General features: G+C 42.1%; 2 protein-coding genes across 5 annotated transcripts; both read left to right on the forward strand.

Moving 5' to 3' along the window:
• Positions 1–28,173: 28,173 nt before the first annotated feature.
• Positions 28,174–59,114, forward strand: LOC306697630 (multivesicular body subunit 12B-like). Of its 3 annotated transcripts, none has more exons than XM_079161638.1 (10): positions 28,174–28,207; positions 29,976–30,080; positions 34,127–34,222; positions 36,009–36,099; positions 37,061–37,190; positions 37,334–37,444; positions 43,502–43,563; positions 54,314–54,369; positions 54,820–54,879; positions 58,754–59,114. In XM_079161638.1, exons 2-10 carry the CDS (start codon positions 29,988–29,990, stop codon positions 58,793–58,795), a joined length of 741 nt encoding a protein of 246 aa, XP_079017764.1. In that variant the 5' UTR covers positions 28,174–28,207; positions 29,976–29,987; the 3' UTR covers positions 58,796–59,114. The 3 variants fall into 3 exon arrangements, with proteins under 3 accessions (XP_079017764.1, XP_079017766.1, XP_079017765.1); XM_079161639.1 differs by having other exon boundaries at positions 28,191–28,277; XM_079161640.1 differs by lacking the exon at positions 54,820–54,879.
• A 12,655-nt stretch (positions 59,115–71,769) lies between these two features.
• On the forward strand, positions 71,770–116,918 carry lmx1bb (LIM homeobox transcription factor 1, beta b). Of its 2 annotated transcripts, none has more exons than XM_079162071.1 (9): positions 71,770–71,986; positions 72,333–72,455; positions 72,940–73,126; positions 109,788–110,020; positions 112,009–112,184; positions 112,693–112,770; positions 113,146–113,212; positions 114,469–114,630; positions 115,755–116,918. In XM_079162071.1, the coding sequence occupies exons 2-9, from the start codon at positions 72,386–72,388 to the stop codon at positions 115,910–115,912; spliced, it is 1,131 nt and encodes a 376-aa protein (XP_079018197.1). In that variant the 5' UTR covers positions 71,770–71,986; positions 72,333–72,385; the 3' UTR covers positions 115,913–116,918. The 2 variants fall into 2 exon arrangements, with proteins under 2 accessions (XP_079018197.1, XP_079018198.1); XM_079162072.1 differs by having other exon boundaries at positions 71,951–71,986; positions 72,181–72,455.
• Positions 116,919–142,683: the final 25,765 nt, after the last annotated feature.

Raw genomic sequence — 142,683 nt, forward strand, 5'->3', positions numbered from 1 at the left:
CGATTTGGCAAAATGTAAAGTTGAAGTTGGTGAATCTTCTGCTTTTATTGTCTGTTCATTTTTCAGTTTTATTGTCATGGGCTGAAACATTTTTCATTATTTTAATCAGGGAGACAACTTAATCTTATTGGTTGTAACAAATCCGCTGTACTTTGTCAGCCTCAGCTCTTCTCTCTATGCGTCCTCTGAACTAAGGCTCAGCTTTTATAATGAGACTTTTTATTTTCCGTCTATTCAAGGATTCCTTTGTCAATGTAAATTGTGAGCTGGCAAATCAGACAAATGTTGAATATGAGCCACCAGCCACTAGCCACGTCCAGCAGCAGCTTTTTCATGTGCTTATATGATAAAGGAGACTGAGTGACAGTCAAAGAACAAATATATTATACAAATACACAAAAACACAGTTCAAAATAATGATATCTCAACAATTGAGAGACTTTCTGCTTCCCAATATTTTATAACTGAAACTCCATTCTAGCTAAGAACCAAAGCGAAGCGTCTTTTTAAGCGTGTTTTCAAATGATGCGGTCTGCAGGTGAAATTCTCTCTGCAGAAAGACCAGATTGTGGCCCTGGGTTAAACAGTTTGCTTCATACCACAAATAACATGTTCCTTTGATCCAAATCAACTATGACAGCTGCTACAAGGGATTTTTAATTGAATGATTATTGTATTAAATTGTTGCTTTTAATGGAGCGTGCACCTCTGCAATTATTTCCGCTTTAAGAACCTGGACCCTGGGCAGGTCTTTACAGCCACGGGCGTTTGGTTCGCTTCCAAATGAGTGGTCACTGTTGGTGTGAAGTCTCTCTTTTTATTTGGAACAGAAGACCAGGCTGATAAGTAAATACATTTATGCATATATATATTTATATACATATACACACATACTTTACACAAACAGTTTGTCCACAGGAGCTTGGCTGTGACTTGGGCCTGGCAGCAACAACACTGAACAGATTCACAGCCCAGAAGGTCCTTTCAAGTATTACGCCTCGTCTTGTCTCATCCAGTACAAAAAAAGAATTCAAATAACTACTAATAGAACAGATCTGAGAAAACTTCCTTAATCCTGTGATATTTTCCCGGATTGGATCAATATTTGCCAGAACTGTCTTCTTATCTACGCAGCCTGATGAATTATTGAATGTATGAAGGAAGTGATAGTGGTAGCCATAATCTTTTCTAAATCCAAGCACGATCCCAGGTTATGGGATCATTTATGAAAGATTCTGCTGTTTGTGTGGGATGATATTTTCTCTGACATCAGAAAGATGGAGAGTTCACATAATCAAACATCAGAAAGAAAGCCTCCTACAGATTTTGCAAAGACTGAATGAAGCTACAGTGCTGAATCCCTCTTCATTCTGACTGCTACCGTTACTTTGAAAAACTATATGGACACATGTCCAGAAACGTAATATATGCTACACTGTTTCCGATTAAAATGTATCTTGTGAAAGTACCAAAACTATATACAGTAAAGTAATGGAGATGAGCCAGATATGGCCGTTATCTGGCACATATTTGGGCCAAAGCTTCACCGTGTGTGTTTCACTGTTCCTTCACAAGTCGAGGGAAAGTCTCATTTGGCATGCTGGGAGCGATGCTTGGGGGACAGCTTTCTTTTTAAATTATGTATAATATGTATATTATATGCAGTATTAAAAGTCATAAAAGGGATAGGGATGTCACATTTTAAGGGATAGAATGCTTTAATTAGAGCGTAAGCTACAATCTGATACCATCTTCTGTGGAAGTGGTTAGATTCTTGGGAATTTACAGCTGCCAATAACCAAATGATCTTACTAGCTGACAAAAAAAAAGTGTTCAGGACTGAAGGCACTTGAGTCTCTCACACACACACACACACACAATAAAAAACACCCTAACAGCCATGGTGAACAATAAATTGGAGAGGGGTGAATGGCAAGATTTGTGTCCAGTGCTTGGCTGGAGAGGAGGCTGTCATAAGAACAATTCCACACATATCAAAATGAGCCTTTCTTTATCACAATAATTAGGGGGATTTACAGTGGTTATGTGTACAGTCATTCTGCTTCATTAAAGACACAGTCAGGAGAGATGTATTTATCGTGAGAAGCCTCTGCACCTTGCTGGTGACAGTGAGACGAAACACGCATTGCTGTGACTCACTTCAACATGCCCATAATGTAGTTTTTATCCGAGCTTCACTCGTAAATATCAAAGCTTTTTTCCCTTTGTGTTGCAGTTACATTTAATGATATTTTTGATTACATATTGCAACATATTATTAGATTTAATTGTTTTGAATTGACATTGAAATATCGACACATTCTCGCCCCCCCAACTCGTTAAATACCAGCGCTTGTTCAGTGGCCATAAAACTTCAAACCGTGACGTCCAGGTGCCCCTCAAGCGTCAGTGTTGGACGTTTCAGGGGCGGCATGTCGTTTTCCACTCGTTTCATGCATTCTGTCTTTTCAAAATAAACTTCTTCACAGGAAGTTGGGTTCAATATAACAAAAACACTTCAGTATTTCACGAGTTGGGAGTGAGATTGTGTTGGAAATATATAGCAAAGCTAAATAAAATAGCACTTCCTGGCACATTGGAGTCACTGATCCTAACCAGTGAATAGGCCGTCACCGGATCCCCAATAACGCCACAACTTCGGTTTTTGATTGCATTCAACGATCGAGATTGAACATGTTTATTATTGAGCTGGTAGGTGTATTTTGTTACATTTAGACAGGCTAGCTTTTAGTTAAATTCTGGGGTTACGTACTGTATATAGTACCTAAAGCATATACTGTATATGCAGCAAGGCCCATCATAACAACAGAACCCAAACATACAAACATTTTGCAAAAGGTCCCACTATGGGCCGCATCAGTCAATCCAAATTCTCACTTTGTGGGAGCAGCGTGTTTTTGTTTGCTTTGGTCAGGGCAGAGAAGTGAAACCAAGCAAATAAAAAAGCAATATCTGCAATATTTCATTGTTAGCATTAAACTGGATAAATAGTTAGACAGACCGTTTCTGTTATTTAAAACAATATTAGAGCATCTCGAGCAATACGAGAGGAAATATGATCTGTTTACTTTGGTGTTTTACGACAATACGTCCAAATATTACTGGTGCAAATGAACCTTCAGCAGCATCGGAAACATTTAATAGCTGAGAGTTAGTCATTATTTAACATCACTCCCTGTTTTAAGACCAGTCATGAGTTTTAAGAGTGATTTCCTAATCATGTCTATATGCTTTAAAATGTTTATATATATTTGGTTTGTGCTTTGAAGTTTCTTAAGTTTTATTATGTTACCTCTGTGCTGTGACAGACTAGGCTACCAGGTGTTGTAAACTAACTCCCCTTAAATCTGCAAATACAGTATGTTTCCCCCACTGAAGTCTTATTCATTTGTCTTTTATTATGAAATGCAGTGTAATCCTTTCTCAGTGTTGAGGTTAGAGCTGGATGGTTTTCCACCTTTGTCTCATGCCCCAGGTACAATGAAGCCCCGTGCTGATTTCCTTTATAACCAGACGCATGTGTTCACTGGGGCGAGCTAGATTTGTGTGCTATGCCACTGACTTTGGCTGTACAGACTTGGACCAGACTCCGACTGTTTATTTGGCCAACTTCCCTGGTTAAAGAAATTCACTGAATAGTTTTTCATAAACACACAATGGCTGTCTCATGGAACTTAATGCATTTCGCAGGTATTGCCAGGACACAGCCTGTACAATCTGAATTGGCAAACTGTTTTTTTTTTTTTTACACTGCCAAAGAGGTCATATTGCACTTTTTCTCAACAATACATCAAAGTGTTCACACTAGACAATCACCGATTGTTCCCAGGCTCAAACAAAGAAGAAACACAGCACTATGAAGGGGAATGAATGGGCTTCACATTCCACTGATTCTCTACGAAGAGTAATACTACCGATACTTTCATGACTGACTTCATGCATGCTGCAAAGCAAAAAGTATTCACGGCCTATATGTGCAGCACACTTCTTAAATACAATGTCACTACTCCTGTACAAAACATATCTACATATTTCAGAACACATTTAATGCGATTGATATGAATGTATCCGAATTAAGACCTTAAACCTCCGCAAGAATACACAAAGATGGGACACACGTGGGAATCTGAAGGTGCTGGGCAGAGGTTCGGGGGTTTCTCCAGCTGTTTCACCATTCATGCTTTAGAATCAACACGGGATCATGTGACCACAAAAGCCAGCGCACGATTACGACCTTTATTTAACTTGAAGGCATTGGGGGAAAATGTAGAGATGAATCCCTTTGAATAAAATGTTTTCATATGTTCTGAGGTACGCCGTTCGGTCATAATGTTTAAATTTACTGGCCAAGTGGCCATGTTGGGTAGAGTGGCGGTTGGTGGAGCAGGGGTAGCATTAAGCACGGACAATATTATTTCCCCCCTATATCTTAGGGTCAGACAGCACCCATTTCTCATTTCACTGTCTTTGATTTAATAATGCGCCCATACTCTGGAAAATGAGGAGCACGACTGATCGCTTTTTTACTTTTCTCTGAAGTTAGCTTGTCATCGCTCTCTCCCCTCTTTAACGGCCCTACCCAAACTTAAGTCCACCCTCTTCCCCCAGCCACTCTAAAATCCATCACCACACATCTCTGTCAGTGCCGGAGAGACTCGGGAGTCGGGTGCACTGAGTTGTCCACGCTCGCCCAAGCACCAGTGGACCTCCGATGGGGGAAATGCTTGGCTGCAGAGAAACCTGCACGAAATTAAATTCTTCACTTGGCTGAGTAGGGTGACTCGTCCTGGTCTGCCGGCCTGTTCCTTCATTATTCCTGGGCTGATAACTGACTGAACGGGATGTCTTGTCTGTTTAATGCCAGCTCAGCTGCTTCATGGGAGGAACGGGCTTGTCACTCTCCGCTATAACACACTGTATTACCATCTCCACTTCATTTACTTGGCTCAGATTTCCTGCGCCCGTCAAGCCACCCCCCCCCCAAAGACACTTGCAATTCACCACTGCTCAACCTTCTGCATCTTTTCGGAAACTATTCAAAATAACCTGTCTAAAATTTTCATTAAAATGTCATTTAGATGTCACACCGGCGATTCAGATTGCAAACAATGCAGGTGACCTTAATTGTAGTTTTTCATACCCCTCCTAGAGTTCTGTGGATGGCAATCGGTTAGAATTTTCTTCAATGTGCACCTTTTTATCGGCAGATGTAAAAACAAAAAAAAAAAATAATAACACTATCTTCTTGCCTTAAGTACAAAAACAAAACAATGACAAATACCCACTGACCACAAAAGAAATGCTAGCACAGAGGTTGCCGGTGCTGGAGCAGACAGTAGGCTTTGCTCCCCTGCATTTATGAGCATTGAGTTAAAGGTTTCTGCATGAGGGCACCGCATGATTGAACGTTGTGATATGGAAACACAGGCAGGCAGCCACTGTCAAAGACACGGCTTGCACTTGACCCCGCAAGCACTCAGCCCCTGGCGCCCCCCAACCCACTTTAGCGGCTCGAGAAATGGCTTTCTCTTCTCAGCTTGCTGGCTTTTGTGGCGTTTGCCGAATTAGAATGAATATATCCGTTCGTAATGCGCTGGCGTATAGTATGCTTATCATAATTCACAGCCTTAATGCAGGCTTTTAAGTGCACGGTGGTGGTGTTGAGCCTTCGGTGCTCATTAAGGCTAATCAATGGCAAATGCTATTGTCTTATTGGCACACGGTCGCTTAACATCGAGCATCAAACATAATCGAAGGCTGGCTTTAGAGCAAAACCTTCTCAGAGAGAAAAGTAATAAGTGTTTGAAAAAAGAGAGAGAGAGAGAGAGAGAGAGAGAGAGAGAGAGAGAGAGAGAGAGAGAGAGGGGGAACAATATTTGGAAGTCATTAAACATCCAACGCCCACTCCTTCTTTGTAACCACAAAGCCAATAGCATTGTTGGACAAAATGCTTTCCAATGTGACAATTGATTGCTGTTTGAGGTAGTTGTTGGTTGATTTCATAATTGGTATAATTTTTCACGAGTACATGAGTGTCATGCCATGATGGGCTTTAGAATCCTGGTAATGCAGTGGCCCGTAGTTCAACCTTAAGATCAATAATGTATTAAAACCAAGAGCTTATTGAAATAATAGAAGGCTTTTTCTTCGCCCGGGAAGAAAGGCAAGGGAAAGAAAAATGCACCAAAGAGAAGCACTTGAGTCTACGCCAGGCCTTCACTGTGAAGTGCATTGTTTTCATGCCAGTGCTTTTACTCCCAAGAAATAAAAGGACAGCGAAAGTCTCCGTGATGTGAAAACTCTGGACTCCGTGTTATTGACATACAGTACAATGTGCGAGCAGCATAAAGCAGCACTTGGTAACTCAGAGTCCAAATGATCTGTGAACACAAACTGTTCATTTCTTTTCTTATTCGCAAAGCAGCGAGCGAGTTGATGAAGTAAATGATCCCAGACCGGTTTCGCCCACACACAGGTCATTATTCGCAGAAGCCTGATCATTGTATAACATTTGGCAATTTGTGGCTCCCTGCTGCTGTATCTTCCTGTTGGATCTCCCCTGTTTTGACAGTGTTTGAGAGAGGAACACTCTGTGAGGTGTCAGGTGAAGACTATATGTGACAGATTTGGAGGGGGGAAATCAAGAGAAGACAAACAGGCAGCTAAATGCCTGGGAAATGTCTCAGCACTCAGACAAAAGGCGATAAGTGCTGTTGACGTGGACATGACAAGCTAGCAACAGTAAACCTCAGGACACGCAGTCCCACCGGAGGCCCAGGAGTGGACACAATTCCCGATGACTGCTGAAAGAGCTTAACAGCTCTTATGAAGTGAATTAACAAGAAGCTGGAAGGCCCCCCCTGCCCCCCCCCCCCCCCCCCTCTCACCACACACACCCAACTTCAACCACCCCCTGCCTTTCTACTGTAAGCTCTTTGATGTTTCCTTGTTTCTCCCCGACAGTCAGCTTTGGTTTTGATCAAGGTTTGATTTCTGGTGACATATTTGATACATATTATGAAAGCAATACATGCCCTGATAGAGAGGCAGGAGTGTCTCTCAACTGTAACTGTTGCAGAGCGGGATGCCGAACAGGGCAATGACAGAAGTACATCTCCTTTTCCACATTGGCGGCAAAAAAAAAGAAGAAGATCCGTCCCTCAGAAGTCATACAAGTAAAATGAATGTGTAAAGTTTCCTCACACTGGTGTTGATTTCTTTTCAAAGTGCTTATGGCTGTACACTGTCATGAGAGTCTGACAGAAAAAAGGGAATATTGTGCTTTTATTTCAGGAACATCAGAGGACCTGGCTTTTCTATTGCAAACACTGAGTACAATGCCATCACTTTCACACACAAGATATAAAGATAAGCCTTTATTAAGTTGCCCACATCAATGTCATATCAATAAAGAGAGAAATATGTCATCAAAGTAAATATATTTTATTTAATATGCCTACAGTATATTTCAGTGGTTGATATTGAGCCACTACGTTTACTCAAGTACTGAAGTATACTTTTGAGGTACTTGTAGCATACTGTACATCAGTATTTCCATTTTATGCTTTTTTATGTTCTAGTTTTTATTATTCTACTTTGCTACATTTACTTTTTTGTTACTCATATTTATTTGACAGTCATCACAAATTACTTTACCAACTACAACATTCAATTCCAGATGAGTTAATGCTTCAGTGATGATGATCTAAATGGTCTAAATGTACAATTTAATAAAACTATGGCACAAGAATTTCTGCTGTATAATAAGTACATGTTCTGACACTACGTAAGTACATTTTACATGTAGAATAGAGCTTTTTAACACTGGTATTGCAGCAGAAACAAACTGCTAACACAGCACTGACATACTATCACCTTTTAAGTCGTTTTATAATTTAAAAAAAATAATTTCTCCTGAAGGAAATACTTGGCTCTTTAGCTGTTGAATGCTCTACCATGTCTACTAGCTAGTAGATGATTACTGTGTCTCCTGTTTTCTGCAAGCGTAACTCAGATTTTAGAGCTTTTCTGCGGCCCAAAACGTTGAAATGAAAGCAGCGAGAGTGAACAAAAACAATAAGTTGAGGTCCAGAAAACCCAAACAATGAGCACCAATACGCTGCAATGCTCAATGTGGCCAAGGGGAACCGACTCATGTGATAATCCTGCGAGTGACTTCTGTCACATTCAAGTGTTCATTTGAGCCATTGCTAATACAAAATAATGATTATAGCATTGTTAAGTAACGAATGAGAATACCTCCTCCACCACTACTAGTTTCTGAGATAACACAAGCACTATATGGCTAACGGTAGATACAGCTTGCCCAATCTGGGAGCATCCCAGTGTCTTTTCAATAACACCCACATCATACAACATTGGCCTCAGACGCCACCGCTCCATCCAGTTGTATTCATACCTAAAATAAAAAAAGCGGATGCACACGCCGGTTTGAAATGTCTGCCCAGAAATGTTTGGCGAATCAAAATTGGGATAAAAACATTTGAATTACAGAACACAACTGTGATGTCTGCCCTCCTGGACTGCCAGATCATGAATATATATTGCATTATGAAGATGTGATGACATTTAGAGCAATCACATTTAACCCTCTCCTCTTGTGCCTCTGTTTCTCCTCTCTCCGCTAATGCATTTTGCAGCAAGGGATGCATCTTAAAAGATTCAGGGAGAAATGTCAGCCAAGGCAGACACTGCTTGAGAGCTGGGGTCATTTCAGACTGGTTTCTGAATTCTGGAGAGCACACATACACACACAAAGGTGCTCTGTCTTTCACTCCCCCAATCCCCCAATCCCCCCTTTTTTTTCCTTTTCCATTCTGCCTCAGCCCCTTTCCACACTGAATATTTCTGTTGGTTTACCCTTGTCCATGTGACTGTGTTGCAGGTAGCAAAGACGCACCACCGCACGCGAGAGAGAGAGAGAGAGAGAGGGGGGGGGAGAGAGAGAGAGAGAGGGAGAGAGAGAGGGAGAGAGAGGGAGAGAGAGAGAGGGAGGCTTGACCAGTTGGGCGCTGTCTCCCACCTCATTACCAGATGCAAATGAAACGGGTACACATGTTTAATATTTAGTGGCAGCAGAAATGTCAGTCTGGCACAAGATGGAATTAAACAGCACTGTCAGCGTAAGTGAACTCAAGGCTTTCTCAGCTATTTCACTTCATATTGAGTTACTGTCACAATTTATTTCACAGCGGCGGGACGACTAGTGTGAAAATGTTCTGTGATGCCTTTAAGGATGGAAGGGGAATCAAGGAAGAAGTGTGAAGGGTATTGTTCAGATGAGGCTTTGTATTTATTTCTGAGCTCTGTGACAAAGCTTTATTGTCTTAACAAAGCCCCACTATTCATTAGGACTCTTTTTTAGATTATGGTTCTGTTTCATTGGCTAGTGTACTGATGAAACACAAAAGTGAGAGCTGGCAAACTCACAATATTATTAATATGCACATTGAACTACTGAGCCACAGACCTCCCAAGAGAAGGCTTTGGTTTAACTAATCCTGATGATCCTTACCCATTTCAAATGTGTCATCCAGGCCACACCAAGAAGCCATGAAGGATTTAAAGCAATGTGGCTTTGCCTGCTGCTAGCAGGGACGTAATATTTATAATAGCTCAAAGAAACATCACACGCTCACAATATGTGGAATATGTTTGCAAAAAAAAAAAGAAATTGCACTCTTTGCACTCTTGTCAGCACACACCGATGCATATTATCAGATTCCGGGCTAAAGCAAGTTAATGTTCATTCTAATCAGCATGGCAGATAACACCGGGACCCACGGGGACCTAATTAAAGATACTGTACATGAGAGGTTTATCTTCGCAGCTGTGGTGAAAGTCCCCGCGTTGGTTGTTCGTGGCAAAGAGGCAGGAAGTAGAATTAAGTTCGGTTGTTATTTCATGTAAGAGCAATGTTTTTGACTGATGCGTCTTAAAGTGATTCTTCTTGCGTCGTGTCATATTTAAAGGGCTTAGTGAGAGGTGGGATGAGGGTGGGCGTGGTCAGATCAGAGAGAAAAGGGGACCTTGGAAAAAGTTGTGTTTTTAATTAATTGAAAGCATTATCATACAATATTGTATGAGTGAATGGCAAATGAAAAAAGTTTTCCCGTGGACAGGCAGTCAATGAACTCCCACTGCCTTCTACAAAAAAGAGAAGTGTTTCATTATTCCAAGGTGAGGGCTTTAAAACAGCATTTTAAATGTTACCCCGCTGTTCAAGATCATGAAAACCTTTAATTTCATGCAAATGAACCGCAAGGAGCATGGAGCTTAATGTAAACGAATGCTTCTTTTGTACTGCTGTAGGAGTGAGCTGGAGAGAGAGAGAGGCCTGGATGAAAATTCCGAAGGATTCTTTAATTGCTATCTGAAATTATGTAAATCCCTCTGCTAGGCTGAGTGCAATTATCCAGCGCCTCTCGCTGCCAGCTTTACTAATGTCTAACAAAATATCGGTGGCTGACATTTAGACGTGGTAATGCAAATGAGAATTAATTTTTCTTCCAAGACAAAGGGCAGTGGAAAGATCACACCATTTTATACAATAAAGGCTGGAAAAAGTAGGGTTTGCAAGATGAAAAAAAAAAAACGTTGATCAAGAAATGAGCCAAGCATTGAAGCCCATTTAATATCAGTGCAGCATGGTACCGAATAAGATTATTTTCCCCATTCTGCACTATTAATCTATTTCTATTGCCACAGAGAGGCATGCTGCAAGCAGTAGACATTCATTTAGGGTTGGAATTAATTGCAGAGTGCGCCTCATTTCTTAGTAATGATATGGGGAACCCTCCCTGCTCCCCATTGTTAGAACACGTTCCTGCCTTGGCTGTGATGTTGGACTGTTTGGGTCACATTTTTCCATTTATCTCCCCAGGTACAGAGATGGATGTGGGCCAGGCACTGCAGCCTGGTGAGACTCCCCCGTGTGCAGCTCAGAACACCTGTCCCGCTGTGCGTCGGCACCCCCAATCTTTACCGGGCCAAGGAGGAGCACCGTCTCTCTCCATAACACTTTCCCCAACCCGTTATCTCCCGGGACACCCAAAGGAGCAAGATGAGGAGGAACCAAAGGGGCCGATGTTAACGGGGAGATCTGCCGCCCCCAAAACTGCATTTCTTAAAACCAGAAATCAAATTACAACCTGCTGACGTGGAGAAAAAACTGGCTATTAATATTTCAGTATGGATACTGTGTGCAAAAACCCCCCCCAGCTGTGAGAGAATTCTCAGATTCAGGGAAAAAAACAGTATGATACACCAACAAGTGCCCGTCTACAGCGCTTCTACCACACCAGCATGTTCTAACAAAGCCACTAATGTGCGAGCAAAAACAAAAGCAGACAGATGACGCACACTTGGAGTCAGTGGTAACCAGGTTACGTCTTGTGAGGCTGCTGTGGGATGAACAGCCTTTACTATTGTAATCTCTAATGTCGCTGTTCAAAGAAAACCACGTACCAGGCAGAATCTACTAATGTGATGGTATGGAATTTTACGTACAATAACATAAAATAGATTAGCTGAACAATGATGTGTCACAGAGCTAACATAGACGGCTGTTTTCTTAGCTCATGAAGAGTTGACATTTCAGTTACATAGCAGCCACTACCAGCTAACTTTGGGCGATGAACCACATGTTAACAGCGAAAACATCTGCAATTCTGCTGTTGTGTTTGTTAGAAAAAACAATCATCAAACACTTGACTTCCATAATTCACTTCATTCCCCAAATTCACATCAGCTAACAGACAATCAGTATTTTTTTGTTTCCTATGATGTCAATGGCATTGCATAATGTGTCAAACTTTTGATGTACACATGTTTAGATTTCCTAAATTATATTCAAATGGGTTGTAATCAGTCTGTTTCACATAGAGGAGAAATCATCACAGGTCGCTTTGTAAATTCACCGCACAGGACCTTTATTTAGTTTCAGAGATGGCCTGTCGAATCGGAAGCGTTATCGTGCATGCTTATGCTATCTCGCGTTCTCCACCTACTGCTAATGCGCTGCATTTGTAGGTATTTACTATTGTATATAACCCCCGCAGCACCTCACATCACCCTCCTTCTTCTCCTCGTCTCCAGCTCTCTAACCTCCATCTTCCCCTGCCCCTCCACCACCTGTACATCCATCAGAGAGCTGTCATGGTAGAGGGGCTTCAATGCTCCTTCCTGATGCGGCCATCAAGGGCCCTCCATCTAACACAAGCCGACACATCATAATAACAGTAAGAGGCCTTTCCTGTCCAGTGTCATGCTTGGAGAGATTAGTTCCCCTCCACAAAACCCAGGTAATTTGCTTTTGCTGAAACACATTTGTAGATCGTATTCTTTCAGGTTAACTAGTTCATGAGAGGAGATGAGACACTTGCTGCACAGTGTTTGCTTCTTTCTGCCATTATTCCCCTCAGCTGTTTTAAGTACAAACCAAGCAGCTTTTCTTGCATCTACATGGTGCGTGTCCGTGCTCAGGTGAATGCCTATATGTATCGCTTTAGCAGCTTGAAATTCAAGAATTCTATTATACATTTTTACTCTACATACAGCACATGCATATTATATTAGGGTGCATCAGCATTGATCAGTCAGTACATGTGCACTCACTTTTCCAAACATCCCCAGGATGAAAAATGTAATTATGATACCCAGATATTGTTAATGGGTTTACATGATGAACTTAGCAATACCTGATACCTGTTTTACTTTTTCAATAAGTCAATAAAGCATATTTGTTATTATTTTCATACAGCATAGGTGAGTTACAGATGGGTAAGGGTTTGAATATGTCACTCACTTAATGTGACATTAATCCATCTATAACGCTGATGTAAAGATGGTCAACTATCAAATTTGGCCTGGGGCTTTAAAAAAATATGTATTTATACTAATACTAATAATACATAATTTTCTAAAAAAAGCAGAGAGGAAAAACTAAAAGTCTTTGCGCAGAAGTTAATTTAGTTCTTTATTAATCACAGAGGGCTGCTCTAAATCCCCTCTGTGTATGAATGGGCTGTGCTCTATGTCTTCTCACATTTGCTGCATGATCATATTTCATAAACACTGCATTTGAATTTTTATGTACAGAGTATGCAATATTCATGATAAACTGAATATGTAAATAGGTAACCTTTATTTATGAGTCCCTGCCAGACTCGTACTCTTAAGTATTACTTTGGATGATAAGATGGATGGACATAAATTGTTAGTTAGGGGAATACTTGTGTGGCCATGGGAATGATTGATAATTAACAGCTTAATCTATAGAGGTTGGAGGTCATAATTCTCCTGCTTTCTTCTGACTTTTTATTTAAGGCTGAAAGAATAAATGATCGTATTTGTAATTTTAAACAATGGCCAAAAAAAATCTACTTCCCCTGAAACAGAGACAGAAGGATGTGCTTTTATGCTGCTGGCTGACTTCCATTAGGATGCATAGTACTGCTGTTCAGAGCTGAGAATATCTACACATTTATTTGAATGAATCACCCATGAAAGGGCCCAAAACTAGTCAAGTCTGTATCTTTTAGTCACACATTTAATCCTAATGCTACATTCCATTCCATTTCCAGCCTGTAAGTGCCTTGGAATTACCCATCCCATCCTGAAGGAGTCCTTTTTCTTATTGTTTAGAGAGTGGTTAGCATGCCGGGGATGCTCCAAATACGATTTTACATCCACTTATGGAAATCCATTGTTCCTTGAACATTTCCACATACAGACCAATATATGCTTTTCTAAGAGGTCTAAGACCTCAATTACATCAAAGGCAGTTTGTCCTGCTGCTGGGCTGCCGGCTAAAGGGCTTAAACAACTGTGTCAATGCTACCCCCTTGTGACCGCACTGCAGCAGAAGCATTTCCTAACAGCCATCTCTCATTGTGAGAAATACTGGAGAAATGGTTCACTTCAAAAACAAAAATAAACATTTTAAACATTGTGAAATATCCACAAAAAAAAAGGAATTATACAAAGGAAACATTTTCAACATTGCAATGTTGCACTAATGGCCATTGTTCTGCATGTGTTTCTGTGTAACACACCTTTATCACAATGGAGTCTGTGTGGTACGACTTGTTTTGAAGGGCAATTGTCTTACGTCCTCGCTGTAGTTTGAACTATGAAGCAGTGAATAATAAAGATTAAAAGAAAGTCTGAGGGATTCTATTTGCACAATGGAATTGAAATGTGTCATCACAGCACCGATTGCATTTGTAGCTCCCAGATCCCTTTCATTAAAACCAAAAGACGTCTAAGAAAGTTGCTATGCTGACGTGCAGACAGATGTGCATGTCAGAGGCATGAGAGAGAATATTTTGGAGGGCACTCCTCCTGCTGTCCTAGCCCAGGCAAGAGAAAAGCATGCAGTCTTTTATTGTATGGACTTGAAAAGAAATAATTAGACACACAGATATATAATTCTGCAAAGCTGTATGGCTCACTTGTCACATGTGGCAGGAAGAAAAAAGGGGGCTGAATTCTCTGAAGTGCAGTTTGCCATAGGCCGCCACTTTTATTTCCCCAAGTTTGCTCTACCTTCAAAGACACAGGGAAGTTGGAGTGCTCCGGTTTTTATTCTTTGTTATTGCAGTAGAGTCTTGGGAAGCAGGAAAAGGGAAATATTAGACAAATATTGATATTTTATTTGAAAATTAGGTACATTAAAAAATTGTTGAATTGAAACCTGAGGCTATTGTTTAGCAGCTAGCTACAAAGTGCATATATGTATGTACAATAATAGCTTAAATCTGTTCCTTATAATATATATATAGGTGCACCAGCATTGTTTAAAAATATAACTACCGTGTTAAGCATAATCACGGCAATTTTCTATTACAAAATAAGATCCGAGTTGAGCATTTCTGAGAAGCAACCGAGATGACATTTTCCATCAACTTCACCAAAAAGTGGGAGGAAGTAGATCATCAATCACAAGAATGGATATGCCAATACCAATAAGCATCGACACTAGCCTGCTGAGACATTAGTGATCTAAAAGCAGGACCGGAGAAAAAAAACATTGGCATGTGTTCTTCCCCTTTAACTCCCAATTAAGGAATTATTATACTTTATATGTTTTTTTACAATTTCACTTTAAAATTGAGTAAAACAGCATGCAAAAAAACAGTAACATTTAAATGAAAGCCTCTACGACTGCCCTGTTAAAACAGTCAAAGAGATGCATGTTGGGTCACACCACCTACAGTCTCTGCCCATAACTCACGGTGCTCCATTGAGGCCATATTAGGGGGGCTGCACTACGTCGACATCTCACACAGCCCCCCAGTTTAGGCCGTGTCAGTCACAGGACATGTGATTGCAGGAGTCCCCGCCTGCCCTCTCATTGACACCTCCCATTGACTTTCCTTCGCGCAGATCAGTGAGCCTAAACCATTTCATTCAGGGTGACCCCCCCCCCCCCCCCCCCACACACACACACACACACACACATACACACACATATGCTGGACAGGTTGATTTGTGCCTTGCTGGCAGGCTTCAACACAGCTATGACTTTTATCCACTTAAGTATGTATATTTTACCTGACTGCATGGTTCCATCTCTCATTAATAGTCTGTGCACACTGGGAAGCATGGCTCCTAGCACCACGAATGAACAGTGTGCTATCAAAACAATGTTCACTTCAAAAGAAGAGAAATAGTGTTTGAATTATTTTCTTCTCTGACCTTAGGTCACATATATGTAAACATGTGACCTAATATCACGCTACAGCGCTGTTATTTATGTCATATAATCATTTCAACTCCCTCAGGGTGCAGTCGGCACACGAACATGACCAAAATACATATTTAGATTTATTTGTCTGCAACTGTCCAATAAAACATATCCTTTGCATTTCCATCTCTGGGCTTTAGTCCCAGTGGGAGTTGCTGGCTGAGAAATGTTGTGCTTTCAAGCTTCAGGGAACAGCGATGTGAGCAATGTTCAGGGTGGAGAAAAAAAAGTGGTACGCTGCCTAAGTGTTGTACTATAAAGAGAGAAGAAGTAGGTTTTCACATTCCCAAAGCCTCCAAGGGTTTTAACTCTGCAGTGGAATGTGGGTGCAATCATCATACTCATCTCAGGAGAGACTAGAGCAGGCTCTCCACCACTCACTCAATCTTTTTGTCTCATTTTCCTTTTATTTCTCTGTCTGCCGCATCGTTTTCTGGCTTCTATTAGTTCGTCCGTCCTCTAATGCGCTCCCTCACTGAAACGACACATGTGAGCGGCATGTTTTTTTCTGTCAAGGGGGAAGCATTACGAAATACCCAAATGAGCCTTAGTTGCGTCTTTCCTGTTGGAGGGAATAAAATGTACAACTTTGTTATGAAACAAGTCGATAGTAAAAGAGGAATGAAACATTTTATGATGTGCTTGTGAAGAAAAGACAGAACGTCTTGATGAAAGCTGTGCCCTTCAGTGCATTGTGGATTTCATCCTCATGCCATCCACACATGTTTTAGGGTGTTTGTGGCAGGAGAGGCATCCCCTCTGTAACCAGAGTCATAAATGAATCACTATAAAAAGGGTTACTCAAGGGCTACATGGCTTTTACGTAATTGTGCGGTGGTGAAATGGGGTAGGGGCCTTTCCATAAAATTTCAATAAATTGTGCATTTTCTCAATGACTTGTTGCCCCGGTGAACAGCACAGTGAGAATACCCGACTGGAGGAAATGGAGTGCAAAAGCTGGCAGAGGCCATGTCATTTTAACATGTGAACTGTTAAAAAGGTAGCAATGTGCTTTTATAGTACGTGCATATTTAGGCTTATTTAAAATGGCATTAGGGGTCGTCTACATACAGGACATCTGTGTAAAGATTGACCGCTAAGTGCGCCTCACATTCACAGAGCGTTCCAGAGCGAAATTAAAATCACCACCAGACGGCCATTCTCCCCGGAGCCTTTCTTATTTAACACGCCTTTAAGTAAAACACCAAGTTAAATGTGTTATAATATCATACATGTGTCGATTAAGTTCTTTCATTTAGCGCAGAAAACTCAAGCAAATTCAATTTCAATATATTCCCAGCACACTGGTGCTGACACAGGTGAGCGAACAATAATAATACCCCTTAAAGCCCCTTTACTTGAAGTATTTGTCCATGATATTTAATAAATCTGACTAAATAAGCAACAATCAAAGTTAACTTTATTATTATAGTTAATAGTTTTAAGAGTCAAAAAGTCAGTTAATCTCCGGACGGAAGTGACATCACCTCTTTCTAACTGAGCCCCGCCCACTTCAAACCACAGAGAAGAAGCTCGGACAAAAGCAGAAATCTCTCATGTTAAATAACGAAAACTATTCCAACTTCGGCTGGCCATTTTAACTTTATTTAGGGCCCCAACTAATGCATGACGAGGCTGATTGAGAAAATACGTGTTCGGGGCCTTTAAAGTTGCAAAGTATCTGGAATCAAGTCATTTTTCAAACTAACTGATATTAAAACGTCTCGTCCTGCCTCTCTGAAATGGTTGGCAGCTGCTCTCTGGGTATCTGGAATATTGGTTTCTCCCACTTTCTGTAATTAGCAATGATCAAGAGGGATTATAAGCGGCGGTTAACAACATTGGACTCCTCAATGACCCTGATAGATGGTCAATTATAGTGATCAGGTCGTGGCGTTTATTGGATTTAAAGTGGCAGTGATGGCCCCTTTTGGCCTAGTGTGGGTAATTATCACATTTATGCATGATTTAAGGAGACAGTGTAGAACGAGAAAGACTTGACTTAAATTTAATCATTTTCTTATCTATGTATTTATGCAAGAGTCACCAATGGACGGCCATGAGTGGAATAATGCGATGAGCCTTGGGATCAGTGTGATATCCACGTACTGTACAGCCGGACACGTCATTCCTGAGGCTGGAGCAAAATGTACTGTTTCAGACAACTTGTGCCAGAACTCAGCTCTTTGTTCATTTCATGGACTTGACCACGTGTGTGTTTGTAATTCACACCAGTGTATCAAAGACTTGTTTTTAAAATACACTTCAACTTGTCTTCAATTCTTTTTTTTAATCTTTCTTTTTATTGTGACCTCTACGAGGAGCTGCATTTTTAAAGAATGCTGAGACTAAAACATCTCATGGTCAACAGCCTCTAGTTTTGCAAGCAGGGGGATTATGCCGATAGAGAGCAAATGCTATACACCAATCACAGTTGTCAATATATCCTTCTCTTCCTCCCCATCATCCATTATTCTCTTCCTGTTCCACAGAAACAGGCATCTCGCCACTCTTGCTTAGGCAGCCACAGACAGCTTTCTGAATCCAGACACCTGAATATGATCAACTGAAAAGCTGCTGCTCAGCTCCTCTGGTAACCGAGGAAATACATCAGTGCCTTGTTTATTTACTTTTCCCACATGGCAGAAAAGGTCAGAGTCAGAGGATTATACTGCACGGACCAAATGGAACTCAATAAAAGCCCAGCAATGAAAACAATATCATCCATATTTTAAACAGCTGGCACCAAACAGAGGGAGCCCTACACTAGGGTGCCAATTATTCTACTTCTCAGGGTTTCTACAGCAAACCACAGCAGCTCAGGTGTGCTTCGCAAATAAAACCATTATTTCATAAAGTTTTTGAAAGATCTATGATGTATGTTTCCTGTCATTTACAGTACATTGAGGCATATTTCGATCATGAGCCACTAATCGTTAACGCTGAGGGGGGGGGGGGGGGGGGGGGAATGCAGATTCATTGGTGTTTAAATGCAGATGATTTTCAGCAAGTGTGGTTGTTTTCAGAGTCTGGGTTTGTTTTCCCTCCATGGACTTATTAAAGTCAGCGCAGCACAGTCTGTGCTCTATAATCCTGATGTATTATTAATCATGTCTTCCTGTGAAACTCAAAAAAACTTCCCCTTTTGATTTTTTTTCTTTCTTTTTTTGAAATGCAAAAGTGCAGCGAATTTGAAACGGAGCCAGGTCCAAGGTGACAGGATGCTTTATTTTCTTCCTGTTGCAGAATCCAAAAGAAAAGTAAATACAATGGCGGCATTGTTTTGCTGTTGGAAATGTTTTCTGGCAGAGTGTATGCCTTGTCCATGTAACATGTGCACGGAGCATGGTGTTCTAGCATAGACTATTGTAAGTGCACAAGCGCTGTCATGCTATAGAGATAGCTGTTGACAGCTGGAAAATATGGTGCAGAAACAAGAGATTTCATAGCCGATCCCCTCTGTTTCTGTCAAGACTTTCTAGTATTGTATTAAATTGTCATGTAAACAAAAGTTTGCTTCTAATAAGGCTTTTACCCCTCATCGATTCAGAGGACTAATGACTTGTTTCGTTCATATCTTGTCACACTCTTCTCAGGAATTTTTCTAAATGCCAACTGTTAAAAGCTCTAAAGCAATTGTATTTAATTTAAACACTCAAATAGATTTTTTTTTAAAGACAGTCTGACATTTGAGAAGGGAAAATGTGCTTTCAATACTACTTCACACATAGACGTCAAATACGCAGAATATCTTTCTTCTATCTGTGTCATAACTAGTCTTCCTTTGTCATCGTTTGGTTAACATTTCAAGAGAAAGTGTTAATGTTCCTCCATGTTTGAGCTTAACTTTGTGATTTCGAATGTACAGGAGATACAACAGCATGCAAAATGTCCCAGTATACAACTCTGCAACAATGCAGGAGTCATGCTCAAATATACCACCCTGTCATCATGGCAGGTGCTCGTGGCATTTTTTCTCCCTTTTTTTTTTTTTTCGCCTCGCTTGGGTAAAATGATAATCCAGGCCTAGTCCACTGACAGACTGCAACATGATTCACTTGGACAGTGACTGACTGCACATCCAATTTGTTTCAACTCCAGAGCAGCAGCTTATTATCTGAAATGCATGAGATGTCTGTGCATGAGAGGCGTGATCAGCTGGGGCATGCGCCGGGGCTGCTGGGAAAGTAATCAATAAGGGATTGTCTCTTGTAGTTTAGGCCGACACATTATGACTGAGCTGAAAATTAAACAGGCAGATATTAATAATAATGGAAATCAGAGGCTCATGGGTGAGATCGGGGGGGGAGGGATGGAACTCAAAATATGTATCACGATCGGGAGTGGGTGTATGCGTGCGTGATGGGGGGGAGGAGTTTACTTGGTATTTTTAGTTGTTGTTTTTTCTTCTCTGGAAATGTGAAATATGAGACATGGGTGTAACAGTGATGACAAAGTGTGCATGTCTTTGAATACCAGCAATGGCACATATTACAGTTCTCCTCTTCGTCTTATTAGAAACATTCACTGAACGCAATCATCACAGGAGGTTTGCATATGCACTAGTTTTATGGCATTTCAGGTCACAACATTAAACTTTTTGGCAGATGTTTTTAAGCCCCTTGTGGGTTTGGTGTATATAATTGATCAATAAAAGGGAATCTAAGATGAATGCTCATAATAAGCAACAGCTGAAATCACACAATGGAAATCAGATGAACTCAGTCTGACTGTAGTGGATGCATAAGTTATTATTTAATATGGACTAAATTCCAACCGTCCGCTCCGTGTGCACATGTATATGCACATAGGGCTTTCATTTTTAACAAAACAAGAAGGCATCTTTCTTCATGACATAAGAGGAGTCACGGGCAGCAAGACTAACGCGGAGAGACAGACAGACGGCTAAAGAGAGATTCCCCTGCCTTGTCAATTAGCAGTGGCAATCCGTTCCTATTGTTTGAGCAACAAACGCGCCTCTCCGGGTGTGGGGGGGGGGGGGGTTGAAGTGGGGGGGGGTTAACAAACTGCATTACAGGCCATTACGGATGCAGTGTCATTGATTATTTATACCCTTATAAAATGCCTGGCTCCCTGGTGGACCGGGCTTGCTTGGCTTGCTCTGATAAAATGTTCCCTCTAAATCACCACACCGGGGCAAACAACACATTCAAATACATAAGAGATTTGAGTGACAAAGTCCTGCGTGTATAATAGATGTGAAAATCGCTGTATCAAGAACAAGAAATAAACTTTGGTGATAGCTAAAGCCTATCACAACATCTTATTAAACGAATAACTCTCTGCCTTCCCCTGCTTTCTTTGACGTCTGATACTGTATGTGTGATATGATTCATTCTGGATGGAGGAGGCTCCTTCTTGGAAGAAAAATTGTACGGTAGATCACATCCCTCCATTTGTTCCACGGTGGATATTTTGCATTAGTTAGCAGGGGAGCAGATGGCGGCTACTAGTCGAGCTCACCGCTCAGCACTTTTTTTTAAAACTTTGGTGTTGTAGGTGTCTGCTCTGGAGCAGGACCTTCTCCAACCAGTCACCTCGCCATGGGAATACTCCCTCTAAGATATTAATGGTCGCCCTTGCCGAGTCCACCACCTCAGCATAAAGCCCACCGGGACGAAGAATAGCAAATGCCACACCTTGCTCCTTAATGACACTCCACTGACATTGTTCAAAACTCCTTGAATAACATATATCAACCGCTTAGTCAACTAAAATGCCTGTGTAGTAATTTGACACGCTGCCCTCTAAGTATTTGTTATTAGTAAGATCTATTGCTGCTGGGGAAATGCATCCTTTATCATATAGGTTAAAGGTCCAAATGCCAGATGTCCCACAACACAGCAAGTAGAAAAACATGCAGGAAATACACGGTGTGTTGAGATAGTGACAAACGCATGCCAACTGAATTGCAAAGAGGTAAAGTAAGTCCATATTGGACACACTTCCCAGAGCACGGAAAGTATGAAAGAGAGGACAACATCTTGTATCATCTATCTTCCTTAAATGCTGAAGCCGTGACAAAGTGGATGGAGAAATTATGATAAATGATAAGACGTATTTAGTCAATATCTGTAATTCTCTTTCTTCACTGTGCTGTGTTCCCCCCCCCCTCACATTGTTTAGTTGAAAAGACACCCGTTCATTTAAATAACACTTTGAAGGCCAGATTGTGATCAAATTGAAATGGGCATTGTACATGTTTATATCAATATCTCCACCCAGGAGATAGATTGTCAAGGTGGCTTTTTCTGAATGTATATCTTATTTACACGGGGAGAGAAGTGTACCCTGGTGCAGCATACTGTAGGTGTTGTTTTAACCCGGCTTTCCAGAAAACAGACACTTTTTAGATTAAAGGCTTTATGTTGTAAATATTGAACCACATCGTGACCACACAGTTTGAGAATGAGAAAATCTCCTAATTTACTTAAATTAGAAGAAAAACCGCATTGCACACATTGGCCAATTGAACACAGGAAAAGAAATATCAGCATACTGATAAAAACATAGGATACATTTCAGTATTGATTTTGGATTAAAGTCATTATATAATGGATTATGAGAAGAGGGTCATGGATCAGATTCTACATCTGCCTCTGTGTCTGTGATGTGTAACTCATGACGATGTTAGAAACATTTTAAAGAAACGTAAAGACGTTGTTTTTACTGCATTTTCCCAACTGAATGTTGTGATTTGTTATTTCTGGCAACAAGGGCTCCAAACGGCACATTTGTATTCTGTGGAGCACTTCCCAAAACTTGGAAGAGAATACAACTTTCTGAGTTAAATCATGTAAGCAAATGCTGAGAAATACATTGTGTTCTTTGAAAATAAGACAAAGGGAGAAGCAAACAATTAACCACATCTATACGCGACATCTCCCAGGGATCATTGCAGTGGGAAGAATCCCATTATCAAAGTTAAAATACTCCACTGATAGCAGCCTGAAGATAAAGATTATGCTTTTTCACAAGTCTGTTAATTCACTCATAAGATTAAATCTATTCATTTTAACATTCTAGGTCAGTTTTTCAACCTTTATTATCAGAATAATTTATTTGAGAGCAAACAACTGCTTTTCATGAGCACCTTCACGACAATTATGAAACACTAAAAAACACTAAAATGCAAGTTAAACCCTCTTGTTCACAGATATATCAATGGGAATAATGTTAAACTGTATCGTGAAGGTGAGCCGTAGCCAGTGAAGGTAGTAAAGGACAGGGTTAATAAGGTGATGTTTCCATACGCTCAGGAGGATCCGAGCAGCACCGTTCTCAGCAGAGTGAAGTTGCTGAGGGCTCTTTGCAGGGATCTCAAAAATGAGTGCATTGCAGTAGCAAATTAGTTGTTTTTTTCTTCCTCATAATTCTGCAGTGTAAACAACAATAGACTTTCTCACCGCACATATTTTGACATGTCATAACAGGAATAGCACAGGTGTATTTATTAACACATACAATGGCTCCATACAATTTAGTTATGCCAGTTCCAGTACTGTGCTATTGTGCATGCCGGCCCACTCATTAGTGTCATTAGTTGCACCTGCGCTTCTCCTGCTTTAACGAGTCAAGATGTTTTACATGGAAAATGTCTATTAGTGCCTCCAACTTGAATTTGAATTGGAGTTACTGTTTAGATCGTAGGTGACCACTGGTGTTTTGACACAGGATAGTGGCCCCATCTAGCCAGTGGGTCAGAGGAAGCGCTCTAAGCTGAGTGAGATGTGTGTCGGCGTGAGCCGCCGTGGGAAGCGGGAACATGACAGGAAGATGAGTGAAAAGTACCATGCAACACAACGCAACATCCCCTCCGAGGAGAAAGACATGATGGTGGCTCATCAGGTGTAATGTCTTTTTTACCCATGCACTCACACACCCAACCCAACTATTCAGAATCCATAAAGAATTTCAATTTCCAGCACAAGATACCTGAGAAGAAACATCTAATTACACGACTGAGCGATGATTGAAGGGTGCAGTAATGGAGTGAATGGTGACGCTGTGAAACACCTCGTTACAAACTGTTTCCTGGATGCCATCAGTCACACTGCGCCGGGGAAACCGTACAGCAACAGGTAGTTGACGGTGCAGTCAATGGACTCCGACCTCTCTGTGTGCGCTAACCCACAAAGTCAGAGTGTCCAAAGGGAAAAGGACGAGGACGGGTACGGGAGCAAAAAGACAAGGGGATCATACCGCCCAAAAAATGTTTGCAGAGTCGATATTGAACACCGTAGTTGAGGTTACTATTTATCTCATGCCGGCCAAGTTGGCACGCACATCTGGCGCTGGGTACTTAGTGCAATTATTTATGATTTCCTCCAAGATTTAAAAGCTCTTCGCCCGGCCTTGTAATGCAGTAACTGATTGCACTGCTAATGTAATTAAGGGGAGATTATGATGTCCACGTGGCACACCAGATGGTGGCATTCACAGCGATGGGGGAAGGCACAACTGGCACACCACTGCACAAGGGCAGTGAGGCGCAGTCAGTCGGAGCAGTCCAGACTCCCCACCAGACGGAGGAAAGTATATGTGTGTATGCATGCGTATGTGTGTGGTGTGCATGCGCAGATGCATGTGAGTGTAAGGGTGTGTGTGTGTGTATGATGATAAGTTGAGTAATAAAGTGTAAGCTGGTAAAGGATGAGTGTATGTAAAACACTACCAAAGGAATTACTTCCGCTAGACTGACCGTCTCTAGGTGAACAATATTGGCTTACGCTCTCAAAAATCCACCATAGAGGTCAGATAAAGGCAGTTTTATACTACCTATATAATCTATGTTTTCTATACAAATGTCAAGGATTACAAACTGAATCTGACAGTTCCTATATTTCCAATGTGTGCAATTCGGTGCTTAAGCCAAGAAAACAGATGGCATAAATGGAAAATTAAATCTAATTTGGCAAAGCCATCATGTTTCAGGAGATTTTTTTTTCAGCCAAGGCAACAATGAGAATGGACCAAACTGACCTTTAATTAGAAAAAAAAAAGCATGCTATCATAGAGCCTTGCAGGGCCATATCCTATGGGGGCACTAAGGGAAGGCTTCTTAAAGCTCGTTATTATAAGCTATTCAGGAGACACAGGGATTTTCTTTTTTTTTTATGTGTCGACAGAAAGGGAAGGAGGAGGAGGGTGAGGGTCATATATGAAATGAGACCTGCAGATTTCTACACAGCCCATAATGGGTTCGTACGGGTGACGGGGACGTTGGGGCGAGGTAGATTTCCCAAGTTGAGATAGGGATATTATTACTCTCGGGGTGGCAACACAGAAATCTCCATCTTCAGTCCCCAGACTAGTGTCAGCAAATTACAAAACACAGTGAATGACCTTTACACACACAAAGAAAGCCTTTGCTGTTTTTTTTTTTTTCTTTCATCATTTGGGTGCAAAGTTGTTCACTAGAGGTATAATTTCGGTCCAGGGGCTCTTCTGTCATCCACTGATTACCGCTCGCAACTTCAACATTGTTAGGACCCACCAAAATATGTGAATGATATTTTGTACATGATAGGATGATCCAGTGTTTATGGGGTCGACTTTAACCGAGATGGGCCATAAAGCATGTTTGAAACAAAGCGTGAACAAAGAAATCACAGTTTTAATGAACCTTTTCAAAATGCCAGCTGTAATGCCATGCATCCTACACTGGCTGCTCCCCCACAGAAATCTGCCACAGCCATCATTCATCTTACCCCACAATCCTCAGCATGCGATGTGCCGCACATTAAAACACTGTAATAGCTGATGGCTTTCACAGTTAGCATGTGTTGCTGATATCTCCAGACTCTCGTCAAGTGTTTCATCACCTCTTCCATAATTAGACCATTACTTTAGCAGGTGTACCTCTTCTCAGCCGGAGCATGTGTTGGTTTTTTTTCCCCTTCTTTTCTCACTGACACCTGAAATGTTATCTTATCAACTTCAGCACTGCCTCAATTTCTACATAAAACGAGCATTCCTGTTTCAGTAGGTTGTCAACACCTTGATCTGGAAGCATGTGTTTGTGGGATTGTGTGTGTGTGTGTGTGAGGTGGGTGGTTGTGATCATGGGGGGGTGTTACATCTCACAAATGAAGTCTATTGTAGAAAGAAATTCTCTTCCACCATGTAAATGTCTCTGCTATAATAATAATTATATATAGCCTAACAATTCTCATCTCTCATCTGTCGATGACCATCTCCATTACTTTCTTGTTGGCATACAGGAGCATACATGGTAGTATCAATACATGTCGTGCATATAGTATCATTATATATTATAGCCGCATGTCTCATTCACACTTACAAAAAACACACATCTCTCGGGATCTCAAGGCTCCACCGTCATGTTAGATAACATTTAGTTGAGCCAATATCTTACCATATTAGGTCATATTTAGTTGAGCCAAAAGGCGCATGCTTACATGCACACACGTGCACACACACACACACACACACTCACCAGGATGGTATAGTATCGATGGGCAACATAGCAGGCTAAATAAACTCTTAGCCCCAATGGGCTACCACTTATTGCAGAAATAAGAGAGCCCTGTGTTCCAAACATATTCTCACTTAGCTTTATTAACTAAAATACTGAAAGGTTTAATGGGTACACTATGAGATACACTTTTACAATGACGATTACAACACTATGCTCTTTTAAGGCATCATGGGATTATTCACTGTCTTGCTGAGAATTAGATGAGAGGAATCTTTCCTTTAGAGGAGAGGACTGATACCACTCTCATGTCTGTACAGTAAACGTGAAGCTGCCGCCAGTAGGCGGTTAGCTTAGCTTAGCATAAAGACTGTAAGCAGAGGGAAACCGCTAGCCTGGCTCTGTCCAGGATAACAAAATTCATCTACAAGCAGGCTGGTAGAATGGTTTTGTTGTATTTGGACAGAGCCAGGCTAGCTGTTGCCCCCTGTTCCCTGTGTTTGTGCTAAGCTAAGCTAAGCGACGATAGCTTTTAGTGGTGTTGATCTTTTCTTATCAAGAAAGTATTTGCTAATATGTCTATTCAATTAAACTTACTAAGGAATGGAAGAAAGTGCAGGAAGGTTTTACAAAAAAAAAAATCATAATAATGTTTATGAATTGCATCTAGTGAACCGTATTGGTGAGGGATCTATAAGCAGAATATAAAATATAAATGATAAAAAGGTTGTAAAAGAAGGCTGTGACATGTTTGCCTGTTGAGAATTCCGAATTAGATCGAATTGCCTCTTTAATTAACATTAGCAGTAAGTGGGGAGGTGGTGAAGGTTGCTGGTCATATGAGTTGGCAATTTCCCTCTGAACGTCTCCTCTGTAATTAATAGAAGCGTTAGAAAAATGCAAAAATGGAAAACTGATCACACCATGTGCAGCCATGTAAGCCCCTAAATACATTTCACAGTGTGTGGCCCAAATGAAGACACCATACTGGCATATGGCACCATGTCACCAAACAGAGCAACAAGTCTTTGATTTGAATAAATTAGGATAATAGTTGCACATTGAAATAATTTATTTGATTTGTATGATGGGGGTAGAAATAATAAACTTGGCGATGTGAACGCATCTGTCGCCCCTCGGTGTTTTGGACAGTCTACAAAGAGGCTTTCAAATGTTGTACTCTGGCAGATGTACATCCTAATGTTACAGCTAAGCTAATACATTGCTCTTTATCTTACTTTTATCGGATTACAGTAATGACATGTGATGATTAGAGAGACAACCAACTATGCAGATACATCCACGTAATGATAGTCATTTAGTAAAGCACAACCTTAATTTAGTTACCAGAGGCAAATTGGATCTCAAAAGTTATTGCAAAGAAATACAGCCACGAGTCAATGTGGCATTGTTGGCCCAGGTCTTTATTCTCTGTGTACAGACAATTCAGTCTTACAATGTAAATTGGCACATTTATCATTCACATAGCTTTCTGATGGTGTTTTCATATGATGTTCTCTGTTGAGCTGAATATCAAGAATCCAGCTGCTTCTGTGCTGAGCAGTTTGTTGTCATTTTTAACAACAACTCATTTTGAGCTATAAGCATAAATAATAACTTCTTTTTTTTTTTTTAAAGCAACGACTTTGAGTAAGTTTCACTGCAGGCTGACCACTCAGTTAAAGATACATTAAAATGACTCTCCAAAACGTTTAACTAACATACAAAAAACTAGGGTGAAGTAAGATGTGCCCACTGAAATAAGTAAACAGAAGTAAAAATGGCTATGATTCTCTAAATGAGTTAAATCACAGAAAGAAAAGAGATTTGACCCAGCAACGGGTTTATGCTAATTATTTGTTATCAGTGGTATCCGGAAGTGGTTCGCGCCGCTTAAAGTCCGAAGTTGAAAAGGTGACAGCAGCAGTCAGGAAGAGACGGGCCAACGTTTCTACCAGGTAAACAGAAACCGAACGACAAACTAGTTTGGATTTTAGTATCCTTCCCAAACGGCTCAGACACTTTCAGGTTGGCTTACAGCAGTTACTATTCATATATGTGCTCAAACTGACGTTTTTGTAAAAGTAAAATACACGGGTTTAGCTGCCCGTTAGTCCTCACGTGGACCTCGGTGAAATGTAACGTTTTCCGAGTCATACAAAATCCCGAGTAACGTTAGTTACAGCAACGAGTTAGGAACAAACGAGGAACTTACTCCGTATTAATGAATGACATTAGCTGAAGATAACTGTGACATTTTAACGTAATTCAACATCTGTATATCTGCATACAACAGTGATTTATGTTTAGCCATGAATCAGATTTTAAACAGCACATTATTAAATACATCTTCTTATCCGAGTAATAGCGACTGAGACGGCATCATTAATTAGTTCATGATTGACAAAATAAAAAAAAAAGAATTTAATTATAGTAATGACAGCAAACGTAGAATGTGATTCATATCAATATGTGTATTAAATAGCCATAGTGAGTGCTAGCTACTTAGTAAACGTGTACATATTGTGAGAATGTGAAGATCAAATGCTGACAAGTTAACTCCCACACGTTCACCAACTTATTCCATCTTTTCAACACGGTGGAGGCTACAACATTATGCAAAAATATTGTCATCTACATATTTTGCAATAGTTAATTAACTTTATAATTAGCGAGACTAAACAAACCTCACAGTTGCCATCAGAGCAAAGGCCAAACATTACATTATGTTCTCTATAGTCTGCGTTCATGCTTGTTTACTATATTCATCACAGACCCACTGTTGAATACAGACACATGTAGGAACACACAGTTTTACAGGCAGGAAATAAGTTTGGATGGATTTGTTTGGCTTTAGATGAGTCTCTAAGCGTTGATGTCGTGCTGCAAAACAAAGCTCATTTTTGAACAAATGAATGTTACAAAGACATCCTTCATTCTATTAGCTAATTTGCTATCCTGTTTCATTTGAATAAGTACGGCTATCCAACATTTGTTAAAGAGACAGCTGTTTTTTGGAGTAAATCCCCTAATTGGATCAGCTTAATTGCAATAGATTTCGTAAACATCAAGATTGAATGCAGCAACTTTGTCAGTTAGTACAAGAATGCTTTAAAGTTAATCTAATAAAATTGCGTAAGGGAACCATTGCAAAGCCACTTACCCCGTAAAAAGGCTTGCATACCCATTAGGGGAAAATTCCCTTGGACAGGAATAGATAGCAATTGATTGGGACTTCCTTGAAAATATGTGATCACTCCCCCCTAATTTGTGATTTGGTGAAGTCATTGGGTGGTGTCCAAATGCTGTTTTTGTCGTTGGTCTCACTTGTCATTTGGTCCTGGATTAGAGAGGCACTTTTTCTTCTAGATCCTAATAAGCCTCATCAAGAAGTCAATAATGTGCTCATTTCAGCCAAGAAAAACCTTGTCCGTTCTCCATTTAATGACCCTGAAGGGTGAAGTCCTTATTTTGGTTTCACTAGCTGCATTTTGCATATTTATTCAAAGCTCTAACATTTAAATTGCTTCCTTTTTTTTTTTTTTTTTAACCCGGCACCATCTGTGTCAAAGTACAGGTTTGTAACACAATTCTCTCAATATTTACATGCATTGATTTCCATGATGTATCTAAAGTTCTTTCTAGAGGAAAACAACGGTGTATCCTTGCCGTACGTTTTCTCTGGTGAAATGCCAAACGTGTGATGAGGCTCTTCTGTTTTTCTAGCGCAGCTCTGACATGTCTGAAGTGAGCAACCAGCTGCCAGCAGACCCCATCTCTGCAGTCGGAGTAATCGCCTCGCTCAGCAAGGCCCCTGATGGCTACTATGTTGTGAGTATTCATCTCGACTTACAACACATAGTTTCATTTAATACGCATGTAAAGCTGTTTGCAGCTCCTCTACTGTAAAAGCCACAGTTAATATATTTATTAATCATATTTATTATTACTATTATAAATGTTTTGCCAGCCTTATCACAGGTCAAAAGTCTGATCTGAAATAAAATCTTCTTTTGGTTTTGCTCACTGCTGTTGGTTAAACATGTAACTGTTGTAATTGCTTGTGTAGCATAACTTACAGCGGGGATATTGGCAGCCTTCCAATCTCTGTTAGATGACTTATTCATCAAGTTTACTTTGATGAATAGCAAGATTCCCTTCCTGACATTGTTGCTGGTTGCCACTAGTCTAACAGACACACCAGAGGCAAAGATTTAATGATGGTTGGTTGATGCCCACAGAGAGTCTTTTAAATTGAGCCCATGTTTTCCCTAAACCCAAGTACCACAACAACTTTAACAATGATAGGAATGTTTAAGGGTGTGGTGTAGGATTGGTTGGTTTATATGAGCCTTTCTTGTGTTTTTAAAAAAGAGAAGATAGCGAGTAAGTTAAACAAAGCACAACAACAAGCTGGAGGGCACATCTTTCTTCCTCTCTCTCGCTTCCTATTCAGACTTCTTGCTTTCTCCCTACACCCCCCCAAACCCTCCCTCTTCCCCTCTGTTTCTGTCTCTTCCTGCTCCACCCTACACACCCAGCTCTGGCAGATGATGGTGGGTTGGCATCAGAACGAAGCCACTGGCAGGGAAACTGCGTTCACACCACACGGTAGTGACAAACACAGAGAAACCCCGTCAGACTTCCTCCGCTGCTGCTCCAGTGCGCCAATACATTTCAGCTGATGTGCAAATACTGTGCATATTCTGGAGGGCTTAGAGCCAGTCACCGACGCTGCTTCAGCTCTGGGAGAGAAACTCAGTAACTTGTAAATACTTTTTTTAGTTAAGCCCCAGGCAGTACCGCAGCGGTTCAACATTTGGAGATAGTTTGGACTTAAGAGAACGTATTGTAGACGGAGATGTTTCAAGTCGTCTTTGTGTCTCCTTGTTTCACGACAGACTTTGGGTTAAATATGTTAAACATGATCTGGGTTATGAATTCAAGCTGCCACAAAAACAAAAGACGACCGGTGCAAAGTTATCACAAGTGTACGTTTGATAATCACCGAAGCTCTTTGAGTGCTCGTAAGACTAGAAAAGCGCAATACAAGTAATACAAGTACAGTCCGTTTACCATTTAATATAAAACACATCCTTCAAGGTAATAAAATACGTAAAACAGTAAAGTGCAAATTAGCCTCCATAGTGAAATTCAAGGCCTTTTCGACTCTGAAGCACTATCTCAAATGCATTTGTCCCATCTTCCAGAACACATGTGGTCTTTTATCTGCGGACACAAATCTCATCACTTGGCATCAGCGTGCTAATGCAGCACTGAGAACGGGAAGTCTCAGGATATTACGCTGTATTGATTTATTATTTTTTTACCCATTCACACCAGACTTACCCGACTTACCAGACTTTCTATACAGCAGATCAAAGGGCTGATTAACTCTTTTGCTCTCCGAGATGCTGCGCTCACATCTCTGAACTTGGAGCAGGTTGTTCCAACACAAGCGAGCACAGGCCCACATCAAACGCTGCTCCACTGGGATCGGGAGCTTTTGCTGAAGCACCAGCAGCCACCCAACATCAAACGCCGCGAGTAGACTCACGCACACTTGCGCTGTGTGCACGGCTTGCAAAGTGGAGAATTGTGTGTTTCAGATACACCTGAGCATTTGACATGTTTTCGCTCTTAAACTCATTTCTGTAAAGTTTGTTTGGAGAAGCCCAGTACCACGATTAGCGAGGTTGCCCATTCTAACCCAATGGCCGTTTTTGAGTGAGCATCTGTACTTCAAATACGTAGTTTGAAACATAAGGAAAACAAAATGATTTGCCAAGAGTTAGAAGAGTAGGTGGATATCCCCTCTCATGCCTGTGTGCAGTCCAAAGCTACTTCCAGAAGGTTCTGAGCCGAGCTGAGGAGCTAGCCTAGCCAAGCCCCCGGATCCAACATTAGCTCCATACTCAATGCACAGACTTGAGCGTTTTATCAGTCAAAGTCAAATTACCTTTCAAAGCAACTGCAGCTGTACTTCTTTTAATATAGAAACAGTTCATCTATTTCCAGTTGAGAGAAAAGATCCAAAACATTTGTCTCTTTTCGTTTTTTTCTGTTCTTCTTTGAAAGGACTGCTTTGGTTCCCTGTACCTCTCGTGTGTCTTTCCCACCTGGTTCCACTCCCCAGAGGTTTTTGATTGTATGCCTTTTATATCTTTTTATTCACAGCTGTGCTTCATCGTGGTGTCTGTCTCCAGAGATCCTTCATAGGACTTATTCAGCAACCCTGAAAGACTTTTCATAGGTGGGCTTTTAGATCACTGTAAGCTTTAGATTTGAAGAAGTGGCAGTTGAATCTGTCATTGCATTTTAAATCAAATGATACAACCGTATTTCAATATCAGAGGCACGGTGTGTCTTATCAGACGTATGGCATTCTTCTCATTGAAGTCTTGTGTGTCATGACGGAGCCATGCGGCGCCGGGCTGGAAACTATCAGAGAGGAGCAATCGCAACTTTAAACGCGCCTTTTTTCCCCCCGCCGTGGCTCGGCAAGTGGCGTTTTCACATGCAAGCTGCGTCGCGTCCTCGCTGCCGGCAGCTGTGGCAGGATGATGCCTGAGGTGCCTCCCGAGGAGGATCGTGCCCTCGTTACTCCTCAACTTGACTTTGGGTTTCACAAAGCGAGCCCTTTGTTTACGCTGACAGCATGCGCTGGCTACTGACCTGGAAAAAGCGGCCAAGACGGCTTGTCTTGTAAGGAAAGAGGGGAGGCTGGTGATGTATCGGCTCCTTCTGGGACCTTTTCATGGTGCTGCTGCTGGAGACGATCCCTCTCTCCTCTCATCTTCCACTCTTTCTCTCATCCCGCTATCTATCTCTGTTCCCCCCCCCTCACTCTAGTCTCCGCTCCCATCCCAGCTATAGTCACTGGTGGTTTTTCATGAACCCCCCCCCACCACCCCACCGATGCCATGTTTTTCCCCCACCCAGTCACCGAGGTCATTCATCATTATTGTCAAGGGGGTAATGTGTGTGGGTGGGTGCAGAGATCTATGACTTCTTCATTTGAATGAACCTCATTAGATTGACTCTTCTTTGTAAAGGATCTCTTTAGAAAATAACTCTGGCAGTTCTTTAGGTGATTCTCACATGATGGCCGATGGAACATGACGCTTCAGCCGAGCATATTTACTGGAACGGTGGAGGCGCTCTTGCTTTGCTACATCATTCTGCCCCGCATACCTGCATTTACATCGCAATGTGGTGCTGGACCTTGAGCTTGACTTGTGGTGCCTTTGCTGTCAATATGGTGCAATGATCTATTTTTTACTTTTTCTGACTCCACTGATCATTTCCAGCTTTGAATGAGCCTGTTGTGCAGGGACGAGCTGCTTATGTCTTCTCTAGGCACACACTTGAAATAGCTTTAAACCCTCGTTATTTATTCTTAGAAGTCTCGTCTCATTAAATCATAGACATCGGGAGTGGAGCTAGAACTATTTCAGGTGCATGTGAAGTTTACCTGTGTGTTGCTCAAGGGGTACCACAGCAGTTTAAAAGAAAAAAGAGATGCATTCCACATTTACCACAAGTATAATCCCAGCTCTTTCCCCAAAGCACATTGAAGTTCCGTTTCCTTATTAGAGCAGATCCTTGGCAAGGCATCTTTAATCAGCCTGGTCCCAAGGGATGATATTTTTAGCCACCTTCTTTTTGGAGGCTAAGACTCCTTTACCCACGCAGAGCACTAATGAGATGGCGCGCAAGTGTAGGCAAGCGTTAATTAAGGCTAGTATGCAAGGGAAGAGGCAAAAAGCAACACGCTCATGGCATACATACATTAACTTTATCCCACCTCCTGCGCGTGTTTTTTTTTTTCCTCTCTCCTTTGTTTTTTTTCTTTCCTTTCTCTTTTTTTCACGTAGGTTGCACAAACAACAGATGGCTCTGACGCCGACCTGTGGAAGGACGGCTTATTCAAATCCAAGGTCACGCGCTACCTCTGTTTCACCAGAAAGACTGTAAGTGTGAATATAAACTTCTCCCTTTCGCTATGCATTCTGCACCAACGCCTCGTCTGCACCACCCTTTTTTGTTTGCCAGCAGTTATTAGCGCTGTTGGTTGTTGCCAGAATGTCCTACTGCCCTTTGATCAGTGGAAAGACCCATTTATAAAGCGTTGGCAGTGTAGTTTTGAACTTTTACATATAATGGATTTGCCTGCATATTCCAGATGAATAACACATCTGTGAGATATATTTCATGTTGTACGTCCTCCTGAGGATATTATTTATTATTTATTCATGAAATAACGATGAGCTGTATATCAACTATTCCAATTTATTCAATCAACAGCGTCCCTGTAGAGAATAGGGTTTGCAATCAGTGATTCTTGAAAGCTGATGCACATCTAATTGTTGAAAAATAGTCCTTTTTATGTCAGAAATTACTCCACAAAAAGCACTTTCAGTGTGGTTGTGCTATAAATAGATCTCCCTAATTGGGCAGCATTGACTCTTCAGTGGCTGAAATGATCTTTTTAATGTTCCTCATAATGCTGTTTGGGATCATCTGCAGCCTGCAGCCTGCAGCTGATGTGTTGATGCGTGGCTGTCAGCGGCTCCGTGGCCATAAATACACCTACCTGTCTAGCTTCAGCTTGCACAGCTTACTATTGGCTGCCTTCTCATTTGTCTCCATGGCTTGCTGGTAGATAATGCAGACCGGGAAAACAAAACCTGCAATTTGTGTTATCGTTTTGTATCAGCTCAATCTTAGGACTTTTTTTTCAGGGTGTCCTCTAAAAGCCAGGCAACTTGGCAGCGGCTGCCTCGTGCCTGAGCTCAATCTGCTCCTCAGTTTAGCATATAGCAAACAAATAGCCCTCCCCTAGCTCCTGTATTTTATCTTAAAATGTGTGTCCACACTGTTTTAAGGACTTTGACACAAATAAAACATGACAGAGCCATCAACAAAGGCTATTTTGTCTGCCACTCAAAGGAGCTCCCACTGTAATTGTCTATGACAAAAACAGATTCTGTAAAATTAGCCCCTGAATTATGTGGGGGGAAGTAAATAGTTTGTGATTTATCATACTCTAGGTTGGAGGTAGAAAGCCTCTTTTTGTCAGGGCGTGATGGAAGAAATCTCTCCCGAAAAAGGGGAAAAACACAAAAAAACAAGGTTCCATGCATAGTAATAACATTCATCCATATTCCTCCTTAAGTCAGTCTAAAAACTATGAATAAAAAATGTCTCTAATGGTAATGACTGTCGGGCAGCAGTAGCGGTGAAATCCAGCCTTTTTCGGACGCATCAAGTCACGCCTGGCTCGCCCCACTCTCTACTGCCGCTGTGTATTATTGCAATTTATTATGGCAAAAAATGAAAATGTAATGGGAGGCAGGGAAGAGTCATGCTTGAAAATGTCAACTACACAGTCCCTGATTGTTTTTAACCAGTCCCCATTCTGTTGATTAGACTGCCTGCTCTGTCTGCCATCGTCCCACAGCTTCTCGCCAAAAGGTTGAGAATGATTACAAGTTCACAGATGCAAAAAAAAAAAAAGCTATTAGAGAGTAATTACTTCAGCTATTTTGTCAACCCTTCTCTTTAGAGACTTCCCGAGCTTTTAGTAAATCATTGACTCTATTATCTCTACATTTTCTTTACTGAGCCCTGCAAAAAAAAAAAAAAAAAAAAAAGGCTAAAACCTTTTTCTTTTTCTTGCTCTCTGTCCTTTTTTTAAAAAAAAAGTTTCATTTGCATACGTGGCTTTAAATGTCCTGCCTGCACTCTATCTGTTAGGGCGCCGACGTTGTTGTGGACGTGAAGCTGATTGACATTAAGGACGCTTTGCCGGAGGGCTTCACACCTGTGGAGGAAACATTGGACACAAGTAAGTAAACAGTCGGGAGCGACCACTCATCCCTCCCACCCTCTTGTTGTTGTTGTTTTGACTCTCCGACCAGCTTATGCAGAGGTCCTCGGGGGCAGCTTTGCTTGAGATAGTGAATGTTTTATGTGTGCAGGTTAGCTTAATTTATGGCAGACTGTGGGAATAAAATAAACATTTTGCCCAGGAGGTACAAGAGAAGAGAATCATGAGTCATTGTTTATCTCAGCTGGAGCTGTGCTTTTCTTTATGAGGAGCTTATTTATTTATGTATTTATTTGGGGAGAGGACGAGTGGATGGGGGTTATCTAATATTAATGAAATGCATTCCCCAATGCTTTAGTGCTTTTTGAGTGCTATGTATTTCCCCCCTCACTATCCATGCCTCGGAAATGTAATAATATTTTGGTGTGGGGAGTGAGGACAGCTTGTTTATTATTTTTATTATCATTGCATTTACACTGCACTTTCCAGTGTTGCAGGGGAAATAAATGAGCGAGGCACAGATGCAATATAAGAAGCATGGCAATGATTTTTTTCTTTTGCCAGAATGAAGAAAATAGATTACGTTTTGTTTAGCTGTGGTGTAATTTAATGTTTTATTACTTTATGTGAATCCATGTTTAATGTATACATGGGACATAATGTATGAGTTTCTGAATATCCAGTTTAAATCTCTGTTGTGCACTAAAGCTGATGGAGGATTCTCTTGCTTCTGTCATTTTGCCCACTAAAATGATAAAAATGATTATAATAATGCATGTGGATATTGTGGCTTTCCAATGTCCAGTTATTTCCTTTTGAGCACAGCAGAAGCTATTAGCTCATCTCTGATTCTGAGACTGCTAATGACTAAATAGCAAAGCATAAGATAGATATGTAAAATGTCTATAGATGCTTTTTTTTTAAGCTTGAAACTCCCCCAACTCCTGTCTGACTCCCTCATGTGTACCTGACTCATCAGAGGAAACGGCCATGAGGAAGAGGAGGCTCTGCGTGAAAAGCAGCCCTTGTGCGGCCGCTGTGACGGCTGTATACGACATCCAGATGATTGCCAAGTCCAAGTACCATCTCGTTAACTACACATGTATAGGGTGAGCTGCTTGGCACTGGAAATACATAAATTCATGATATTTTGTATCTTCCATCAATTGCCACATTTGATACATTTACTCATTTGCATGAAGGATTAGTAGCTGTTTAGAACCTTGTATGTCTCCTCTTCATCTTTACACAGCGAGATAAACAGTATGGGGTTATGGTGCCGAACGGGAGATGTTTCTCAGCATCAGCCCTCCCAGGAAACGTCCAGTACAGCTCACGAGGACGCTCCAGCCAACACCGCAAGGTAACATCACGCCACTTTATTCGGCAGTGCCTCTCCAAGTTTACCTTTCCTCCTTGCTTGCTTTTTTTTATTTCACGCTCGGTGTCCTCCTGAGCTGTTGTTGCGCAATGAAGACCCAAACAATTGATCACTCTCGGGCAATCTGCAGTAAAGGTTGTGGCCGGACAAAACAAGGTAGCGAGGGTGAACCGGAGAGACAGGCTAACTAGACAGGATCCCCCCCCCCCCGAACAAGAACATGAGTTCAATGAGGGCTAAACTCCTGCTATTTGTGGGTCGGTCCCGCGAGGCGGAGGCAGGTCGCTCCTCTTGACTGCGGTGACAGGAGCGTTGTACTGTGCAGACAAAAGAGGAGGAGACGTAGCCCGGAGAGCGAGCGACAGCTGCAGAGGAAGGGAGGAGAGCTTCGACATCTCCGCCATGCTGGAGAGCGTGCGTGTACCCTTCCTCTGCTCACGCTTCCTCCGCCTCAGGCCTCAGGCCTCCGAGCCAACGGAGCAACCCTTTGTACTGTGTCCAGATCAAACAGCTCAATTATTTATCGCAAAGAAGGACTGGGGGATTTCCACGGCAAATTGTAAATAAACAAGCGAGACTCCTCCGGTGTGGAGAAAGGGGAAGCTTGGCACGGGGGGGGGGGGGGGGGGGGGGGCGCTGATCAGCTTGAAGTGCTTTGCTCTGCCATCCTGTGCTGGGCTGAGTAAAAGCCACTTAAGAGCCACAACACGTCAGAGCGGTAGGATGCCAGCAGGCGTGTCCAAAACAGAGCTTCTGTTCACATGGGCCACTCAGCGGGACGAGAACAATCAAAATGGACGGCCATGAATTAAAAAAAAAAAAACCCAAGTTCAAACTGGGTGGAGTTTTGTGAATTGTTCGTATTTATGGGAAATCAATGGTCAATAATCTTTGACGTGTTGAAGCTCTGGTGGGGCTCTCGGGCCCTCGTGTACGCCTTAGTGACTCTTACCGGTAACCCTCCGCTCTTCTGAAGCCCACTTTGAAGTCGGTGAGGCTCAAAGGTTGGAATAAATTGCACCTCGAAGCGACTCGCACCCCCCTCCTGATGCCTGCTGAGATCACAGGCTGCTGTTTTTGTATTAACATTCAAACTCATTTCACAGTCAAGAGAGTCGTCTTTTGAGAGTATTTCCATCCATAATGCGCTGACGCATAAGGACGGCACTATGGGCCATTTAGACGGCGGCGGTTCTGTGACTATTTATTTGGCATCCTCTCCGTGTAGTTACATGCACTTTAGACAACCATACATACAGCCATGAATATGTCTGTAGTTACTTTAAAGTCACAGATTAGATAGTTTGACACAGTGATTTATAAACGGCTCTTCAACCCTCACTGATGGTTTAAGTAGGTACAGTGCAACTGTCTGTGGAGTATCACCCCACTATACTTTATTCATATTCAGTACGAGTATGAAATTCTCTCTTCCATGCCTCCTTCAGGCTATCTATAACAACTTTATGGCCTTTGGAGAATAGCACCTCTTAAATTTAAGTGCTCTTTACAGTCAGTGGAAAAGATGTTTTAAATACAGTCAATAATGTGTACATTTTTAATGACCCTTATAATTTTGAAAGCTGCAGTGATCCCTCTCAAATGTTAAGTTGCCTCAGGCAGCGGGAGCTTGTTAGAGTTGTGTACAATCGTACACTGCAAATCAGAGCACAGCAGTCCACAGTAACTGCAGGGTGTTGCATCATTATGGGATGCACGGAGTGATTGCATCAAGGGTAAGGCGCTGTATTTGAATTGTTTTTGTATCTTTTTGTCAGCTGAAAACGGGGAGTCTGCAGCTCTTCAACAGTTTTTAAAAACTATTTGTTTTCTAGAAATGACTTTTAAAGGAGCCTTGGATAGAGAAACTAAGAGTTAATTTACAAAAGTTTGAAATATTTTCACCCTCTGTATCCGGGCTGTTGAGAGACATCTGTAAACTGAGAGTGGGATCGCTGCAACAGTACATTGTGCATTTACAAGGCTGTTCAATTCTTAAGTGTGAGTTAGAGTCACTACTGCTAGCTACAGTACCACCAAAGCTCAATGTCTTTGAACTTTAATGAGTTATGGTTGCAACGTAGAAGACTTTTTCTTGTAAATTACTTAATTACTTGTTAAGTGTATGAAGTGTTAAAAATAGTGAAAACCCTGTTCCCACAGCCTGAAGTTACATCATCAACATGTTTAAGAGTCCAAAACTCAGAAGATATTTCATTTCCGATCATATTTGGCAAATATAAGGTTTGGGATCCTTACAGATTTGAGAAGCTAAAACCAGCAGATGTTTGGCTTATTTGTATGAAAAATGTATTAATTAATTAAAATGTACTTTATTTTGTTTCAGTCAACTAATTGATTAGCAGCTCTAAAAAGAAATGATCCTTTTGAATTGGTTCATTTATCCATCCATTGTCTGCAGTTGGTTTCGGTCACACTCATTAGTTCTATCATGAAATAGTTATCATCATATACTCCCGAGAAGTACTGGAAATACATGTGATACAATAATAAAGAATTCAAGACAGTATCTTCCCATCATACGTTAACGCTTTGGCCGCTATCATTGTGAAACAGGTATTGAACTGAATTCTATGTGCTGTTAAAAAAAGTCTCAGGAAGTCTTTAGCTTGGCGGACCCTTCAGAAACCCCGTGAGATGGAATCTCTGGAATTAATAAAGGAATGACTCAAGCAAGTTTTATCAGTTCAAGGATAAACACTGAACTTATTTGTTATTGGCTCAGGCTGTCGCACCATATTGAGCCACTAAAGCTGTTGGGGTACGGGCCCGTTAAGCGGTCTGCCGTTGCAAATGCATCTGAACCTTGTGTGTGTTTAACGTCTCTTTTATCGAGTTCGTCTAAAGCGTCTCAACCGGGCGAACCGTGTTCCGTTTTGATTCATCGCTGCAGCTTGATGTCAACCACTTTGGCTTGTTCTCTGTCAAGACCGACGGTATCGGCCGCTCCCTGACTTCATAATGTGGAAAACCTGAGCCATCCGGTCAGCCTTTTAATGTGTCCAGTAAAGTATCCCCCTCCTTCGTTCTCCTGGCCAACGCTGCCATTTGTTCTCCTGATAAAACTGTCATTGCTGAGGCTGATATCTGACCTCTACACCGACTGCTAGCATAAATTAGCCTTGTCCTAATATTGCAATTTCTTTCACTTCACTCAGAATCAAGGTTTTTGACATTTCTCTTAGAATAGTAGGCCATTGTACACACAGACGCTTTTTAAATCAAACCGTACGGCGATAAACATGTCAAGGCCGAGTATCTTTTTTTTCTCTCTTTCATTGCATACTGTAGTCGGCTTTTTCCTTCAACGCGTGAAGTAGAGAGTCATCAGTGTCAGATTTGGCGTGCATATCAATATGTTTTGGATAGCACTGTCTTCTACCTGTGACACTCCACACATCGCTGCAGCTCTGCAGGAGTGTTGTATCAGCTTTCATTGCTCGCTGGTTAACAAAGACTTCCCAGCAGCACACGACTCTGGAGGAGAAAGACACACCGTGACTGTCAGTGTGTCGCGCTGAAGAACAATCATTCCCGGGCTCAATCTTCACTCATTACTTTCTTGTGTTCCGAAAAAGTTGCCGAAAAAAGTAGCGGGGGATCAAGCGGAGGGAACGCAGAGCGCGGTGTCAGGAATGATCGAGTGATCAGCGGAGATCTGATGAGCTCAGACTGTTCGGTGATTTGCCACCAAAAAATTCAGAGAGATCCTCTTTTCAACACCTGACACCGAGCTTAAAGGAGGATAATGATGGGTGAGAAAGCAGCTCCCACAAAGCAGCACTGTCGGCACATAGGGGAAGGTGTGGAGATGTTGTCACGGGGAAAGGCTGGATGTGTGTCAAAACAAGAGCTTCCAGCTCTCTGTATCGCAGCTCTGGCTCTTCAGCGATATTACTCTCATGCTCGTCTTACCTCTCCACTGACTACCACTCGTCTGTCCCCACTGTCTCTCCCACTTGCTCTTCCCCTTCTCCCTCTTTCACACAGGACAGCTCTTTTCCTTATTCCACGTGGAACAACTTAAAGGACACCAAACAAAAGAATCTGTTGAACTGTAATTCAAGTTGTCACGTAATCCTTAGTGTCGTCGTTTGCTTTGCCGCACTAATGTGATTTTATCTCCGGCAGATTTCACGGGAACACGAGACTCTTGATCTGCGTTTTAATTGCGTAAATCTTTCAGGCCGTGTTCCCAGTTTTACTATAATTTGATGAGGAACTACACTGTAATTGAATATTCAAATTAGGAATATGTGTCAATATGGCTCTCCTTGCCTGGAATGAGGATTAATTGTTGTCAAAACTCCAGTGGCCGACATAATACGAGCCCCAACACTGCTGTTGATTAGCAAATGCATTTGCCATGTTTTTGTTTTAAGAATTAGTTGTCTAATTGATTTGCCATATGTTACCCTCTCCAATGTACCTAAAATTGTATTTAGAAATCACCAATTTGGATTGAGACAGTTTTGTGTTTCAAACAGATGGGAAAAGCAACCCTGGAGGTTGTCCTGTAGGAAAGCATTTCACGAGCAGCACATTTCCCCGCTTTCACGCCGAGCCTCCGGCGTTTTAAGTACCACTTTACTTTTTCAGATACATAGATAAATAGCCAGACTTAAAACTTTCTCTGTTGTCTTTGTTTATTCTGAGTACTAATTCAACAACAATAACGCAGACGCCCTAAAAGGGCGTTTAAACCATCACCCCCCCCCCCCCCCCCCCCCACCCCCACCCTCCCACGTCCATGGGATGTCTCTGTGCTTTTGAAAGATGTGTACCTTTCTTCCTCAGCAGTGGGATCAACCTTTTGAAAGGTAAAAGAAGTCTGCATCGAATATGGCAATCGTTCCCGCAAGATTGATGCCAACCTTTTAAAAATTCACCATTGGCCCGGATTTAACATGGCCAAATGCTGATGTAAATGAGGAGAAGAAAAGTCGACCCTTTCATTGCAAATAAATCTGAGTTGCAGGCTTCAGCTCATAAATACCACAGCCTGTCAGAAGTCTTGTTTTATTGCTCTTGATGGAAATTATTGCATTTATTTATCTCATCCGGAGAGATAAGGCTCTGAAAGCCACAACTCACGCACAGCTCTCACATTATATGCAGATCTGCCGTTAGTCTTAAATTTCAAGGTTTTTGATTTTACACCCCCACATAAGAATTATTATGTTTTCCATAAACAGACCAAATACAGAACATGATACACAGAACACCTGCTCGCTCTGTCGTCTTTTCACAAGTTATCTTTATTCTTCTGATCTACCTTGTTCTTTGTCTTTAACAACAAACTCTTACGCCGGCGTCTCCTCCAATCGAAGCGATTCCCTTTTTTTAATGGCCAACTACATTGCATTATCATTATAAGATCATTTGTTTTATAATGCAATCCCGGAGCTCATTTTACCTTCAGAGCATGTCATGTTATGCAGCTCTCTCCAAGCTGTGAATTATTTTTTTTCTCCCCCCCCTGCTTGCTGTGGATTTATCGATCCGTAGGGGTGAGTCACAGGGTGTAATTCATGATAGCTTGATTGATGAGGATTTCAATCTTATATGGTTTGTTAACTTCAACTGCCCACAAAGTGCATTCTGTGCTGTTTTCTGTAATACAAGGCCATGAAACGGTAAAAAAAACAAGACTTCCCTTGAATAATGGAATCTTTCAGTTCCTCCAGAATTTACAAGATGCTGCCCCAATCCCCCCGGTAAAGGTCTGTTCAAGCCCCCGGGCAGCTGAGGCACGGTGTAACTTTTACCATATTTCACCCCTTAGATCCATCCTGGTGTTTCAGTGCTCGGTTATGTTTTTAGATAGAAACGCCTTTGTGTAAGGAGGGAGTTTTCATGCTAAATAAATGATCTTGCGTTATACTTTAATGTCCGAGCAACGTGTCCTGGAACATAATTGTCCCCGTCAAATACAAAGTTTACATGCATTTACTATGTTTTTACTGTGGCGATCCATAAACTATTGTTGATGGAACATTGTTGCTTTCTGTCTCCCAGCAAGAGGACCACGAGCAGGCCGGACTATGAGCACCAGAGCAGTGGGAACTACGCCATGACGGGTAAATGATCTCCCATTTTACATGGATGCAATTCAGTGTCATTCATGACTTCACTGTAGACAATTAAAGGGATTTAATAGTTTGCCCAAGATGCATTAGGTTGTAAAACTGCTTACTTTTATAATTTCTCCCTGGAAGAAAAAGCTCCAAATATTTGGAGAAGAGGTTCAATACTTACTTATGCTCTCTATGTACACTGAACGTCGTCTCCACGTGTACATAAAGGCGTCACCTCCGCTACTTGATCTACAAACGCTCTAGATCTCCTCAGTGATGGATACCGCAGAGAGCTTCGCTTATCTGAGCGAACGTGACTTCCCAGAGGAGCTCGGCATTACACTCAAGAGAACATTTAAAAGCTGCCAAAGACGATCCGTCACATGCCATACTTACATACGTGTATACCGTGCATTGCACCGGACGGATTCCCTTCTCTTTGTCAAGGAGAGAAACTCGGCAATAGCACAATGCTCCGGGACTAAAACAGAAGAGAGGCTAATTCGTTAGGAAGCGGAGCTTAGCTATGACAGCCTCAGAGCCATGGAGTCAGAGCCGGCTGAGGCGCTCGAGCCTTAAAGAGCGTGTGATCCACACGAGGTGAGCGAGGCAGGCAGGTTTTTATCCAGCTGGAGAGAGACACCATGTGGTGAGGATTCCTCCTGCTGCTCATGCCGAGGCACAGCCAGGCTATGGCCATGGTACACCCTGCCTTTTCAATGCAAGCCTATTAAACAATTGCTGAAGTGCACATGATAGAACTGCGTAAGGCAATGTTTAAATAAAAAAAACTAATTTGATTTTAAAGTCTCTAAATTCTCAGCTTTTTTTTTTTAAATTTTATTTTTTCATGCCGACATAAAAAAGAATCATGTAATTGACAAGAAATTAATACATAATTTTGTTGCTCTGACTGTCATATTATAAGTTTGCGAAGACAAGTGTGGCCCTGAAGGAGCAGACATTACCACACAGCTGAGTGGTTTGTGGCATTGGGAGTGCGACTCCTCCGCTGGGACAGGGTTTGAGTGACAGTGAAGAACATGCACATACTGTACAGTACGTTGCCAGCAGTCATCCTTTAGCTCCAGAAAACTGTCCTTTGCAGCTGTGCAGCCTCTACCTTCACGTGTCCCTGCGTGATGTTTAAAAGAAGAGAGGATAATGGAGTTAGCCCGAGCTTTATTTCTTGAGACTGTGTACTCGTCAGGCTTTACAGCATCCCACTGCGAATGTGAGAGCACGCAACTCTCCTTCATTAACAACGTGATAGCCCGCGGACCAAGTGTGAGGTCGTTGCCGACAGCCTATTTGTGTTAATTGTTAGCGGTGGTAGCTCTGGCGTGTGCGCGTGTGTGTGTGTGTGTGTGTGTGGCCGCGTGGGTGTCTGCTTGTGCACGCGTGTGTGTGTGGGCTGACAGCTGGCCAGGTTCGAGTTGGTCTAAAACCATGTGCGCTCTGTCAGGGTTGTACAGGCGCCTTCTTTAGGATTGATGAATTGCCTGCTTTCTTGATTAAACCCTCCGTCACTTCCCAACAAAACAAAAACCCGAGCAGAGAGAAAAAAAAGAAAAAAAGAGTGAGTTGAGGGGAGGAGAGGTAACATGTCTGGGAAATCTGTCATCCGCAGTCACATCATGTACAGATGTGATGTGCAGGAGCTTTGACATTTATTACCAGAATATTAAAAACTAATTCACATTTATCTTGCAGCCCTTTTTTTTTTTTTTTTTTTTTTCCTCCACTTGACAGTTCAAGCTCATTTGAAAAGTTATCAAGTTTTCATAGCAGCGCCAACCTTTTGCTTTTCTTCACCACGTTGCTTTGATCCACGCCAAGTCCCTTTGCCAATTAGGTCTGTTCCTCATGCATTGACAGGAACGCAGGAAGTTTAAAGGTAATTAAACGTGCATTCATGAAATGTGTCTAAAAAGCATATGTTTGATAAAAAATGAATGTGATGGTGTTGAAGCCCTAAAATAGACCTATACGACGTGTTGCATTGCACTCTCTCATCATTACCTACAGAACGACGTATAGTATTCAGCAGACATCCAGCTGATAAGAAGGTAAACGTAATAAAAAGTAATACATTTACATATCTATCGCATTAATCAAAAATAAATCCTGACATTGGCCCTGATCTAACGTAATATGGAGAGCAATTATTTCCCTATCCATTAGAGGAACTTCAATTAACACACACGAGACAGTTCATCCTTCAGAGGAGGAGGAGGAGGAGAAAATAGGAGGCTCAAAATTAACTTGGGTTTGCAAAATATCTTGGCAGAATGACAGTGATTTTTGATTTTCAGGAAACAATATTGGAATTCTTATTAAACTATGTGCATCTGCTTTTAATTTGCTGCAAATAATTGGAAAATGCAATGGAGCTTTCCAATTAAAGCTCCACTTTATGCTGTTTAATAATACCCTCATAATATTATAGCTTATGAAATGACAGGTGAGTTGGTGTATGAATAAAACATAAAGCCCTGTAATAAGAGGCAGAAAAAAAAAACCGGGACAGTTGTTGGGGGGCTTTTAAATGCTCGACATAATTTGCATATATTAATCTCCTCTTTTCAGCCTTATCAAGTATTCCACTGTATTTGAAGTTAAAATAGTCGTGACAGGCAGGGGTGCGCTTCGTTTTTTCCAAGGATTTATTACTTGTATAATTCTGGATCTTTAATAAGCCAATATGACTGATCCTCTGAGTTCTGTGGAATTTGGTTAATTGTTCCAGATGGTGCTCACTGATTATGCAAAATTACTTTATTTCTCCTCTTTTTTTCCCCCAGCTACACCATTTCCTGATTGACTAACATGGAGAAAAAAGATTATTTTTGGCGCCGCACTTTCATTAAGAGGGTTCTCATCAGGTTTCAAACAAAAGTTCCATCTTATCTCCCTGTGTAGTTGTAGGCGAGGCTGTGCAGAGGGAGGCGATCAGCCGGCTCTTATCTCAAACCGGGATAGATCTCAACTGCTTCTGCACCGCTGGGGTTATATTTTAGAATAACACAATTCTTTAGGCTGAGGGATTAAAAAACACGACCTCTGGATAGTGACACAAAAGTTATTATAGTGTACGGCGTTCTCTTCTTTCTCTTTTCTGCTCTCTTTCTCTCCCACAGATTGATGAAATTACTAAGCAGCGAGGTTGGTCCCCTCCACTTGCAGCTCGGGCTCCTTCCACAACTCACTAACATTCTGTTTTGCATCAGCTAAACCGAGCTGAATGAATCATTTATGGAAGTGTTATGGGGGAGTATCGGCAGATTTACTGCCGAGCTTTTACTTTAGATGGAATGGGATTTCTATGAAACCGATCTTGATGTCTGAAGTAATGCCAAAGCTTACATCAAGACATGAAAGGAACGCTCTTAAAACCCTCGTTTTGCTTCTTAATTCCCCTGGTCAGCAAAAGGCGAAATAGGGAGGGAGGGGAGAGGGGGGGGGGGGGGGTTCAGCAGGAAAATAGTATTTACACCTAATGTAGACTCACGCACACCTCCTCAAACTGTTTACTACTCTCAGCAACTCATGATATGAAGGACTGCCGTATTTCTTCTTAAAATGTGATGGCTTATAAATTACAGCGTTTATAATTATGATTAAATTGAATATTAGGTTTGAGCTGTTCATGCATTTTCCTTCTTCAAATAGGAGCATAGTTTCAACATTTGGACAAAAATCTGCATGTTAAGAACAAAAATGAATGCTCAGAAGATCTTTAAGAAGAAGGGAAGAGATTTTACGAGAGTTACTGTCGGTGTCATTGAGTGCAAGTTAGTCAGAACTGAAAAGAACTAAAAACTAAAAAGATGAACATAATTGTTTTCTGATCTCAATACAAGCTTTGTTTCCTTGTGAATCTTGGATCATGGAATAATTTAAATTGGACACGTTTTCAGAAAATTGTGATTTTGGAGTTTGTGCGTATATTTTTAAGAATACAAAATTTAAAAAGTTCTCTTAATTCTTAAGAATTTTTTTATCTGAAAACGTTTGAAAAAGCACTGTAGTCTAATTTGTTAGGAAATAACATTCAAACCAGAGCCAAACACAATAGAGAAATCAAAGTTTGTTTGTTTTTTGAATGTGGATTCTGTTTGTCTCCGACGTCAAAAAGCTGTTTTGGATTTTAACAGGTGAAACACTCTTTTAAGAAAATCCTGTTGGCTGAATCCAAAATGTGATCGGACTATCCAGGTTATTTTGGAGACGTGATCGATCCCAGAGTGAGGGTGCCATTAAGTATTTGGGGATCAATCCTGAAGGGATCGTAATGGAATTTTTGACTGGAGCCTTGAAGCCCTCAGGATTTCTGGACCTTTATTGCAGTCAAATACGAGACTTTAAATGGCCTGTGCATTTGCAGGCCAGACTGGACTCTGGAGTCTCATCCCTCATTGCTTTCTATCCATCCCTGAGATAGTAGCAGTGCTCCATTAGTTTCAGTGTCCAGACGTGGACAGTCTCAATGGATGGGCCTGTCACGGCTCCCTCGTTTGCCCCATGTACAGCAGGGTTTGTTATCACACATCTAATTAGAACTTGATAAAAAATATTTCACAAAAATCCAGTCATTAAATATAGTTTAAGGAGATTTATGGTCAAATATGCCTTAAAGATCTTTTAATGGCTCTGCTGACTTGTTAAGTTTGTAATTAATGATCTTCTAATACATACTGTGGTGTGATTTAGAAAGCACAATGAGATTCTGGGAATGAAGTCGTTTTGGAAAAGGGCATCTGGGGCTCCCAGAAGCTCTATTAAATAGTTCTGCTCAGACTGGTTTGCTTAAAGCCATGCTGTGAAAAAGTTCACACACATCAGCATCTTCACATATAGACATATAGACCATTTTTATGTGAGGGTGCGAGGAATCGTGCATGATTATAATACAGTTCCTTTGTCATTTCATAATAGTCAATTAGTGTGTACAGAAAAGTCTACGGCTCTAGTGGTACTTTCACTTTTTTTTATTTAAAGGATGGAAAACGTCTTTCATCAAAGTCCACTAATCTACACACCGTAAAACCAATAAGCAAATGCATATGTATCAAACTGTAAATGCATTCTACTAATAACAGTCGCCTGTTTCGTCCGGAGAGTAATGGTGTCCTTATTAGCATAATTAATGACAAATGGCAGCGCAGCATTGGTGGATTGGTTGTAGGGGATGATAAATTGGTGGATGCCCAGGTTAGTGGCTGCCAAGGAGGCCTCTTTGGCTGTCATCCCTCCTGCTTCCACTCTGGCACAGTTCATTACTCACCGTGTGAGATGCCACTTTACATTGCCTGGTACTGTGAGCATGGAGAACTTAATAATGCCACCACAACCACACAGGGCCTGCTGCTTTTACCCACAGTCCAGAGGGCAAGCAGCTCAGCGAGGGCTAGGGGTTGTGGGGGAGCAAGGCGACGCGGGAACCGTCTCCTGCAGCTGCACCGATCAAAACGGATCACAAGTCAGTCGCTACTTGAGGGGAACCGGGGCCATATGACCCAGTCTCCAGTGCTGGTGAGTGTTTCTTGTTAGGATTTCTGGGGCTCGCCACATCCCTCGCATCATTACGGGTTAGTTTGCCCACAGAACCGCTAATTAAGAGGGGATTTGTGTAATTGTGCCTTCTGCTGTGTCCCATCCGGCACTTGCAATTTACTGTCAGCCCTCTGCCAGCTTTTACACTTGTCCAGAGAGGCGTACCCCATTTATACACACATTCTGCTGCACATTTACCAGCAGCACACAGCTGGGGATCAATGCCAGTGCCATGGCAATGTCTTAAAAGACACTGTGCTGCTGATTAAAGTCTGATTGTCCATTTAATTTCATGAGAGCTTTCAATACCAAGCCAGGAAGAAGGGTTCTCCCAGTGCTTCTCCAGCACAGACTCCTTTTAGAAACTGTTATTACAAGTTTTGTAATTATACCAGACCACTGAAGACTTTAAGTACTTCAATTATTTCTTACATATATATATATATATATATGCATGACATATACAGTGCCCATATTGGAGAAGTTATCACACAGGCACACACCTCCTCATAGCGTTGTAGTGCATAATGTTATGCAGCGGTGTTTGTGGCCAGCTCACCATAGGTGTTGCTGGCTCTGCCCACTTTCTGGAAGACTGATGGACCGGCGCCCGACTGGGGCTGCCTCCTGGCTCCCTACCCACAACCAGATTTCAAGGACTGCTTGTCACAGATGGAAAAGTAAGTGGGTCATTCTGCATAAGCTTGCCATTTTGCATCCCTCTGGTAATGAAAAAAAAAAATAAAAATAGCTGAGTTTTAATGTTGGGGACATTTGACTGTAGATGGCATTTGCGTCTATTGTTTTTTTGTATTTAAGTGTTTTTATTCTTATTTCAGTATCTGTCATGTAAATTGAACTGATCGACACTAGTTAAAATGTTAAAGGCCATCTTCTACAGTTATTGTTTTTAGCTATATGTTTGATGGTGCATTTATGGCATTTCATAAAGCTTTCAGAATAAGTTAAAATGTTGTAAACATCACCGTTTCTTTTGACAAGTATTCATAAGAGTGGATAAGCAGAAAGCTTGTGTAAAATGATCCGCTCCCTTGGTGCTTCTCTTCTGTTTTCCCTCCACACTTTCTCTCCATAAACCTGAATGTGCAGCAGCCCCATCCATCCACTGGATGTCTTGCATACTACTCTTAGCATTGGAAACATTTAGATTTGTTTACATTTGGATGAGATTAAATAAATATTTTAGTATAAACTAACTGACTTGCTGTCAGGAGGATTGCAACAGAAACGTGCACAGAGCACAGAGTGGGGTAACGAGCCGCACACAGCCGGCAGAAACCAATACAAACCCTCAACATCATTTCAGTACGTGATCTTTTTTAGTATCAATGTTGTACATGTTTTACAATGTTAATTGACTCCTCAGTAAACATTTCAATAATTTAAAAGTTACACTTCCACTTTTGCAAGTGAGCTTTTCTAACACATTGAAATTTCTCTTCACTCGTCTGTCTAGAGGGCTTGAAAAAGATAAAAGAAAAAGAATGGGTTTCATAGAGCCGTAGTCATTAAAAGAATCTGAAAATAGCAACTCGCTATCATCTGTTCTCATAGCACGGGTCAGGAGCTCTGACACCTCCAAAATTCCTCCTGTCAGGGTAGGGGGCCATTTGTATTCTCTCTCATTAGGCAATTTGACTAATGACCTGCCGTGGCTGCAGGGCTACTGAGGGACCCGGAGCCTCGCGCCCTCTCTCTTGCAGCAGCCTGAACACACACCCTCTATTGGAATGGCACAGATGGCATGCCCGGGCGACAAAATAAACTACAATATGTCTCCGAGATGCTGTCAGGCCTGGGCACTATTTCTCATGTCAGAGAGGGGCTAAGGGCTGTGAGTGGGCATAGGGGGTCCTCCTCCAGCTCTCTGTTCATCTACTCACCATTATCTGCAGAGGTGACAGAGAGCGGGGTCTGCAACTAGAATAGCATTTCCATGGTCTGCATAAGGAATCCGCCTCAAATTGAGAGTCACCCCGACAGGAAAGGTATTGCCATGTCTAGCCCGGCTAGACAAAGAGAAAAGGCAACATCCACTTGTTTGGAATATGAAATACAGCTGGATCCAAATAAAGCTCTAACGTGTTTTTGAGGAACTTTACTTATTATCTCTTATCGTTCTATGGTTCCAAACCATAGAAATCGGCTCAACCGCGAGTAAAAAAGGTTGTAGTGGATGCTCATTTGCGCTTGCAGATTATTGCCCTGTGACTGTGACTTTCTCACTTAATTCAGGTGCGAGACAAGATTCACCCCAAGTAATCGTACTAGACAGAGATCAATGCAATTCTGCTGAATTAGTGAAGTGTAAAATAAAAGTTCATCAACAGTCCTAAAGTGTTACTCTTGAGTTGCGGTTCAGGTAATAAGCGGTATGCTCGATCACCCGCGCATATTTTTCCATCAGTCAGTGTCGGGAGCGCAAACTCGCTGTGGTTTATGTGCGTGTATGGACGCCCGTGCGCACGGCCACGTCTGTTAGAATCCTGGAAATGCAATGTATGGCGCTGCTGAAGTCCTGGGTGACAGTGCATCCAACAATGGAAGAGTGAGGGATTAGTGCTCAGCCCAGCGTACGAGGGAGCCCTTCCCGCCCTGAAACAGCCATTCATCTGTGCCCAGGGGCTGCAGATGACAATGCAGCCATTGCTCATCGCACCTGACGGAGTCATTAATAAGGCAATGATCCACACGGGGCCTGTGCTGACTCCGTTCTTTACACTACAATCACTCAAGCCACAGGGTCCTCCTTACTTAACGCCACCTCTGCGCTCACCGCCACCACCATCATCATCATCATCATGATAGTCATTGTACCAAAATTCCTGCCAGATGTTTTCATATTGACTGCACTCACATACTCCAAAAGCCAAATAACTACCCAATTCCCCACACTGCAATACAATCATGAGTTAATGGACTGTAGCCCGGCCATTTGAGCAGCTAGAACATGCTTCATAGTGGGATTCCTGGTCAGAAGATTGGATTTACATTATTTTTGCCCTTTGCACCTTCGGGTTTCTCCACGGTATCCATTTCTTACCACCAAGTCATATCCCACGCGTCTCCATTTGTCTGGATGTAAGATAGCCTCTCTAGTATAGATGGTGGTGGAATACAAAGTGAGACCTGGTTTTAAATGTGATCCTTGAGCAATAAAGAAACTCTGTGGCCTTCAGCTCTGCATTCATCCGTCCGCGCCACGCAGATCCATCAGCAGCTACAATCTCGGCTTCCCATTGCTGGCTATTGATTCAAATGTATTCTCCCTGCCTGCCTGCCTCTGCCTAGCAATGGTGCTCCCAGCAACACAGCAGTGCGTGTTCACTTGTTTTTATGAGCTTAAACAAGTCATTGGACCTACCCAATCACCCTGGTGTGTTTGCTGCTTCAGATGGCCACATATCTAAAGGCGCTACAGGGAGGTGGGTGTAAAGGCTGCGGCGTTGAAGGAAGGAGGATAATCCTTTCACTCGTGGAGAGGCTATAGGGATGGTCGGTTGGTCCACCACTTTGACCCAGATTTAAATATCTCAGCAGCTATTGGATTATCATATCAACATACATCAATGGTTCCCACACACAATCCTAATGATTTTGGTGATTCCCTGACTTTACTTCAAGATATTTGCAGTTTTGAGTGAAATATTTCAGCAACTAATGGATGGATTCCAATTAAATGTGGTACAGACACTAATGTCCCCTTCAAGATGAATGGTAATAACTTTGGGGGTCCCTTAAATGTTCATCTAGCGCCATCATCAGGTAAAAATTTCAATTTTGGTTAATGACTAAATACCGACAAAATGTGCTAGTTATTGGGAGCTAACATGTCAAAGTAACATGTTGAACTTAGTAAACATCTAACCTGCTTATCGTTAGCATGTTAGCGTTGCTATTGACTGTATCACTTAGCTTAAAGAAAGCACTGCTGTGCCCAAGTACAGCCTCACAGAGCGGCTAGCGGGGTCTGCAGACTCCACTGAGGGAGGTGATTGAAAGGCAAGAAACTAAATAATCGTCCCCGTGGTTCACGGGTGTGAAGGTCATGCTTTGATTACAAAGATCACATTCTACTTCACTCGTGCGGAAAGTGCCAAACCGTGGATCTGTGTAATAACCACGAAAGGAAAGCAAGTCACATAAGTGTCAACGTGAGGTATATTTTAGGATTTCATACTTTATAATATTGCCGTGAACAGGAAAGGCCAAAAGGAGTGTCGGTTCCAAAACGATGACTCATGAACAGCTTCGGCTCACATTTATGAGTTCCGTTTCCTGTGCCAAAGGCCTGATGGACTGTGGGTAAAAGGACACCAGTTGGAAGCTTGGCCTCTTGATATTTTGGGGGCTCCTGTCAAAGCCAACGGCAGTAAGTTTTGTGTCTCCAGATTTGGGAGTTTTATAATGAAGCCGAGCAGCTGCAGTTTTCCCTTCAGTCTGGAAACGAGAGGCTTTGTGTCCCTTGTCACCCTGTGTTAATTTGGGCCCTAATGTATTTTATAAACAAAGAGCTGCTCTCTAGCCTGACAGTCGTGACACCTTGATTCCAGTGCAGGATGCATGCAGTACGGGGTTACACCATTAATAATCAACTGGCAGCCATCACACCATTTTAACCACGATCATTATGATAAAGGGCATACACTTAATTACAGGCCTGCTTAATTATAGCTCTGTTGAAGCTCGTTTGTTTGGTCAAATGCTAATTATACCACCTCGCTCTTGGCAAGTCCTCATTTCAATCCACTTTTTGCCGGCTGAACAGTGTGTCTTATTTTCATGCAAATTTGATATCTGGTGAATGTTTTGTTTCTCTTCTTTCCGCTTTTCTGTGCCTTGTGTGAGCGTGTCTTTGTTTCCGAGGTGAACATCTCTCAGACAAGACGGAATCGGGGAATAATCAAGAGTAATTAAACTGGAAGAGAGGGCTGAGAGAGGGCTGGGCTGGAGGAGAGGAGTGGAGGTGCTCAAATACAGCGCAGAATAAAAAAGCCTTTCATCTTCCCTCCGTAGAGGGAGGGAGGGGAGGTGTCGGGGAGGCTGGGGATGTTGATAGCTTTGCTGTTTTATAAACCCACGCTTAGTCTTGTGGAAATGCTCAGGATCAGGGATAGGGAGTAATATATTTATATTTGTCAACCTTAAACTTTCTTTTTTCTTTCTTTTTTTGCAGCTCTGGACGATGTGCCCTTTGCGATCCCTGAGAGGTTTTATGAAAACCCCAAAGAGGTAAACCTTCTTTGACAAACTTAAGTGACCAAAATGCTTGATTACAAAAAACGTGAGAGTGGTCATGACAGTTACTGTACAGCTACTTGTCCTGCAACCTGTTGTGTAGTATGGGCCACATTATTGTCATGCCATTAGCCTTTCCTCCTCTCCTTTCTTTCCTCTCCTTTCCTTTGCTCTCCTTTTCTTTCCTTTCCTGTCCTCCAGACTGAGTGATGAATGCGTGCAGTCAGGCAGAGCTGGCTCAATGCAGTCCATTTGGCGGGCTGGCAGCGGTTGTCACTATAGCCTCGCTTGTATTGACACTGAGAGGGAGAGGATTAAAGATTTTAAGCATGCTTACTTAGCCATGAGCCTAACCGCCATGTTTCTTGTGTGTTTTTTTTTCTTTTTCTTCCTCTTCTTCTTCCTCTCCCTCCTCCTCCTCCTCCTCCCTGCTTTTGATTTCAGATGCAGCAAGTCAATTTAATGGGCATTACGATCAAATCCCTGGCAGAGATCGAGGAGGAAGTGAGTAGAGGCTGCAACGCTCGGCTGCCACTGACGCCGCTGGCCCAGAATGCAAAGCAAACGGTCTTGGGGTTGTAATTAAGTGTCTGAGACAGCGAGGCCCTGTTGGCTCCACTAAGCCCCAATTGAATAAAAGCATGGCCAGGCTAGGCAGCCATTCTCTCCTACAAGCGCCGTCTTCTGTTCCAAAACACTTGACTTTTATTCCCCCAATTCTTCTCTCAAACAGCTCAATCTAGCACCTTGCACAGCGCTGTAGATCTCCGGGTGCCTTTTCTGGTCAGAATCTGTACGTTTAACTTCTCAAGTTTCCAATCAACTTCATCTTCAGAAGCCAGTAAAAGTTAGAGATCATGCATAGCAAATGAAAGCGCTACAAAGTCCTCCCCATTTCTGATGAAACACTGTAGCCTGCAGGCATTCGAAGGAGGAAAATCAACTGTGTGCAGTGTGAGCAAGAGAAAGAAAGAGTTGGTTCGTGTGTGTGTGTGTGTGTGCGCTTTAAAGAGAGTGACAACCCCCCTTCTCTCTCATTAGCACGGTATCTCGGTATCAGAACTGCCAGGAAGTGACAGACCACTGTAAAAAGAACAGGTGCTGTTGGGTTTGAGATGTGTTACAGAGCAAACACTCCCTCATCAAACCGGGTGTCTGTTCTGCACTCTGCCTCTGTCTTCTGTCACATACTATCCAAATCACACAGAGTCGCCATCTTGTCATATGGTCATCTGAATGAAGCTCATTGTCAGCGAAGGTATTAATGGCGCGTATGTGTGTGTGTGTGTGTGTGTGTGTGTGTTTTCCAGGGTGGAGACAGGCTGGCTGCTCATCCTATATGCTCTTGTCTTTTCTTTTTTTTTTTTTTTTTTTCTTTCCTCCTCCTCTCCTCTCCTTTCTCGGAGAGCGTGATTAGCAGGAGGACACATGGTGAGCTGAGCTGGGGTAGGGAAGGGACATGAGAAATCATTAATTACAGCCGCGCTGGAGCTGATGAAGTAAATGTGAGATAGTGTAACACACAGGATTTAGTGAAGTGGACGACAGCACAAGATTAATGGTGGGGCCAGGCTGATGAGGATGAAGTCACAGCTTAGCTTGATAATTAGTTTCCAAGTGGAAACATCCCTCACCATTGTGTTATTTTTACTTCTCTCCTGTTATTATTATCCCACGCCGATATCTGCAGAACAAGGAGGGACATATAGTCAGTGATGTTCCCGCAAACATGCTGGACAGCAGAGGTGTTCCTTTTAGAAAGTGATGCATGTCTGAACTATTTTTTTCTTTTCTTTGTCTAGTTTTGCTTGTTTTTCTCTTATCAATGTTCCACTATAAATCGAATGACCACTGTGGTTTTCTGTACTCCAGGCCTCTGCAGAAGTAGCAGCTCATTATTAGTAATGCAAAGCCAGAAGGTAACTATATAGAATGTCAGGGGGAAAAAAAAGCTCTTTTTGGAAAGAAATGGTGCCATAGTTTTCTGAATATTGCTGAGCGTTTCCTTCTTCTGTTGTCCAGAAGAGGTCGCTGTCTGTGCTTAACTGTGGAGAGTTTTTTTTCCTTCTTTTAAACCCTCTTCAGAAACTGGAGGCGCTTTCAACACAGAAACCTAATTGCCTCTTTCTAAACCCATTAAAAAGTATAGATTCATGAAAGAGATGTAATATCAAGAATTATACATATGCACATGTAATTGAGGAAAACTGTTGTAATCACAGCCACAGTTGTAGATAAGACCATTTCCTAACAGGCATCACTTAAGCCATGTCTCGGATGATGTTGGTTCCAGCAATTAGGCATTCTTTTCATTTCCCAAATGACTCACAAAACTTGCGGATATTATAATTGCTTTTAGCCACGCATATCTAATTTGTGTCTTTTTAAGTGTTAATTAGTACGCGATTTAAAGTGACGTCTTTATGTAGTTTGCTCTGCTGAAAAATGTTGTTGGCGGCTGGCTAATGATTTTCAGAGGGAGTATGCTAGGGTGGAAATGCACACATGACAAGATTTTCATTAGCACCTATGCATGATGGGCGTTCAGTGTTTGTGGGGAGTTATCGGTGTGCGTGTGTGTTTCGGTGCCCGCGCATTGCTTGTGTGTGTGTGTGTGTGTGTGTGTGTGTGTGTGTGTGTGTGTGTGTGTGTGTGTGTGTGTGTGTGTGTGTGTGTGTGTGTGTGTGTGTGTGTGTGTGTGTTGCCATGTGAATGTATGGAGGGACAGTAGTGTACAAGGTGTGAGAGGGAGAGCTCCAAATAGAGGTGGAATTAATGAAGACAACATGTCACATATTTTTGGCAGTGGAGCAGGGACAGGAAATGAAGCTCTGCTCGTCTGGGTGACTGCCGCCCATGTTCTAGTGTGTCACTGTCCTGTCAGCCTGTGTATAAAACTGGCAGACATTGATACATGCTCTCCCTGATAACACCCCATTCCCCCATCCATCATCCACACACACACACACACACACACGTGCACACAGGATTATTTATTTACTGTGCCAGATGTTGAGACTGAATTTTTGTGTGGTGGGGGGCTGAATTTCTTCACAACTAACAGGCTTGTGATATGTGACAGGTTCTGGGGTAACTTGCAGCTTTCCCCCCTCAAGTAGATGAGAATCAGGGGAAAGGTGGTATTTTTGATCGGGAACGCGGTCTGAGCCATCGTGGCTTCCGTGGCTTCTGTTGGAGATTTGGAAACTTATTTCAGTGATCATACAGCATCACCTAGTGCTGTTCTGCAGTAATACAGCTGTCTAACTTGGTGAAGTGAGCTCCTCTTAGTGTCACAACACAAAATCATTATGTGTTATTATTATGTTACAGTTTGACCATCATCTAATCAAACATTATGCTTTTCACTATTGTAGATTATTCAGTTGCTATAGTCACGTTACTTAGGGACTTTATTTCTTTTGATCATTTATTAAAGATGTGATTTATATCATAGAATTTGGAAAATGTATTATATTAAGTTATATGTTTGAGTACTTCTGGGAACGCCTAATGTTTTTGGGGAATGTCAATCGAACTTCTTCTCCTCCGATACCGGTCCCAGTACCTCTGATACCGAATACCAATCCAATACCATCCTCCTTAACATCTGTATACCTCTCGGAGTGAAATCATTGTTATGTCGGCTAACTTGAGTTTGTTGTGGACCCAAAGTGAATGTAACCGATAGTAGAAGCACTGCATTTTGTAACAACATTAAGAGAAATAATCATTAATGTGGATCTGTCACGTTATGGGCTGTAGGTCTGTATCGCGGCCAAAAAAACGATCTGGCGTTTCCTTTTGACCTAGAATGATGTTACCTCCATTTCTTATATTTGGGTTTGTGCCAATATAGGACAAATTATACTTCTGACAAGAAAATCTAAAGTTTCTTCTCAAGTTGTTGTTTTTTTGTTTTGTTTTTACAATAGAAGGGAGTTAAAATCCTGATGTATAGAATCAATGTAACGGCAAGAATGACACACTTTCCTGCCTTTAAGCCAAGAATGTTGTCCACATGTCATATCCATGCCATGCCAGAAGGGGGCAGTGTTTGTTTGTATTTTCTCAATCTTGCTGTAGGTGTAATTTTAGGCCTGTAGTTTCAAAGTAGGGGAATAACATTACACCTACAGCAAGTATCGATACATGTTGTATCTATAGTCCAACTTAATATCAGTTAGTGACATTCAGAGAGTTGCTTACATTACTGTGGTGGTTCTCAGTTTCATTTTATGGACATTTTATAAATGTTTTTTTGGTAATTTCTTTGGTGTTAATCATTAAGATGATGCAGGTTGATTATGATTTTGTCCTGCTTTGATAAAAAAAAATGTATATTTATCAGCGTGTACTTTTTTTCCCCCTCATCCAGTTTCACTACAACTTCACCACAGAGCGAAGCGTTGCTGTGTAACTTCCCACCCAGCGTTCACACCCGGCAGAGAGAGCCACGTCGACTGAAACACCACAGATGGATTACTTGTGAAATAATGTAGTGTTGAAATTAAGAAAAAGTTGGGGATGCACCGCAATTGTAAATTGTGTAATTTAAGACAATGAAAGTATTTTAACGATGATTTAATACTTGAAGTATTTTTGATGATGTACAACTGTGCGAATTACATTTTAAAAGATTTACAACTTATTTATCCTGACTTTTCTAAATTTGTGTTCTGTCTTACTCAGTCTCACAATGAATGGCATGGCCAAAATAAACCCAGCTAATTAATACCCCTAAACAGATGAATTAATAAAAGCCTGTTTGCTGTGACTCACATTTTGCTCATCAGAGTTGCGGGGCCGTGCTGACAGTGAGCAGCAGTCAGGGAGGACAAAAGGGAACAGAGAAGCAGCCTCGTCACACGCAAACAGGCTCCTCTGGTGTTCATTTTCCAGTGGAAGCATCTATCCATCACAAAGTTCATCATGAGCAGCGTGCAGCGACGACGAGCGGAGCTTTGAGGCACAGGAGTCTTTTACCACAGACGCCCCCGCCCACGTCAGCAGTGACACCTCTCCTGAGTCAGGTCTTTAAGAAGAGAAGTTTCAGCTCTGTGAAGATCTTGTTATTAATTATTTAAAATGTTGTACTAGCTACAGTTGTATGGAGAATGGTTTTGAAAGAACAGCAGACAAATTGACTTTTTTTGTAGTATTTTAGACCCACAAACTCTTAATTTGCTAAATATCCAAAGCACAACAAAATATTTATTTCTGAAGCTGACTATTATTTTTGTTCAGAAGCAGATTTTACACTTGAAAACCAAAACATCACTATCTTCTTGCTCCTGCTCACATGTGTCATTTGCCACTAATTAAGTTGTCGGGATCCATTTGCACATTTTTGCAGGTGCAATTAGTATTAGAAACTCATTAATGGATTAATGTCCCCGTTGTTAATTTGACTTGGTGAACTTATTGATTCTGCCAACAATGCAGGAATTGTTTTCTCCTGGATTTTGGCGTTCACAGGTGATTGATGAGGCGCACGGCAGATGACAACAATCCACGAGCGTTTGCGTTAACTCCTCTGTTCTGCCGCGGAGATCAGAGCGACGGTCTGAAGAATCCTCTGCAGAGGAAACAGCTTTCACGCTCCTTCATGAAGGTGACACTCATGTCGGTGAAGCCCTAGAGCACAGTGACAGGCTGCGACAGCCCTCCTCCCTGCTGCGCATAGAGTGCACGTGTACAGTATGCCATACGTATCCAGATTCACACACAGGCTGTACGAGCAAAGCTCTCCCTTTTCCACTATTACTCTTGAGTGAAACACGTGAGAAAAACGTCACTAATAATCACTATTATACGAACCACTGAATCCATTTCAAGTGTCTTTAGATTATATTGTTTAGACTGGATGTAACTCATAGCAGAGTATGTATAATGCCATTTCAGGTAATGTGGAAAATTAAAACTATTTAGAAGAGATGCACAGCTGCATCATAAAAGATAAATGAATATTCTATATTTTTGTTATTGTTAAAAACCCAGCGAAAAGACCCGGACCAAGAATGGAGAATCTTACTAACAAGCATTATCTGCATAGCCGCAGTCTGATATACAGTAGCTTATTGCTCTGGGCCTTAGAGCTCTTGTTGTCCAGACACTATTAAAACCAATGAGCCGTCCCGTTGCACTGGGTGAAATGTTCGTTCTAGTTTGTTTTCAGTCCATTCCCTGAACTTTGTCCTGCTGCTTTAGATGCACACTAGCCCAACAAATCCGCAGCTGAAAGTAGTTCCGAAAAAAATATACTATGATTCCTGTTGGTTCCTGATAAAAACTGCAGTTTTCAGTTTTCCAGGAAAATCATAATGGAAGGTATATATTATGTTTCTATTTACAGGTTTGTAGCTGAGAGATGCTACCAAGTTAAGTGCTGTTCAAAGTATGAAAATAGAGGCTACCAGTCATTTTAGAAGTGTTGACCATTACAAACACCTTTATATGTTTGCCAGCCTTATCCCTTGTGTGACCCCTTTTCTGCACAACCTACATCTTAGTAATGTGCTCAATGTGAGCAGCATTCAACCGTTCTCAGCTGGTAGAGTCTGGCGTTAGCTCGGCGGGTCAGATGCGAGTGTTTAGATAAAGCTAATCGCCGGTTCTGTGTTTCTTGGTATGAGAAGCAGTGAGGCCAAAGTCTCCAGATGGGCACAGAGCTTTCAGAACCACAACTCCCTCATGAGCCCTGCCCTGCGTCGCCCATCAAGAAGCTGCCTCACATGGTTTCACTTTTCCTTTCACTCCACTTTATGATATGGAAAATAATGATTTTCAGAGACCCTTTTAAAATTAAAATGGAAACAACCTTTTTTTCGTCCGTAACCTGTGCAGCAGTTTTAAGTAGTTGAAGGCTGTAGTGTGTCTCTTAAGCATTTCACATATGGAAAATCTGTTTCAAGGCATCTTTTAACCTCCCTCGCTATCTCCAGCCTACCAGGCCCACTTTACGCTCCTCGCTGCTGGGCTGCTCAGTTGAAGTCGTGCTGCAATGCAGAGTAACACATCAAAGCCCCACCCTCTGTGAGTCGGCCAGATGTCCCGTGGTCATTTTTAAACTCACACCCCGGCGCATGACATGGAGCAGTGTGTAAGCATGTAGACAGAGGTGGATGGGCCGCTTGGAAATTGGAAAAGGAAGCCTGTATTTATGAGGTGGTTTGAGGTGCTGTGTTAAGACAGGCTTAGCCTGCCACTCTCCCTCTGACAGCCCTGTTTCCCCCCTGAGCAGGGGTGACCAGAGATGGAGAGAGGTGAAGGAGTGAAGGCAGGAAACCTGTCAAAGCAGGTCCAGACCAGACCTGGACCCATGGTGAACAGACTCACAGGCAGGTTGTGTAGCAAATCACACTGACGGAAGATGTAAATCCTAATGTTCACGTTCTTCGTGTTTTCATAACAAGAAAAAACAGGAAGCATGGGAATTGTGCTTCCTAGTGTGATTCCTTCAGCCCCAGTGCATGCTGGGACAGCCTGAACCCTCCGTCACCTTAAACAAGAAAAGCTTTGTAAGAAGAGGAATTATTCAAAGACACACAAGTTGTATGAAAGTTAAAACACTTTCTCTGCCAGTTACCTCCAGCAGTCTTGTCTCTTCACTCCGTGTTGACGTCATCACATTTTGGAATGCCCCATTGAGATTTAAAGCGGGGGGGGGGGGGTTGGACGTGTGGTCTTCTCCATACCTGCCACCTTAACAAGCCCCCGGGCTGCACTCCGAGGGGAGGCTCGCATCAAATCTGTCTTTCTGTACCTCAGCTAGAGGTAAGATGAGTGATCTCCCCCACACAGCGGCCCTCCTCCCCCCCCCCCCCCCTCTCTCTCTCTCTCTCTCTGCCACAGCGGCCAGCCCATGTGAGTCAAATTATTGTAATTGAGCAAGGATGGAGTCGGGTGTGAGGTGATCTCTCTCTTCATCCCCTCCCTCCCTCCCTCCCTCGCTCTCTCTCTCTTTCTCTCTCAGATATTTCTCCACATGTTGTGAAATGACCAGCAAGCATCTCTTTTTTTCTCATCCGCCTAAGACTGCCCCGTAACACAGAAATCAATTAACTCCTTTCAAGTCCGATCAAAGGCCCAATACACCGTCCAGGTCTCTCCACAACCTGGGGGACAATTAACTCTCCCTTTGGACAGAGACCAGGACAGATGAAGGGGGGCTGCTGCCACTGTTCACATACGTGTGAAGCAGTTGTAAACAAATGGGAAGTGATCAGCATCATTTCAACTAGCCTACCCCTAATGCACCAGTTAGTTGTGCATTAATACAACAGCATAATACATTTTAATGAATCTGCTGGGGATATCGTGCCAAAAAGAAAAAGGACTTTGACTTCTGTATTTATTTGAAAGGATATGAGATGACATGTGGCTGGCATGGCCATGGATGCATTATGAGACAAGTGGGCCCCTGGGAACAGACATGTAAAGGCCCCCCCCATCCTACATAGGAGCAAGACACCCCGACTGAAAGAGACACAAAAGGACTACAAACAATGCCGATATGCTGCTTGTACTTTGTATTTCTGTAGTTGTTTTTTGTCTCTTTGCAGTTGTTTTGTGTCTCTTTGCAGTCATTGTGTGTGTCTTTTGTATTTGTTGGACATTTTGCCACAGTTCTCGTGGTGTTTTTGCTTCTCTTTGTTGTCAGCTTGTTTCTTTGAGGTTGTTTCGCAACTCTTTGTGGTCACATTGTGTCTCTTTGAAGTTGCTTTGTATCTCTTTTGAGTAATTTTGTCCGCCTATGCAGCAGATTTGTGTCTCTTTGCAGTCATTTGCATCTCTTTTTAGTTACATCTCTTTGGGGTCGTTTTGCATCTATTTTTTTTTTTAATATAGCTTTTTGGTTGTTTGCATCTCTTTGTAGGCGGTTTGCATTTCTATGTGGTTGTTTTGGCTCTGGCCCAGTTGCCCCCTGACCCCTTGGGCCTTTGTGCCGGGGTCCCTCCATGGGCATGGTTGTGGCACAACACAGTGTAGCGTTTGACATCAAACCGTTTGGACAGGGGGGAGCGAAGGGAGCTTTCGTCCACAGACAGGTGCACTGACCCTGTCCACCCCTGAAGGTGCCACTTGCATTTTATTGGACATTTAGGGCCGGCCAGCATTTCTTTAACAGCCACCTGGATGCAATAAAGGGCCAGCTCCTGAGCTCTGGCTGCCCAGAGGATTTCCCAGCAGCTCCCGTGGGACCTCTGGCTAGTTAAGATGTTTATTAAGCTGAAAGTGGTCCAGTGGGAAAACACAGCACTTCTGAGAGATTCGGGCCAGCAGTTTTCTTGTTAGTCGGAGCGCTCCCCGGAGAATTGGGTTTCTTTTCCTTGCAAACCTCGGAGGGAGGACAGGGTCAGTTCACAGGGCACAAGGTTGACCAACTGGTAACTAGGCACATGAACCCAGGAAGGGAATATCTAGAGACCATCAAGGTCAGCTTGGAGCGATTCCCACAGTTCCCAAACTGAGTGTGTTAGCTAAACACATCCTAGGTAGCTCTAAAATGCAGTTTTATAGCAACTCTAGTTATACATTTTGTCTTGATTTTCAGGAATATCTTGTGGAAGCAGCAATGGCTCTAGCTAATTATAGAGTGGTTTTCAAGGGTTGCTGTGAGCAGGTTTATGTTTTTTTTTCTCAGAAAAAGTCTTCTGAACCTATTTACTCTTTAAAATGATTGATCGAAGCTATAATGTGAATGGGAGTGGATATCACAGCTGCAGTACGTAGGTGGTACTTTCCTTTTAATGCACAACTGAAGTTCTTTGAAGAAAATGTCCATCCAGAACATTGTGAGGTTAGTTCTGCTCGCTGTGTGACAGATCTTGACCTCACTAAGCTCGGCTGGACCTCTAGTTCAAAGCGCCGGTCTTTAGCCTCAGGCACTCTGCCCTAATAACTTCAGTTAGCCTGTTAGCCTCTTGTTTTGATTTGATAAAAGTTTAGCAGCTACACTCCGCTTAAAGCAGAGGCGTTTAGAGGAATATTTAGAAGTGCCTCTCTACTGCTCAGCTTGACGAATATAAAACATTTTTGGTTCTTCATTTTGAACTTTCTCGTGGGCCAAACTACAGAGCCGGTGGTTCGCACATTGTGAGCTGAGCAGCACATGCAGGCCGGTGATGTGTTTTTAGTGCTCTCTGCCTAATGTTCAGGACAGATTAAAAAAGGTTCGCCTGTGACAGATGCTGTCTGGATCTTCACTACCAGATCCACCCAGCTGCAAAACATCTGGCTGGATTTCTACCTTTTTCTCTGAAGTGCAGCCCGTTAATGACACACCCACAGTCATGTGTCCGTCAACTCGCATTCAGTACACAGAAAACACATCCAGCGTGTTTGGTTGAGACAAAGAAAAATAAATCACACAAATGCAGATGTTTGATTGTAAGTATTTTATTTATTGCTGCATATTTTCATTTATTTCTTACTTGTCATTTTTTGTCCTTGTAGATGTATTTCGAATATCTTTCACGACTACAAAGTCTGCGAGCACATGCAATTTATTCAGCAGGCACAGGATTTACGCATTCCACATGAGGAGTGGATAGCGAAGGCCTGTTGTTAATGGCACACATCCTAAAATCATGCTCCTGGCCTCCTGCAGCCTCCACTTTTTTTTGTGTGTCGGAGGAAACATTATTTTTGCGTCGAGACAAATCCACTGAATAGCATCATCTGACGAAAGCCGCTGCAAATCTTGCCTGAGCTGATGCACTTCTGCTCATGATGAAAACAGTCATGTAACTACAAATGCCACGTACCCCGCTGTGACATGACGGTGAAATATCAGTTGTTTATATATACAAGAGTTTTCCAGGGTTTTTTAAGGCCTTTTCTCAAAGGGAAAACCATTGTTTTGTTTCCGTGTCGCTCCTCCACTCAGCACCTCCTGTGAGGGATTTTTTAATGGTCCTTGTTGGAGAAAGATTTCATATTGTTTAGGGCTCTCATCTAGAGTTAAAGAAAGTCACTAATACATGTGGGTGTGTGACATTTGGAGAGCATGGTTTAATTTAGTTTAACATTCCCGTGCAGTAAGTTGTTCCTCATGTGTCTGAACAGCTTAAGCTCACATGCAGACTTGTTTGGCCATCGCCTGTGCGTGAAGTGAAACAGAAGGGAACGGGAGATCCCCACATCACAGGATAAACAGATTTTGTTTTTGCTGGGTTTCATAATGTATCATCCGTTAACATCTGCGATCCATCTTTGAACAACTTTTTCTAAATGTTTTGAAGATAATCCTTTGGAAAAAGAAAAGTATTTATTGGGTTTTATCAAACCATTTGATTTTTGTTTTTTATTATTATTGCACGGAACAATTTGGAAAGTACCTCATTCAATTTACGTTTTAGTTTTCATGACTTTACCACAAAACAACTGTGTGTGTGTGTGTGTGTGTGTGTGTGTGTGGTGGGGGGGACTTGAATTAATGTAATTCACTGCAAATTATAGCAAATTAATTATGAAAGAACATTTTGAAAATGGAAATGTTAAAAAACATGGGCCGTGATTAATATTTAATTTGTGATGTAATTTTTTTGAATAAATTCATGAAAAATATATTTTGTTTATGTATGTTTATCCTGTAATCATTTTTATTTTCTGAAGTACATTATTCTCCAAAGATGGTGGTCATTACAGATGCACTGAACCAGCAGTGAGAAGTCATTGCTGTAAAATGATACTGAATGTGATTAAAACCATGTTTTCACCTACAAAAAAAAAAACTATGTATATTTCATGCTATTTTGTAATGTGTACTCTGTTTCTTTTCTCACAGAACAAAACAAGTGCAACTAACTCATCACAAGAATAATACCAGGTAAAGATGGTTGACAAATAAAGAAGAGAAAAGAACTAAACTGACAAAATACACACAATATGACATATTCAAAACCTTTCAAAGTAGTTTATATAATATCACACTTTAGGGTGAAGTAGTAATATATTTGCATTTCAGATTCAGAACATTGCAATTAATGGGTTTGAAAATAAAGATATTTGCATCCCTAATGATTAAATATTGATCATAGATACATGTTTTTCGAGAAACAATGTTGACATGGTGTTTTTATTATTCTGATCAAAAAGCTTTACAGAGGAAATAAATGAGAAAATGAATCTAAGAAAACATATGCTGCTTGTAATTTTTTTAAATAAGGCTTTACTTTTACTTTACTTCTTCATATACTTTACAAATCGTACTTCATTGAAATGTTAAACAATAATGTAATGTTATGTGACGTGAAAGAATAGAGTAATGCTGATTTCGTTTGATTCATATATTTACATCATGTACTTCTCCTTTCTCTGCCTGTTTCACATTATTTCAGAGAAGTATTTCTTCAGTTGTGGTATTTTGAAGTTATAATATAAGTGTTGCTGTGGAGGAGCAGAGTAAGTTGTACTGCCTGGGTTTGTCCAGCAGGGGGTGATGTTGTAATTCAGATAGAGGGTTTCGGGTGTTTCGGGTATTATCAGGATGCAACGGAACTAATATGTGTTCAGACTGAGTCAGGGGACCAGATGCATAAATCTGACTGCATCCTGATCACTGTCATCAGGTGACACCACCGTGTGGTTTGTAGCTCACAATGATGATTTGTAGTATAGTGATCTTTACCAAAATGGCAAGACATTTGAATACATTTAACAAAAATGCCTTGCAGCCATGCAGTTTTCTTTTATCCAGACTTTAATTAAATGGTTATGCTTATTATTCTATTGTCTTTTTTATTATGCTAAAAGTGCAAAATCCCTTGGACTTATTTTTTTTAATGTCAAAAACATAAACCTGCAATATATGCAGATTCAACAGAGAGTAGATGGAGGACTTTAAACAGTAATGTTTACATCGGATACTTATTATTTAGGGATTTCCCTATAATGTAATGGTCCATATGCACTCATAATTCAACTAATCGAAATTGTTTCCTCAAAAGATAGAAACAAAACTGCACCTTTTAATCATTACATTATTTTAATGATTATACATATATATGTAGTCTATCTGTTTAAATAATCACATGCATTATAGTTTTCATCTTTGCATCATTGTTTTGTCATACTTTTTTAAAACCTGCATAGTGATCAAATCAGTAGTATTACAGGTCTCAGCATTTGTTTTCATGTGCACTTGTATTCACATCATCTGTAGTCTATCACTGAATGGAGCTATATTATTAGATCTCATGTTAATTGAATTACAGCTCAGTTTTGCTCCGTGTCTTAACAAACAAACACAAATGCAGGTAAACACTTCTCAAGTCTCACATTTCAAACTCGTGGGTCAGCTCGCTGTCACACAGGGCTCTGTCGGGCCATCTGTCAAGAACTCAATAAATTTGTCAGTGGAAAAGAAGAAAAAGAAAGAGCTGAATCCAATAAATCATAACATAAACAAATCTAGCCATGGGTTGACAGTGCTGTATTATACTTTGGCTAAATCCTGGGGGAGTCGGGATTATCCTGCAGTATCATTTTTTTTGCCATGTGGTTCAGGCGAATACAAGCAGAAAATATGTGTCTTGAGTGGGAAGAAGGGGATGTGATGAAAAAAAACCCTACACTGTTTATCTTGTGTGCATCTGCGAATTTAAGCAAACTCGAATGAATAAATAATGCTTATAGGAAAATCAGATGGACTCCATTTGTGACTTGAATTAAAAATCCAAACCAGTTGTTTTATGCTACTTTAGTATTCAGGGGCCCTTAGGCCTGAGGGCCCTGCATCTCATCCCGTTTGTTATTACAGCAGTGCACCACCGCCTGTTTGCCTGCAGTGTGAAATCACAGGGTAACAATATTCACTTTTTAAGGCAAGAAGGCGACTAAAAGAAAAAGGGAGAAAACATAAAAGTTTCGAAAGAAAAAAATAAACCGGTCAAATTACAATTGATTCTTTGCAAATTGCCGAAGTGCAAACCTTCAGTGAGCGTCACTGCTGATCCGCGACCGGTCAGCGGCTCCGTTGACTCCACGCGCTCTGCCCTTGGAAACCTTTTCACAGCCACAGTCATGATTTCACTCAAACGTCCATGTATGCGGGCTAAACGAAGAAGGGCAAACAGCATTTCCCCCCGGTTCCTTACATGCATTAAGCATGAGAAACGGTGCTGGTGCTGCTACTGCTGCTGCACATCAGTGTCAGTCCTGTTTTTAAGATGCTCAAGTGCAACTCGGCAAACAAATTAAAGGAGCCTGTTTTTCTTTTTTCTTTCATTCGAGCTTTTTTGTAAAAAAAAACAAAAAAAAACAGAGCTTAGAAACACTCATTAAAAGATCAAAGTGAGTTAACTATCAAAGTCCTCTAGCATGCAATTTAGGGAGCCATTATATCTTTGGTTTGCTGAGTTTTTCCTTTGAGGATTTCAACTGTTCTTCCCATTTCCTCTCAGGTATTTTATTTTAAAAAGACTTATCTTTGCGCGTTGTTTGGGGGCATAATTTATGTGCTCTCATTTCAATTGAAGCAAAAAAAAAAAAAAAAGATAATGACATAAATGCAGCTTTTATTACAGTCCACATATTCATATTTTAATAAGTTATGGCTTTAAGTTGAGGATTAATATTTCCTGTGGTTTTTGCAACACGTTGATTATAGCCTACGGGCGGGTTTGAGGCCTGACTCAGTGGGAGATGTGTGAGTTATCTCAGGGTTGGAAAATGAATGGATCCTGCGTGGCATATAAACAGCGTGATGTTAATGTAATTAAAGTAGACAATGGTCGATATGTTTATACATATATTTAGATTTGATGGATGCGTTTCTTTGGATTAGATTCAAATGTAACGAAGTCATGAAACAATTTTCTGCGTTTAATGTATCAAGTGTCACTTTTGCTCCGTTCTGGTAATTATTTATCTTTTCAGAACAGGCCTACATTCATTTATAAAGACACATTATTTTAAACAGGCGTAATACTGATGAATGCATGATGGTAGATTTATTTTCGTTTTTTTTTAGCGCACTTTCACTCAAACTTTCTGTCTCCCCTATCATAAAAAAACGACAAATTTTACCATTTTTCCGCAATTTTGTTTAACTCTCTCCCTCAACCATTTAAGTAGAATATCATATTATTTTGGCTTTTTCCTGAAATCATATTGCTCTTCTTCTGCATTCCAACCTAATTTATTTTCATATTCAGAGTCATTATACACTCACCGTGAAAACTAATCGAAATCACAGCAGCCTGCAGGAATGTGCACCACTATAATGGCGCATTATAATGGTCTCTTACCTTTCCGATGGATGCAACAGTTCTGGTTACTTTAAAGTAAATTGCTTAACTTAAGGAGACCATTGCTTTCTGTACTGCACACCTGCTGCAAGGTTTTTTTTTTCTTCTTCTTCTTCTTCCTGCCTTATAGCGGCAGGCGAGGGAGGGCTCGTCATGTAGAGGCTCATTAAAACACCGCCGGCTAAAAGTTGGCGGATTGATTTATTGAATGAATGTTTGATGTCCTCATACACACGAGTGACCTGGCCGATAGGCTAACTGCTGAATGGACGCAGGGGGAAGGGGGACGTTACACGTGATGTATTAGCCTATATGTTTTTAAAAATGTATTGATTATATTGTATAGTGCTCAGCTCGTAATGCTTCTTAGTGGTAAGATAATCCAATTCTGTGTGAGGCGGAGGTAATTGACCCCATGCTGATAGAAGTGTCTCAAATAGAAGAAAACAAAAACAGCTAAGCCAGCCAGGGGTGGGTGACTTCATGACTGGCAGGTATACTGAGTCTTTAACAGAGTAAGTGCACGTGTCCTTAAAATAAAACATATAGAATCAGTATTCATATCATATTTATTTGAGCTTTAAATGTTCCTGTGCTATGATTCAAAAACTGTGACAATAGGTGCAAATACTCGTTTCTTTTCTGTGTTCTGCTCCTCTGAATCTCTTAGATACCTTCAGCTGTTCTCCCAGTGAACGGCAGAGGGCAACGCCAACAGTCCGCTCTCTGTTTCTAAACTGGGCTACAGGTCATCGCCTTGATGCTCCACAAAATACATCAAAAACAGCAGCTAGGCCTGTGGATGGGAGGTAAACGCTGCGCATGAGATGTGCAGAAAAATGTGTTTCCTTCCTTTATTCCTTTCAATAGAATAAGTAATTGGAAATATAGGAGAGATTTCTTTCCTGGAGATTATCTCAATTTATTGTTATAATAAATATTATCACCACCGTTGCTGTCGTGCCTGTTATACTCTCTTCATGTCTTCATTGTGTATAATTAAGCAGCAGGTAGTTATTTTTTATTAAGATTAAAATGAAGTCCGCCATGAGCTTATCTGATCATATAGCAACACTGCTTTACAATACGGTTGCTGAAGACGTGTGTCCCATGTGTCCGGTCCTCAGTGCGTCTCCCTGCTTGTGTCTGTGGCTTATTTAAAGAACTTGATAACAATGAGCCTCTCATGCAGTGTGTCATGAGTAGCAGCGCACAATCCCTTTAGCAGCCCTGTAATTTCAGACAGGCCTCAATTTAACACACCTTTGCAAACGTCTTGATACCACCTTAAATACATGTACTGATCTCTCATTAATTATTATATATATATATATCATTTTAAAATAACGCTCATTTTGTTGTTTTTAAGTATTCAGATTGAGTTTGACACGAGGGCTCATTAAAATATATAGCTGCTGTGTCCCTGCAAAATAATTACAGGACAGGCCTGTATTATTATTATTATTACTATTATTATTATGATTATTGGGGCTTCTCCCTGACCCAGAGATGGATGGCCATGGTGTGTGGTGCTGGACAAACCGCTGTTATCACCCCTGATCGCCAGGTGCATCAGCTGAAAGGGGACAGCAGCTTCAACTGGAAACAATACACAAAGGAGCAAGGAAGGCATGTGATGCTGATCGGTATTTTTCACATACTGACGGAAATATAAATATTAATTCATGATGAATATAAAATGTTTATTCTCTCACTTCAAGATTGTATTGTTTGCTAAATGATAACATAACGTTATAGAATGATGTTATCAGTAATACCGTGACATAATACGCCAAATGATTATCTTATTATAGTGTATTATTATCTGTTAGTAGTAGTAATAGTAGTCGTCTATACATAGGGTTATGGGTTATTATTATTATTATTATTGTTATTGTTATTATGACATTGCATTGTTGCTTCCGTGTAAAGGCAGGCCTCTGTAAAATACCAGCTTTCCCTCTGCTCTTCTTCCATGTGTGTGTTGTTATTGGACTGTGTGCAGCGCACTGTACTCCTCTCCAATAGCACCCCAACGGCAGTGAATGGAGGAATGAAAAAAGTGTAGCCATGCATGCAAGAGTGGGAGGATCCACTCGCTTCAATCTCGATCTCAGACTTTTGCAGCGACAGGGGCACAACCAGCCAACCGTCTCTGCTGCTTCCTAAGAGTTACTGCCGGGACATATATACACACATACACCCTCCTGTTTTTGGATTTGTTGTCAAGTTGTGTTGCTTCCTTTTTTTTCCTCCACCTTTTAACAAAACTGTTATTCCGTGAAGAAAGCCCCAGCTTTCTCCCGTCGGCTCGAGGACGAGAAGTTAAAGCTTCCTCAGCCCTCAAATCATAACAGGTGACTGTTGAGAGAGAGTTTTTTTTTTCTCCCACGTTTATTGCCTCCTTTCTGTCTCTCCACGCTTCTCCTGACGCATCGGGGATATGTGTAGCCGGTTTACACTTGCCTCTGCCGTTTAACTTTTGCGCGAGCATCAGAGTCGAGCTTTTTTTTGCGTTGCATCTAAGCTCATTATTATATATTTTTTTTAGTGTTCCTCCTCCGAGCTGCAGGCTGTGTGTCAAGCGGAACGCGAGCGCTCTCAACAGGTCCCAGCCTCGTACTCGCTCTGCCTCCAGACAGCGGTGTGTGCCCGGGATTCTCTTGTTCGAGTTTGACCGTATTCTTATGGATATTGCAACAGGTCTGGTGTCACTGGAGCGCCTCTCCACGAGAGAACAGTCCGAGACGTGCATCATGCTGGACGGCATAAAAATCGAAGACCATCCCCTGCGATCGGGGCAAGCCACGCTCGGAGTCATGCTCGGTGAGTCTTCTTCTTCTTTTACCCTAAAAAAAAACAAAAAACCTCAGCGAATCACTTTGAACTATACATGCACAGGTCAAACACACCAGTTATTCCGCTCTGGATGCCATTAGCCTATACTGTGCATGCACACTGCTGTTTTGCTTACGATCATCACAAGTTAATATTCATGCATAAAACAGGATTAAAAAAAAAATACAGATGATAATGAAAAATCTTATTTTAATCTAATTGTGAAGGAAACCCATCACGTGCGACTCAGACATGTGAAATCTGTTTGAATGATGTCATCTGCAACCCTTATTGTAGAACAAAATATAACATTACATCCTTTTAAACATGCCTTTTTTTTATTTGATTAAAAACACGTCAATTGATTTGTTTACACTGTGACGCTTTAGAGTTATTAATCAAAGAGTACAGCTCTTGGCTCAGGCCTTCTCTCTTTTCTGACGGGCCCCAACTCCTCTGCTGTGTTTTCCAGGGACTGACTGTCACCATCCCTCCATGTGTGAAGGATGCCAGCGTCCCATCTCCGACCGCTTCCTGATGAGAGTCAACGACTCCTCGTGGCACGAGGAGTGTTTGCAATGCACCGTGTGTCAACAGCCCCTCACCACCAGCTGTTACTTCAGAGAAAGGAAACTTTACTGCAAACACGACTACCAACAGTAAGCACAATCCTCTGAGAAAGAACAAAAAAAAAAAGCTCTGTTCTCCCCCTTCTTTTCTGCGTTTCTTCAAATTGCTTCAATGGTTTAAAAGAAGAAGTATAAAAGACACCGTGATGGTTTTGGTTGGCCAGGAGGCCTTGTGTGTGTGTGTGGGTGTGTGTGGGTGTGTGTGTGTCAGTCACAGTGCCAAAATACAGTCGTTCAGCTAATGTGAAGTTCTATTTGAATTCTATAAGATTTAACAAAGATATCTATCAACATGAATATGTATTAAACTGTTGTCATTGCTTGCTCTGCCGGAGTTCAAACGACCTGCTTGCGGCCGCATTATAAAATCAACAAGAGCAAGTGGAATTAAATCTGAGCTTTTGTTACCTCGCTCAAACATTTTGAATTATGAGTGAGAGATATGGAAATGTCCGCAGCAGAGTGCTCACACTGGCTGGTGGACGCTCGGCATTCGCGGTCATATGTTATTGTCATATGCTTGGCTTTCCTATTGTCACGGTGGCCCACGGTGGTGTTTCCACACGTTTGTGTCTGCGGAACGAGCGCATTTCTAACCAAACAAGATGAGCTCCAACGCAGGCCCGAGAATGTGCAGGCGAGCAGTCAGTCTCGGGTTTTTAATCATGCTCTCTCGTCAGGTATTTCTTGGTTGCATCATGTGTCATTTCCTCGTCCTCATCAGCCGTTTCGGATTCATTCAAAATATGGAAAATATCATTTCTGTGGGTTTCTTTATAAAGTGTGAATGCACCACGCACTATTTATTTTCCGATCGGCCCAAATTCACCTTTTCTGTCAGGCTGATGCCTCGATTTGCCTTAAATATTACATTTTCAAATGTTGTTTTTATTTATTTTACGTTACCAATCAGTCGTGTTTTTATTTAATTTTATGCTATTTTTTATTTTATTTCAGGCTATTTCATTTGTATTGGATATTACGTGTTTTTTGCATCCGGTATATGAGACATGGCAACAATTTAACGGTTTAATGAAAAACAACTTGCGCTTTTTCTGTCAGTTATACCTGCAAGCTAAATGCCCTAATGTAGATTTAATAAGTAGTACGTTTATAATTAGAAGTTTCAGCATTTGCGCACGCATGACTCAAGTATAACACAAACACACGCACACAATTTTAAAGCCATTAAACATGTAGTGTTAAATTATCCAGTGTTAAATTGCACGTTTCACCGTTTTATAAAAAGAAAGAAATCGAACTTATTTTGGGTTTAAATGCTGGAGTTTGATTAAAACAGCAGACTACTGTGATTAAATCCAGATTGTTAATTTCATCATTTATTCTGTGAAACACACAGCAACACAATAAATAGCAAACATAATTATTAATATTACAGCCACTAAAATAATAATTCCAGTAATTATAGATAAATTGAAATAATTTAGGAATTGCCCCCTTGTGCTTTTTGCTTTATAGGTAATTACAATACATTTTTACATTTTATATTGGGCCTGTGACAGGCAGTAGCATGGCAGCCATTAGCTATGGAGTAGGATAAATTAGTAAATTGAATTAGAAAATTATCACATAAAATCAGCAGCGATGGCAGATATAGTAACAGAAGTAGCAACAATGCTGTTTGGCCTGTGAGGACCCCGGGGTGCCCTGTGTTTCTCATCGCATGAGCGCTTTTCATGCTTGTCACTACATTTTCAGCTTTTTGTGTCCGGCCTTTTTAACAATTCTACTTCGATTACCAGGACATTATGGCTCTCTGCTAGATACCTCGCCAGCAACAAAGAGTTACATCTATAGCCGTGCGTGCCATTCATCCAGCTTTGTGACGGCAGTGTAGTCGCCTGATAACAATGGAAAATTCATAGCAGTAACTCTGGGATACCAGACCAGAGCCACGGCGTCACGGCTCAGAGGTGGCTGCAAGCTGAGACTGTCCGGCAGGGAGAAGGATCTCTTTCTCATGCCTGTTATATAGCGCTTTCTTTCTTTTTTTTTGGGGTGTGTGTAAAGAGAAGAAGACAGACATAAACATACACAGACAGATCTCTTTTGCTTCCAAATGATACTCTTTCCTGGCATTTAGTTTGTGATGTGCCTTTGAAGCACCATATTTGGTGCACAGCTGACCATTTCCCCCGTTTCTGTGCTTCACTCTGAATGCTGTGAGCTTGTGTGGCAAGTCCGCTCACCCCAGCCAAACACAGCAACCTGCTGGGCAACGTCCTGCTCTCACACACTGTTATTCATCACATCTTTTAATTCTTCACCCTCCTTCCCCCACTTATCTTTTTTTTTTTTTTTTAAATGTTTACCCCTCCCAGGTTAAATGCTAGCCGGAGGGTCCCTCATCACATAGACAGAAGTATCCCTTTTTTTTTTTGTTTATTCTATGTGCATTGATGGGATACTTAAAGATGTAATTGGCACCTTTTTGACTTTTATGACACCCATTTAAGATGCATTTGTCAGCCCACAAACTGCTTTGGGCTGTGTAGAGAGCTCCTTCCCTTACAGAGGTCTTCGTGCCTAATTACATTCCTATAGCAGCTGATTCATGCCCCGTAATCAGCTCTCACTAGCTATAATAAATCAAGGAATTGGCAAGCAGTCTTATTTTTGCACCTTTGGAACAGGTTTAAGTGCAGACGGGGGAAAACAATTGTGTACTGTGTTATTAAAACTCCCACCAACACAGTTCAACACATCTTGCTCCATATAGTGCAATTATATAGTAACAAGATTGGATTATATTGGCCTCTTTTTATGCCAAGCAGCTGCCCTGTATTTATCGTCCCTGTCTTGATACAAAATTTATGAATACGGAATATTTGTGATGGCTTTAAGATTCAGGGTCAGAAACAATCCCACACGTACAGATTGGCATGTTTTCCAGAGGTGTGTGGGGGGGGGAATATAATTCAATGTATTGCAGAGGAGGAGAAATACAGCAGTACAGCGCTGCCTTTTGCGAGAATATTTCAGAAGAAGCTTGATAGAATTGAAGGCAAAAAAGCAGAGCTGTCAGTTGGACGGGAGCCATAGCCGCAGAGGAGGAACAAGCTTGAACGAGACGGGCGGTATGTAAAAGGTAGAGTGGAATTACACCACCCCGAGAGAGTTTGTTGTGCCCTGGTGTTTGGAGGTCAATTATACATCATTAGGAGGAGGGAGATCTTTTCCCCAGGGAGACCTTTCCTCTAACCAAGCAGATGCTTTGAAAGGAGCCATGTAATAAGGCCTATCACTTGACCAAAGTGTTGGACAACACCCCTGTAATGGACTGACTTGTTAGAAACTGCCATGGGCTCCATCTACAAAACATAACATTAACTGAACTGTGTTTTACACCACGCTGTCTACTTCTGGGTCCTGCGGATGTTTAAACTTAGCACTTCACCGTGGATATTTTTTTTTCTCGCTCTGTAAACTTTTACTTTCTTGCAAAATGTTATTTTAGATACGTCGGCATGCAGATTTTTTTTCCAAATTTTCAAATTTGCGTGCCGTAAGCAAAATTAAAAATCAGGTCACGGTAGTATGAGTAGAAAAACACAGCGGTGATGAAGCCATAAAAGCAGAGCTCCCAGAACCTGTCTCACCTCCCATGCATGCTGGACGATCCCCCGGTGTGCTGAGAGGTGCTTTTTTAGAAATGTTTGGAGTGCCCTCCTGTGAAATTGTTGTTTTTTAATTAGCTGTGCTTGGGACTCTGCAGCAGTGTGTGCCGGATAGATGCTGACGGCTGGGTTTCTGTGTTAGCTCACCGAGTGTGTGTTTTACTCACTCTAGGGCACTCCCGCGTGGCCTGGCACTTTGTGAACGCTCATACGCACACCCCAAAAAAACCAAGAAAAAAAAAACCTAGGATGTACTTTGTGTTGTCAACCCAGCTGGGTAGTTTTGCAGTTAATTAAAGACTGTCCTCAGTTCTTCTAAAGTATTTCAGGAGCAGCTCTGATATGCGGGTGTACGTTTCTTTGTGCAGTCCATTCTAACTTTCAGCTATGTTTTTTTTTTTTATTCTCCCTAAAAAGGATAAAAATGTGTCTTTAGCCACTGCTCTTGGGTAAATAAAAGAAGGACCTCTACAGAGAGACAAATCTAATGTTAGAAACACTAAGCCAGATAATATTGCTTCAGCTTGCTGGGGTTTTTAGTGCTCGGCAAGGAGCTAGCTGAAGCTGGCCCCGTTCCTCTGTAAGGAAGTATTGGGTTTTATGTCAACATGGCTCGGCCTGTCCCAGCAGCATACTAGGATGCATCATCTGTCATCTCATGGTTTGCTAACTGTCCCCCCCCCCCACCCCACCCCACCCCGCCCCAGCATATTTAGACCCATTAAAGGACCTGTTGGAGTGGTATTTATTTGCATCACTAGCTACAACTTGGATTCTCAGTTTTTTGTCCTTTCCGGTTCCCACAAATAGCTCTTGAGCGATAAATATTTGATTTAAACGTATCGTTTTACATGAACCCTTGTATATATGGATTGTGCTGTTGTAAATTGTACACCAGCTACATCTATTCAAGCTTCAATAGCCTTCTGTTTGTATTCACGTCATGTTTTTTGTGAGGCTGTCAGTAAATCTTAAGTACAAGTATTATGTCATGAAATCGGGGGTTTTCATGAAGGTTTGTATTTTAAAGGCATTTCTGTGTTTTAGTAGAAATGAGTGGGAGCAGTATGAGCGTGTGTGTGTGTGTGTGTAGGGGAGCTATAAGTATACTTGTGTGTATGACTGTGTATGTAGCAGCAGCTGGAACACAAAGCACTTTGCAGGATGCTCTGGGAAGCCACAGAGGCTCAGCCACGGTAATGCCCATCACCACTTTAGAGGCCAGACTGGTGGCGAGGGATGTGGAAAGAGGTCTCTGTGGCTTTGTGTGGGGGAGCCGTAGTGCAGGGGAGGAGAAGGATCTGCAGAGGGATCTGCCTGGTGTGCTCACATTACACTGGATGATAGCAGAGGGGTGCAGAGGAACTCAAGCATGCAATTTGTTGGTAGCCACAATTTAACCTCATCTCCTAAAGCCGGCTGTTAGGCAGCCAGTGGGACATGTCAGTCAATCGGGAATGCTAATCAGTGACGGTGGAGAGAAAGCCCTCGGCTCGGCGATGTAGTGATTTTCATTACTGGCTCCAAGTCCACGAGCCTTCAGGTTTATTTTCACAGCATGACAACTCTTCATAACAAAAAAGGAAAGCAACCACAAACCATTAAATGCAATTTACAAATTAGATTTTGGCTAAATCTGTGAAATACTGTAATAGCTTTCTTAAAGTAGCCAGCAGAGAAATACACACACTCAGCAAATGTTTTCAATTTCAATTTGCCAGATTACATGTTTAAATCAGAAGAATGAGCATTTCTTTACTCGCTGGATTTTTTGCTGCGCTGAAATTATTCATTTCAAACATAATGTACGGTGTGTGTGAAAGTGTAACATTTGCAGAATTATTTTCCGCTCGTTTCTTGTATTTTTTAATGACGTTTCATATTTCTTTGTCTCATTCTGCTTGTGTAGTTTGGAATCAGCCCCGGCTTGTTTCTTCCAGGCAGCCTGGTCGAACGTGCACGAGAAATTGAGACATGGCCTCCGCTGCTGGCTCGCAGTATCGCTGCTGGCCCCAACTATGTATATGTGATCCCACTCTGGAATGTTTTTCCAACACGTAGGCTTTTCACAGATACACTAGAGAGGGCTGGCATCACAGTGGCAAGTGCTGCATTCAGACTGTTGTGTGCCCAAGGCTTACTCTCACACTCACGTCACACATTCTAGCTCTACATGGGAATGGGCAGAGCAGTGTGTTTGTCTACATACACCCCAGGTTTTTGTGAGGGTGTGGACGTGTGGTTGTGTGGACGTGTGGTTGTGTGTGTGTGTGTGTGTGTGTGTGTGTGTGTGTGTGCACTTGCTTCCTCTCTCTGCTGCTTTCTTTGTCTCTAATCTAAGCTCTCTCCTCTGCCTCACATTTACTGTCTGTCTGTATTTAAAAGATATAGTTCAGCACCTCATCTTAGTTGCGACATGTCTAAATTTCAACACTATAGATTTTTGTACAGATACACATTTCTTTATCTGTTTTTTTTTTCCGACCTCTTTTAATCTTCATCAAATGAGATTAGCCCCCAAATACCGGTATTCCTGCCCAAAGTGACTGACAGAGATTTGCACTTTTATCATTAAGTGTGACACTAAGCTGGTCGGAGCTTTGTCTTCAATGGAGGGTCTGACGGAAACGGGGGCTCCTAATCCTTTTATTTGTGTCGGACCCAGAAATAGGGAAGAATGGGGCCGGGGTGGGATGGGGCTGCCGAATGCCACGGCCCTTCAGACCCGGCCTCCACAGCCAAGTGAGCATGAGACTCATCCTATGTGGTCTATGCACTCGAGCGGACGCATACACACTCATGCGCACACAGGCACACATTTGTGCATCTACAGTATGTTGAAGTGTGTGCTCAAGCAAATGCACACCATCATGAATACACCGTCTTGTGCTCGAACACATATGTTCACCCACTTTTGCGTTCCAATCGCAGATGCGCCCACACATGCACAGTCATTTTGTGACCTGCTCACGGCAGAGCATGTGACCGTCTCTGGGTGCATGGGTTGCAATAGCGGGAGGTTCAGTCTAGGATGAGATTAATAAAGTTTGCCGGTTCCCTGGTCGAGGTCCAACGCTAGGCTTTTGTCTGCGGCTCACATCGGGTTGTGGGGCTTCAGCTCCTTTTGTGTGTGCACTCTTGTGGTAATCCATCTCCAGCGGGAGTCCCCTGGGGCACTTTATTTACTCATTCAATTGTTTGGAAGTCTGTTAGACTGCAGATCAGATGCAGTGAAACCAATGTGATTACTTTAACCAGCACTTGCAGATTCCTGCCCAGCATCTCCTCTCACCCGGAGCTGGTGTGCCCTGCAGGTGGGAGGGAAGGTCCACACCGGCTCATCCCGCTCTGTCTGTCCTGTTTACCAGCCTGGTTCGAGGGCTTATGAAAGTTCTGCATTAGTTATTGAACCTCCTGTGCCTACACACTGTAGAGCTGACTTGAGTCCTTTATTATCCTTGTGTATATCCTTTGAGTTTATTATTTTTCTCCCTTGCATCTGAAAAGACGTGAGCTCCAAAACTGGTGGCTGACTGAGATTTGTCTCTTTTGCAGCAGATCATAATTCAGCGCCATAGCAAGTGTGGTGTCACGGTGTAAAAACTAACATCTATGTTTTATTGCAAACAATGAGATGGATTTGGTTATCCATCCATCAACATAAATCCAGAGCTATGTATTTGGGACTAACCCCCCATGTTAAACCGTTGCAGGCTGTCAGGCTTTCTGAATTTACTCTCCGCCTCTTCCCCCTGGCGTGGCTGGGGAATATGGTTGAAATCAGCTGCCAGGACCGGCATCTACAGTGAGAGCTCCCTAAACTCTCTGTTTAGAACCAACCGCTGATTGGTGATGGCTGTCTTGGCAAGGAGAGTAACCCCGTATGAAAACAGTGCAGATTGGGTTTCTATGCATCTGACTCACTCTCCTCTTCTACCGCCCCCCCCCCTCCACGGCAAGCCAGCGTGATTTGTGCATGAGGTCGCTTGACCCATGGAAGCTTCAAAAAGCAGCGAGGGGAAATATTTGGATGATCCTGATGGGGGAGTGGAGACGTGGGAGGGAGGCAGAGATGATGGGGGCCTCGGTAAGAGCAGGGCTAAGCGGTGTAAGGCAACGCAGATGTGGAGTCTCTGCAGTGCAGCCGTGATGACAGAGAAGTGTGTGTGCGGAGAGAAGATGACTCTCCATCTTGGACTCTTATCCAGACACCCACCACTAGCGTCCCTTAGGACAGCTGTAACACAGACGTCATGCTCTGCATAAAACGGTGGCTAACAGTAGAGGAAACCGTGCACAAGGGGGTTGGAAGGAGTTGCAATAGAAGAGGCATTTTATCATCGGGTACCCATACGCTGATACTGATCGTCTGTACCTCAGCCCCCTGCTGCACCCCCCCGATCCCTTCTCTTCTCCCTTTACCTTTTCTTCTGCCGGTTGGATATTAATGTTTCCCAGAAAGCTGCTTCTCTGGAAATTCCATGAATCACGAGCGCTGTCTATGAAATGGATGGATAAGGGGATAAAACATTAAGATTTTTCAAAATGTTTTTTGTGCATGTGTGATCTCGTAGTGCTCTCAAGATGGAAATTTCTATTCGGTTGCCTTGATAAGAAAAATGTGCTGCTGCATTTGAAAGCTGAGTTGTTTGCTCCATTCATCTAAATCTTCTCCTCTCGCCGATTGTATTGTTTGATTCAACCTCACGGTCTCATAGCACATTATTTATGCACAGAATCTGCCTCTGTGGGCCAGTTCACTGGAAACCCCATTGAACAGAAATAGCTGTAGTAGACTGAGGCTTGGTGCGAACCCAGACTCAGCAGTTAAAATAGCAACGCTTTGGTCTGAGGCAGCTCCAATCAGTCTTTGGCCTCTATGCTTGTCGCTGCCTCCTCCTGAGAGTAGGTGGGTTGACTGACCCCTAGGGTGTCTGTCTGCCTTAACGCCGGCCCTGCAGGCCCAGCCTCACAGGGGAGCGCCAGCCCCGGGCCGGAGTTGTGCTCTGAAACCAGAGCTCCAACGTTGTGTTGTGATCCCAGCTGGAGAGACAGCTCTGGCTCTGAGCGGAGCCCTCTCGCAGCGTGCAGCCGGGGTCACCGGTGGCCTCTCAACCTTCATCACTCCACTGTGCTTTTGCACAACACCGACTAGGACTACATTATTTATTGACCCAACCGTCTTTGGTTCTTCTAAGACTCTGTCTAGCAACAAATATCAATCAATTACATCTGTAGAATGGGAGGTTAAGCTACCCAAAGCGTTAGTTCTGCCTGTGCACTTTTCAAGACGAATGTTTCACATGACTTGTACTGGCAGCAATAGCACTCTGTCAGTGAAATACAATGTCATCTGTTATGTCTATGTTGGATTGTCTCACTTTAAAACCTGAATCTGTAAAGTAACCATAAAATCTGGTTTTCGGAAAAAAAAAACGCCACTTTTGGGCGTTTGTGGTGTGAGTGTGTCTTCAAGTCTGTGTTTTTGCAGTTTCTCAATACAGCATGTTTATCATATGGTATCCTATAGGTTCCAGCTTCGCTTTGCATTCAATCGTGTTTTTTTGCATTCCTGTGTGAACGTGCTTGCATGTGTGCAGCCATATGTGTGTGTGTAGCGTGCCCTCTTGCGTGTGTGTGTGCAGTGGGTCTGTCACTCGGCCAAGCATTGGACATGCTGTTGGCAGGCGACACAGTCTGTGGATTCTCCTCTTGGTCTTGCTGCTCTGGAGGCAGAAAGCGGTGCGTGCCACCCAAACCACCAGCCAACCCACCCCCCCCCCCCCCCCCCCCCCCTTCTATCATCAGCAGACCGGCCTTCTCCCTGCTCTCCATGCTCTCCTTTTTCTGGGCCCCAGAGCTTGGGCTGTGGCCTGTGGATGAGTGCTACATCCTGGCTGTCAGCACAGGGGTTAGCTGGGGATTGGCCTGTGGTGGAAGTGCAGTATCAGGCCCTGTCTGTCAGCTCCTCATTCCACTTCATCCCGCCCCTCAGCGCAGGCTGCAGTCAGTGGCACAAACATACGGCGAGCTGTGACTGCCTCAGATCTCTGGCTTGAAAACGAAAGGATCACCCTCAGAATAGGCATATTCATAACCGTGCCAATGAAAAGTGGCTGTTAAAAACCCTTAAGTGCTCGGGTGTTGTGTTTTTAAACAGACCGCGAAAGCTTTGACATACGGTTTACTATTTCACCCGGTATTTCATTTCAAGTACTTTTAACAGTCGCTGTCTGACTTCCGAGGAAGGACCACTCACCCGTGTGTGTGTTTGCATACAGTTACAGCTACCTGGCAACCATTGTTTTACTGGAAAGACCTATTTCCATTTTATCAGATTGATGGATGTTGTTACTCAAGATATTTCATAAACCTTGTGGGATATATATTTTCTGCCAAGATTCAGATTGTTTGCATATACACGGAGCCTTACCTTCACACATGTGTACAGATTATCTGATACACACGTACATACATGCTTACACACACACACACACACAGAGACACACATCTGTACCGCACATGGTCGCTGACAGGCCTACACATGTCGGAGGATTTGCAACTATAATCAGATTAATTGGTCCATCTCTCCTTGGAAACATCACACATACACATAAAGGCCTCTGGTAGCTTTCAGCTGGATGCTGCTTACACTAACCAGAGGCCAGGACAGCAGGCGCAAGGTCGGCAGGGTCGCAGCACGCTCTCTGGCATCAGCATCTCTTTATGGCTTCCATGTTCGAAAAATTATTACCGCACTTACAGCCTCGTTCTGTCTGACAGAGGAGGAATTTCTATCTGTTCCTCTTGAGGGTTCCGGCTTATTTAAGCTGAAACTTTTTTTCCCCCCACAACATAAACATGAAGGTCGGTGTTGCTTGGCAGAAGCCTCGGCGTCTTCAAAGACACACGCTTGGCCTTTGCGATGAATATTATAAGTACATTAACCATAATCCTTATTAACATTCTCCAAGCTGCATGCAGGTTCAGCGCAGTGTATGTTTTTCTTATTGCCCACAAGTATGTCTATGTTAGGGACTATCTACACACATGCTGCCATTCATGGTTTTATTATAGGTTTTAGCCTCACCACAACTCAGACTCAAGCTTTCTGTCTCCTTTTCAAATTGTGTAATGTCATGTTATCTATATATACTTCTATTGTCATGTATTTTAGTAAATATTTAGTGTGTTCAGCGTAACTAAAGAGTCATCATTACTGGCAGTAAACAGTGTTAATGGTCGGTGATTCACAACCAGGGGTACCTGTGCCCAGAGGGTACTTCAGGTACTTCAGTACTTCAGTGGGTGCGTGTAACTATATTGCAGAAGTTCAAGTAATTTGGGAAAATAGAAACAACTGTACAATTTGATTTAACAAAAAATACTGCTACAACACGTGAACACAATATATTGCGACTAAGAGTAGACGCTATGTGAAAACTAGTAACAGAGTCGGTAGAATTGTAAGCTAAATGTAATAAAAGAATTGTTAAATTAGTTAGCTGAAAGTAATAGACAAACAGTTGAAATATCAAAAACTAACAGGGATGCACCGAAACCGAGATCGGATATTCGGCAAATACTGACTCAAATAGCTGGATCTTTTTTTTTATTCCAGAATATTATGTATAGTATATAAAAACAATGTATATCTAGATGTTAATGTGCTAACACATTATCTTGTTTTACAAAGTTTTGAAAACTGACGTTTAAGTCTAGCCAGCTGTTGCCTTACACATTAAAGAATGATCCCAGTCACTGCCACACAATGAGGCAAATATCTGATAAATGAAACTCTGGTATCGGATCTGTACTCGATATCAGACGATACCCTAAACCCAGGTATCAGTATCGGGACTAAAAGAGTTGGATTGGTGCATCCTTAAAGGACAAACAGTTTAAAAAGTTAGATAAAACTAATAGATACGCGGTTGTAATAGTTAGCTGTTTGGTAAAAGTAATAAATATGCAGTGGAAATAATAAGCTAAAAGTAAAAAAACGTGTATATGGTCAGCTGTACCCTCAAAGTAATAAACAGTTAGCTAAAGGTAATGGATAAACAGTTTAAATAGCTAATAAATAGATGGCCTCAATAGCTAAAAGTAGTGAATAAATGGCCACATATTGTAACAACCACTGTTTGAATAATATCACTTTTAAAACTGATGTCACTGAAAGGGTATTAGAGTTCATCTGGCAGAGCCACTGATTTTGAGGGTAGAAATAACCAAGTACCAACTTCCTCCCAAGAATAATGGCTGTATGAATTTTGTTTAGTGTCATTTATTTTATCCATCTCCAAATAGCAGTGGGTTGTGGTTTACCAAATCAGAAGAATTCAGATAGCGTTAAGCTGTCCATCACAAAAAGACCTTCTCATGGGCTACTTCCTCGTGATTGTCCAAATGTTCTGTCGGCCTGCTCTGGCTCATGTGGTAAACCCCGCGCCGCTGGCACTTAAGACGAGCGAAACGAACCCATAAAAATGTATTTTGCAAATAGTCTATTGCCCAGCTCTGGCTTTTTCACACATTCTGGCTCTAATACGCTCTGACACACCCTAAACAACCACCCTCTCAAAGAGTACATCTAGTGTGGAGCGGCGGTTTGGTGTCCAGGGGAAGCCTGTGGTTCTGGAGCCAGAGAAGGAGTCGTGCCCTGCCATCCCACAGAGATGACAGGAAGATAAGAAAGAGAAGTGGCCTCTCTGCACAAAAACATCCCACCAGGAACTAACCTAACCTGGGGGAGAAATGGGGGGCTTCAGGGCTCTTGTCAAAATCTATCCTTACGAAAATACACAGAAAAAAAAAAAAACACAGTTTCTCCGTCAAAGTGAGGATTCCTTAATCAATGTTGACTAGAAACGTTAGTCATTCAGTAGCCATCAGAATCCACTGTAAGATGTTCTTGTGGTATCACAAATATCCAGTTTATACGACAACAGCATGCCTCTGTATGTCACAACGTTGGCTACAGAACAGCCACAGAAATAAAGAGGGGGGGGGGGGGGGGCTGTGTAAGCGACAGACTCTTGGCAGACATAGCCCCTGCAGTTATAACTTAGAATATCGCTTATACTTTGCAATATTTGAGAAGGCGAAGTGAAAAGGTAGCCATTTCTCCGAGATGATGCGTAATGAGGGAACCGTAGGGAGGGAGGAACAGCGAGCGCTTTCTGGAAGCGGCACTAACACAGGGATCAGCAGCATTAAAAGAGATTTACACCCCCAGCTCTTAAACAGTTTTCTTTTGCTCAATGGTTCCTCTTTTACAGATATTTCAAGGAAGTAATAAACTGCACTGACAAGCCTTCGAGTGGCTTTGAAACATCCCTCATGGGCAACAGAGGTCCATCACTTCTATCACAGTGCCTTGGCTCTGCATCATTATTTCTGCAGAAGTCAGCCTGTTTCGCTCTGTTAACAGCATTTGGTCTCGACTGGATATCATGATCAGCTTGTTGTTGTTTGTATCAAAGAAATGTTGCGTAACTATAATACATCAAGCGTTACATCACCCCCACGGGTAAGTCAGTTCAACATTTATCTCGTGGTGCTTTTGCCGTGTGGTTAAGGCGTACAGACTGTTTTTCCTGACGGTTAAGTTCTTTTGAAGCTGTCTGCATGGTCCAGAATGAGGCCCTGCACAGTATAAGATGTCATACTCCCACTGTGCTGACCAACATGTTCTGTGCTCCTTGATGTGCCCATAACATTTAATGGTACTTTGGCAAATGTTAATGGAAACTCTTACTTTGCCTAGCAATCACATTGCGTTCCCTTCTCTCTGCTTTAACAACAAAAAAAAAAAGAAATCTATTTAGCATAATTATTTGTTTACGTCTTTGATATACTGAAGAATGGCTGAGAGCAAAAGAGTGGAAAGAATATGCATTATCTGCTAATTATTAAGATTAAGGGTGGGATAAATAAACCAGGACGAAAGGGAACATTTGTCTTGAGTAAGGCATGGTCCTCTGCGTTCTGTTACCCACAGCATGGATCTTTGTTGTCTCGCTGGGACAGCAGAACATCACAGAGTGCCCCCTTTTTGGATGTGGAGCTGGGACCAGGGTTGGGCGAAGTACTCGGGAGGAGGAGAGGGGTAGGTCATGCCGTGGCACGTAAGTCTCTCAGTGTGGGACGAGGAAACATCTCGACCTCGCGCAGGTTCAAGAAGAAACAGCCTGCTTCTGATTAGTCACTCTGATTCGCAGTGATAAACAATTCCTGTGGTCTCCTGCTCAAAGACACACCACTGGCAACGCTTGAGTGTTCACGGGTGGTTTGTGTGTTTTGTATGTATGCTTAGACATGCAGGGTTTGAGTCTGTGCTTTTGTGTGGTTAAATATTTCCAAACATTAGATCTAAATAATCAGTATCTTACCAAAAATAGCACGAGTTGTGATTAATCTGGTTGGATTTGGTCGTCAGTTACATCTGCACATGCTTGAAATGGAGTAATGTGATGTTCTTATGGTCTAGCACGACATCAGAGTTGTAATTTGCAGTCCAAAACATGAGGGTTTGTGGTGATCTTACTAACTGGGGTGAGATAGTCACATGTTTCAATAGCAGAATAGAATAAAGACGTACATGATATCTCTTCATGCCAAATCTGCAGGCCACAACCGTCCCAAACCATAACCAGAGGGTGATGGAGGAGTTTTAAAACATTTCACTCAGAGAGTCTGTTGTCTTCTTTGCCCTTGCTGGTAACTGGCCAGTTTTATCTGTTGCTGCACTTCCGCGCAGATGCCTGGCATCCAGCCTCGGGGTGATAAAAATGTCTGCAGAAGGTAAGTGTTTATGGTGAGGATCCATAAGGTTAGCAGGATCAAAGCTCTGTTGAAAGGACATTAAGCAACGAAACAGGAATAATAAACAAAACAGCCAGTTAGTCATACAATCAGATTTATGACATCTCAAAACCATGTCAGAGGGAGGCAGGTTTTTGTCGGGCTGTTCTTTATTGCTTTGCAGTCCAAAAAACAGACCAAGGTGAGGAAGCATAAATATACAGTATACAGATATATATATATATATTTTTTTTTGTGCACTGTATATTGCTCTTCTGTTATTTTCTCACTGATTGGATGAAATCGTGTTTGACTTTTTCATTCTGAGGGAATTTCTGGGGTCTGTCTTACGAGAGAGAGTATTTTCTCTTGTGTACGGCTCAGGTCGACTTCTCTCTGGCGCTCGTCGACCGGGAATGTTTGATTGCGTTGACTGTTTAAGCTCCGTACGTTCACAAATGCCCCCTGAATCCCCCAACCCACACTTCATGCAAGATTACACAGAGGGGCAAAGTTGAGGAATATCCATTTTACTTTTATAGACCTTAGGGAAGGTGACTCATATATGTTTGTTTTTTGTTTTGTTTCCGTGTGTGCTCACGTTCAAATCAGGTTTTAGGAGTCTGGCCGCTTTATGAGCCAACATAGTAAGACATTTTGTTGTGTGTGTGTGTGTGTGTGTAGCCTGTAGGAGTCCTGCAGGAGTGGGAGTGGTGTACCACCCGGGCCCGTCCTGTCCAGTCATTTGCTTGAGGCTACAGCTTTAAGTGGGAATTATTACTTGGGAGATAAGTATGGAGATAAGCCGGTCCTGGCCTGCAGAGATGTATGAGGTGTCCGGGCACTGCGAGAGGTACACCTGACCTGGATATGAATGGTGTGAAGGTGCAAGTGCAGCACATGAACCTCCTTTTTCATCCGGCCCCTGTCTTGTAAGCGCAATGCCCCAGATCACGACACAGATGTTAAGTTGTATTTCTGTGGGATTATAAGATTTGATCTGGTGTTTAGGTTAAAACATCAGTACTTTGTGTATTGTAGTACTAAAGCTATACAAACTATGAGGTGTGAGAAGAAGGTTGAACCTTTTGCTTTACTCTTTAAATATGCAAAGTGTGTGTATATTTTATTTGGACCCTCACCCTTGACTTGAAACAGTAATACTGTCTATGTAATATATCAAAATATTATATAAGTATTGTTACCACTCGATGATTACTAACTCGATAATGACGAGGTCTTATATGTTCATGGGAAGCAATAACGAAATAGATCAATACCATGGATAGTCTTCCAAAAAAGTCAGGTTGCAATTCCTTCAGCAAAAAGAATAAAACACATAAACCTCCCCAGCCTAATATGTTGTGTTTGGTTTACTTTTTAAAAAGTGAAATCTAAACATTCAGTATCTTCAGCTACACTGAATGCAAATGGAATTCAGCGCTCACGTCTCAACACTTTATTTTCTTCTCAATTATCATGAACAAATACACAATTAAGGAATTGGAGATTTTCTTTCTGTTTTTCCAGAAAAGAAAAGTGATTAGGTTGCCATTTCACTAAGGTGTGTGTGAGCAACATTCATCTTGCTCGGTATGTTAATTCACAGCTCCGGGGCCTGTACCAGCCGTCATTCTTTGAAGTGTCTCTTCTCCCATCAGGTGAACTTGTGGCCTCGTAGCATGTTTATATATTAGACAATCCCTCACATGTAGAAGATGATAAAGTTGACACGTTACAGGCTGTCAACGTTGAGGGGAGCGCCAACACCCCAACAAATTTGAGCTTTAAATATGATGACACTTACATGCCAGAGGAGTTTGCTCATTGGATGGCTGCCAAAAAAAACAAAAAGAAGCCAGACCAGATCATTATGATCTTACAGACAGTGACAGTGAAGCAAAGTGCTTACAGGATCATTTTGTATTGACCTATCTCGCACTTCTTTGACTCACAAATCCCTTTAATCCATTTGATTCATTTTAAAAAACGTATTGTGTGTCTGTGTTGCACATTTCGGCTGGTTAGCTAACTGGAACATTTCTTCTTATCCGCCAATATTGCTTTTTTTTTTTTCACCAAAACTCTACTAAGAATCATTGTCAGGCAGCCAATTAATGTCCAAAAAGGTCACCCGTTGTTATGATTGAAGCGAGCACTGGTGGTTTGACCCACCGCACGAAGAGTTATAGGTGGCCGGTCAGCTTGTCAGTCAGGTTGGGTGGTTTTTTAATCATTTCATCTTTGCTGGGGGGCTCTCCTGAGACCCCTGCAACGTTTAGCAGTCTGCAGCTCAGGACCCCGGGGCTCGTCTAAGCTCTGCCTGTATCCGTGCTGCCATTATTAGCTCTGCTCTCCAGAGCACGCCGCTCATCTCTCCCCTGAGAGGGCGGCTGAGAAATGAAGCGAGCTGGTTGGGCGCGGCAGTGGAGGGCCAATAGCCCGACATGGAACAGTAATTACTCCATTGATATTCCTCACACAATAACACTGTCATCTCTCATTTGCATAACCTCGGCTCTGCTCGCCACAGCAGATGAATGCATATGATCTTGTCAGGAGGCTGCAGGAGTTTCGATGGCGTGTGAGTGGAGGGGTTTTTCACCTCCTTCAAGGTGCCAGTTTTGTTTCAAACGCGCAGGATAAACTGTTTAATTGCGATTAAATAATAAATAAATAAAAGATGAATCCACGTTTCTTCTGTTCTGTAGAGGTGTCTGGCTCAGCCGTCTTTGTGGTATTAGAACATAAACAACGAAATAGAGAGAGGAGGCTGTGGTTTGCAACATTGTATGTGCACGTGTGAGTCTGCCTGAGAGAATGAGAGTGTGTTGAGGGGGTGGGGTGTCAGCGGATGTCATAGGGCCCTGTCTCAGTCCTTGGTTAATGGCCATTGGTCATAGGCTGTCTCCCCTTTATTTCTTTTGCTCTCCTGCTCTATCCTTCCAGGTCTCCCGCTGGAGCAGCGCCCTCAGGCACCGCATCATTTATTGCTGTCAGGAGTCACAGGGGAGAGGAGAGGGAAGAGAAGAGAGAGAGAGAGGGAGAGAGGGGGGGGGGGTAGGAGGAGGGGAGACAGGGAGAAGATGTGCTGCAGTGAGAAGCCAATGGAGGCGATGGGGAGAGGCAGGCACGCTAGACTGTCAAATCTCAGCCGTTGAATATTTAATGGAGCCTGGAGTGTTTATTTAGTTAGCCTGTCGATTTTTACCGCTCTGTCAATAGCGGCTCCCGTGTAGCCTGCTGATGATCTTTAGTGTCTCTTCCCCCAGGAGAGGCCAGGCACTAAATGCAATTATGGATTTTCCTGCACCGCAATGTGTTTGATATTTTTACTGATCTAATTTGCAATCTGGTAGTTTATTGTTTGGCATTTTAGTGGCGCTCAAGTGGCGAGGCAAATTTGATTTCCCCTCATAATTCTTTATAACTTCATTAATGCTGTTAGCACATTGGCACAGATCTTAAATAAAGCTAGAGAATCATCGCATGGATGAATGCATTCCTCATTTTATTGTCTCCTTGCCCCATTCTTTTTTTTACCGATTCTGGTTCTAATTAAAAATCATCCTAGTGGTGTGCTGTCTTTGTGAAATATGAAATCATAATCTGATTTGAATGGCTCCCTTCACAGAGGCGTGCATATTCAACCATACGCCCAGATCGGTTGTGGGCAGGGTGAAACCGAATAAAAACAACTTCCTTTCAGTGGCATTCAGCATCTTCAGAGACAAATGAGCGTATTAGCAGCAGAGCAACAAAAGAGGCAAAATAATGCGGGCGATTGTCTCAGGGAGAGACAGTGTGGCTCCATGTGTTTCTGTAGAGCCGTAGGATTTCTAGCCCTATGACGGATGTGTTAGTTAGAGGGGCAGCATTAGCCGTAATGCTGTTAGCATGTAGCCGTGTGAGTGATGTGCTAGTTAGATGCCCAGCAGTAGAGCTAATGGTGTTAGCGTGTTGAGCCTTCAGAGGGATGCAATCGGTTAGGCTGTGATGGATGAGTGTCGTGCCGCAGAGGCCTGCAAGCCTCCTCATTCGCCAAGCTGTCAGCTTCTTAAGTGGACGTGCACAATTAGTACTGAAATCAGAGACCGCTTAATCTGATGGTAGGCTTTACATTCAGTAGGAAAAATGGCTCATCTAGCCGGTGGTGAGTGAATGATGGCCGCTTAAAAAAAGAAAAAAGAAAAAAGAAGAGTCAAAGCAATGTGAGAGAGAAGGCGCTGATACACATCTTTCTCATTCAGTGTTCCAGCAAATCTACAGTCAGTAGTACACGACGCTGAAACTTGGTCTTGGTTGAGAAACCATTGATAGAGGAGCGCTTTATTTCAAGAGCTTTATCCCACAACTTCCTCTCCGTTTCAGATTCAAATGAAATTATCTTTGAAAGGATCGAATGCTCTGTCGTCGCCACAGTTCTCTGCTGCTGAATGACTGAATGACAGACAGATGCTGTTGTGTGTCATAGAAAGCAGAACTCACCTGCTGGTTCAGGGGTAAAGGACGGGGCACTCAAACACCCGCACGCACGGGACATATTCTCACATCATGGAGTTTCCAAAACAAACAGAGAATATATCAAAGGCAGCGTAGCTCTGCCTCTACTACAGGTCAACAAAACCTGTTCTCATTTGGCCCGGCGCTGTGCACATACCTGTCATTACTAACCAGGTTACCGGCTTGATTCATCTTGTTGCTTGTGATGACAGATTACATGATCACATTTATTATTTAAAACTTTTCACAAAACGATTTATTACATCTAAGTATGTAGTTTGCCTCTTTTGTCTGGAATACTCTCCATTCATTCAGCTAATTACTGTGGTGTTATTCCACATGATGTACTAATACGTTCTGGGAATTTACATGATAAGAAACATAATGATTTACTGATGTTTGAACATTGCAGCATGGGTTGAGTTTGATAGATGACTTCTGTAAGGTAAGAGAAATTCTTTACAGACAGTACTGAAAAGCCATCTAAAGATGCTCCATACATAAACTCTCCTATAATTCTGTCTCTATTAGCTATAAATTATGAGCATCGTAATAGTATTACCATTTCTGATGATTCACTTGGAAAAGATCTTGATGAAGATCTCTGCAGTGTTACCATATGTACTCTCTACAAACAGAAAACACGTTGTTTTTATTTGTAGTTAAGCCTGCAATTGCCCATTTGAACACAAGCTTTTATTTTGTAAAAATGTCTCCTGACAGCAAAGATCCCCTCTCTAATTCAGGACTGTCATCACATCAGCTGCAACTCTCACCCCTTCCTCTCTTGCGTCACTTGTGGTTTCAGAAGAACGCAGACCCTCTCGGCCAAATCTTAATGATATGAGCAGAGATGAGACATGTTTGCACTCCAGCTATGTATAAATTTCGTTGTCCTTATCAGCTCAGATGACAGGGGGAGGGAGGCTGAGGAGGATTTCTCTTGGAGCAGGAAATGTCATTTCTCTATAATAGTTTATGATTCATCCCTCCACCTTTGACTAAATAATGAGGGATGACAATTAGAGCGGGCCATGAGAGTAGGAATCAAAGGGTTGAGATTCCCCTTGGCAGAGTCGGGCCTGTCTGAGTGTGCTCCCAGCAAACTGGATCCAGATGTCGAGGTCTGTGCTGCCATAGGCTGCTGCTGCTGCTGCCGCCGCCGCCGCCGCCGCCACAGCCTCACAACAGGCTCTTTCTGCCAGCCAGCAGCTAGCCAGCCGATCTCTCAACCTCCATGCTTGCAAACATGACAGGAGACTGGGAGACAGACAGACATGTGAGAGCCTGGGACAGAGGCCCCAGCTCCAAATAAAATCATTTTATTTGCAGAGCCAAGGGCTGCAGAAGTATAATTTCTTTGCACGCTGTGATTTATCAAACCCTCGGCCCGCGTCTCTATCCTCTCTTTGTCTTCCCTTGTCCCTTAGTTTGTGTCTCTTAGTGCTTACGGTGCATGCTGGCAAAAAATAAAACCCCGCTATGGATGTAAATAGGATTTTAATAGGTCTAATATATCTACAGATTGGCACGAAATTGTTGCACGAAGTACCAACAGTTATAAAATGTATTTATTTATTTGTGCTTTGATTATAATCCAACTTTTTTTCATTTGCAAAAAGAAGAAGGTACGGCCCAAAGGTCGCTTGTGATTTGATGTGTCTGTTGGCGGAGAAGATGTGGGTGTGAAGTCGCGGGGGGTCGGGTGTTGTCACTCAACGCGGCGGCTGAATCAATGGTCCGGTGTGGCAAAGAAAAGGCCAGCAGAGCGCTATTGATATGTTTAACAAATTAGCCCTGATGACGGCAGGTGTGATTGTGAAGCGAGGCTCTGGGGTCAGCTCGTCATATGGCGGCTAACAGACACGATATTGCTGCGTGTCCTGATCTCTCCATTCCCTCACAATGGCATTAGGGGCACCCCAGGGAAATAAAGAGTCCCACTCCCCTATCCCCAGTGCTCTTCAAATTAACTCCCCAGAAGGTTAAGCTCCCTGATTCATAATTATTCAAGCCCACCACCAACACCAACACCACCACCCTCTCCACATCCACATCCCAAACCCCTCTCTCTCCCTCTCTCTCTCTCTCCCTCTCTCTCTCTCTCCCTCTCTCTCTCTCTCTGCCACTTCTCCTGAGTGGCACTTGGCTTTTTGTGGGAAAGCCCAGGAATTAGATTATCTAAGCCTGACCTGTGAACGTACAGCCAGATGACGGGAGCGGGATTGGACTTGATCTCTGCCTGTCTAGCTGTCTCTCTATTCAATCTAGCTGTCTGTCTCTCATTTGGTGTGTTATTGCTTGTGAGCGTCCCTATGGATGAGACATTTTCTAGCCGCAGCTCTTCTGCAATTGCATATATAGCTCTCCGAGGAGCGGCCAGTGTCAAGAGTACATCTCACTTGCATGGACATGATTTGAATGATACGAGGTGCTATTGGCCTTCAGTTCTCCCTTAGAGGGCTTGTGACATTGAATATGTGCCACCATTAAACAAAACATAGTGACGGTTGAGCAAAGAAAGAAAGCACAGTCTTTTTAAAACTGTAGATGCAATGGCTAATACGCTCACATGATTGCAGTTTGAGGTTATTTCCTCTTAGGGTATTATTTTGTCTTAATATCTATGATCTTAAAAGGAATGTTGGCAGTTGAAAGCAATGCACTCTGCTGCTTTTAAAAGCACTTCCATTTGAAATAAAATGCAGCAGGATCATTCATGGTTTTTAAGGATTTCTTTTAGTTTGTTTAGTTTAGTTAACTCTGGATTTCACTGGAAAACAAAATCTGTGAGTCAAGAAAGAGAACCTGAGTGGTTATAATGAGGAGAAGGTATGATGCAAGTGTAAATTAAAATCCAAAGTATTCCATCAATCTGAATAAGAGTCCAGAGTGGGAAACTGACTCCCAAAACGTCACAAAAAGAGGCTTTTAACCTCAGCGGTTTGATTTTCACCTGCTGAAATTACACTAGAGCAGCACTACTACTGCTGAGGCCATGCAAAATCAACCCTTAATAGTTGTCACACTTCTCAATCAGTGTAGGTCTTCCGTGGAGGAGCCGTGTGCCTTTTCAAAGTCAATTGGGTTCCTCTGGAGGCCGAGGTAATGTAATGAGGGACCGCTCCGACTGAGGGCCGGGCTCCTTTCTTCACAATCACATAATTAATCTCCTGATTCCACCACTCACCATGTCATGACAGATACGTTTGTGTTTGGTGCATAATGGTGAAGTGTTCTGTGCTTCCCGCATGCCTTCGTTTTGGAAAAACGGTTATAAAGCCCATTCCTTTACAGCCCACTGAGGGTTACATACAAAACAACATTCCCTTTGGGCCCTATTAGGAGACAAAGAGACACACACACACTTCTCCAGCAGGTACCTTAATAATATGTTGGCAATTTAGATAATGACTGGGAGTGAGATAAACTGAAGTGTGTATTACAGGTAATTGGATCTGCAGTGTTGTTGGCTACCTAAGCATCTATGGGGTGGTGTGTTGTGAGCTGGTTCTTCGACTTACAAGCGGCACTAGGAGATGGACTGTCAATGATAAGTATTGTACGGCTTCCTAGCATACGCAGTAATAATGGCCGATTTGAGATATTTTGGAGAGAGATATTATCCTCCCACACCCAAGGACATCTTCAGAGCCGGAAGCAAATCAGAACTGGCTGCGGATATCTGACTCTGGACAAGGCAGACTTTTACATCATTTCTCCTCAGATCCCCGGCGCTCGCGAGCACGTCCAGTTAGTCGGAGGATGACAAATACAACACCCGGGGCTGTCAGAATGATCAAGTTGAGAGAGGGTTTTTTTTTTTTTTTCTCTAAGGTGAAGCCTAGAAAAGTTGGAGCCATAATGAGAGTTGTCAAGCCTGGGAGGTGAAGCGCAGAGTATAGCAGGCGGTGGGAGCAACTACAGGATGCCTTTGGGGGCCTGGTGGGCTGGATCTTCTTGGCCTTTAAAGAGATTACCTTGGCAGTGTAAGGAGCAGGTCTACCCAGAGGGTTTAGGGGAAGATAGGCCAAGCAGCCCATTACCAATACTGCAGAGGACCCTCACAAGCTTCATTAATAATCTGATGATGAATCACTACTTTAATTGGACCTTTATAGCTGTTTCCTAATCCCTAGTACCATCTTCTCAACTCTGTTTTTAATTGGCTGGTAGTTTGTTTTTATGTCATGCAATAATCATATTTGTAAATGATTAAGTTTTTGTTACTTATTTCATGAAGGATGGGGTGGATAAATAGTCATTGTAGCTAATGTGACGACTGTTTAACAAAGGGTTTCTTTTTTTTCTCAAAATGCTGAATTTGCAGTTGATCCGATGTCCTGATGGTTGAAGGTAGTGCCAGTTTTAAGACTACACACAGGGTCAGATTTCTCCCACTCTTAATTAGATGAGGGATTGTCTAATTAAATCAAATTCATTATCCACAGCTCTAGAAATCAAGAGGCTCTATTGGAAATAAGGTTAGGCTCCCCCTCATCCATCATGCCTTAACTAACCAATTTACAGGCCAGCCTTTTGCATGAGGCATTATTACCTTGTCATAAACACTTACCTTTAAAAACCTCGAATCAAGCCGTGATATGCTAAGCTTTTATCACATTAGTTTGTGCTACTGTGTCAGCCTCTTTCTGCCTGAGATAAAGTAGGCTCCGAATAATTATATTAGCCACATAAGGCGGAGACAGTGCAAACGACTGCTATTTAAAGCTGGCTGATAATTCTGTATAATTAAGACATAGTACAGGTCCTCACACAGCAGAGGGATCGAGGGCTTTTCCGCGGTGAAACGTTGAAAAAGAGAACAAACAGGCTTTTTCTAAAGAGGCAAAAGAGGTGCTACAGAAAAATCACTCTAACGTCACTCTCTTAATAGCGTTAACTATACTCTCGGCCACAATGTCTCATTCCTGCAGCTGTGTGTCGCGAGTCACTCTGCATCCATTGTCTAGCAAACACAAAAAGCTACCATCATGATTATTCTGAGCTCAGCTGATCTATCTGAGCAGACGTTCATCATATGGTTTGTGTTTGATGTTACTGATGCCGAAAGTGATTAAAAGTCTGTGTTTTAATAAAGTGCCGCAGCGCTCTGTCGATCTTTGCATATTTGTATCTGATTAGCTCAGGTTTAGCATGTGAATAGTGTGGCAAAGATGTGAGAATGCTGTTGCCTAACATATATAATAGTCCACCATAGGGCCACAAGCTGCACGGTGGTTTAGCCATATTCTGAAACACACGAGGCCTGTCCTCTGATCTGTGTTGGAAAGTGAATTAGTAAGCTCCATTCTAAAGCCAGTGATAGCAATGGGCCGAGAGCAGTGATTTGTTGGCAGTGTATATTACAGCCCACGGTCAGGGAGGGAGGGATCAGAGAAGCGTGTGTGTGTGTGTGTGTGTGTGTGTGTGTGTGAGAGGCATAGGACAGGGGGCCTTATCACTCAGTGTTTACTCACAGTAAATTGAGTTGAAATAATAGTCTTTCTCTCAGGCTAAACAATGGAGCAGGCTGCAGGCCGAGGGCCCAGGCTGGTGCAGAGCTGGTCTGCGCCACTTCAAAATGAAAGGCTGAGCCCGGGGCCATGGGGAGGAGGAGCAGTGGGAGGGGGCGGGGGGGGGCGGGGGGCCTTTATGTGGACGGCTACACCAGTCACGGAGCAGACACCCCTCTGACAGGCACCTGGGTAGGACAACGGGGAGAGAGGAGCGTGGAGCTGGGAGGGGGGGGGTGGAGTGGAGTGATGAGGCCTCGGGGCTCTGTCATTAGGTTGGTGGTGGAAAGGAATATGACTGCCCCGAGGACAGAGGAGCGACAGGTCCCGGTGGGACAGCGACCGCAACCTCCCTCATTCCCCCGGGTCTGCACTGGGACTGGTGGGACGTGTCAGTCTGTTAGCCCCCCCGGCTTCAACACGCTCACATAACCTCTGGCTATGGGTGAGCTCCGGGAGTCTAACCTGCAGAGTGTGTGTGTGTGTGTGTGTGTGTGTGTGTGTGTGTGTGTGTGTGTGAGCAACAGAGAGGCAGGCTGAAAGAGAAAGACGTAGAGAGCATATCCATGTAGTGCACGGACCCTCCTATGCCATTGTTTCCGCGTGTGTGCGCTTCAGCTGCACCTCAGCTCTGCCCCTTCCCCTTCATCTATCATTCTGCAACATAAAGTGCTGCCACAGCATTATAGAAACAGCTGCTTTTTTCAGACAGCCGCAGAGAATGGGGCTGCTCCCCGGCACACAAAGACACTCCTGGAACCTAAAGAGAGTGTAAAATTGGTTTGTGAATACAAACCCTTTTTTTCCTTGCGGAGAGGGCTGACCACGGGTGTCACTGCGGCGGGAGACATTGTCATCGCCTGTGAAGACAAATAAGCATCCATATCGGCCCGATCATGTGTACAATGAGTGGCGGGGGCACCAGTGAGGTTGGCCTTGTTCACAGCCAAATATGCATAACTACAGCTGCTGCCGCATCGCTCTCTCTGGAGAATTCATATCAGGCCGTTTAACCAGGCGTTAGATGTATGAATCATCCGAGTCGAGGCACCTGTATCTCTGTGGGCGTCACTACAATGCGATGTCAATTTATTGAGTCACAGGCTAAAGCGCAGGGAAAACAAACTCTGTCAGTGCTCTGTTAGGGGTCATAATGCACTCACTAAAGGGCCACGGCAAACATCACTGAGTTGACTCGAGGTAAGCGCCGCAGGGCCATGCAGATACACTGTCGGTTGGGGTTGCGGGAGAGACCAGACATGCCGTGCCATGCTTCACCATTCCATGTTGTGCCTTAAAGGCTCCACATGGAGAAAAGGGAATTGTGCCGAACCTGTTCTCTTCCAGTTGGAGAGATGAGATTTTAGACTCTGCCAACCGCATGACAGAGAGGTGCTCGGTGTGCGCGGGTGTGTGGGAAAGACAGAGAAAAGTCGAGAGAAAGGGCATCAGAGAACTCCTCTGCCAGACCTCCTGGGGCAAAATGCATGCTTGAAAGCTTTAAGACATGAACTAAATAGTTTCACAGTAACACTAGCTGCGATGGAAAGAGAATTTCCCTTTCAAGACTAAACACACAAACCCACCCGCACACAATGCAGGTTGCAGCAAGTCCAGACAATTCATTTATTGTTCTTTTTGCACCTCGTGTGGAATGCGTAGATAACAATGAGGAAATTGTCAACAGAAACGGTACGTGCTGCAGGTCTTTGTTTGTTTTAAAGATAACACAAAGACTAAAACAATGCAATCACCAACAGAAATATACATTTAAACAGATGATTATGCAGTACATTTTTGGAGTGTACTTTTGTAAAGACGTCTGCATTGGCAAGTGATGGATGAAGTCTTCAGTTCCTTTTCTTTAGTAAAGGTAATGTGCAAAATACTCCATTATTGGTAACGGGTCCTGCTTTAAGAATTGACACTTGTGTCAAAATAGGCTTAGTGGTTAAAAGGTTAAAAAAGTATCAAAAATATATTTTTAAAAGTACTGATAATTCTAAAATACAGCCCATGTGGCTGGTTATACCTTTATACATTTTTATTTGATTATCAGTAGCGTTTTACTGCACTCGGTCAAGGTGGAGCTAATTCTATATGCTGTTAGTTTAAACAATGCATCATATTTTATGAGATCATCATATGTTTTGTATATAAAGTCTGTAACTATTGCTAGCAAGTACCTCAATTCCCCTTGAAGCACAGTAGTAAATGTATTTAGTTATTCTGCACCAATAGTCATTCATATCTAACACAACACCATTTTATTTCTTTATATTTCAGATTTAACAGTTATCGGTGTTGCATCTGTGGTTATATGATAATATAGAAAAGGAAACCATATTTGTGCAAGAATTGAATCATCATCAGTGTCTAATTTTAATCAGAAATAAATATTACTGCAGTTAAACCCTTAGTAGCTCCCTCGATGTACCCTACGTGAAATATAATTGGTAAATTGCGGTAAATTTAATTGGATTACTTTTAACAACACGTTAACTGCGTGCATGCTAGTAGATTGTTTGCACGTTGCTTGCTGTATTTTGAAACCTCTCTACTTTAATCTCATTGCGTCAGAAGTATAACGCAATGTGATTCCTAAGTAGAGCTTTCAATCACTTTTTTTTTTCATTCTTCTAATACAAATTCATCACTTTTATGTGTGACTCGCTCAGCCAGGCACCGTTAAATAAAAACAATTAGGAAAGAATGTATTTTATAAACTCATGATGATGATGCAGGATGACCTTTCGTTTCCCCGTCGACCCAAAGATCCCTGGAATTTGTTGGTGGTCTCAATAATGTAGCGGATGGTCTTTAGTGAACCAGCAGGTTTTTGGGTTTGCTCTGCGGTGTGTGTGTGTGTGTGTGTGGGTGTGTGTGTGTGTGCGCCCCTCTTGTCTGTTTGACACATTCCAACACTGCACCCCTCTCCTGGGCTCCTAACTACCAGTCAGTCGCCATGGTTACAGCCATACATCCATGCCAGCCCCTCGCACTCAAAGACATATTTGTTTGGCTAGTGTAGCTACGTTGCTGACAAAAAAACACAGCTTTTTAGCATAACACCTGCTAATCTTGGGATTTAGCTCTTTGAAGAGGATTGCTGATCAGAAATTCAAATATATTATTTGAATGCTAATCTGAATGTTAATCCCTGGCCCCCGGGTCTTAAAGCATCCTGTCTTTCAATAACAATGTTTATTTTTCATTTGCTTTCCCTTTTTCATTTTCTCTCACCCCCCCTCCCTTCTCCCCCAACCCTTGTTTAGCCCTATTCCCCCAAGGATATCAAGGATGGACTCATCTTTTAAAGTATGTGGCACTTTGAGAGCGTCAATGATTTGGATGCTCCTATAGACGTGGGTTATTATCATTGGTTTTGATGAGAATTTAAATTGGTGGGGAAGGTTGCCCTGGGTGAAATTCTTGGTATTGATCCCGCTTAATTGATGCATCCTACCGCCGTCTGATTTTCAAGGTGTAATGTCAGCTGTGTCTAATTTTAAACTTTTGCTCAATATTTTCTTGATGTCCATCTGTCATGAAAAAACAGGCTACATTCACCCTTTTTTTTTGCACCTTTTTCATTGTAGTTCTTGTCTATTTTCCTCTCAATTTATTTGCTATTTCCCAAGATGTTATCTGCATCACTATGTATTTGTGTGGCTGATTGTTAACAACTAAAGGAGATGAGATCTGGGTGTTCTTTAAATTTATTTTTGTGCAGATAAATAAATGCCAAGAAAGAAGATAATGAAAGGCAGACCAGACCAAAACATATACATCCTTAGAAAAACTACGACTGCTTATTGACTTATCTGAGTCGTTAACATGGTGTACATTACTCTGTAATTGCTCACTGTATATCATCATCCAGTCGGCAGACTTTACCCGGCCTGGTCTTCTTTCTTTTGTCTCGGTTAAGACGCAGAGACAGAGAATCAAGGGCAGCAGGATCACAAGCGCATGAATCCGGATCTTGTGAACAACGTCTAATTCCTAGTTGCCTCACATTCTCTCACCCTCCAAACTAATTTTGGGCTCAGACTGAATCTCTGTTAAATAAACAGATCCCCCTCATCCAACCAGCCTCCATCACAATGATCTCCGGATCATCTCTGCCCATTAAAACCTGAGCAAACACTTTACTTCACACCAATATACTGAAGATCGGAGGAAGAGAAAAAGGGGGAAACACACAAGGGCTTTTTCCAATCTTTCCCAGATTGTCTCTCTTTCTCCTTTGCTACCTATTAATCCAGTATCTTTCAGCCCTGGTAAACTCCTCAAGATGGACATTGCTTGGTTGAGGGTGGAATGGGGTCAAGCTCCAATGGCCTCTGCACAGAGCTGTGGAATTTTTCATTAGTGCACAGCTGGGTCACAAGTGGCTCCAAAGCCGTCTTAATATTGTGTAGGCCCACAGATTAGGAGCGGAGAAAAGAAGCCAAAGCGTGATGCTCTCCACCAGACCCTGTCTTTGCATATTTGCAGACTTGTGCTTTAGAGCACCTCATATTACTGTTTGTTTTATTTCTTAGACCCAGAACCTCTGGGTCAATAGTAATTATAAAGCCCTCCAATCCAAATGTTGTTTTTTAACCATTCCAGCTCTGAATCGACTAAGATGAGTCCATTTATTTTCTTACAACAAAGAAAGTAAAGTATGTTAGCGTTACTTCATCAATTCATCTAGTTTTTGAGAACCCTATTTTTATTCGGACGTGAGACCATAATTGTTCTTTTTCCCCCATAAGCGTCGTGATTTCTAGTCTAGTCTCATTAGAACAGTAATACTAATTTAAGATAAACCTTGTGTATCTGTGGGCAGTTACAGTCAGCCAAAGCTCAATAACATGTGATAGCCATTACACTTATTGTAGCCATCACTCTCTCCGCTCTCCCAGCTCTTTCAGAAGCAGCAATCACTCACTGTGGCTCGTTGAGCGGGCCGAGCCCCTAACGGTGGGCTCTGCTCCACCTCACGCAGATTAGCTCGGAAGGACAGAGACCCAGTGATAGAAATGTATCCAGAAATATATAAAATGGGTGCAGATGATTTTACAGGTGCTTTTAACAGGAGCTGTCCGGGGATTTTCTTTAGTTCTGTTCTTGGCGTTTCGGCTTTTAGAGGCACCGCGTTGTAAACATGTCACATCTCCAGCGGTGACGGCCCTTACAAACGGCTTCACTTACTGCAGTGACAAAAGGCAGAGCTGAGCACTTTATAACAGCCTTGTAATTCACAGTCTTTTCATTTATTTGTTAACGGATCAACTCCACTTTGGGAAAAGGTAAAAAAAAATAAGCAGGAAAAAAAAAAGCCTTTATAAAAAAAAAAACACATATCTTAACAGTCATAATTTCCGATGCTGTTGCTCAGAGTATTGTTTGTTGTGCGCTCTGAAAACTGAGCCTAAATGCGATGTTTTACTCATTTTACATACTCAGGAACACCAGCTGTCCAAACAGCATCATGTGTGCCTGCCTGCTTACTCTTGTATTTAGATGTGTACTTAGCCTCCTCTGCTGCCCAACACACTGTCCTTTTCTCTCCATGAGCTTTGTTCTACCTGTGTGGCTGGGGAGGATTATTTCCACGCTGTTTTCCGAGTGACTCATTAGCAAAGACATGGGTCGCTTGATGCTGCAAGACGTTTCTCGGCATACCGCTGTTGCTATCGGAGCTTTGTATGAACACGCAGTGTGGACTGTATATGTCGTATTTTATATAGTAAGGCAGCATAAGTTACACCCCACTCCACATTTGCTTTAGTCCATAATTATGGAAGATATATGTGCACACTATTTGCATGTGTTTTATGCTCGTGCGGTCAGTCAGAATGCACACGAGTGCCTCGTCCTCTCCAAACTGTATTTCAAGTGTTTAGTAATCTGGGAAGCACACAGCCTGTTGGAATGAGATCATTTGAATAACGACTTAAGGGTTAGGATTTCTTTGTGCAGCTGTGCGGTATAGCGTTATGTACAGATATGCCTGGGATGTCTGTCTGGCCGGGGACCTCGTCTGAGGAGCCGCACATTCCAGCACATAGGAGCTCATGCTGCCATAGAAATAAAGTGGCCATATTTATTTTCACAACAGCGGACCGTGTGGGATACGAACCTGGAAACACCTCGCTCCAGACTAACTGTAACCAGTGTCTTTTTACAGATTCACCATAGTCCTGCTCAGCAGCTATTACTAAGTGTGTTCCCTCTGAGATGTAGGGCAGGTGCGTACGCAAACACCAACACACACCGAACACGTCTCCACTATCATCTTTGCTATGCCAAGTGCAATCAGCTCGTCTCATTCCTCCCCTGTGAGCTCGCAGGCAGCCGGTTGCTGTGCTTCAGTGCGGGGAACAAGCAGAACCCTGTGGCCAGAGCTGCGTGATGAAGAAGGCACCTTTGGGCTATTAGTGGTGTACACATCTCCCGTTAATGTGTTTTACTTTTACCTGCTGGGAGTTTAATTAAAAAACAAAGAGCCTCAATTTAAAGGCCATTATTATGCTAATGTAGTAAGCACCGGATGGTGATTAAGCAGCTTTTAGAGCTGACTGGAGCTGGCCCTTGGGAGCAGAAGGATGGCACTTTTTATTTGGCTTCATTACTCCCCATGAATCTATGCTCCAAAGAGAAATGCTGATTCTATGAAACAGGGTCAGCCACTGAGATCATTTATGGAGACAGCATTTTTTGGCCCCACTTTTTTTGTACTGCGCTATTCACGCGGTCCGAAAGTTTTGTTTTGACCTCGTAGATAAAGAATGAATCAGGATATGCTTTGGCTGCTTATATTTACACGCGCACATCCATTGTGTTAAAGTGGAACTTTTGGAGTCTACTTTTATCCTCCGCCCCTTCTGTAAGCAATCAAACACTTGTATTGGCTAATTTCAGGTTGCTATTTTTAAACCAGTGTCCTCGGCGTCGAGTGTGGTGCTTCTAGAGGACAACAGTCCGTACAGAACAAAGTCATTTTCATGATGTTGAGACAAAGTTGAAAAGGTTCGCCTTAACATCTGGGCATCAAATGTTTTTCCTCTGGAGCTGAAGCTTTTGATACTGTTGCTAAAAAACTATTTTCACATGCTAAGACATGTCTCATGGGGCTGAGAAGTGGCTGTTTAACACTTCAAAGACTTCTGCTGCTTCTCTGTGACGGAGATGTTTGTTGTATTTCCAGACAACAAGATTCCACCTGAACATTTTACAATAAATTAGCTTTTAATTCATTTTGGTTCAAATTTCTTTGAGGTATGGGAAAACTTTAAGGCAAATGTTTTAGACATTGAGAAATATGCTTTATTGCTGTGAGTAGGAAGAGAAGATCAATACCACTCTTTTTTGGTAAATACATGGCTACGGCCAGCAGACAGTTAGCTTAGCTTAGCTTAGCTTAGCTTAGCTTAGCTTAGTTGAGCTTAACTTAGATACTGGAAACAGGGTACAAAGGTGACAAAATGCTTGAACCCACACCTCTAAAGCTCACGAATGAACATGTTTAGTGATGCATTTGCTTCAGACAACGCCAGGCTAGCTGAGTCCACATTTCCAGTCTTTATGCTAAGCTAAGCTAATGGACTACATTATATTTACTGAATAGATATGAGAATGGTCCCAATCTTCTAATCTCACGGCAAGAAAGCAAACAAGCATATTCTCCAATATTGACAGCAATAAAGTATTGCTTTTAAGTTTTTACACATCTGTTTCCGGTCTTTATGCTAAGCTAAGCTAATCAACTGTGGTCAGTAGCCATATTTTTCAGCCAACAGATATGACAGTGGTATCAACTAATTCTTGGCAAGAATGTGAATGAGAGTATTTCCTCAAGCATCTTAACTATTCTGTCAAGACACATCTGTTTTGAAAGCAAAGAAACCAGAAAATATCTTGGTCAGCAGCCTGATTCGAGACGAGGCCACTAAATCAGGAAGTATCAAGCGTGCGCAGTTGACCGATTGCTCCACATGCCCTTCGTCTTGCCCGGAGGCCCTTGTCTGACCTGCCTCCCGGGCCTCATCTCTCACCTCGGCCCTGATTGGCATGGCCACAGGTTTCCTGCTCAAACACAAGAGCCCATCTTCAAAGTAATAGCTTACAGCTGCTGCCTGGATAATCCTCATCCCCTCTGTCTTTGAAGGGATGCGGTGACATAATAGCCTGGGCTATTCTTCCCTAAATTGTTATGGTGTTTTTCCGGGTGTTGTTTAATAGCAAAAGGGGAGGTGAGACTATTGCACGTGTTGCTAAATGTAGCATGATTATCGAGCGCCATGAGCAGCTCCATACTCCCCCTCCCTCCCCACCTCTTCTCTCTCTTATTCTTCTGGGTTTCTTTTATCCCGCCCAGTCCTCCTGATGCTTATCACTGCGGCAGAAGCATTAAATGTAATGTCTGTAGAAGGGAAATCATTGGCAACATGTGGTGAGAGCTTAAGATGTTGTCACACTTTAAGTTGCCTATAATCTGTTCAAAGGGAGAGTGCATAGTTCTCCAAAGTGCCTGGAAAAAGGGGGGAAGAAGAAGAGTAGCATAGAGGCCGAAGTCTCCCAGCTACACTTGGCTCGGCTGAAGTGTTCATCAGACAAAATAACTGCAAGTCCCTGATGGCTTTTGTCTTCTTCATGATGCTCTTTTTTTTTTTTTTTGTCTGTGTTTTTCTGCATTTGCTAAAAACACAGCTTGTAGGGTTATAAGCCTCAACAGTGTGATAATCTGTCACGGAGAGGAAGAGAGAACTATAGATAACGTAAGAAAGAAGAGACAAGGGATTACAGGTATATGGACACAGGATTAAAAAGAGGGACGTAATGATTCCTCTGGGAGGAAGGTATGTGCTGAGATGGGCTCTTTTTTTTTTTTATTTATGAGTCCAGTTCTGGGGAGGCCTTGGGTAAATATTGACACTTCTCTCTGCTTGAGATGCGGCCATTGATCCACACAGGAGGAGTCTCATCACTTGATCTGTGCGCTCAGGTGTGGGAGGAGGAAAAGGCAAGAGCTGGGGACGTGGGTTGTCATGCTGGTGGTCTTCTTTGTGGCGTCTTTTATACACAGACTAGCTTAAAGGAGCTGAGCAGCTTGCCTCTGCGACACTGGGAGTCGTGTTACCCAAGCAGCTGAACGTCCAGAAAGTGGATTTTAGGTGAATACAGGTCTTAGTGTGACAGGTCACTGGGATCAAGTAGAGGCAGAACGTGGTAAATGATCACATAAATCACTTTAAGTCTGATTCCGCTCAACACCTACAGCACTTTGATATCTTTAATATCCCAGTAGAGTCTAACAGAGAGCGGTGAAGTCTCCCTTCCCGCTATGGTTATTGTTTTTCTATATATATATGAAATTATCATTTACATCGTCTCCTCTTGGCCCACTGGCCTGGTCCTCAAACCACTAATCAGGTAATGTCGGGGAGGTTGAATGGCGTGCCTCCCCCTGGTCAACCTTCACTGCCCACACAGTGGTGTTGTTTTAAAGAGCATTCTTTAGCAGCTGAACTTGGAAAGGTATTAAAGTGGGATTAGGCTCCTCCACAATCCACTGCTTGTGTCATTCAGGGAGTTTGTGTTCTCTTCTCCCCACTGCCACCTCCCCACTCCTCCTCTGTTTGATTGTGGCTAGCCGCAGGAGTGGGACTGACTGTGCCTTTCAAAGGAGAGGGGTAGGGTTAAATCCCTAGTCCACTGCTCCCTGCTAATTCTCCTTGTTCCTTAGAGAAGGATTTACTTCTGCTGCCAGCTTCTCAAAGGCCTTCTCTGCCCATCCGAAAAGTCGCCGTTGCCTTCCTGTGGAGGTGTGGTTGCCATAGAAGGGGCGTCATGCATGGCTATTCCATCTGAACCCCGCTGATAATGGGGACCGGGGACTGAAAACAGGCAGAAAGTCCGGATTAGACCCGAGGACAAAGCAGGACAGGAAGATTCCAGAAGGGACGAATAGGAATTACAGCAGCAAAAATAATGCAAAGTGACAGAGAGGGGAAATAGAAAAATAATGGCTTACAAGATTAGACGCGGCGAGGAGAAAGAAGAAAGGAAAAAGGGCTGAATGAGAATGTTTTCATCGAGATGAGAAGATTTGAGAGAGCGGTCGTAGGTGAATGCGGAGCCCTGGACGTATCAAAACCGCGCTAACAAGTCATTTCCTCAACTTTTTGCTCTCTTTCTTAGCCCTAAGCCGGCAATCATTAGCTAAACATTAGAGTTAGAGCTGGGAACTTGTCTTGACAGATTCATCACCTCTTTTCCCTGATCCCAGCATGAAACACACTAATCCCTCTAAAAACTAGAAACAAGTCCCTGAATATTCAGTTTATCTCGACAAGAGTGTGTCCAAGATTTCCGTTTTTAGTTTGGGTTTTTCTTCCAGATTTTTTTTATGGGTAGTGTTGTTCTTGTTCTTTTGTTTTTTAGCGTCCGAACTCGGAGGTTTGTTTAGAAGACAGATTCGGGTCGGCAGGTCACTTAAACTAGAACCCTGCTTGTTTGAGAAACGCGCCAACATTTCTTTTTTAAGGGATTATCCTTGAGGTTTTTTTCCATAGTTGAATAATAATCTTCTTAGCTTATTGTAATAAATGAAAGATTAAAGGATTTTATGGACCCTGTGAGTGCCAGCTTCTGATATCTCTGTTGCTTTGCTGCTGCATGACGGTTAAAAAAGTTTTTTTTCTGTGCCAGGTGCAGGTGGTGATCATAATAGAAGGAACTAGTACAATAATCTATCAATTGATTTGGATGTAATTAAGATAACATAAATTCAATTGCTGAGTTTAAGCAATTATTTTAGAAAGCGGCATAGACGACAACAAAAACAACACTATCGTGTTTCCAGCGTGCATACAGCTGCTCACACACATGCACTTACACGTATGAACACATACGCACACACACACACACGGTATCAGTACTCAATCAGCACCTATAACAGCATTACCATAACAAAACCATCCTTTGGTTTCCCTCCGCTCATATTTACACATTATATTAATCACTATCGCTCATCCCTGTCCCGAACCAGCAGATGATGTCAATTGCTCCTCTTGCTGCCTCCCTGCCTTACACAATGAAATAGATGTTCACCACAAATAGATAGGCGGTTGCCAGCTGTCTTCCAGACCAGGGCAAACAAAGAGGCCACTAATAAATCCAGCTTTACGGCTGGACAAGATCAACCCCACTCCCTGCCTTATTGCTCCATTTAATGTGGCTTCTTCTGAACAACACAGAACAAATTAAATGCCTCTCAGTCACCAATAAAACAATGCAAACATGTCCTGAAAGGATATAAAAGAAGATGGAGGTGTTGTCGAGGAAATGGTGATAGAGGCAGTGTTGCGCCATGGAGGCACAATATTAGACAGTAAGATGAAATATGAACAGACTCGAGGGCAGTCCAGTAGTTAGCAATGAGTCATGGTCTCTGATACGGTATCTGATGCATATAGAGTGTCGTGTATATGAGAGAAACGTGTAGATTGTCAGCGAAGGCTTGATTGGGATCATCGGGTTTCTGGAATCACGGCACTAGAACATGATCCAGCCTCTCTTTTAGATTTGTGAGGAGGTTTGGGTGCCCATGACTGAGCTCGCTTGGAATTACGCAGAGCCGGGCCCCCACCCTAGAAATTTTAACAGATGAGTTGCTGCCAAAAGGAGTCACCTCCTTGGCTGCCCACAGGATCAGCAAGCCAACTTGATTCTTTACGGGCAACTCAAAAAATGCTTCGGGACCAAATCAATCCGCACGTTATATGGCTTATCATTCCTGCTTTGCATTTAAAAGACAAAGACTGTGTTATTTGTTTTAAAAGTGACATAGTCTCACTTTAAAGCGATCCTCTGTAACTTTTGCTGAACAGCATTGTGGTGACAAATAGCAATCGTAGGGTATTGAAAAGTGCTAAAATAAAGTGTAATAGTAGCAAAAAAGATAAGAGTCTTGATGTTACAGTAGCATTATTTATCTAAAGTGTGCTAACATTAGCCACCATAAGCTACCAGACCAAGGAAGGTTGTAGCAACAGAACCACAGCATGTCCTGATCTGAGCAAGGGTGTATTTTTAATTCTTATGAATTAAATGTTTTCATATACAAAATAACGAATGCTTTATTTCTTCTCTCAGGGGAAGTTTATCTTTCAACAACGTCATTCTCTGCATCATCAGCACACCTTCAATCACCCTTTCTCTCTTGTTCTACAGGTTGTTTGCCACCAAGTGCAGCGGCTGCCTGGAAAAGATCGCCCCCACAGAGTTTGTGATGCGCGCCCTGGAGTGCGTCTACCACCTGAACTGCTTCTGCTGCTGCGTGTGCGACCGGCAGCTGAGGAAGGGCGACGAGTTTGTCCTGAAGGAGGGTCAGCTGCTGTGCAAGATCGACTACGAGAGGGAGAAGGACTTACTCAGCTCGGTTAGCCCGGATGACTCAGACTCAGGTGAGCCCTCTTGCACCCTCTCACGCGAGAGTGAGAACAACACGGTGGTGTTATCATCATATGGCACCAAGGTGTTGTATTCTGTATGCTGTGTTCCATCACAGTGGTAGCCAACATAAGACATCCACCATAATGGATCCAAACTGAATCTAACTGGTTTTTGTTCATAATATTAAAAGGAAAAAAAAAATATGAAGTTGTCCTTAAACTAGTTGCCACATCATTTGCTGAACATCTGAGATTATTCAGAGATCTTGCATGTGCAGCCCCAGGCATTAAAAAAAACCTTCTAAAACATGGCTCCATCTGCAGCTTCTCAATGGCTGATTTTGTAGCATTCTAATTCAAGCGCGGCGCGTAGTTTTATGATACAGTAGGAAGTGGAAACAGGACGAGGCCAAGCCACCCTGTATTAATGGCTCTCCATGCGTGGGCAGGATCTGGTGCTGGAAAGAATTAAATCACTGTATCATGGTGAGTGACAGAGGGATTTGGGGCCTTTCTGCAGAAAGCCTGCGCCTCCGCTCTTATCAGCTCTAGTGTTCCTCGCCTATAGCCTCCACACACAATGAGGCATCTCGCCAAGCCTCACTGTTCACTACCATCTGGCTCACATTTAAACATGCACAAAAGCGGGGAATTTGTCAAATACATCTGTGCCTGTGTCAACTTTTGTCAACTTGTGGGAATATTTGCTCTGCGTCTTCCTCGTTCGGTTGTGTCCCGGTGCATCGCACAGGCATGTCCTTTGTGCACGTCTCCGGATTTCAAGACGGAGAAAATGTTGACATGAACAGAGGTTAACCTCGGCTTGTGGCAGACAAAATGTAGGTTTTCAGTGGAGAAATGAAGACACTTATCAGAACCAGACAACAGGAGACACTCAGCCATCATGTGCTCGTTTCCTTACAGCCTCTAGACCCCAAAATCATTAGGATTCATGAACAACGCTGCTGGTTTAGATCAGGAAACACTTATTTTCAGCCCAACATAGACGGAAATTGTTTTTATTTTCTAATTAATTTCCATGTGATGTTTACATAGCGCTGTGGCCTTTGTGGCAAGTAAAACTAAGATGCAGAATTAAGTAACACATTTTCCATTATATGTCATGCCACAAACAGTTTAATCAGAAGCAAAAATGATAATGAATTTGCCCTTAATCGAGGATAAACTTTGACGATACTGTGTGTGTCACAAGTTTTCGAGTTTCACATTGTGTTCATGCTCTTTTCAGTGCATAGACGCTCATAATCATTGCATTAAATTTTAGAATTACTCCTAAAGTAATAAATTGTTCTGGGAGAATATGGAATATATAATTATTATATATAACAGCTGCAAACAGCAAGCATACTTTGTTGTTAAAAAAATAAACTAACAGGCATTTTCTTAATATGGGCAATCTAATAACACAGAGTTATTACATTTTAAGGGTACGTTGTAGGAAAGAAGCATAAAAATGACACAGATTTTACAACCCAAAACTGTAATATCCTGCTGCTGACAGTAAGAATCTAGCTATCCATATGAAAATTGTCATTATTTTAAGGTCTGAAATTGAGCAAAAAAATGGATTTTCCTGCTGTGTTGCGGGAGATGCATTTCTCCCGTGTACTCGTGTTGGGTTTTTCATGTTGCACTTGATGTAGTATCCTTATCAGAGATTGATTTAGTGTAAATCAGACAAAGTTGAGCGCAATAAATTACATGTGACGCAGTGTCCAGCTCAATGACAAATGTGCATATTTAACCGCGTTCTCCTGCAGACTTCTGTAAGTCTAATCGTACATGTGGCCTTTTCCTTTTGTAATAAATTGATAACAAAGTATCAAAAACACATGTCTCCTTTGATTATGCACTTGTGGTGTATGAATCTCCCGGAATAGGGAAGAACGAAATGTATTTATCAGCAGACTGTCACTGACTAAAGGGTGTAGTTAGTTCAAGCTTGTGCTGATGACACAGAAAAATTGCTCTTTCTGCAGAGAAAAGCGACGATGAGGAGTTGGATATCAAGCCGGAGAAAGGCATAGGAGGCCAGGGGAAGGGGGATGATGGGAAGGATCCCAGGAGGCCCAAAAGACCACGAACCATCCTGACCACTCAACAGAGACGGGCCTTCAAGGCCTCCTTTGAGGTGTCCTCAAAACCCTGCAGAAAGGTAAGACAAAGCTGAAATAATCTGTGAGCAACGTTTTTTTTATTTATTGCCTGGTCTGTATTTGGGGTAATGGAGGTTAAGATGCCGACCACGAGCCCTACAGTAGTTTCACAAATAAAATTCTCAAATTAAAAAAAAGTCTCCCCCACCTCAGAGCTCCGCTTTGAAGTGGCAAGCAGCATTCTGTTCTGTGTTAACTGAGGCCGGCTGGTGTAACGCACACAGCCTGCACCAAATGTCATACTGAGATAGGAGAACTGCTTCCATAGCCTGGGCCCTAAAACAGGCGCTGCACCTGGTCCAAGGCTTTGAAGAGGCAATAACCAAGAGGTCCAAAAAGACCACTGTATTAATTCAACATTTCAATGAAATCAAAGCAAATCAAAGAAGCACTGTGCCTATCGGGAAATGTGGAAGATATGTAAAGGAGGCAAAGTAGTTCAGTGTGCTGTGTAAGTGTTTTGTTTTCTCGTGGGATGCTGGAAATCTTTTGTCTTGATGCTTTCAGGTGAGGGAGACGCTGGCTGCAGAGACGGGACTCAGCGTTCGGGTGGTGCAGGTGTGGTTTCAGAACCAGAGAGCTAAGGTGAGAGCAGCTAACACAGGATAAATTAGATTTTGCGTCCGCATACAACAGCCTTGTTCCATCTTAAGAGTCCAGCTAATAAATCACCACAACTATGTGTGTTAAACTTATCACTGCATTCCTTTCTCAAATGTTTAAAAAAAAAAAAAAAGCACAAGGAGTTGCAAATCTCGCTCACTCTTGCATTAAATGTCTACGCCCTCCTCTTTTCTGATTATTATCTTGTGAAAACCTTTGATACTTGACAATGAAGTGCACTCAGATACAGATTCTGTGCAGTTCATTTGAGGGTGAACAGCGAGGAGCATCCTTTTTAAATTAAAGAGCACATGTTAGTTTTGGGGGTTCCTCACAACTCTGACTCCTCCGTTTCAGATGAAGAAGTTGGCAAGAAGACAGCAGCAACAACAAGAACAACAGAATTCTCAGAGACTTGGCCAAGGTACGAGACTGTACTTACTCTGCACACACAATGGAAGATCATTGTCTCAAAGCTCTGTCTCTGGGAAACTATTTAGTATCTATGTATTCACATTTTTCTCTTTCACCTTTTCTATCTTTTAAAGCCCCATTTCACTCTCTTAGTTTGCTTATTGTTGTTTCATTTTGTTGTGTGAGCTTCGCCGTGCAGAGTTTGACACTAGAAGGGAGAAAGTTTATCCGTGCTTACTTTAAATCTGAGTTCAACGCTTACGTACGAGGAAAATAACAACTGGAAGAAAATCATGGTGCAGCATGCAACTTACACAATGCAGAAGAAGGAGTCGATGTTATTTCAATATATTTGACCTGAAACTGTTTTCAGACACAAATTATCATTTAAAGCAGAGATTTTTTGATGGGTCATCAAACATGTCAGAAGGGAGTCTTTAAGCGTTTTGTATCCCAGCAATATATTGTGTTAAATGTTGACATCAAGCTAGTTAGAAGCCGTACATGAGGGCTTCTTTTGTTGTCTGCTAAACAGCAATATCATTGAAAACACAGAATCAGAAAATATGAGCTACATTCTGTTAAATGCATTTGTGAGAAAAGAGTTCACAAATTCAATAATTGCTCTCAATAACAGATTACGCATATGTCAAAGTGTAAACAAGAACACTAAACATCAAAAGCAAGTTAGAGAATCTGTCTGGAAGCCAAAAGAAAAGAATGGCAGACGTCATTCTGTAAAGCCACTGCAAAGGAAAGTGTTGGGGGGGGGGGGGGGGGGGGGGTGAAGCCACAAGAGTTTTGTGTCTTTCTCACAAGTCAGTTAGCCAAGAGCAGTGTGTTTGTGAAGGGGGAATTGTGGGAGAAGCCACAGGAAAGACTACTGTTGGTTTCCATGGAAATACTAACAGAGGCAGCTAAGCAATCCAGGTATTCGGAGGGTATTGTGTCTGTCGTACAAGAACCAGAACTCAGACATTTCATCTTATCAAGTTTTTGCTCTGGCAGGAGTGCAGCACAAAAATAAATTCAGATTTAGGTGAGTTTGAAGATCTAAAATTGCCCGGTACGAATGGGAATCCCACGAAACATGTCCTTACTGTTAATGCTCTCATCATCATTGTTTTCTCCTGTTCAGCCTCACATTTCTGCATATTGTGCGCAGCTGCATTTACATTGTGCAGACCAAGTTTGTTTTAAATGTATTTATTTTATTTTTTACATTTCCTGTAATGTTTTTCCCCGTTTGCTCTCTTTGCCTTGCAGAGGTGATGTCCAATCGGATGGAGGGGATGATGAACTCCTTCACACCGCTGGCTCCGCCGCAGCAGCAGCTGGTCGCCATGGATCAGAACGGTTACAGTACAGACCCGTTCCAACAGGGACTCACCCCTCCACAGATGCCCGGGGACCACATGAACCCATATGGTGAGCATCCACCTACTCCCCCCCCACCCACACCCCTCTACCCAAAAAAAAAAAAAAACCCACACACCCACTCCTGCTCTAAAAACACACACATGCCTGTCCCTTGATCAACCTCATAGCTCCCTAGTGTGGGACATGTGTTCAGGCCACAGCTCCCCTGATTTAAGCCGCTCACAGAGACGTACGAGCAGCTTCTCCTCCCACATGAGATAACACACGCACGCTCGTAAGCCTTTGGGTTTTGAAGTTTATTTTCAAATCTGTTTAATATGGTTTTAACTCTCCGCCTCCACCTCTGAGACATGCCCTGTTACTGATGATGTTTTCCAATGGTGGTAAGAACATGTGGTTAGTGTGGACAGCTTGAGATAAAGTGCTATCCAGACCACGATCGAGGGTTGTGTGAGCTAATGAATCAATATGGGAAAACAACAAGTCTCTGATTTCTGTGTGATGCAGGAAAGAATTAAAATGCAAAGGAGGGGGGGAATGAGTCAATCAAGTGTTAGTCCACAGGATGTAACTGGAATAACACATTTCTGAGTGATGTCCTCAACAGGCCCCAGAGGGACCGTTTCCCGAAGTTCATAACTTCCTTATAATTTGCCTCCATTTAGTTCATCTCGGTAGTAAGAACCCAAATCCCCAGTCTCATCACTCCTTTGGTTTGGGGAAAAGAACAATATTGGCAAGGCATTAAAAGATATGTCTCAAAACACTGTCCCCATTTTGTGCAACACTATCATTAAGATCCAGAGTGTAATAAAGTTAACTATTCCCTCCAGAGAAATAACATGTTGAGGTTTTATGAAAGGCGGAAGCGGCTGCTATTAACCAGATCTTTTAGGAGGATGCCCCTTGTTTACATGCTCCCTCATAGACCGCAATTGTCCCAGCGAGGGCAGCAAAAAGTGAGCTTTGATATCGAACAAAACAGCTCTCCCAATTGTGATGACACACAACAGCCGTTTCTCAAAGTGACTATTAGTAATTATAATTTCCCAACGCTGCTATAAATCTCAAATACAAGATTGCATTGATTTTACAGTCAGAGTGGGGTGCTGTTGCGTGTTTTTTGAATGACGCAACCGAAAACCTGACGGCTATCTCCGTATCGTTCACAGGTAATGATTCTGCATTCCATGACATAGACAGCGACACGTCTTTAACCAGCCTCAGCGACTGCTTCATGGCATCGTCGGATGTCAACTCCATGCAGGCCCGCGTGGGGAACCCCATCGACCGCCTCTACTCCATGCAGAACTCTTACTTTGCATCATGAAAGAGAGGAGTGAAGCAAATCATCAAAGAATAAACTGCCCACCTCAACCTAAAGAGCGATGGCCGGGAGTTTCCACACCAACACGGACACTACAGAAGAAACCTTGCAGTAACTCCTGGTTATGTGCTGAAGCTTACTCAAAGATAGTAAAACCACTTGATGTAGGACAGTGACGATTCCTGGGGAAAAGACTTAAATATTGTTAGAGATTATTCAGTAGGATTGCTTATCTGTCACAGGAGATATTAGTCTTTTCTTTGGTCACGTAAAGAAAACAAGTAGATACTGAAGCCACTGATTACACTCTCTCAAACCAAATGACACAGTGAATTTATACAGTGCATGATCAATTGTAAACTAAAACTTTTGGTAAGCCCCGCCCCTTGGTTAAGATGTGGTGTTTGGACTGTTTCTTCTTTACACTACATGGATTTCCATGTTCACCGTTAGCATTTTGATCACTTTCTATAGGTTTAGATATTGTGTTAATAGTAAATAGGTGCAGCATGTCTGCAAGAGTGACTGTACATTTGTGTATGTATGAGAGTTTGTGGTGAGAAAGGATTGTTTAGAGGAGAGAAAAAAAGGAGAATTTGTTGGACAAGTAGGATCAGTGAAGTGTAAATACTTTCCCCAGGCAAATTGGATGTGCATGTTACAAAATGGAAAGCATTCTATTTATTTAACTATAACAGGCTCTTGAAGGTGCATATTAAACATGAAAAGCTTTATTTAAAAAAAGGAGAGCATTTTTTTTTTCGTTGAGCAATTAGTGAGTTCATGAGTATCTCAACTCATCTGTATGCCTTTTTAATATGAAGATTAACCCTTTTGTTTTGTTTTTTCTTCAGCCAAGCTGTAAATGAGCAATGTTGCTATTTATTTCGTACAGACCATAAACCTTTTGTTGTCATTGTCATATGTGCATTCTCAAAATGTTAAAGTTGCTAAATGACCAAAGTTGACTGGTTTGATGAATAAACAATGTCTTTCTCCTGATAACATTAAATAAATGCCATTCAGTGATCATTCTAATGGTAACATGTTAAAGTCCCAAATATCACCTGTTTAAATGTATTCTCAACTAATTACACCAGGATTTGTTAGCCATGCTCGCAGTGTGGCTCTAAGGGAAACGGTATCGGCCTGTTGGTCAGTATGCTTTAATTAAAGGACCAGTGTGTAGGATTAGGCGGCATTTAGCAGTGAGTTTGCAGATTGCATCCAACTGAATACTACCCCTCTGCTCACCCCTCCCTTTCCATGTATGCCGGAGAACTACGGTGGCCTTCAGTTAACGTAAAAACGTGAAAGACTCTCTGGAGCCAGGGTTTATCTGTTTTGGGCCACTGCAGAAACTCCGTGTCGAGGTCCCCACTCCCTGCGTAGATATGATGTGCTTATTCTAAGAAAATGCAACAATTCTTATTTTGAGACGATTGCACACTAATGAAAACATAGTCATGAATATTATATTAATGAATCTCCCTAAATCCTACACATTATTCCCTCAATTATTGGATGGATTGCCACAAAATGTGGTACAGACATTCATGGTACCCAGAGGATGAACCCTAATGATCCCCTGACTTTTCATGTAGCACAAATATTTTAGTGTGACAAACGACGGGGAAACTCGCGACTCTCCCATCAAGCGCACCGTGTGTTTAGTGGCACGGTAATTAGCAAATATAAGTATCAGCATGTTATTATTGCCGAACAAAAGAAATGCCTCACCGAGCCATTAGCGTTCAGCACATTCTGTTATATCATTTCAGGGGTTGACCTGATATTCATTGGAAGCTTGTAATCATTCCATTACATAACTTGAGTATAACTTGAGTACACCTTGGCAGAAACATCTACATGTAGTTAGGGTGAGGTCGGAGAGAAGTGCAGGTGACATACAAATACAGCTGCACGACTAGCGCACCAACCCCACCTATAACCTCAGGGCGTGCGGGGCGGCTTCTTGGAAGTGCCATCTGGGTGCTTCTTCATTTCTCTGACAGCTCCTCAATGTGGCCAGGCAAGCTTCCACCCACTGTCTGCGTAGTCACATGACCACACAGATAAACAGTGCATTTATTAGGTTACTATGACTCAATATATTCCTAATGTCATACTCATGACAGGGTTTAATAATCTTGGCTGCTATGCCTGAGCAGACGGAGCGCATGAAATTGTCAAATTGTGAGCAGTGTGTTTTATATACACATATATATGTATATATACATACTATCAAGTCTTCAATCTGACAGCCAGGTGTTGGACGTGTTGGCAAGGTTACACTGCCATTTATCTTCACTTTTGTGTGTGCATTCGTGCATACGTGTGTAACCATGAGCGGGACTTTTGAGAGCAATGGTCGGGTTTACGTCAGGTTTCTAGTATATATATGTGGATTAAAGCATGAAAGACTGAGTAAACAGATGCGACAAAGGCTCCCATTTACAGTAAACATGGATGGGGCTGCTACGCACACATTGTGTTTGCACGGGATAGACGGTACAATTGGTTTGAACCTCTCCCTTTTCAGGGCAGGCCAGGTGAGCTTACAGCGAGGTGTTTATGCGTAGATGAGGACAGAAGGCTCTGCTGCTGACATTGTAGTGAAAATGTGAGAGTAAACCCTCAACAACCACACATTTCCCCACAAGATGTTTTTTCTAAAATATCTTTGTTCTTATTTCTGTTCAATTTTATACGGTCCTGTAATTAATGGAGTTATAGAAAAATGTATTATTTTCACAATAATATAGGTAAATACAAGACTCCAGTCACTCACTTCTGACATACAATGAACATTTCCAGGATAAAAACACAACAAAACTTATTTTAATTGAGGCCATCATAAGAAAGGGGAAGAAGGTACGATGGCAGATCATCAGGTCAAGAAACCCAAACAAACAGTCAAAACAGATTTTATGACTCTATTAACCATTTCTTTACCAATAATTAATCAGACCTCTACTCTGGGTAAACAGCATTAGTTGGAGTAGTAAATACAAAAATACATTTTACTCGGGATGCATTTTATTCACCATTTATACCTCAGTTCAAGCCTCCAATTTGCCCAACAGTAAAATATGAGCGAATATAACCAACGTCACTGCTTGTTCGCTGGCACTTGGGCGTGAATCGGCCAAAGACGACAATTAGAGGTTGAGGTAAGTGTGGCCTCAATATGAAAACAGTCTTGCTGAAATTCGAGCTAAAGACACACACACACAAACTCACGGAGAGTTAAGAGTCGGCCTTCAGTAAACTGTTCACACATTTACTCTTCTGCCATTCTGGCACCTCATAGGAAATGAGCCTAGAGACAATATTTTCATTAGATAACCCAAATCCTGAAATTTTCCACCTGAGACACAATTGGACGCTTGTGATTTATATTTTCTCTTAACTGTTAGCTTCTCCTGCCCTGCCCATGAACAACATACGGAGCTGGATTTGTTATTCGGGGTAATTTAAAGACAGATTCTCAGCAGCCGCCCCATAAAAGCACAGCATGACCTAAAACAGTAGCAGGAGAGTAAGCAACAAGGCTGCATGTCCCACCATCGCTTCATCACACTAAATCAGTCAGGGAGCGACTCATTCAAACCATGCAACACTTTTTGAAATGCCTATTGCTTTAAATTGACTGTACTTATAATTGGCATTCCAAACTGTCATTTCTCAACATCACATTTATAACAGACTGATATTACAGTTTTTATTAAACAAACCAAGCCCAATTAATTGTTGCTTTGCAGGGCCAAAGACACTCAGACGTTTGTGGGTTCAGTACAGTCTAGATTTCTTCTCATGATTTCACAGAGTTCACAGGAGTTCACAGCGAGTCCCCAGTGGGAACGGGGGGGGGGGGGATTTTTGGGTGTTTTCATTGGGCATTTTCCATGGCTAGTGGTTAATTGTTAAGGGAGATTTTTAACCAACGTCTGACACATATTCTTTGAGCCTTGAGGGCTTGTGCATAATCAAATGACAGACTAAGCTGCGGTTTCGACCATAGAAAGAGGTCACAGCCAAACATCCAAGCAAGTCCTCACAGCAGATTCTTGCTTTATTGTGTCAGTCAGCAGCACCAAACACTGCCGCGGTATGAGGCATTGTCTGCATGCTACAGGTCCAACAGAGATGTAGTAACAGTAGTTTACTGTTACATTATTGAACCCACAGTAGGAAACTATTTAACTGAAATACCACAAGTGATTCAATACAGACATTTGGACACTAGTCATAGAGGAGAGTGCAATGGCAATACACAAAAACATGTAAATAATAGCATTACAAGAAAGCCACAATTCAAAGGTTCAGGTGCAGACTATTACATTTATTCCTCATGTCCAAGAACAAACGAACATTTGAACCTCTGGACATTTCTGGGACTTGTAAATGTTTTTTTTCACCTCTTACTTCTGTTCCTGTGCTGAGAAAAAGATGGTGTGGGATTCACCTCTCAGCGCCCAGGGGTGCAGATAGAGCCCTGGATAGGGCTCAGTAATCCCCACCACTATTGGAGCCCATCTGTTTTGGTTTTCATTTTTCTGCATTATTAGTGCTTATTGGTACATGGACTAGGAATGTATCCAGGGTGTTTGAAGTCAAGGAGGAAGGTGATGCCAGGGGCATTAGTTGAAGGAATGATGACCTTAAGGTCTAACACAAGCCAGCACTCCTAACCTCCAGGAGCCTCTCCCTTGAAGCTGGAATCCAAGTCCTGCACTCTTGTCTGCCTAAGACGCCGTGGATTTTGCAATTTGCCAATTCATCTGGCAATTGAGTAATTTCGTAGTCATGACGGTTTCTGGTATGATGATGTACAAAAAAAACTCTGATGATACGAGTCTCATAATCAAGTCAGTGATGAAAAAAATACCACAAGTGTCATTTGGGGTCTTTCCTAGAAAACTAGTTTAATAAACTATTCTACGTAAACTATAACAACTTTTATGTTTCCACTTCATTATCTGCTACAACTGATCTGTGTCCTTATACAAAGTTTATTACAGCAAGAGGAATAGATAAAAGATGCTCTTGTTAGGCTGTACTTCGGCACAGTGGTACTTTGAGCTAAACGCTAACATCAGCATGCTAGCATGCGCACAATGGCAATGTTATGATGCTGATGTTTAGCATGTATTCACCATGTTAGTTAAGCGTGTTAGCATGCTAACATTTGCTAATTAGCGCTAAACACAAAGCGCAGCTGGGGCTTATGGGAACGCGATTAGTTTTGCAGGTCCTCAGAACTTTTAATAGCAAAGTGTATAGATTGGTACTATAAGGCCCTCAAAGAAATTAAACTTCCAGCAAACATTCTAATTGTCCAAGAAACCGATTTTTGCTTTTATAATCACTGCATCAGCTCAAGGCTGTGCAGTGGTGTAATGCTGCAGAGCAGAATCTTCATGCTGTCCTTTAGCTCTAGAAGAGGAGTGTGTATGCTCCCAAACACATGTGATTCAATAAGCACTGAATAACAACATAGATCCATCAAACTCTACTCGTATGAAGAGTGATTGGTAATTAGTACTGATATGTTTTGCACTTCTTGACATGCGCAGCCAACAGATACCTTGTTAAGCTTTGTTATAAGTATTCCTCGTCTTAAATTACGTTCTGGCAAATGGAAGGCATTGTACAAGCTAACTTTTGTTCTTCGGCTCGTGTAGCATGGGCGTGCATGTCAAACCGGAGCACAGAATTAAATCTGTCACTGAGGCAAATAAAGGCAGCAATCATATTAACCGCAAGAGTTGGAGGAGAGTGCACAATGCAGTTCAGATTACTGGGCAATTTAATCGTGTCAATAAAGATCCCTTTTTACGTGTGTTACTCCTCTTCCCCAAAACATTTTTGCGTATAAAAGAGAAATGTTATCTTAGCTTGTTAAAGTTTGAATTCACAGTAACTCGTTTTATTTCTGTCTGGAAGAACTTGTAGAGGAGAGGAGGCAGTCTCTTCTGGCTCACACACATGGCTTAAAAACTTTACCTCTGGATGTGGGACACGGTGCAGGACAAGGTGAGCCCTGAGCTGTACGTTTAAGCCCTGGATGTTTCGACAGAACTCACCTGTGAGGCTCAATAAATCACTCGCAGTGTACGCTCGGAGTAGAGCGTGGACAGTAAATCTGAAAGTCAACAGCCAGTGAGGGCTTAACCAAACTGTTAGGAATTCTGTATTTGGCATATTTCCTGTCATGTATGCCCTATTTACTATATACCCCAATGACTCCAATTTCTGGACGCCATCAATGACTTATACAACATACATTTGCTCTGAAAATATAGCTTGACCTCTGTCCTTCAGCTTGAAAGCTACACCTTCTGTTTGTTTATATAAATTAGATCCAATTTAGTGATTCCCAGAGATCCTTATAAAACTGTAAATCAGTGTCTGGTGAGTGCTGCACACTATTGCACAGAGATCATCTAATGACCACTGGGCCACATTTGACCTCCTGCATGACCCGTTCTAACTTGATAATCAGTGTTTTCAGAAGACAGAGGTCGGTGCTACTCTGCCCTGGTGTGACCTTTTTCATTGTAGCAAGAACCAACATGATTATCAGTTCATCACGACAATTATAATCCATAATGTTACATATGAATATCATTTGTCAGTCGTGTCTTTCTGTCCAAACCCCCCCCCCCCCCCCAACCCCCACCCCTAGAGACGGAGCTCCTCTAATAGAGCTTTGATTTGGAGTGCATTGATTAGCCTCAGGACCTCCTCCAGTTAACAGCAGACAATCATCCTTTGTCCACCGACCCGGCCTTTTGGTGTGTTTTTGACAGTTTTATTATAAGTACTAAAACAGCCCAAATAAACCTGCTGACAAACAGCCTCCTCTTGCTAGCTTTTCAAAAGGTTAGTAAATTTCACCATATGGATTTCTTGGTGTCTCTCCCAAATGTCACAGCTTAATTATTAACTGTGGGGCCATTTTGGAGAGAGATTTGCACCTTTACAATATTGTTGTTCCTGGTGAGGTTAAGTGTTGAGAGTGCAAAGAAGGCTATTGTCCTTCCTCTGTGTTTAATGAAGATGGATTTAGAGATGAAATGTAGGGTGTAATAAAGACAGCGTGACCTTTAAGGCCCTGCCACAAGTCGAAAAACACACTGATGGTTTAAACAGACAAATAAAATGCTTTAAGTTAAAAAAAAAAAGAAGGTTTTCACTGATTGGGAATTTAACTGAGCGGAGCTACAACATATTTAATCAGAAATAGATATTTATTACGTATTTGCTGTCATTGAACGCCTTACTGTAATTGTTCAGTGAGAGTTTTTTTCTCCTCTTCGATGGATCGATGAGCTCTAACTCAAGATTATAACCAGTCATGAGCGCCTAGAGGTTGTGACCTCCCAGTGTGGCCGTTATGAGTAAATATTGATTACACTACAGTCAGTCAGCTAAGTGGAGCCTCCAGAGCAGAACACAGCCGTGTACTGTGGTGTTTTTTGAAAGAAGTAATATCTGGCCTAATCCCAGCCTCAGCCCTGCCCTCGCCCCAGCCGGTGCACTTCTCTCTGCTGTGCATATCAGCATGCGCTGCACTGTGCCGGGCTCAGGTTTCTCAGAGCTCCTGCTTGGTGAAGTCAGACCTTCGCGACGGCGCGTCTGAATAGGCTCCTGAATCTTGAAGTCCTCGTGCTCTGGGCTTCCTCGGGGCACCGACTGGCCCGGACTCCTGAGATGGTATGGCAGTATCTGAGTTCACATGTTCCTCGCCCCCACCTTCATACATGTCATCAGACTGGCTGCGCCCGCCTCAATGAAGGCTCTCTGTTGACTTCCTCTGCTGACAAGCGAGACGTGACCAGCTCCATGGCGTTGAGCGCTAACCACTGAGCAGCGCCTTGAAATAGAATAAGTACAACTCTGTTATGGAATATTTTACCTTGCCAAATTCATGATATATCCCATACTGTGGCTTTCTCTATTAAATAGGCTCTTTCTGGGAGCGGGCAGTGACGTTTGATTCATATGCAAGAGATTATGAATAATTTAAAGGAATAGTTTGACATTTTGGGAAATGCCCTTGTTTTCTTTCTTGACAAGACTTAAATGAGAAGATTGATACCACTCGTCTATTATAGCAACCTCCTCCCAGCTTTTCTAAAGCTCACTAATTAATGTATTACTTCTAGTTTGTTTTATCTGCAGTGTAAACATGGCAAGTTGAAAGAAAATCAGCGGAGCCTTTAAGCCGCTGCTACGCAGATTTTGTTATGTCGGCAACACATTCTCAGTCCCTACTCGTGAAATAATGACGCTTGGTCAGTGGTTCTATGTCTCGACTATGAAACTCTAGGTAACTCGCTATATAGTGTCATTTCTGGACGTTTCAGGAACGCCATGTCAGTTTCCGCTCGTGTCTTTTCATAATAAACTTCCAATGTTGGTTAACTTGTTTTTATGTTCACTTATGTAACAAACGTACTTGGTTCGGCTTTCGAAGATTGTGGTTTGTGATAAAATAAGGTCATTTTGTTACAGAAAATAATTCGTTTCTTGTGAAGTTGACTTGGTTTCACACAGGACACTAACAGCTGTCTCCTGGGTGAAAGTCCTGTGTTTGTTTGACCCATCCTGCCCTGTGCATGCTTTCTGGCTCTTCATACTACATGAATTGCTTGAATTTTTAATACAGACACGGATGGGTTTACATTGGAACAAGTAGCCTGGGGCGTCTCATACAGATGTAAAAGGGTACGTCAGTATCAGACGCTGTGGGCCATTGACCAAGCGTCAGTATTTGATGAGTTGGGAGTGAAAACGGGTTGCCTTCGGACATGACTAGGCTAGCTGTTCCTCCTTTTCCCAGTCTGTAAGCTAAGCTAAGCTAACCAGCTGCTGGCATTAACATTATATGTAACAGACGAGTAGAACAGATAGGAGAGCGATATCAACCATTCTCGGCAAGAAAGTGAATAAAATATTTCCAAAAATGTCAAATTATATGGCTTTAAGATTTTGCTCTAAGTGTCCTACCCTCATACATGGTGATAAAATGGTTTCATTATTTCATAACTCCCAACACAAAGAGGATTTTGAGCCATGCCACTGTGGTTTCAACCGTAAGATTGACAGAATGGGTTGATTTTCTTCTTCGGGTGTTTTGGAACTAGAGGCTCAGGAGGAGACAGCATGCCCTGACAGAGAGCTGCCATTGTACACAGCAGACACCTACCCACAAACCTTTGCCTGTGGCTTGCCCTTTGAAGGTGCATGTCTCTTCTTGACGTTTCTTGTCAACTTGCCTTGGGAACATTGGATTCCATCCTCTTGGTCCACAGTTTGTGTTCAAACTGTCTGGGATGATGCAAAAGATATAAACCACTTCAATGTCATTCAAGGGAGGTACACAGTCATTAATCCTCAAAGTCGATATTAACCGTTCCAAAAAAATGTAGAAGCCTGGCTTCTCCATATTCTGGTCTGACAACTTGATGTGAGGCTTTGATTTGCAATTCACACTGAAAATATATATTATGCACTTTTTTATTTATTCCTATTTGCAGAATAGCACACCACCCTTCTCCATTCTCTCTTGTATGCCGCATGCCTGAGCAAACAGACACACACAGGAGCTGACAGGGAACGTAGCATATTTTTGTCACTCAAGCAATTGGAACAGAACAACATTAATAGACCATGCTGGTTGTAATACAATTAAAACATAAATATGCAAAGTACACGGGGTGCCGCTGCAGTGCTGCATCTGCAGAGACAGGTGCCAGCCATCTTTAGTGTTCACGACAAAGATCCTCCAGCAAATGGCATCACAGTGATCAGACTGGATTAATACGTGATGCCTGGGAGCTTGAATTTCAGTCCGACTTTAGTCGAAACCAATCTGAAACAGTAAATGATCTCAGCAGGAGCCCTGGTCTATAACAATAAAGTAATCTGAGGCGGATATGTGGGAGTACTTATGTGTACGAATGTGGTAAACTGTCCGTACTGAGCAATGTTGTAATGAGAAGAGAGTTCTTACATTGGGGTGGCAAAATTGGACAAACACACCAAAGACATTGTCCCTCTCTGTCTTTTAACAAATCAAATCAGTTAATGATCATTGTCTGCCCTCCATTACATTTCTTTGATATGTAAGGAGGTGCGAAAAAACATTCTGCATGTCTGAACAGAAAGCTTTTGTGTGCTCCGAGGCAACTGAAAGCCAGCTTGTTCCAGATAGTGAAAGCTGACAGAGTCCTGTCGGTTGAACTGATTCTGGCCCTCTGACGTGTCTTCTGCTCTCTCTTTCATCAGTTTCATTCTTGGCGGTCCTGTGTTCAATTTGGCTGATTGAGCGGATGGTTCGAGTTGCTGCCTGGCAATTTCTACAAGATGTACACAAATTGTCAGTCAAGAAGTGACTGTTCAATAATATAGCCTTTACAGCCTATGCCCAAGGACCTGTAGGCCATTACAGGGCCATTACCAGTGAAATCCTTGTCTGGACAAGCGGAGGGAAACTAATGTGTTACTGTGACGAAAGGTTCTCATTGTGAGGCTTGCAGCAAGAGCCGAACACGGGAGATAGGATCAATTGCAAATTAAGCTAGTAGCTGTGAGTGTAGTGTGTGTGTTGCTTCTGCATGTAGTTCTCATCATTAAAAAATAGAAAGTAGTTATTTTAGGTGTATGCCAATTGGTTTGCTTGCACAGTAATTCCTTCAAAATGCTGCAGTAGTTTACCCCGTATTGCGTTGACAGCTGTATTTGTTCACATTTGTTACAAAAATCTGAATCTGCAGAAACATATACAATGCTAATGAACATCTCGTGACTCATTCTCATCTCGTTAGATTTTATGATGAATGTGTTTGAGAATAAAGATTTACACAGTAGCTCACACATTTACATTTGGTGAAGAAACATTCAGCCTTGTGTTGACAGCTGCTGACAGCTAACAGTAGAATTAGGACTTAGGTAATCATCGATTGAACAAACTTAAACTTAAAATGAATTTACTGTATGGTTATTGTAGTGTAGATTTGACAAATCGGGGTACACACTTGGTTTTAATCAATGTGTTGCATTATTGTACAGAAGACAGTTTTTCATCATAAAATTAGCCGTCTAGACAACTTCATTGCAGCCACGTTTCTGACAAACTTAATTCTTGACTTCCACATCTGTCTTTATTTTCCTTTTGGGTTTCAACTGTCTATCACAATGTGGACTCCAATTATATATTTACTTTCATATTTTTTCTGTGGTTAACCTTATATACGTTAGTCTTTCCTCCAGATATCTTTTCAGTAAATATCTAAATGCACAAATATGTTTCACTTTTTTTTGTGCTTTCCAAAAAAAAAAAATAGAAACCATAAAAGTTCTCTAACAAGACACCAGTAATGATCTACAAATAATGGAATCACTTTAAAGCTTTAAAACACAACTTGTTTCCAGTCCGGCACAATCAAAGTTGCTAAAAAACGAACAGTGTAGCCTGAGAAATATCTACAAGCTAAGTGACCATGACATTAAAGTGTGTTAGCATCCACTCTTCTCTGGAGTGAAGCAAATTTTTGTTCGGGTGGGGGGGAGGTTGTGTCTTGGATTAATTAAGCTGAGGAACTCCCAGTTTGGGGAGCTTAGCATGTGCAGGGTGATGTTTTCTTCAGAGTCTTTTCCACAGGGATAGGTTTGCACTCATCTTTGATAGTTAACCCCATGTGACCCTTCCCTAGAGCCAGTCCCACTCCCACCTCACTACTCCTGCTTCTCATTAGAGCCTGTCCACTATTCTGACTCGGTCTAAGTAGGCCGCCACCCAGTCCACTGACGCACCGGTCCTTAAAAAAAACTAAAAACTAAAAAAAAACGTACTGTGTGTGCATAATTGCTGTGAGTTTCCAAGCAAGTTTATCAGTGAATTAATAATAATTTACTATCAGATTAAAATGCATGCATATTTTCCTGAAATTACAATTCCACTAATTAAACAGTTTACTTTGGCATGAAGCAGTATTACAGTAAATTAATATTTTACTGCTTTAATATATAAAAATATCCATTTGTCAATTAAATGGACTAAACAGAGCAGCACTGAATTGATTCAAGGCTAAAATTCCCTACATTGCAATGAATATCACATGTAACACATATTGTCTTTATAATCAATTATTTCTGTTAGAAATGATTGCAGAGATAAAAAAAAAGAGGTTGCTTGTGTTTTCAAAGCACAATATATATTAAAAACATGCAAATAAGTTAATCTAAAATGTCTTTCACCTATAAAAGAAATCTATTAGCTGATCGCACCACATGAGATAAGCTGTTTTGATGAACATTTTTTACAGCAGAGGCGACAGGGTTGAAATTGCAGCTGAGTCATTACCCGGTATCATTGCTATCTCAGCGTATGATGAGACGTGAATTTGTCTGACCTCCCCGGGGCAGCACAAAGGGCTGAATTCAAAGCGGGGCACCCAGGGGCCAAGCTGGCGGCGGTCCCAGCTGAGGAGCAGCAGCCAGCCACCACCTGCATTCTGCTGCTCGCCCAGTCTCCCTGGATATGACCCCCCCCCTTCCCTTCCCTTCCCTTGGCTACTTCAACTACCACCCCCTCTCACCCCGCTCTGACAAACCTCATCTGCATCCCAGTCATATCCTACTCCCACTCCTAATATCTGCCCAGTCAATCTGATCTGTCCATCACACAGTCTAAATTCAATGTGACGGCAACACTATGGCCTCAGCTGTGAACGCTCCTTTCAGCCTGTCACCGAGATGTTCCCGAGCTGATTTTCAGATCCAGCAGTGACAATGAATTGTGCAAATTTATTTTTATCTCCCCTCAGATTGTGATTTAAACTGTTTTTTGTTTTTTTCAAGTCAGATTTTAATGTCCCCTAGATATAAATTAGGGTTTGGTGGCTAATTTTATGGTTTTATTTTAGTTTAGTTCATATAATCTTCTATGTTATAGTTTGTTTTTGCAGATAAAATCTCCAGCACCACCCTTGCATTTTTTCTTTTAAACCGATACAACCTCAAAGAATAGTAGAAATGTCAAAGCACTTATATATGTTCCACAAACTCATCTTACAGGTTTGTCAGAACAGCAATTATCTTATTAATGAGATTTTGCGTCATTGAAATGAATGTGGTTTATCTGATCAATCCTCCGAGAAACATACAGTCGCACCCAACCATTCTACTTCAGAAACTTAAGGTGTCAATTCACAAAAGTTGTTTCAGTCAAATGATGGTGGCTATCCTGTGACAAAGTGAACTTTGACACTTATTTCAGCTGCTGAATCCTTATATATATATATATTTATTTATTTATTTTGTGCAAAAATATCCAAGCTGAAAATGATCAATAAGGGTTTGATTATTTGTCTTTAACCTTCTATGTGTTCAGCCTCCACACAGCTTAAGTGTTTCTCTCAGGCTCAAGAGTCATAAGTGTGTCTCTCTCTTAGCTCAATAGTGCCCCCTGGAAAAGAGTTTGTTCACTGCAGCCAACAAAGCTGGATCAGTGTAAAAAGATGGCAGCCCCCTGGACTGATCATTTAGTCTTCCCATCTGCCTCCATTGAAGTTCTGAACAGGTAATGTTGACGCTTTATTTTGGGACATTTTAGGACACGTTGCTGTCAAGATGGCCGTTGAGCCACACATATAAAGCCGGACTAATCATGTGTTCGCTGTAAGGATTTTCTTTAGTAACTGTGGGGGGTGATATTATTTTGATTAGCATGCTTGCTAATAACAAAGGCTCCCTTCATTCACTTTCTTTCTGTCTCAGTGAACTGCAGTTTTCAGTTTTCACCTCTATTATGATCAGTGTTTGCAATTCATTTCCCGTCGAACTAAGATGTCACAACCCACATGACCGTTGCCCTTGAGCAAAAACAATATCAAAACACTGAGCTGGGAGGACAACAGAGCCAGACAGTGAACACTGGGATGCCAGTACCAGACAATAAGAGGGCGAAAAAAAGGTAGAAATTCTCCTCCCAGCTGTAGACCTTGTCGGATCCCTATCCTGAATTCCTGAGCTGTCTGGAGGAGCCCTTGGGGCTGGCAGAATGGCAGGGTGCGTTGTGGGAGTCTGTCCTGTTTCTGTAAGCCCAGGCAGGGGGTCAGAGGAGGGGGATTGTTTGATAACGCTGCATTTTTGACCCCCTAATGCTCTCGCTGTCTCTGCCGCAGCGTCTGATTCACGTGGAGGCATCGGCAGCCCTTTAAACCTGTCTCTTAGATTCATGCCAAGACTAATTCGCCGTCTTGTTGTGGGCGACAGTGTTTGACACCGTGCATCGGCTTCCAAAGGTGGACTAATGGGAGAGTTCACGGAAGGTTAAAGGGTTAGTATGCTTTACTGCTGCTCAACCTTGATCACCAAAGTAATTATGAGGGAGGGAGGGACTGAGAACATGCCTGAGGCTATGGACGTGGCAGAGTACAAGAGCACAATGGTAACGTGTGTGTAAATGTTTATACGTGTGGATGGCATGGGTATGCGCATTTGCAGTCAAAACACAAGCAACACCCAAACACATCATTTAAATATTTCACACTTCAACCCAGATCAAACTGACCGCAATTAAATCAAAGGTTATGTATTATGTGTTATGTAGTGTTGTGCCTCACTGTATCCAGGCGCGATGGGATTGTTCGGTAACAAATAACATAATGACATACAGTGACACCGAATTTGGCTTTGGAATAATCTGTGGCACTGCTGTGTTACTAAATGAAATAAAGCAGATTTTAAACACTGAGCGGTCACAGATGTGTGGAGTGAAAGAAATAGCTCAGATGGAAACCAAATCCTGTGCGTTGCTGCTTCAGCAGAAATATCAAACAACTGGAAGGAACTCTCCAAAACTTGGCAATTGTTCTTTGTCTTTGAAGTTCTACATACTCCTGTCTTATAATAAATGCACAGTTGTAGCTAAAGAGTGATCAGAATGAATCATAATGGTACGAATCCAATTCACACGAGGAGATCTAAAAGCCACATTCTTGAAGGGAGACACCGAAGAGAAAGAAAAACTTCACCCAGTCAGTTTGAGGCTGTCATACTGCATGAAAGTTGACATGTCGTATCATGTGTGTTCATCAACGTGCCGCAGCTCTCCTCGGAGCGCAGACCGCAGGTCCGTGTGCAGAACCGGTTCGGCCTCCGAGGGGGCTGTTCTGGAGGCGAAACATTATCAGTAATGGGTCAGGGTCACACAATGGGGGCACTTTGTCAGATCTGTTGGGGATGCACTGCGGTAGGCAAAAAGGTTCGCTTTGATCTCTGTGCGCATGTTCACCGAAGTGTGCCGTGTCTGTAAACTGATCCGCTCTTTGACATTTCCCTCCCATTTCAGGATCTCTTCTCTGAACAAAAAAAAAAAATCACATAGAAAAAAAAGATGAATATTGTCTAAAATCTACTACGACTTTCAGGGACGAAATTACAAATCTGCTGCTAACAACCGATGCAGATAATATCTTTGTCTTTGCTATTGTCTCTCCATTGTATCAAAGATAAATGGGCTGTTAACAGTTGGTGTCCGTGTGTGTGTGTGTGTGTGTGTGTGCGTGCGTGCGTGCGTGCGTGCGTGCATGCAAGTGTGCATCTCTGTGTCTCAGATAGGAGCCTGGACAGCCCAGTGTTTGTAGTTTTTGTCGTCCTGAGGGCCCCTGGTGGGTGTGCTCACTTTAAAGGGCCCAGTGAACTGTGAGGACTTGAGACATGAGACTGTGCCGCCCAACTGGCCCCAGGACACGGGTTCACCCGGAGAATGTGAGCTGAGCAGGGGAACTGGGCCGAGACGGGCTCCCACAAACCTCCACTCCATTCCTCAAGACAGCAATCCCATCTGAAAGACTCTGCTCTCGCTTGTCAGAGGGAAACTCTATCTCGCTGTGGTTACTTGTTGGGATCTGATTTACATCTAAATCTACTATCTTTGTCACAATTGATGTAGTTTTAAGCTGGTTCCTTCACATTTTAGGTGCACATTTAAAATGAGCAGAATACGTCATGACACGTCATTGTATATTTTATGTAAAGCATATTTAGTCCCCAAAAAATGTACGTCTGATTTGTATGTCGGTGAAGATTCACAGTCAACCAGTTCGTTGAATATCTACAGGTCCTAAGCTGGCCTCACTTGTTGTTTGGTATTTGAAGTATAAGTATGGTGGCATTCTTTATTTAGCTTTTTGTCTTAAAAATCTCATGAAATTACCAAAACCATCAATGAACTGATCCTAGTATTTAGAATAGTCAAAGCCTGATATAGCTCATACATCGGTGCCACAGAGTTCAATTAATGTCCCAAAACTATTATGAACATATCAATCAGCCACACTGCTGCACTGGGTGACATGTTTCTTCATTACGATGAACATGGCTGATGTAGTAGTGGAGGTGAAAATAGTTCCCGGCAAATGCATTACTTCCTCCTGTTTGAGTTACAGTTAATAAAAACTAAAGTTACCCGATTTTTTATGAAATGACACAACACAAACTTTATATTTATGACCCATTTTTATATCCTTAGTATGAACCAATGGAATTGGGAATGAGAGCCACAGACAGGGTTGGGAAAGTAATGAGGGACAGAGTATGTCATTGTTGGTTTTGGTCTTTTATTGGGATTTGTTCACAATAACAAACAATATAGAATTTTGCCAGACTTATCCTTTAAGATTGATAGAGACTCTGAAATGAGTGGCACACTTTAAGACCAAACAGAAATACTAGCTGGAAGTGACTGATTCTAGTTATATAAACTAAATTTCAACATTCTTTTGACAATAATATAATATTTAATCTGAAGACTGAACGAAAGAATTGTCTTCTGTTCCACCGCACCATCTAATAGCTATAAAACATGCGGTGCTAAATGTCACTCAAGTATGACATTGTGGGGCATTTATTTTACAGGCGACAACTCAAAACCTGACTGAAAAAACAAGTGAGCTCATTGTGCCATGCCTTCATCTCTATTTATTCAATGTGTGTTTTCCAATCACTATTTTTGTTGTTAAATATTCCCCGTCACAGTAAAAATCATTATATAGCTTTCCAAATTTTCCTACTGAGGAAAATACCTTGGATATAAGACAAGCTAATCATCTGTCTCACTGATATAGTGATACACAGATATCGTTAAAATATCTATCACCACGTCACTTTTTGAACTTCTGACACTAGCTGTACTGTATGTCTGATTTATTTTTAGCCATGGAGATAGTTTAAGGAAGCCCTTATGGATTGCACCCTCCCAGGAGAGATAAACAGAGACTGCAGAAGTAAAGCGAACCCCAGCTGAGTGTGGATATCAGGTTATGATGTTTGCTGTTTTAACATGAGCCTCTTTTCTCTTTTCTCCTGTTGTTTCTTCTCCTCTCCAAGGGTAGACAGGCAGACAGAGCCTGGGGGCTGTATCTCCCCAGCTGAGACCTTAGGTTAAGCTCTGACGACAAAAAAATACCACCGTTGTTGACTTTTTTGGTGCATTTCTGTCATGCATCCCTTATCCGCTGGCCAATTTCCATCCCATGATTTTGTTGTTGTAATTTGCACTGAGGTTTCTTTACTTTAAGCTCTTTTCTAATCAGAGGTTATGAGAATACTGTCAATGCAAGCTGATTGGCTGCAGTTAGTTTCATTTAAAGGTATAAATCTGTTTGAGTGAAAAGAAGCAACGATTTTGCCTGTTACCATTTAAAAACGATTGCCTCAAAAGAAGAAGGAAGCACTGTAACAAAACAGACACCAATCAATTTGCAGTGATGAATTGTGGCTATGGATATTCATTCTGTGATCTTGGAAAAAAAAAATGGAGTACTTAATAATCTAATCTCTACAGCACTGGGAGACAATGAATGAAATAAAAACAGCACCAGCATTTTCTTTTATGTTCACAGAGCAGCATTCAGGTCGGAGCTCTGGGTGAGGTCTGACGGATGTCAATTAAAGGGCTATTTAAATATTTAAGCAACAAAGTTTGCAAGTCGTCCCTTGGGTGCAGTTATTGGGGGGGGGGGTAATGCAGCCTCAGCTCTCCAAGGACCAGCTGAATGCCAGGCAGGCAGCGTGGATAGTTGGGAGGCATCACGGCTAGGGTTACAGTGTGAATTAAAGCTGACACTAAGAAGCGCTCCTCACAATGACCTGCAGAAAACAGCAGACAAAAGAGCCTATTTTAAAGCAGGACAAAGGGGAGGTTAGTGGAGATACCTGAGCTCAGGCTGGCCTAGTCAGCGTGTCTGTGGAAGGACGAATGACTGGTGCCGCGGGACCACCGCAGCTAGACCCAGCAGGAGAAGAAACACACAGAGAAGCACATTCCTGCACAGCCATAACACCAGAAAAGACATATGAGACACACACATGCATACACACAAGAATATCCCGAGCACAAGCTGTAATTTGTACGACATCATTTTTGGTATTAATATCAGTGTTGTCAGTGGAGGTGACTGGTGGTGTTCCTGGTTTCTGGTCTCTCACACACACACACACACACACACACACACACACACACACCTACACACACACACACACACACACACTCACTCTGACGGTATATTTCATAACAGTTCAAAACAGAGAGGGATTGTCAACAATCTGTTGTGCTCCCTGGAGGACTTTGTCGTCTGAAAAGCATTATTTAACCTTTCAGATCTTTTCAAAAATGTAATTTTCTCCACAGCAAAAACTAACTCAATTATTACTATTGACACTTTGTGATGAAATTTACATCAACCAAAATGCTTCTGCTCTCTTGTAGCAACCCTCAGCAACCCTGCCCATGCTTGTGAATTCCACAAGAGTTTGCGCTATCGCCCCTTCATCTGCTGTCACCATGGTCCTCAGCGGGCTTTCACCTCCGTCCTAATCCCCCACTTCATCTGAAAGTCAGGATGACAGCTCTGGCTCTTGTCCTCTCTCTGTGTGTTTGTGTTCGCTCTTTTCGATTTTCAACAGCATCCACCTGTTCTTGGAGTGGGGAGGCTGCAGTTGGAGAGGCAGAAATGATTTTTGGAGTAACTGGGATCTTCACGCTCAATTACTCCAATTTAATATTTTGTTAATACGCATAACAAACTACCAGTACCTCACCCTATTTCCAAACTAAAGTTTGTCTAATAATTGATATAGTTACATTTTTTTTAGACAATATATCATTTGCTTCGAGCAGCCGACAGCGTCCGTTTAAGTAATGACTTTCTGCAGACAGCTCCTAGGGTGCACAGCATCCAGACGCATTCTTCAAGCGGCGTTCTGAGCTTCACAGGTCGCTCTGGTACCGAACTAGACTGGTCAGAATATCCATTTGAAACACTATCGTTGTCACTCTTTCACTCTGTGTATTCAGATAACACTCTTTATCACTTTCTGAGACACAGAGGAGGAGCTGCAGTCTTTAAGATTGTTTACAATACATGCTAAATGCTATCAAGCTAACCACTTAGGCCTGGTAGAACAGTTAGTTTTCACACTGTGAAAATAACCAGACTGTGACACAACTTGCCACAACCAAGACGGGTAATAAGAGAAAATGTGCAACCAAGCCGACGGAGTCTAAAGGAGTCTCCTCATTTAAATGTGCCGTTAAATTAGATATAAAAGAGCTAGCACATAACATCTTTAGGTGTGAATGAGACATAGCAGGAGTGCTGCATAAAAGATTAACACTATGGACTACCAGAGATATGCTGAAATGAAAAGCTGAGATTGTCACAACCAAAAAAGGTACTTTATTGATTTCATTTTCGATAAAGAATAATATAGTAACAAATGGTTAATTGATTGTTGAATATGGGGAAATCGGATGGCTAATTTGTTCATCTATCCATACATTACATAACATAAAAACTGTATGTATTTAAAATCAGAGCAGTTGTGTTAACTATTTTTTTTAATTCTATCTTAAAACAATATTCACATATCGAGATGTTAATTTAATAAGTATGTGGTCCCTGTCTTTGCTCCTACTTTCAGTACTGGCTGTGAAAAGATCTCTTTAACGCGATGTCAGTGTTGAAATCCACAGTCCTCGTTTTGTGAATAAAGACACAGTTTGGGGTTTTGTTCCCCATCTCTTACATTAAAATTGCACAAATATTATAATATATTTTCAGCAACCAATAACTGTTTCAATGTACATGGAGGAATGATACTTTTAAGATAGAGTCAAAAACATCTTGTATTTTGCCCTTTTTTATTGATTATCTACAAATATATAATTTAAAGTGAACTTTATACCAAGATAACTTCCATGTAATAGATATTTTATATATTTTAAGAACACAACAATCAAATAAAATTGGGAATAAATGTCATGCATTTATGCCAATGCCAGAATTTTCTATTTTACATCTGTGCTTTTCGTGGTCAAAATATCTTCATTGAAAAGTGCCTTTAGTTTATGATTCAACATTTACTCAATTGTTCTTTTTTTTAATTTAGTCTCTAATAATAGTAATATTGTAGCCAAGTTACTTGGTCAATATTATTTGAAAGGTTACTGGTTTAACTAAAAAAATCCATTGTTAATAATGAGTTTGTATTGACGCAAGTTTTAAATGTAAAGCCTGGTCACAGTGCACAGTCAGACAGAGTAGCCCCAGCAGGAAACCAGCAGCTTATATGTCTCCGGTCTCTACTGATTAACATGGATAACTTTGACCCACAGAACGGGTGAGGATTCCTGTCTAATTGAATTACAGTCAGTCTCCTAGCCTCCAAATATTGTCTTGAACTTATACCCCTCTCTGTTGCCAGAAACTATTTACATTCTATATGTTGGAACGTTTTTTTTACTTTCGACTGAAATATAGGCTTTGGTACGGAGAACACTTGTTTTACTTCATCAACAGCGAGACAATTGGGCTGTATTTTCTTTTGCAACGTATGTCTCAACCATAAAAGAGTTAGTAGGTTGTCAAGAAATAAACCGCACATGATAGAGTCCTTTATATGTTGGGTATGACAAAAGCACACGCTGGCTTAGCCAAAGAAAATCAAAGCAGGTTTGTCTGAAGACAAAGTCAGTAGACTCTTACTTCATTATACTGAACTAAACACCTGCTGTGTTTTGGCCCCAATATGTTCTACTTAAAATGGCTTTTATATGCATTCAATAAAGCTTAACTCATGAGGGCATGCAGAACGTAAACCTAGAGCTGTGATCTAGTTGAGGTGGGGGAGGTGGGCAGAGGTTGACGGGAGAAAACTTGCCTTTGAGTGCAGGTCTCATACTTACATTAAGGCTAAAGTGATGTCACTTATTGCATTGCTCTGGAATGAGGTGCAAAAACGTGGCTGCCGGCTCTCTTCCCCCTCAGGCCCTTCAAAACCCAAAGGCAGGACTTATGTGGCATTTCATGCATGTTATTCGTTCTGCATCATAAGAAAATCACACAAGATGAAGACCCCTCAGCAACACGGGATCCCAACGGAAAAACAGCCATGTTCTCACTTGTTAGCGTCTAGCAACAGTTCCCTATATAAAATGCATTTGACTTGGACATTCAAGTCACACAGACATGAACATTCTATTAAATATGCATATCTCAAGTGTCCACGTCTGATTCCAAAGTGGACAGTCTAAGATTTATGGTACCATTGACCCTCATTGCTTTGCTTCTTCCTCAAGGGAATCTGCCACAGGCTGCGTGCCAAATGCTTTAAAAATTTAAAGAGGTGATGAAGAAACTATCCAGAGGAGACAAAACACATCAGTTCTGCCACAATAAGACTTTTCTCTTCCTTCCTTCCTTTCTTCCAGCTTCTTCTTTCCAGTTGAGCTGTTTTACCCTGAACACTCATTGCCAGCCGTTTAAACTTGTTTTTATATCAAGACAACTGGCCATTCAAATGTATGGTGGTGGCTATATGTATTTGGAAATCCTGGGAAAATCTGATAAAACTTTCCATGTAAAATCCCTGCAGGACTCCCAGTTTGGATGAAGTGAAGAAATCCTTGGCTTAGCTTCCAATAGATAGTTCTCTGTTACAATGATGTGCAAATGACCAATAAGCTTTACATGCCAAGATTGCAAACCAGAGATATTGGAAACTCCATCATTGCGATTGCCATGTGAACAGCTTTGCCTGTGCCTTGCAGACTGCAGATTGAAGGAGGCTCAGGGATGGTGAAGGGAGAATTTTTTACCTCAGGCTGTTTGCTGCAAGCAGAACACCTGCATTCTTTCCCTGCTCTCCCGAGGACTCTGAATTTGACCTCGGCGTGCGAGTGAAAGGGTATCCAACTTCTTCAAAATGTCAGAATGCCACATAACTCTATTGTTCCTGACATGTTCCCTCTACAGAGGCTCAGATAAAGAAACACCCGTCTTTAAGCGGCGAGGCTGACATACCTTTCATAGAGGAAAGACGGAAACAAGAACTCCCATATTCTCACAGCAGCTTTCTGATTTGTCCACACTTACTGGTAAACTGATAAAGTACTGTGACAATACCTCTGGAGTGTCTCATAAATGCTTTGTATTGACCTAAAAGCATTTGCTGACTACAAACAGAACTACAAACGGGGGCATTTCTCTTGTGGGTAGGAGATGATTTTCTCCGGCAGACACACAGGATCACTGTCTTGCTACTCTAAGCTAACCTTCCACAGACAGCAGCACCTTCCATGGCTCCAGGCCTTCAGCCTGAAAATCTCTCCTCTGCGGGATGGATTGGGTTCCAGGACCCTGTCCTCTCCTGGGACTGACCCAACCCGGGGAACAGAGGGCTTTCATGGGAGATCACAGGTGCTTATATACAAAATGGCAATTTTCTTTTTCCATAATTCCATGTTACTGCATTACCAGATCTTATCGTGAGGCCAGTATCTCATTCCTGAGGTTTTAGACGTTAATGAAAGATGCTTTGCCTCCAGCCACTGGGGGCTAAATCAACAAGCCTAGGATTCCTGTTGGCCTTTGTAGGGGAATACCAAAGGCAGAGAGTGGACTGAGCCGAGGTCAGAGACAAAGCAGGGAGCTAAAAGATGGAAATGCTGCACCCAAAACAAGCTTGTATGCAATCTAGTGCAGTGGTTCCCAACCTTTATTGTCAGATGTACTCCCACAGCCCCGTCAAATGTAGCCTACCCCATCAGTGCCGCCACCTGCCGTGTTCCAAACATGTTAATATGAATTGGATTTAAACTGGGTGTTAATAGACTACTATTAGTCTAATTATATAAGTGGATATTGCTACAGTAGGCTATTGTTTTTATGCAGCTGAACTGCATTCGCACTACTACCATGGAGGGGCATATGCTGGATGTTATCTGTTAGGTTAACTCATTAATTAATTTATTCATTGATTTTAGCTAAAAATTTCAACTATTCATCCATTATGTTCAGTTATTGCAACTATTTATCCATTCGCAGTCTACAATAATCATCCAATAGCTTTGTATAGCAATGTATTAACCTATTTTTAGGTTTAAACCTTCTATCCATTATTGTATCCATCACTTATATTAACTGTTTATTCTTTACTTTAGTCACTTTGTTTCATCTATTACTTTTAGCTAAATATGTGAACAGTTTATTATCAAGATATCTATTTTAACCTTCACCCATCACTCTTAGCTAACTGTTTAGGCTTCTCTGTTCTTGTAATTCTCTAGCCTGCTAGTTTCTCAATTTGCAAATTATACTTTCTAATCAATCATGATTTTTTTCAAATTAGTTATGCTTTTCCACAATCTCCCCATGTACACGTTTGCAGCAGCAAGAGTACAAGTAGTTGGGAATTACAGATCTGGTGTTCACTAGCAAGCCGACTTAAAATATATTACCCTTCTTATCTTTCCCAGGTCACACATGGTAATCGTCCAATGCCATCATACTGCACGTTTATAGTAGCAGCTAAATATTAAAATGAATGTAGGCCAACTGGATCTATGTACACTACGGTATCATAATACAAAATACTTATTATTCTTTTCATTGAGGAACTGAAACATTTTGATGACTACCTTTTATGCCCTTTGTGTGCCCCTGAATCAGACTAAAACAACCTCAACAATATGTGTTGAGTATATGTAATTTCAGCCACTTAGGATCATTAAAAGGAGATCATATTGAATATCACTTCTCGGGCGGGAAAGAGAAAGCGAGAAAGAAATAAAGAAGAGATTTGTTTGTCAGTCAATTCTGACCCACTCAATCTCCTTAGCCTTGTGAAAGAGGGGGAGAGAAAGGGTCGGGGTCAGCTTTCTGTAAATCTTCTGATGAAATGTTGACAAAACAGCCAATTTTCTGTAATTTTGCTGCAGCCGTCTTTCAGCAGCTTACTCACTCAGAACCCCTTCATTTCAAACAGCAGCACACTGCGACCTCTGACATGTATCTCGTCTCTGACTTCTTTGGCCTGGCAGAAAGACAGTAACAGTTGTGCCTTTTAGGTCAGGTGGATGCCGTTTAAGGAGCCAGCCTCATAAAGGACGCCTTTGTCTCTCAAACAGGCTCTCTTGGGCCCCAGTAAAAGGATAAGAAATGTAGTTAATAGCTCAGGAGTGGCCTAATCATCAGCTGCCATTACTGCTCCAATATCAGCAGAGATGACAGACTTATCAATAACAAAGGCCCAGCTGAAGCCTCCACCGCTCTGTCATTTTGATCTTTGCTCCACTAATCAGAGCTTTCATTTGAGCTAAGCACCGGGCAGCACACCTCTCATTCTCTTCATGCTGTGCCAGATATCACTCATCTTTACAAGCCACTCTGTATTCCCTCAACCCCAGGCCACCATTTCCACAAATTGGCTTAATTTCTCCGGCAAATATATGACACATCTGAGAGCTCATTATCCTTGCAATGCAAGTGATTATTGCACTTACTGGTAAAACTCTCTTAGCTTTTGAGGTTTTGTCTTGAATGGCTTTGGTTGGAGTCCAGCTGATTTTTTAAATGAAATGAAGATATGTCAATCTGACTATCATTGCGTTGTATAAATATTTCATAAGCTTATGCTGTGTTTGGTTTAACAGTACACTTCCATAACACAAAAGGATTTTGAGGCATTTTGTTCGTAATGTTTGTCTAATACAAAGCATGGACTGAAGAGTAACACCTTCATATACCGTATGTGTTGTAAAACAAAAACAAGATGTATATTAATAAAAGGCTGTCAATCATCTATATAGAATAGATAACTGTCTCGGGAGAGCAAATTGCTCTTATAAAGAATATTACAAATGCTAAAGGGATGATGTATATGATTTAATTGTAAAATATATACTTTAATGTCAATATTTCTCTTGTTCATTCTTCCACAAAAAGCTCCTCCATCAAGGAGAAACCTGAGAGGACCAAAGAGGTGCTCCCGCACCTGGACGAGCTGGCCCTTTCATTTACAGTCATGGTGAGGATCAGGCACTGACTGACTCAGACACCTGCTATTGGGAAATATGTTCTCCATCAGTGAGCTATAGACTATTTCTGGACAGGAGCACTGGGAGACCATTGTTCTCCCCAGCACTGACAGCCAAGGTATTCTGGGACTTTTGGCACACATAGAAAACAATGTGTTATTCATGTTAAGCTTAAAAATGTGACTATTTATTCAACGTTACCAAACAAACTGCGGTTAGAGTGGTATTTGTTGATTGCAGCAGAATTGTTTGATGGCTTTAATATTGTAATAAAATGAGAACATTGCATATTCCAAAGAAAAGGATCACATATGTTTTTTTTTTATATAACTGCAATTGATGGAACAAAATTAGAGAAATGGAAGGATCAGAATTATTAAAAAACTAATTAGTATTGTTAGTTTAGAGTATATTCACAGAATCACAGAAATGTTCTTTTCAGATAAAAAAGAAATACCTATCTTTCATATTAAACATAACCTATGGTCTCAGGCTTAGCATAAAACAGTGGAGCTCCTTATTCCCTCAGTTTGATACATGATATGTGCGCTTTAAACAAATCATCTGGCCTCTGCTCCTATACAGTCTTATACTGGGGCAGGGGGTTTGGGGATTTTGCAATGTCATCTGGGATTAAAAAGGAGCAGCACATCAGAGCCCCAGGCCACACCACCTGGAGCCCCTATACGATCCTTGGCTCTGCACCACTCAGTACCAGCCCCATTAGCTTACCGCCGAATAATTCCTGGTCAACCAAATGACACTGAGCTAACAAAGCCCCATTTCAGAAAAGATTACAACTTCAACAGGAAACCCTTTGATTGTGAGTTTGTTTGAAATGTTATCAATACCATGATCATTCCTGCGGATCAACAAAACCATCTCTAATCACCATACCTTGGCTGCACCTTCAGTTGTGCATCAATCTGCAGAAAAGAGAAAAAAAGAAGCAAATTACGGTCGAGAATAGAGGAGGGACTTGTTTAACAAGAAGCACGTGCAATGACAAAGCGATTCCTTTCTCAACGTTGATCACCCACCTGCACACAGATTAGGTCAGATATTCACCTGAGCCGCCAACCTGTCACTCACACTCAATAAAAAAAAAAACACACACAGCACACATTCATTTCATGTTAGTGCTCCTAACAGTAGACAGCAGACAAGACTTTTCCTGTCAGAAAAACAGACATCGTAGACACACTGTTTGCAAGCAGCTATTACAATAAAATTAAGTGAAATATGGCCAAGAACTTTAACCTCTGGTCAGTGTCACAATATACACAATTCAATACAATCTGCCATTTACAGACATGAAAGTTGATAAATAAAATTAAAAATTTTGAAGTACACAATATTGTAAGCCCAACTTTTGTGC

Source organism: Pholis gunnellus (genome assembly GCF_910591455.1).
Source record: "Pholis gunnellus genome assembly, chromosome: 6".
In the NCBI taxonomy this organism is placed as follows: Eukaryota; Metazoa; Chordata; class Actinopteri; order Perciformes; family Pholidae; genus Pholis; species Pholis gunnellus.

Coding starts and splice junctions, on each gene's coding strand:
- lmx1bb (XM_079162072.1), top strand. CDS start 72,317: ATGGATATTGCAACAGGTCTGGTGTCACTGGAGCGCCTCTCCACGAGA. Junction 112,771..113,145: donor TTCAGAACCAGAGAGCTAAG/GTGAGAGCAGCT, acceptor CCTCCGTTTCAG/ATGAAGAAGTTGGCAAGAAG. Junction 113,213..114,468: donor TTCTCAGAGACTTGGCCAAG/GTACGAGACTGT, acceptor TTTGCCTTGCAG/AGGTGATGTCCAATCGGATG.
- LOC306697630 (XM_079161638.1), top strand. CDS start 29,988: ATGTCTGAAGTGAGCAACCAGCTGCCAGCAGACCCCATCTCTGCAGTC. Junction 34,223..36,008: donor TCTGTTTCACCAGAAAGACT/GTAAGTGTGAAT, acceptor TCTATCTGTTAG/GGCGCCGACGTTGTTGTGGA. Junction 43,564..54,313: donor TGGGAACTACGCCATGACGG/GTAAATGATCTC, acceptor CTTTTTTTGCAG/CTCTGGACGATGTGCCCTTT.